At 38.0% G+C, this 121,896-nt stretch overlaps 1 protein-coding gene across 1 annotated transcript; it reads left to right on the top strand.

The window, feature by feature from the left end:
* Positions 1 to 58,186: 58,186 nt before the first annotated feature.
* RRP15 (ribosomal RNA processing 15 homolog) lies at positions 58,187 to 121,424 on the top strand. Its single transcript, XM_004480217.4, has 5 exons — positions 58,187 to 58,798; positions 89,267 to 89,538; positions 92,011 to 92,108; positions 95,081 to 95,282; positions 113,700 to 121,424. The coding sequence occupies exons 1-5, from the start codon at positions 58,432 to 58,434 to the stop codon at positions 113,841 to 113,843; spliced, it is 1,083 nt and encodes a 360-aa protein (XP_004480274.2). The 5' UTR covers positions 58,187 to 58,431; the 3' UTR covers positions 113,844 to 121,424.
* Positions 121,425 to 121,896: the final 472 nt, after the last annotated feature.

Consider the following 121,896-nt stretch of genomic DNA (forward strand, 5'->3'; position numbering starts at 1 on the left):
AAAAAGACCTTGACCAAATGGTGGAAATATAAAATATAAATGACTTTTTATATCTAAGAGATTTCAAAGCAAGTCATTCTGGAGGTGACACTTATGCATGATCTCATTGACTGCCACTGCCACAGTAAGCAGTACCCCAAACAGCAGGGCTCCTGAGGGCTCTAGAGACATCAGGACAATATAAGCAGGGCAGACAACCCAGGAAATTGACACCTTGTTAATGGGTCTTACCTTGGGATATATGATAACCTGTCTCCCCAATGTGACAGTTAGACTCATTTGTAATTTTCCTACACATGGTTCTTCTGCCATTTGAATTTGAATTTATAATTAGCACTATACCTGTTAAATATATGCTCCAGAGATTTGTATCTTCAGTCTGTTCATATGCTGGTTGAACCCTGAATCTCAACCAAGTAGTAGCCAACACCTATTTGGACTTGCCCAGGACAACTAACAAAATGATGATGGACAGTACCCATCCCCAAAAAACAGAGAACATCTACAACTGCAAGGAGGGCAGTTCCAGCCATCTGCCCCATTGTATCTAAGCCCCCTCTCAATTGGAAGCAGAGTGGACATCACCACACCCAAATCCTCAAGATTGAGGAATGAACAAATATAAGGGGGGACTGCAACTAGAGACTAAAGTAGACATTATTATTCTAGTAATGGAAAAACTTGTAACATTGGTATAAAGGTAGTAGTCAGCAGAGATTCTGAGGGCAGGAAGAGGGAAGAATTGGTGTACCAGAGGAAAATTTGGGGGACATTGGAATTGTTCTACATGACATGGCAATGATGGATACTGTCCTTAATACATTTTGTCAAAACCTATAACATGGTGTGGGGCAAAGTGCCAACCATAATGTAAACTATGGACTGTGGTTTGTAGCAATGCTTCAATATGTGTTCATCAACTGTAGCAAATGTACCACACCAATGAAAGAATGTTATTAATAGAGGAAAATGTGAGAGGGGGTGGGGGAGGGTATATGGGAATCCCCTGTATTTTCAATGTAACTTTTATGTAATCTAAAACTACTTTTAAAATAAAGAAAAAGAAGATTGAGCAAAGAAAGAAAAACAAAACAAAACTAAAAAACTAAACAAAACATACATGTACTATATAACCGAGAAATCCCACTCTTAGTTACTTAGTCAATAAAAATGAGTATAAGAATGTTCATAGATTTATTGATAATTGTAAAGTGTGGAAACAACCCAAGTCTCCATGAACAGGTAAATGGACAAACAATTATTATATATTCATACAAAGGAATACTGCAATAAAAAGAAACTACCGACACATGCAAAAACTTGAATAGGTCACAAAAATACAATGTGATAAACAAAAGAAGCATGCCCACTGTCTGACTACATTTACATGACATCTTAGAATAGGCAAAACTAATTTGTGATGGAATTCAGACTAGTTGGGCAGTGTTGGGAAGCACTGACTGGAAAGGGACATGAAGAGCTTTTCGGGATAATTAAATTACTCTCTAGCTTGGTTGGGGTAGTGGTTATACGGATGTATACTCTTGTCAAATCTCATTGAACTGTACACTTAAAATCTGTGCACATATAAATGACAAAAATAAATTTAAAATAAAAACTTGTTTTAAAGAGTAAAAGTTAAAAAAGGTAACTTTTATTCAGACTATAGTTTCTTCATGATGTGTGACAGCATTCTATCAAATCAAGCCTATTTTACAGATATTTTAACTCACCCTTCCTGTCTGCCTAGTTCATGCTAAAAAAGAACAATGAGTGGTCTCTTGATGAAGTTTTCACTGCAGAACTAATATTAACTGAAAATATGAATGGGGTTTTGCAATCCCCTCACATGTCTCCATAATGGCTAAAATAGTTTGATTTTTTGCAGGTATTCAATGGTGGAAAATGATTTTTATAAGGGTAAACAATTAGTATACAAGATTCAGCACATTAAATAGATGACATAGTCTTTTCATTAATCTTGAAACTGATAATTTCTGGAAATTTTGAATCAATGGGTTTCTGGTTACTTCCCAATGACATTTAAGAGTCAGACTTAAAAACACAGAAGAAAGCGTTATAAGTTTTACCCAAAATGATTATGGCCATCATTTGAATAAAATACAGATTTTGCAAGCTGTAAAGCATATCATTACTACATACTGGTCTAAGTAAGGTTTGGTTCACAAACTACAGAGCTCTAACCAAGTCATTAAATCTATCTAAAAGGGCCTCATTTGAGAAGCAATAAAATTTTTAATCATTTTATTATTAAAAGAGTGTTTAATATGTAGCTAATTAAATGCCAAAGGCAGGTTATCTGAGTTTAACCTTCAAAAAGAAAATGATGTATCAAAGTCTGCCTCTGGCATCATGGGATAGAAATGTCATCCTCATAATCATTGCGTGACAACTAGCTGGTGGCCTTTTCTAGAGCTATGGTTAAATTACCTGATTAAATTAATAGCCATTTAGATGTTTTAGGAACTGCACAGACCTATACTAAATGAAAATTAGGTCCATTACATTTTCTGAGTGGGCTAGATAGACCCTAAAATAAAACACGTATGCCATTGCCCACATTACTTAGATTAAGCAATTAAAAGCTCTTTCTAAAAAGCGACTAATTCCCCATAACATACAGACAGCTGCATTTACACTAATGACCAGAGGTGAGGGTTTTTTTTTCTGCTTATTTTTCCCTTTCCTTAGACAAGTTTTGTGTATGTGTTTCTATTTGAGCATAAAAGATTAAAAATTTAATTTACCACCTAAATATGTAACTAAATAAAGTCATATTGTATTATGTTTTTAAATGACAATGAACAGTGATTGTATATAAGTAAAACACTAAATTAGAAGGTAGAGTAGAAAATCATCCAAATTGGTAACTTACTAAACCATCATTGAAGCATTCTAGGAAACATCTTTCAAACTCTCCAGTCTACCACCTGTAGTGAACACGGAAAGAATTCATACAGTTTCCTTATGAACGAGGTTAATTCTTTCATGTAAAATCCATATCATCAAATCACTAAATATATCAGAAAAATGCAAGCAAGATACCTCCTATCAAATCTAGGAAGGAAATTACCATATTTCTGCAATTGAAAAGTGTATAGTAAATACAAACTTTAAAGTCTGAAGATTTGGTCTTGGGAGCAGATGTGGCTCAAGCAGTTGAGCACCTGCCTACCACATGGTAGGTCCCGGATTTGGTTCCCAGTGCCTCCTGAAAAAACAAAAACAAATAGTGAAACTAACTCAGGGAAAACAATGTGGCTCAGTCACTGAGTGCTGGCTTCCCACATACAAGGTCCTGGGTTCAATACTTGGCCCTCAGCACTGCAAAAAAAAAAAAAAAGTTTGGTCATTGCTATGTCCCACATGCCTAGAATAGTGTTAGACAGATTTGTTGGATTGAAGACAAGCCTGAAATTTTTTCTCAGTTTTCATTAATAGCATTAATTTAAAAGTCATCACGAAATCTTAAAATTCCTTATTTTGATTGCATGTTATAAAAATAAGTATTTGGCAAGTAATTTTTCAGTCAGTGACATTTGGTACACAACTCTGAATAATAATCATCTGCATCACTGTGGTGTCTTCCATTATTTATAAATAAGGTTTCCTTTAACTTCGTTTCACTTCATTTCATACTTAGCATGGATATAATGTTCTGCATCCTATTTGTGCACTTTAAGAGGTTCAAGATAGGTACAAACTCAATAATATATAGCCTCAGAAGCTTCCATGTAGCTACAAAACTTAGATCTACTATAAGATGATACGATGTGGGGGCATTTTCAGGACTTGGAGTTGTCCTGGGTGGTGCAGCAGGGACAGATGCTGGACATTGTGTGTCCTGCCATGGCCCACTGGGTGGAATGGGGGAGAGTGTAGACTACAATGTAGACCACCGTCCATGTGGTGCAGCAGTGCTCCAGAATGTATTCACCAGGTGCAGTGAATGTGAATTATGCCACGATGATGGAAGAGGTTGTTGATGTGGGAGGAGTGGGGTAGGAGGGTGGGGGGTATATGGGGAGCTCATTTTTTTTAATGTAACATTTAAAAGAAAATAAAGAAGAAGAAAAAGAGTATAGTGATGCATTGCAAAATTAAATTAATGTAACTTATGGACTATACTTAACTACAATATTCTTGGACCAGTGTCAAAGAAGGTATCAATGCCCAGGGTCAGTAACAGGGGCATATGGGATTGTTTTTCTTCTGGACTAAGGAAAACATTGAAAGGTGCACCGGGGAGTTGACTGCACAACTCGATGATGAAGCTGAGAGCCACTGAGTGTGCACTGTGGATGGCCTGTACAAGGTGAGGGACTGTACAAGACAGAAAACCATGTGGTGGAAGATGGACTGTGGTTAACAGGGCAAACGTGAGGGTATTCTTTCATGAACTACAACAAATGTACAATACTATCATATGGTGTTAATTATAGGAGGGTATGGAGAAAACATACCAAATGTAAGCTACGAACCCGTTAGTAGTAATATTTTGATGATGTTCTTTCATAATCTGTAACTAATGTTCCACAACAACGCAAGGTATTGTTGGAAGGGTGATGTATGAGAATTCTGCATGCTGTGCACAATTGTTTTGAAAGCTCACAACTTCTCTAGTAAAAATACACATTTTTTAATAAGTGAAAAAACAAAAAAGATCTGGTACTATTTACAGGTGAATTACACCTATGACATAGTCATGATGTTCCTAAGATTAAACAGAAAGAACCAAAGTGGCACTGATTAGAATGTGTGAAAAGCCACTCTTTGAGACGCAGCAATACTTACGTCATAACTTTGTTGAATGTGTGTCCATCTTTATTCATTGAGTCAACATTTATCAGGTGCTTATGGTGCATCAGTCATAGGGTTAGACTTTTTGTAGAAATACAAAAATGGGTAAAGCACCCACTGTCTTAAATCTAGGGTACACAAAAAACGAAAACTGAATATGAAAAAGCAAAGAAATATATGCATAAGAGCAATAGTAGAAATGTGTACAAGTTAGTAATGACGAACTGGTTGGTGCAATTTGGGAAAGGAGTTGTAAAGGAGATGATGCTTGAAATTGCCATATGGTGAAATGAAGAAGGAAACTTTTACATGTGGATGTCTTATGTAAAAAATACCATTAAAATGGTGTGAGAGAAACTTGATGGGATTTAATGCAGATCCTTCTCAGAAAATGTCAGAGTTTATTTAGGTGCAGTGAGTAGAAAAAAAAGAGGTTGTATTGTTGCTATATCAAAAAATAGTCCATGGGGGAAGTGGACTTGGCCCAGTGGTTAGGGCGTCCGTCTACCATATGGGAGGTCCGCGGTTCAAACCCCGGGCCTCCCTGACCCGTGTGGAGCTGGCCCATGCGCAGTGCTGATGCGCGCAAGGAGTGCCGTGCCACGCAGGGGTGTCCCCCGCGTAGGGGAGCCCCACGCGCAAGGAGTGCGCCCCATAAGGAGAGCCGCCCAGCGCCAAAGAAAGTGCAGCCTGCCCAGGAATGGCGCCACACACACGGAGAGCTGACACAGGAAGATGATGCAACAAAAAGAAACACAGTTTCCCATGCCGCTGACAACAGAAGCGGACAAAAAGAAGAACATGCAGCAAATAGACACAGAGAACAGACAACTGGGGTGGCGGGGGAGGGGAGAGAAATAAATAAAATAAATCTTAAAAAAAAAATAGTCCAATTGAATGCATTCCCAGTACTGTGTAATTTTTAAAAAGTTATCATGGATGAAATTCCCACACTGGACACAATGGGACAATTCCAAAATAAAGAATTTAGAAGAATGTCATTACATTATAGGAAAACACAGAAATAAAAATCTAAGGCTCCCAAGAGCCCATGAGCTTTGGAAGGTATTTTAGAAATAGCACGCAGTGTCCCACTGACCGCAAGGCCTAATTGTCCTGGGAAGGGAGCTGTGATGGAGAAGGCCCAGGGCTCTTGAGGATGTCAGGTCATGTTCAGGTAGAAGGAGCGGGCGGAAATAACCAGGTAATCCTAATAGAGATCTGAGACAGAACATATTGCAAAAATCCACCTTGGCCAACTATTTTAAATTGTATTTTCAGTTATGCCTTTCTTAAGTTTCGGTTTGCTTGTATAGCAAGAGGCATGCTATTTGGCATCTAAAAGTATTGACTGGAAACTTCCTTTGTGCATTGGTATTAAAGAAGCCTGCCTCAGCCTAGATACCAATTGGAATGGAACTAGAGCTATTTGAGAGTAGTAGTCAAGGCTTAAAATTGATTATCTACATCTCCAAGGAAACCTTAGTGTTAACCATTAATGATGAGGGATAGAGCAAGAGTCCATTGGCCTCCCACACTGTTTCTGTTTCACAGAAGAGCTAGTGTTGAAGTATTGCAGATAATAGTAATAACCCCGCATCCTGTTTGCCTGCCACGTGCTCTGTGCACTGCAGGGTTTCTCAGCCTTGACCTGATTGACATTGGGGGTCAGGTAATTCTTTGCTAGGGGGGCTGTTCTGTGCACTGCAGGCTGTTTTGCAGCATCCCTAGACTCTATGAGCTAGAGGCCAGCAGCACCCCCTCTGCAGCGACGATCACCAAAAATATTACCAGACTGTGTCAAAGGTGCCCTGGGGGCAAAGGGGCCCCAGCTCATCTATATGGCACTTTTCCTGGTAACCTATTTATACTGATTAAAAAACCCTGCGTGGAAGGAATGATTATGCCTGCTTTTTAAAATGAGGAAATGAAGGCTCATAGGGGGTTAAGCCGTGGTCTATTAACCTCAATCTCCATTCAGTTCCCTATCCCATATTGTCTCCGCCTTTGAAGATCTTGCACTCTGAATTTTCTTAAAGATTTGAAATGAATTCCAGGGCCATCCTTATGACACAAATCTAGAACTGTAGTAAACCGTAAAATCACACAGAGCGTGTGAAGATTCTGGGGTGGGGTTTCTGCTCCACAGTCCTGCCTCCAATTCATGGCTCCAGCACAGCCTCTCGATCCCTTGTGGATGGCAAGCAAAGAAATCTAGACTTGGGGTTGTTTTGGCTATTTGCTGATTCTCAGGAGAAGGGTGTCTTGCCGGTGTTATACGGGGAGAGGAGAGAAACTCTTAAATGAAGCTGCCGTATTTCATGAAAGCATTGTGCCAAATAGTCTCTGATTCTGTCATTGTGCATCAGTTTACGGATTTGTGAACCTGTCAAAAGATTGAGGAGTCCTACTGGTCTTACCAAGGGAACTGACAGGGTGCTGTCAGGGTGGCTGCCCACCTAAGAGAAGAATTTCTTCTCTCAGTTCACCAAAAGCAACTGTTCGGTATTACCGTTTCATACTTTTTCCTGAACGAACAAAAAGACAACCCAATTGAAAAATGGGCAAATACTCGAAATGCTATTTCTCCAAAGAAAATATACCAATGGCCAGAAAACACAAGAAAAGATGGTTAACATCATGAGCCATCAAGGAGATGCAGATCAAAACCTCAAAGAGATACCATTTCACACCCACCTGGAATGACTACTAGTTTTTTAAAAAATGGAAAACGAGTGTTGGAGGGGATGTGGAGAAATAGGAACACTTATGCATAATTGGCATGAATGTAAGATGGTGTAGCTGCTTTGTAAAACAGTTGGCGATTTCTCAGAAAGTTAAGTATGGAATCACCGTATGGCCCAGTCATCCCACTTCAAGGCATATATCCAAAAGAAATGAAAGCAAGGACTCGAGCAGATGTTTGTACCCTGATGTTCATAGAGGCACTATTCACAATTGCCAAAAGGTGAAAGCAACCCAAGTGTCCATCAGCAGATGAATAGATAAGCAAATTGTGGTTTATACATACCAGGGAATATTATTTAGTCATCAATGATTGATTGCTGAAAAAGTGTTGGCAATGGATGATGGTGATGGAGGCGCAACTTGGTGAATATAATGAACATAATTGAAATGTATATTTGAAAGTGTATAAAAAGGGAAATTCTAAGTTGGATGTAAGTTACCAGAAAAAAGAAAAGGAACACAGACCTGTACAACACAAAGAATAAACCTAAATGTAAACTATGGGTTATAGTAAATAGTATAATTATAATAATAATGTCTCATCAATTATAACAAAACACAACACTAATGCACAATAGGGGAAACTGTGTTTAAGAGCTGGTATATAGGAATTGGACATTTTCTGCATGATTCTTCTAATACCTACAACTGCTTAATTTAAAGAAAATAAAATATATACGTGGGATTTTCAAGGTTCCATATGAAAAAATAGAAGGAAAATATATCACTAATATTTTATATCATTATGTTGCTTTTATATTGATTGAAATGATAATGCTTTTGATAAATTGGGCTAAATAAAACAGATTATAAAAATTTTTTAAACATATAGTGACATGTCTACAAAGGTAATGTCAACATACTGATAATTTTCCATAGAAACAAATTTATTTCTATGCCAGACATGAATTTCTAATTGCATATTGTATTTATTTTACCAAAAACCACGATTCATAATTCTCAATTTATAAATACAGTAAAGCTTGTAAAGCAAAAGTAAGAAGGTCATTTGCTTTGTGTTTTTGTGGGCTTTGCCAGTTATGGATGAAGAGAAGCAAGGCATCAGAAAGTCTCCTACCTTCCCACACTCTTACTGCTCAGAATGACTAAGAGAGTGGACTCTAAATCTTTCCTACATTGAGTGTTTGTTAGTTTTAAGTTCCTTACTAGATTAAAACCTCCAGGAAAGCAAAGGTCATGCCTTACTTGTCACCTGGGCTAAAGTTAGAGAAAAACAAATATTGTTCCTGCTCCAAGAAGCTTATCACTCAGTGCATAGAGAAACACAGGTAGACAATGAACCATAAACCAGGTATTGTGTCAGTGGCTCTCAAGCATGTGTGTGCATCAGAATCACCTGGAGGGTGGTTAATCCACAGATAAGTGGAATTCACCAGAGTTTGATATAACAGGTATGGAGTGGAGATGAGACATTGCATTTTTTTCCTTAAATTTTTATTTTGAAATAACTTCAAATTTGCTGCACAGTTTTAAAAACATTATGAAATTCCATAAGGAACTCCAAATATAGCCCTCCTAGATACCCAGATCCTCTACCAATGTTAATATTTTGCCACAATTCCTTTATTGTTTTATCTATCTATCCATCAGTTTCCTAAATGTGAAAGTAAGTTGTATAAATCATGCTCCTTAAACAAAAAATACTCACATGTAAATTTCCTGTGGACAGATATGCACCTATGCAACCACCATAAATACAATTACCAAGTCTAAGAACTTTAACCTTACTATAAAGCTTTCAGTCTATATTCCAATTTCTTTATATGTCCTAATAATGTCCTAATGTGTCTTTTCTCCTCTAGTATTAGCCCCAGTCCAGAATCACGTCTTGCATTCAATTATCGTTGTCTCTTTAGTTGCGAGACTGCATTTTTAACAAGTTCCTCAGGCGGTGCTGATGCTGCAGGTGAGAACACTGGAATACTGCATATTGCAATCTAGTAAATGCGTAAGCATTTATTTACCCTGCAATGATCCTAAAATGATGGAGCTGCCTTAGAATTTAGTGTTGAAAGGGCATTTTGAGACCTTCGAATCCTGCAGCCACAGTAGCAAACGGTGGGGCAAGAAGTGATACCGCCTCTGCCCACTGGGCCTAGATAAGGTGACTACGCCTGACTAGGCCTTTGCTGCTAACGGCTGCCCGGCGCTGCCCTCCCCCTTTTTATCTCCCGCCTAGCCCAACATCCGGCCAGCTCTCACTCCCCCTTTCCCCTCCCCTATTCCAAACCTCTCAGCCAGCCCTCTGCCTAGCAACCGCTTACAATCACCTATCAGGAAGCAGTACCCGCCCGCACCTATCAAATCCCTCCACAGCAGTCCCTAACCCTATAAAGCTGTGTCCCTTTCCGCAATAAACCGGACTTGCGTACAGACCTGGTCTCCGCGGCTTTCTTCCTCCCCTCGCCGTGCGTCCTCCACGCCTGAGAGCCCCTCTGATGCTGTCTGCCGTAGCATCAGACGCCACTGCGGTCTAGTCTGACCCCTCCAGACCCCCCCGTCAGCATCGGGGTGCAAGCCGCCCCAGCCACAGAATCCCATCTCGTAAAGGTAAAATGACATTCCAAAGGCATACAGCAAGTCAGCGGTGGTGGGAATAGAATGGGATACTTTTGACATAACTCCCTCCACCACCTCTGCTGCTTCCCAGAGCAACTTTCCCAGAGGTAGTAAAATCACCAGAGACGCCTTTGCATCTCCCATATATACAAAATAGCTGTTGAGATCAACAGGAGTTCAGCATCCAGAAAAATCTCAGAGGTTACTTATGGGTTTTACTCCATCACTAGAATCCACAGAAGAAATGCATCTGTATTAGCCTTACTTTTATTCCTTTGCTCTACTTTTAGAGGGAAAATTTTATATGAAAATATGCTTTCTTTCTGATATTTCTTCCACAAGCATGTATTTCCTTTTTTATTTCTCAGGCAAAAGGGCTGCCAGCCGAATGGGAATATAAAGCTTCTTGACTTTTTTCACCCACCTGTTAGACTGAGTCAGTTTTCTACCATTGAGAATTTAATGCTTCTTTGGTGAAGCTTGACAGGAACATGGAGGGTCGGTGAAGGGAGGCTGGAGGAAGGTAAGAGGGCTAGGAAACCAGCCATATAATTTATAATTCTCAAGCCCATAAAAGCATAGCAAGCAGGTAAGGTCAAGTGCACTGTCATGGGGCCAGCAGCCCAGCCTCCAAGAGCTACAGGACCCTATTTCATTATCTCATGACCTGGATGGCAGTGCACAAACTTCCCACTCTAGGAACATAACTAATCCACTCTGACAGACTAGGAAAACAACTGCAGAATTCTGCAGCTTCCCATACCTGGGAGACTGAATGCAAACAATGGAACTGGTCTTGCCTGGCTACCAACATTCATTTGGAGAAGCAGAGGTAAGGTGGAAGGTAGCCTACTCAGAAATTATAGCCAGGTTCTGACTCTGTGCACTCACAGCTGTTAACACTGCATTACCTAGGGTAAAGTGTGCGGGCTCTGGGTTCAAATTCTGATTCTGCCATTTGTGAGCTAGATTACTTTAACCTAGTTTTAAATGTCAGTTTCCTTAACTGTAAAATGGAGAGAGTCGTAGAACCAAATTCTCATGGTTATTGAGAAAATGAAAAGGCTAATTTCTTTAGATTTGCCTGTATACGTTCTGAAAAGAATTTTGAGCTGTTCTGGTCTAATCTCACAAAGATAATAACACTAGTCCCAAGTTATACAACAAGTCAACAGTGGTGGGACTAGAACCCAAGCTCCTTAGCAAGTTTCTCGTCAACATCTTTGCTGCTTCCTTAGCCACAGAAGGGGCTCTCCTCAGTTTCTATTGGTTAAGCTGATCAACTCAGCAAGTCACGACAATTAAAAATGCATACATTGACCCTATAGTTACAATTACCTGAATAACTGAGAAAAGAGATGGAAATGTGTCCTGAAAAGGGTTGTGCATTCAGAGGCTGGGCTCATGTCTTATAGTCAGGTCTATTCCTTCCCCTGACTCAGTTCACCACAGAAGAACATAAAATTCAAAAGGAAGATAGAACTAATGAAAAATAATTCATCGTAAATTCTATTTTGTCGCTTATAAAGCATAAAACCACTTACAGCCATTCACAAATAACATTTTATAATAAAGAATTCAATGAACATTAGAGAAATGCTGCAAGAGGTTCTGAGAACTAAAATCCTCATTCAGATTGGCCTTTGTGTCCATGATTCCCTCTGTTAATGGACAAGGAAATCAAGGAGGTAGCAGGCAATGTTCATTCTTCACACTTTAAATTTGAAAAGAAAATGATCAATGAGGATGTTTTTGATCTACAGCGAAACGTAATATGCTGTTCAGGGTTGACATAAGTATCACTATATTGAACGGAGCAGGTGGAGACAGGGGCCCTGCATATTTTTCGCTTGTTTCCTCTCTCATCAACTGGAAATGTGACAGTGTTAGTAGCAAACCTTCTATCTAGTGTATAAAAACCGGGCACTTAGGCATTTTTGAGTGATAATTCAATAGGATTAAATTACACTCATGTGACAGCCCAACCTCACTAATGAGGTACATTTCAGTAAACTGTTGACAGAACTGTCTGGAAGGTTTCGTTAATTTACCAACATGTAACAACATGGGAAAAGCATTAGTCAATGAGATGAAGATGAATAAGGAGTGAGGTCTAGGGGTATTTTACATTAATACCTGACAACCTGAAAGGGTTTTTGTCACCTGCTGTATTTAGCCCAAGGCAAGCACAGAATAACTGGTACCTGTTAGTGTGATTGACTTACCAAAGCAATGAAAGGAATTACCTTGAAGAGGGTTAGGTGGAAAATATGTCAGAGAAATTTCTTTGCCTTCTAGTTAACAGGAAGCGAGTTCTTTGCAAAGTGGGTGATGGCTACATTAAATCTGAAATAACATTTCAGATTTTTTCAGACAGCTGCATCAACACTTTCTTTTTTCAAACTCGTTGATTCTGTCCTGAGAAATGAAAAAAATCTGTCTGTGTATATGTCTAGCCATACTTTGACTGGTAATAATATAGGGTTACCCTTGCCCAACTAAATAACTTATTCCAAGAAAAGAAAGAAAATAAGATAGTAACATGTAGAAAATAGGAAGCAAGGAGACCTGCCTTATTAAGGCACCAAGCCCCTATTGAAAAGCACCTTTAGTTCAGATTATACTATGCAAGAAGAAAGCCATGAAACCATTTGTAACCTTTGAAAAATGTCATAAAATGAATGCCCCTTTAGTGTCCAGAAATGACTAATAGGAAAAGCAGATTAACTCATTTTAAGTAGAATACGGTAACAGGGGGCGCGAGAGATAGGAAAATAGATACTTTGTTTCTGAGATTTACCTATTTCAATGTTATTCTCCATACTTAATCATTCTAAAAATTTTAACTCATAAACATTTTCTCAAGAGAAGTTGCCACACAAAAAAAGATGGAAACAAAGATGTAGATACTATCTTACCGTATTGTTAGCCAGAAATTTTTCTAAATAATTTAACGTTCTAGAAGAATTAGGAGAAAAGAGTAATTAAGCTAGTTTGAACACCATTAACTCTTGGGTATCAAACCTAATAAGGGGAAATATTGGTGGAGCTAATACAAAAAAAAAAGAAAACAATTAATTCATAAACCACATATATTTGGTTCTGAAAGTAGAAGGAGGTTTAGAGAGCTTCTTTGCAGGATTACCCTTTGCATTTCATCTTGATTTTACTATTATTCTAGTGAGTCTGCATTTCCAGAATACACAGTGATTTGTTGGAGGCTGCTGGGAGACAGGTTAAAATGGAGATGATGGGAAAATCTAGTGAAATGGACCCTTTAAATTCTCAGCTGAGCCAGTGGAAAGGATGCTTCCCACTGGGAATTGAATCATGACCCCCAAAAGGCAAGTTCACATCCTAACCCCTAGACCTGTGGACATGAACCAGTTGGTAAATAGGATCTTTGAAGATTTGTTAGAGGGAGGCCAAACTGAATGCGAGTGGGCCTTAGTTCAACACGGCTGATGTCTTTATAAGAAAAGGAAGCTGGACACAGAGTAGGAGCCAGGGAATCAGAGAGAGCTCACCATGTGACAGAGGCAGAGCTGCAGCTACAAGCCAAGGAACCCTAAGGACTGCTGGGAGTTAGGGCCAGAGCACTGCAGACTCCCTGAGAGAGCATGGCCTGTCAAAAACCTGATGCTGGACTTCTACACTCCCAACTGTGAGACGCTGAATTCCTGCTGTCCAAGCCAACCAGTCTGTGGCATTTGCCTTAGCAGCCTGGCAGAGTAAGACACTTCCTAAGTGGTAATAAGGCTGATAAAATCCTGTGGTGACGCTATCAACACATTCATACATAAAGCTTCAAGCTGGGCCCTGGCATCCAAGGGAAGTTCTGCCAGTAGAAAATCCTAAGGGGATCTGAAAACACTGGCAAGAATGGGAAGTATTACAAAAGGCCCGCATACTTCTGAGATGGCAGAGTGCTTCTCAGATGTCAAGAGATAGGGCTTCTTTTGGCTCACTCTAGATGCTATCTCTAATTCTCTGAACATCGTTCATCATAAGGATAATAATAACTAAAATTTGTCCCATTCGCTACTATTTATTCACCAGGAAATTTCATCGTTTATTTGCTCCTTCAAGGCACTTGACAGATTAAGGAGATTAACACTTGACAGAGTAAGAAGCTAGCTTCAGCAACTGCCAAGTTCAAGGTATAAAACACTGAAGTCCCCAAACAAGAGGCAAATTCAGGTCCTGTGACTCCAGATCCAAGGACTTTTTCTACTGTGCTAAACACTCCCAAAATGTCAATGCTGGATCATCTAGAGGCAGAGTTGCAAACTCTGAGGAGACCTGGTTCAATTCAAGTGGGAATCAGATATCCCAAATATTGATCTGAGTAGTCTTTAGAGAGGATTCTAGAGGAAGGATTCCAGCTTTCAACAGTCATGCTCAGTATCAGGGGGAGAACCAATTTGATTCTATCTTTCCTTCACTTTTCCCCAATTATGCAAAAAATAGGGGGAAGAGATCCCAAAGTATAAAAGGCCAAACATTCTTTTTAGGTTCTTTTGCTTTGTAAGACAATACCAAATTAATAACAAAGCAAACTGCAATGGAGAAAGAGAACAATTAGAAATGCACACTTTAGGGAAGCAGACTTGGCCCAATGGATAGGGCATCTGTCTACCACATGGGAGGTCCACGGTTCAAACCCCGGGCCTCCTTGACCCGTGTGGAGCTGGCCCATGCGCAGTGCTGATGCGCGCAAGGAGTGCCCTGCCATGCAGGGGTGTCCCCCACGTAGGGGAGCCCCACGCACAAGGGTGCACCCCGTAAGAAGAACCGCCCAGCGCGAAAGAAAGTGCAGCCTGCCCAAGAATGGCACCGCACACACGGAGAGCTGACACACAAGATGACGCAACAAAAAGAAACACAGATTCCCAGTGCTGCTGATAAGGATAGAAGCCGTCACAGAACACACAGCAAAATGGTCACAGAGAGCAGACAACCAGGGGCGGGGGGGAGAGAAATAAATAAATAAAGTAAATCTTTTAAAAAAAGAAATGCACACTTTAAAAATATTTCAGTGTAAGGTCTTATTTGAAAATACTCTCCTGGACAGTAATATATCTCTTGCCCAACCATGTATACATAGTACTTGCTAAACCTTGGCCATATCCACTTCTAAAGCTGATCTAAACAGTGTTTGATCAAATGCAATGTCCTGGCTAAAGAATGCTCGGTGAATTAGTTGTCAAGTAATAGTTCAATGTCAGTAATTTAAAATGTTAAAATAAACAACCAAATTTTGTCTAGGATTGGTTCAGCCACCTAACCAGCTACTTTAGAAGATTTTAATAATACTAATAGTTGATAATAGCTGAGATGTTTTGACTGCGTAGTCAAGCACTATGTAAGCTCATCCTCCTGTGACTCTGTGGATGATGGTACTATTATTAGTTGCATAGAAAAAAGAAGTGGCAGTGAGGCTGAGAGCATCAGTAACTTGCTCAGATTGCACAGCTGCTATGGTTAGAGTCACCACTTGAACTCAGGGCTTTACTATCCCATGCTGGCTTGACTCTACCTTGGTTGGATCCTGTTTCTCTTTCCAATGTTCTGCTATATTCCTAGTTCCAGTTACCTAACAGAGTACATAGTAATCAGGCAGCCTGCCTTCTTTTTATTGGGAGAAGCTGCACCTTGGCCGGGAAAGGTACTGGTAGTAACTCTTTTCAAATAAGTAATTTATCTTCAAGATATACTTGAATTTTTATACAAATATATATTACAAAATTCTAATATGAAAAAAAACTAGAAAAATCTAAATGGTCCTCAAAAAGAAGTAGAAAATTATGACACATGCATACAATGGAATACTCTGCAAACATTAAAAGAAATGAACCAGATTAATGTGTGCTAATATGGAACAATAGCCAAGACAAATTATTAAGTGAAAAATCAAGGTGCTAATTAGTATGCACAGAATGTTACTAAATATTTTTTAAAAGATAAAGATACAAACTTAGACGAAAGAGAATATCACTGGAAGGATCTACAAGGCACTGATATTAATGGTTGTCTGTGGAGAGGACAACCGGAAATCTGAAAAAGGAGAAAGACTGCTTTTGTGCTGTATAATTATTTGTACTGCTCTAACTATTTTATCATTGCAAGATACAAAAAAGTTAAAATTTCTTTAACATTCATAAAACATTTACAGGTATTCATTCAATGTTTGGTGTCTTGAACAATGATTAGAACACACAGGCCATGTTAATCCAGAAACACTGGACTTGGAATCAGACCCAAAGTTTAAATATGCTCAGCAACAAACTGGCTGGGTTTCTTTGTCTAAGACTCGTACTTTTTAGTCATAACTACTTCTTATGGGAAATCGGCTTATTAATATCTACTCCATCTCTCACATGTTTGTGAGGCTAAGATGAGATGCTATATGGTAAAGCATTCACTAAAGTGTAAAAATGCAAGGAATTAGTGCTGCTGTTATTGTTACTTCCGAGTGAGACAGGCTCTGGTTCAGATTAGGAAGCCACACAGTCAGTAAGGGTAGACTTAAAATGTAGAGCTTGATTGCAGATCAACCACACATCCACTTCACTTAGCATAATAGTCATAGCAGATTGAAAATATCTATCATTTTCCTTTCAGAAAGAAGAAAACACCATTTTGGAGAAATATGTAAAGACTCTTTGCGGTAGAAGGTAAACCCAAGAGGGGCCTTGGTGAGACACGGGGAGAAACTATTGCTCCTTTGATGAAGGAAAGGAAGAGGGGAGAGGAAGGCGTGAAGACTGAAGAGGAAGGGTCAACCAAGTTCAGGGGCTCAACGCACCTCTCCACAGCCCTCATGATTGAAACCACAAAGCGGTGGAGGAGAGTGGATTTTGGGAAAAGCCATTGAAAGGGCTAAATGCAAAACTGAGGTCTTTCAAGACAAAAGACTGAATGAGAGTGAGATTGAAAGTGAAAAACACAAGTTAAAACTCAGAACCTCCCAGGAATAAAGGGAAGAATTTTGAACTGTCCCTGACAGGGGCTTGCAGCATGGGGCTAAGTGACTTCAGGGTGACTTACTAGGTCCCCAAATAGATGCTTAATCATTGAAGTTCAGGACACCCTAATGTCAGACTGAGTTTACGGAATGCAACCCCAGAGTAGTCAGCCAAGTGGATTGATTACCAACGATTGGCAGGAATATTCCTAGGTGAAGCACAAATTGCGCTCCCTGATGCTTGACCCTGCCAAACCTTAATAATTGCTGCTGTGTTGCAAGCTGGGCTTATGAAAAGCTCGGGGGTCAGCGCCCTTCCCTCAGTAAGGCTACCAAGGAGTAGGGGATTGCACACGTCTGATTGTGACAAATGACTAGTTTACCTGCTAATCAGTGCACAGTAGTAGGTATTTTGTAATATCACCAAATCAGAGAGCACCACACCTCTCCCCTCAACAAGAAATAAAATAAAATCTATTGCTCCTATATATTTTTTGGTACGAACTGAAATAGGTTCAGTTTTAATCACACAAGCAGTAAATCAAATATCAAATTTAAAACAATGAACTACAAAGAGCCTCCTCGAAGTCACTTAGCATTGATAAATTAGTAATGTATTATTAAATTATTCATATCTTTTTTTTTTCCTTAGGACTATAATGATGCACTGTACACAGCACTGATAATTTACTTAGGCTGAGTCCATTCATTTAATTATGCTGCTAAACTTGGTAGGCCAATTGGTCATCATGAGAGTTTCGAGGCAAGCTAATCACAAATATATAGAACATGTCTCTTATTGTCCCCAGCGGCTAAGTGCTAAAATGCTATTTAGTGCTCAGAAGGTTAATGTCCTGCTTATGTAAATTGTCCAATTTAACATTCAGCAGCAGTACCATAAATTCTGGCTCCAGGATTTCATTAAACGTATGTTCAAACTAGTTGACCTTAAAGGTTAACAAGCACAAGTTAAACAGGACAATTATTTAACTCACTTCTTATCAAGAGACTGAAGCGTACTAGCCAGTTAATAGCTCTGCATACTTCACAATTAGAATTCTTATAAGGTCTCTGATAAAGCTGCAGGTCATGAATTTTCATAAGGATGTCAGATAATAACTATTTATCTGCACTTGTTTTTCTTTCTTATAAACTTAAACTTTGATCTTAACATTCAATTAGAAATGATTCCATAGAGAAGGACTAGGTGACTCAAGGAGCTAGGATTCGCTTTCATTTGGATCTGCGTGGAGATTTAAAACATCGTATCTGCATCGGCATTTATGGAAATTAATGTAAAAGTCAGAGGCTTGTTATTCGGCACAAGGGGCTCAAGTGAGGCATTTGGCCCCACATTGAATTACATCACTCACTGTTTTGGGACATGAGACTAAACATTTGATTTTTTTCTTAAAAGACCCCCCCAAATGTCTATGAACTTACTGAAGAAAAATGTGTTCTCCTTCGCGTTTATATTAGTATGGGCTTTCCTAGGATAAGAAAAAAAAAACTAGGTTATTAGAGATATCTTTTTCCTTGCCCCTCTCCTTGGGCATGGTGAAATATGAACAAAGGTTCGGGGAGGGATTGCCACAGCTCTGCTACCTGCAGCTCTGGGGAGGCACTGAGAAAAGTCCGTGGGTTGACATTTCCACACAACTTCTCACTGCAGCAGGATCAAGCAATGGCTTCGGGGGTGCATTAAATTGGTAACCACACACCAGCAATCTCAACAGTTGACAGCCACCGTGCACCAGGAGAGGCACAGGACACAGGCTCTCCTGGCAGGTTCCACTGCATGCTATTTGGAAGATAAAGCTGCAGATAAGAGCAAATAGGATTTTACTGAGAGCTGAATTTCTGTGAGGAACTGAATCGAAACAAAATCACTTCTAAATTGCCTATAGGTATATTTATTGGTACGTAATGAGTAATCCTTAAAATTTGGTAATACTTATTAAAAGAAATTAAATGTACTGATAGAAAAAGGATAGAGAGATTAGATAGATAGACCGACAGACAGATAGATAGCTTAAACTATACCTACACTTGGCTCAGCTCCTTTTTCCGTACTCCTTATTCCCCAGAGGTTTATTTATACTTAGGTGCTGTAAGAAGAAATGAAAGGAAGAAATATTTTCTAGCCTGAAAAAAAATATGACAGTGTTTTATACCCTCCTGTGTTGCTCTTCATCCCAACTTCATCTTTTGAATATTGGCTTCACATCCTGCCTGAAAGCGGACATAAATAAGGCGAAATGGCTAATGGACTAAAAACACTTATGATCAGGTTTTCATAACTAACATTATTGATAGCTTCTCTCGCACATGCACTCACACATAGTGCAATATCCATTTCTAAAGTAAGATTTAGAGCCCTATTTGCAATAAAAAGGCTAGCACATGCAAATAAAGAATGTATGCGGGAGCAGGGCCCGGCAGATGCTGTTCTCTGGAAGGAAGGAAAACACCTCCCTCCCAAGCACAGCACCGGGGTTGACCACAGGGTGGGACACAGATCCCTCTTCAGGGAGCAGATGTGGCCAGTTTTCATTATGTCCAGATGGATCGGAAGGGACAGCGAGTTAAGTCCTTAATTTTGAAATGACCCCTCCTTTCTACTTAATGACATGCATATTCGAACTTCTTGGAGTAAATAGATTTATATGTCTATATGTTAAAAATAACTATAAGATTGTCCGGCAGGAAATGTAACATAATGCAAATAACGAGGCTGACAAAAACAAAATATTTTCATGGGATCTGGTGCTGTCATATAAGTTTGAATATGGTTTTCCTGTTGTGGTTTTTTTGTGTGTTTTTTTCCTTCTTTCTGAACTCTATTTTAGCTGTAAAGACAGTGGAAGACCAGCTCTTCTAATACCCAGAAATTCATTTTATATTAAAACCTTTTTCCTTATAAATAACTCTCTTTAAAAATGTTTTAACTCCAGGATGAGAAAATGCTAAAATAAGCCTAAAGCATTCTATCTGCTTCTTACTATTTTGATGTAGTTTGAGGGCATAGTTGTTTGTTTTGTTTTTCTATTTTAGTTCTGCATGACATTATCCACATATCAGAAGAAAAGTATTCAAAATCTGGAACGTCTTTATTATTGTATAAAAAATAAATTCAGATTGCATGGTAACCTGCTAATTGAAGCTTTATTGAATTAAATTAATTGAAATCACATGGGATTTGTGGAATTTATAGTTACTCATGATTACAGCTTCTGTTACAGTAGGATCTCCCTCCCTCAATTAGGAACGTAAGGGTAAGTATGAGGAGCTCAGAGTCGAAGTGTACTGTCCCATAAGATGAACTATGCATTCATATCAGAAGATTGCAGCCTTGCATTCTAAACAAGAATGATAGGCTCAAAGTCGTGGGACAATCAAGAGTGTCTTAGTTCTGCCAGCCTCCTACCACAAGTACCACAAACAGGTTTGGGCTTTAGCAACAGTTTCCTCCTGGTGTGGGTAGCATTCTGGCTTGCTGGAAATCCTTGGATTCCTTGGTTCCTTGGTTTCCCATTACATGGCAATGTCCTCTCCTTTCTTATTTCTTTTATTTTATTTTTTCCGGCTGTCTGTTCTCTGTGTCTATTGTCTGCATCTTGTTTCCTTGTCCGCTTCTGTTGTCGTCAGCGGCACGGGAAGTGTGGGCAGCACCATTCCTGGGCAGGCTGTACTTTCTTTCGCGCTGGGCAGCTCTCCTTACGGGGCGCACTCTTTGCGCTTGGGGCTCCCCTACGCGGGGGACACCCCTGTGTGGCAGGGCACTCCTTGCGTGCATCAGCAGTGCATGTGGGCTAGCTGCACACGGGTCAAGGAGGCCCGGGGCTTGAACCGTGGACCTCCCATGTGGTAGACAGACGCCCTAACCACTGGGCCAAGTCCGTTTCCCTGTCTTCTCCTTTCTTTTCCAGCCTCCAGCTGCTCCTCACTGTTCTCTCTGTATGTCTGAGTTTCTTCTGCTTATAAAGGACTCCCATAATCTGGATTAAGGGCCAACCTCATTCAGTTGAGTCACACCTTAACTGAAAATAAAAGCTTCAAGAGATTCCATTTACAATGGGTTCACACCCACAGGAATGTGGATCAAGACCAAAAACATATCTAAATTGGGGTAAATAATTCAATCCAACCACAAATAGCAAAACCTTTCTCCCTTCCTTCAGAGTCTCTTTATCCTGAAAAGTATTACTTGAAAGATAAAAATGCTTTGTACAAGGAATTGCAATGGAAATGTCAAGCCTAATAGTATCATTGGTTCTAAGTATTTATTTTGTCAGTTCTTTTCTCTGAATGTGAGTGTAACAGAGAAAGGAAAGGGAAAGACATGAAAAAGGCATAAAAAACAGCTTCAGATTTTCCGTACGTAGTATAGCCATTGCTCAGAGACAGGCTGATCCTCACTGCTGACACAGATGGAAGCACAAATGCTGTCAGGACATCTGGGAGGAGCTGTGAATGATTGACCTAGTATAATACTACTTCCTGCATTCTATCATCCCACCCACTCCCACATCCCAATAGTCCAAATCACAGATCCCACCTGCTGCAGGCTAGCACTGCCCCACTATGGGAGGAGCAGCTCAAATGGATGGTCAAGTCCTATGACATCTGGGGTTACAGAACCTGGAGGACATCAAGGATGGCTACCCTGCTGGGTGGAGGAAAGTGGAAGACACGTGGGCTCAAGAATTCAGTCCTAGAGAAGAGGTGGATGGGAACTCAACCTACTTCTCTTGTCCTAATTGCTACCAGGGGTCCCCTGAACTGGACTCTTCTGGTATCTTTCATACCATCTTGAACAGAACTCTCAGACTGATGACATTTATTACACCAAATAGAGACATACAGATGTGTGTCAAATTAGATATGCTTCTTGGTCAACGATCTCAGTAAGACTTGATTTTGCTCGGTTCTTTAGAATTGATTTTGAACTTCTACTAACTCCTCCTCACATTCCCAAACTAAAAGCTAACAAACGAACAAAAACCTAGACCATTATCTCATATTGCTCTTAAAAACAGTCCTGGTGTGGGCCCAGCACTCTCTGTCATCCAAAAGTCCACAAAGCACCACGCTTCCAGGGCCATGCTATTTGTGAAAGGCAAGAACAGACAAATATAACTGCTGCTGGTTACATTTAGGGTGTCCTAACTTAAGCTTTAGGTTTAAAGCTTAAACTCCTTTGATGGAGCATTTATTAGTTTAAGGTTGGATTGTCATAGCCGTGTCAATTTTTGCAAAATATATATCTGTCTTGATCTGTAACACCCACAATTCACAGCTGTGACTCAAAAAGTAAAGGATTTGGAGTAATGAATGGCAGACCACTTAGCTTTCGGTTTCCAATGCCCACGACTTGGCCAGGGTTGAAACAATGTTCATTCAAATGCCAAGAATATTTTTTAATCCCAGGATATAATTATTCAAAATGAGTTGTTAATGATACAATATATATGTATAGATATAAAGCGAGACCTTCTTGAACCTATCACAATTACAGTACTCACATATTTTATACCTAGCTGCCACCATGTCCCTCCCCTATAGAACTCTCAAACATTTAAAAAAAAAATCTCTCTGTATAGCTTTCACCTTGCCAACTTTCATGACTCTACTTTTAAAAGCCAGCTACAGATAACAGCAAAGGCGCAATGTGGGATTTATAAAAACCATCAAAACCTGTACATCAAGCAGGAGAAATCTCACTTGCCTAAATTTGTCTATGGTTGTGAAAATGAAACATGGGTTTACAGGATTCTCCTTCTATTATGGACATTTTCCTCTATTATGAGATAGTTGTGCAAAATTAAATGTTCTTTGTCATTGATAGGGTGGCCAAGAGGATTCATTACAGAACCAGACTGATTTTTCCAAGGTCTTCCAACTAGCTGAAGGGAAAGAGAGGATTGATGACTCATGGCAATTCTTTTTGTCCTTCCAAGATGCCTCCCTGTCCCCTTTCCTCTCATTTGTCTCCTTCCCATGCCTTCACAGGTTAGCCACACAGTAGGCAGAAGTCAAGCTGTTTCAAAGATGTGACGTAAGAATTGCCAGATGGACAGAGACCCACACAATAACCAAAAGAATATTGAGTTCCCATCCTGGGAAGTCCTGCTACATTCTCTAATAGAGTGGTAAGAATCCCCGAGTCCAGGGGAATTCCTAAAGAAAGAGGACAGACCATTATTCCAGATCCTTGATATTGATGGCTGTACCTATGAACCTTTTCTTGTGAAATTGAAATTTAGCCTAGTATTACATATTGCCTAAGAGTTATCTCCTGAAAGCCTCCTTGTTGCTCAAATGTGGCCTCTCTCTAAGCCAAACTCAGCATATAAATATACTATATTTCCCCTGGTGATGGACATGATTCCCAGGGATAAGCCTCCCTGTCATGGAGGGATTATTACCAACACCAACTAGTGATGCATTTGGGAAAAAGACCTTGAACAAAAGAGGTATATATTAAATACAAATGAATTTTTATGGCTAAGAAATTTCAAAGTTAATTAGGTCATTACAGAGGTTACATTTATGCATATCTCAGCAGGATTTCATCGACTGCCACAGTAAACAGTGCCTCAAAAAACAAGGCTTCTGAGGGCTCCAGAGACATCTAGACACATGGGCAGGGCAGACAATCTCAGGAATTTGGCACCCTGTCAGTGGCCCTTACTTTGGAATATATGTTCCCTGAGGTAACAGAGTTAGACTCATTTATAATTTCCCTGCACATGATTCTTCTGCTGCTTTCATTTGAACTATAATTAGCACTCTGCTTAAGTAGACTTATGGTTATCCTACAAATGGAAGAACTTGTAACAATATAAAGGCAGTGGTCAGCAGAGGTGAGGGAGAGGGATGAATAGGTATAACCGGGACCTTTTCAGGACATTGGAATTGTCCTGCATAACATTGCAATGATGGATACAAAACATTATACGTTTTGTCAAAACCTTTAAAATAGTGTGGTACAAAGTGTAAACTATAATGTAAACAATAGCCCACGGTTTATAGCAATGCTTCAATATGTATTCATCAATTGTAACAAATGTACCACATTAATGAAAGATGTTAATGGGGAAAATTTGGGGAGGGTGAGAAGGTGAGGTATATGGAAATCCCCTATATTTTTGATGTAGTATTTATGTAATCTAAAGTATCTTTAAAAATAAAAAAATACTAATTGCCAGAAGCATCATGATATGGTAAAATGACTTTATATATTGAAAGTAGGGAGTCATAGCTTATCACTTAATTAGCTATGGCCTTTGGCAAAGAAGTTTACTCATTTATTCAACAAATATATATATATTGAGCACCCACTATGTGCTGGACGTTGGAGTTACTGAAGTAAAGGTCAGAGAGGAGACCTTCACTAGCAAAATTTCACTCTACTTCTCCAAAGTTCAGTTTCCTCCTCTGTTGCTTTGCTGCTAATTTTAACACCTAATTCATGGGGAGAGTATACGGAGTAGATGAGATAATGGATGTGAGGGCATTGTAAAGCTCAATTAAATTAGCTGTTGTTCTCACTGGATTATAAATTCCTTAGAGTAGGAACTGTTTGCTATTTATGTTTTCTCGTTTGTTTATTTTTTAGGAGGTATTGGGGCTTGAACCCAGACCTTGAACATGGGAAGCAGGCACTCAACCACTTGAGCTGCATCTGCTCCTTATTTACTTTTGTATCCCCTGCACAATACTTAGCATTTACTGCGTAATAAATACTGTTGTGTGATTAGGAATAACAAGCATAGACAAAATCCCTTCCTCATCCTGCTCTTCTTCATTCAATTGATATAGCACATTTAATGTTATTTCATTCAATGTGAGCATATGAACAGGAGCATATCTTGTTCATTTTTGCTTTCCTCTCCCCCTTTGAACATAGAGGGAGCTCAATATTTATTTGAGTAAGATGTCTTTCTGAAGTTTATCATTTCAAATAGAAAAGTTAAGGTAGGAAGGATCAGCAGTTAGCCATGTCCCCTCTTAGCCCTCCAGAATTGGTATCTTTCTCCCATTGGCTAGCTGTCAACAGAAGACTTTTAAAGTACAGGTTCAGCCTTATCCTGGTTTTGAGACAGTCCTCACTATGCCTGCTAGTATGCAAGAGCCTCGGTAGGCATTAGGCAATGTTTTCCTGAGGAAGGGACTTTCAAGGCTACAGTCAGATGTTTAGTAGTAGGAGTTATAGGAGAGACACTTTATCATTCAGAGAAAAGAGCATGGATAAAGGATTAGAAAGGGAGAGAAGATGGAAATTTTGTAAAACTAAAAGAAATCCACCGTGCCTCAAGTATAAATCAGGGGGGAAGTGATCCCATTTGAGGTCGAGTAGTAGGCAGGGGTTAGGACCCAGGGCTTCTCACCCTCAGCGCTCTTGACATGTGGAGTCAGATAATTCCTTGTCATGGGGTGCATTCTGTGCATTGTAGGATGATTAGCAGCATACACATTGGGTGCCAATAGTACTCCCCACTATGACGACCTAAAATATATCCAGATACTGCCAAATGTCCCCTGGGAGACAAACTTGCTGGGGTTGAGAACCACTTAGCCCCTGGGCCATTGCGGGTTTTGTAGTCCAGGTAAGGAGTTTGGGGAGAGAAGTTCAGAAATTCACCATGATCTGACTTTCATTTTCAAAAAAATCACTCTATCAGCTGAGCGCATGCAGGGAGACCAGCTTCCAGTCACTGCCGTAGTCCATGGAAGAGATTACGGAGGTTTGGGCTAAGGTAGTGGCAGTAGGATGGAGACAAGCTGATAGATCTGAGAGGTATTAGGAAGTAGAATTCAGGTAGCATTGATAATCTTACCACCCGCCATTTTTATTACCAGGTTCACTGTTCTATCTGACCCTGGTCTTGTGGCTCTCCTGCAAGCCTTGAACTTAGCTCTTCATTGTATTAAAACTTCTGATTTCAAGTGGTCACATCCTTTTTCAGTTTCAGGAGCCTTCTTTGCTTACTCTTTGTGGAGGGTAATTTCTAACTCTGTACTTTTTATTGAGCTTGACTTTGGAACTGTCCATGAGATGTAGAATACAATTTAAGCAAAACTCAGGCCACATGTCCCTCTTTTGGTTATCTATCTATTCTTCCTGGGAATGGGATTACCAGAAGTTTGTCTGAGCAGTTCCCATCATTCCATTGGTCACCATTTGATAAGGGAAATCCATTGTCCAAACTTCAAGTTTAGGGGAGAAAGCATCTTTGTTAAGTTTGCCATAGTCTAAGCCTCTGCTGAAGTCAACAGAATGGTCTGGTTATCTCACAGAAAAATCAACAATAGTCAGAATATATTTATTACCCTATTTAGTGGGCTTCAGTAACAATCTGATTATGTCCACTCTCACCTAGCACAAGGCTTTTTCCATTAGTAAAAGAAGGAATGAAAGGTCATAGCTTTCCTGCAACTTCTAGCCACTAATTAAAGAGACCCTTTGCTAGGTGCGGATGAATATATTTGGGCATTACTGAATCCAACAACAAAATTTAAAATATACAATTTCATTCTTGTTAGTTTTTATGTGAGTGAGACATAGGTCTTCAGTGGCTATTCAAAGAGCAGCAGGAATATTACTGGTGGATTTTCTAAACGTGTAATTCTAGCCCCAGGAATTCTATCAATATTCCTCATATACATTGGGCCATTTGGACCTGCTTTCAACCCAAAGGCATTCTAAACTTCTAGTTTTACAGTTTTGACACTTACTTAACATAAGCTGAGGAAATAATATTGACACAGAGGAAAACGTTTTCCTTTAGTCAAGGCACGAAGGTTTTTCTGAAAGCCATCCATGTTCCAGAATCAAAGCAATAGGACCCTTTAAAAGAATCTGGGGTAAATATTTATAATGAAAAAGATGGTGGTATCCATTTCGACATAGAGCTGTAGGTACAGGTGTGGATTAAGACATCAGAATCTGGCCTCAGGTCACTGAGAAAATCAGTTGGTCATAGAGCTGCCTTCTTCTTTGGAGGTAAAGCTACCTACTAAATTAAACTGCAAATCCTAGTATCTTCCTTCTAGTTCTCTTTTCTCCTGTGCCTGACAGGACCCTAGTACAACTAGTTTACAATAGTGATGTCTGGTTTCCTTCTCAAGTAAACTAAATTTCAGTCTTTCTTCACTCATATAGATAAGTTCATTTTTAATGGCAAAAGGAAAAAAGCTTAAAGAAAAATTAGAAAATCAAACAGGCAATTTCCACAGCTTACTTGGAAAGTATTTGTTTCAATAAGGGCCACTTTCCATTTGTGGTGATAGTTGTGATAATTAGACTTGATCAAACACATGACTATTGCCATCTTTTTAAAGGAAAGTTCTGTCTGGCAATACCACAAATCTCCAGGTCAGTGCAGCCCAAGAAATTGGAAAGTAAATATTTTAGCAGGGGCTGGAAAATAGCCTGAAAGGCCAATCTTGTTAGTCATGGAAATGCAACGTGGAGAAAAAGAAAGAGAACTGACTGGGAGTCAGACCCATGAGCAGTAGTAAGACCCTTCACCTGCACGGCCTTGGGCATGTCCATCTCAACCCAGATATTGAGTCTCTCATTATCTAAGACATTCTCAAGTATTAAAATCTAGGATAAGGAATCCCCTATTTTTTTAATGTAACATTTATGTCATCTAAAGCTTCTTTTAAAAAAAATGTGTTGACTCTATGATTAAAAGAAATAAAATTGACAAGACTGCATTTTTTCTTTTAATCTTCCATAATTTCAACCTGCCAGTGAAAGGGAGCAAAAAACAACCCCCTTGGGAAGAATGATCAGGTTTGTCTTTGAACGGTTAATTTCCTGAAGTCTTTCTCAGTGAGAGAGCTCCCTCACCTCGCTCACTGTTTTTTTCACACCCAAGGCAGAAAGTGTTTAAAGCAAGCCTGCAAGGGTAGACAAATCTCTCCATTGTGCACATGTCTAGCCATGTGTGAATCAGACTGGCCTCTCTGTTTTATTAGACGAGGAAGCCTGAGGGCTGAGCAGTGGATTGTGTCTCTTATGGTGCCCATATTTTGATCCCAGCAATTGTAGCCAAATACCCACAAGTGCATACTTTTAAGAAAGAATAGGTACTAAATAAATCTGTTGAATAGCAGCTTCAATCCTCTGTGTTTAGTATCACTCTCTTCCAGGTACTAAGGGGAAACAATACTTCAGTGTTGGCAATAGTGCCGTAAGACAAAGAAGAATATCTAATGACAGAAATCCTCATATTATAATATTTAGTGGAGATGTAGTATATAAAAATATAATCCAAATTATATTTAAATATAAATAAATTTTTTTATTTGTATCTGTACTTTTAAGCAGAGCTATGTTAAGACGTTACTCCACATTTAGCATATGTATTTTTTAAAATTGTATATATATAGATGGCTTTTGGTTTGATGTGCCAAAAATTGATGTGCTTTTGGCTAAACACAGGAGAGATGGATACAATGGCATTCAAATACTTCCTTATTCTATTTTCTCTGTATGTTTTTGGTGGGGAGAGGATATTGTAATCAGAAGTAAGAGCTAAAGTATCCCCGTACTCAGTCTCATAGCAGCTGACATTATATGAACATTTGTCTATACTGCTTGTAATAGTAGCCAAAGGGGTGCTGATGCAAAACACCAGAAATTGGTTGATTTTTATAGAGGGTGTTTATTTGGGGTAGGATCTTAGAGATACCACGTCATAAAGCATATGTTACTTCCCGCACCAAAGTCTATTTTCGGGTGTTGGAGCAAGATGGTTACCTATGTCTGTGAGGGTTCAGGCTCCCTGGGTTCCTCCCTTCCAGGGTCTTGCTTCTCTCTGGGTTCAGGGTTCTTCTCTTCCCAGGGCTTGCTTCTTCCTGGGCTCAAGTTTCCTCTCTTTCTGGGGCTTGCTTCTGTTTCCTCTGTGAGCTTACTTCCCAGGGCTCCAGCTTAAGGCTTCAGCATCAAACCCCAACATCAAAACTCTAACATGAAAAACCCCTAACTCTGTCCTGTGCCATGCTTTTTATCTGTGAGTCCCCACCCACCAAGGGTGTCCCAACCAAAGCCCTAATCATGTCTTAATCATGCCCAGGTACAGACCAGATTACAAACATAATCCAATATCTATTTTTGGAATTCATAACTATATCAAATTGCTACACTGGTTTATTGTACAATTGACAAAAAAAGTTGTTGTTTTTTTTGGCTTTAAAATAGGTTACAATCAGTGCCATGTCAGTTGGCCCTTCTTTGGAGTTGGTGTTTCTGTGTGATGGAGCTGGACTCAGATGTGATCTCTTTTCACAAGCCTTTCCTGTTACTTTACCAGAATTGTAGTTGGTGCTGGGATTTAATATATACCCAGGGGATCTGAATCTCTGGAGTGACCATATGATAGCCAGACCCTGAGCCTCAACAGACTTCAGCTTCTACACTCTGGTTTATTGGACTTACCCCACTCAGCTAACATGGAGTTCAAGAAGGTCAACCACCACACCATGGAGCCAAGAGTGCCTACAACAGAAAGCAGGAGGATTGCATCCAGCATCCATGTGGAATCTAAGCCCCATTTTGACATAGACGTGGAATGGACACAACCAATCCAAGGTCCACAGGATGGAGGAATAGAATATGGATTAGAGTGGACCTACTGATATTCTATTCATGAACTATTGTGATTAGTAACCGAAGAAAATGTGGCATTGGTGTGGAGAAAGTGGCCATGGTGGCTGCTGGGTGTGGGGAATGGGAGGAAGAGATGAGATGTGGAGGCGTTTTCGGGACTTGGAGTTGTCCTGGGTGGTGCTGCAGGGACAATTACCGGACATTGTAGGTCCTCCCATGGCCCACTGGATGGAATGTGGGAGAGTGTGGGCTATGATGTGGACCATTGTCCATGAGGTGCAGCGATGCTAAGAGATGTATTCACCAAATGCAATGAATATCTCATGATGATGGAGGAGATTGTTGCTATGGGGGAGTAGTGGGGTGAGGGGGTGGGGGGTATATGAGGACCTCATTTTTTTAATGTAATATTTAAAAAAATGAATAAAGACAAATAAAAAGAAACAACATTGAATTATACATGCTAGAGCAAAACTAAAAATAAATAAAATAGGTTACAAATATTATACCTTTGTAGATAAAGTCTAATGCATTGTATTATCTATCTTTACTGAATCAATGGTACAATACTAATAAAATTATATCTACAGCATCCATGAAAATGGACAGGACTTAAATACAAAAGACTGTGCACTATGTGATTTCATTTATATGAAATTCAAGAAAGGGTGAAACTATGGCTTCTGAAGGCAGATAAATGATTGTTAGGGTTGGGGGTTGGGAGAGGGAATCAACAACAAAGGGACACAGGGAATTTTAGGGCGAGGGAACTATTCTATACTGTGATTATAGTGATGGTTAAACAATCATATACAGTTATAAAATTCATTAAATTATACACTTAACATTGGTGAATTTTCATGTATGTTAATAATATCTTAATCAAAAAGGAGAGGAGAAATGGGCAGGAATTTCCTAGGTTTATTTATTTGATACATCACCTAAGGTTCAAGAAAGGAGACAAAGAGCAGCATTTACTGTATACAGTTGTTGAGATCATATACACTTAGTGGGTACTGTTCTAGTTTGCCATGGGCTGCCAGTGCAATATGCCAGAAATGGGTTGGCTTTTATAAAGGGAATGTATTAGGGTAAGAGCTTATAGTTCTGAGACTGTGAAAATGTCCAAATTGAGGCATGATCAGAGATGCTTCGTCACCACAAGACTGGCTGCTGGCAGATCCTGGAGTCCTGCTACATGGTGAGGCAAGATGGTGGCCAGTCTTTCCCTTCTTCTCCAGATCGCTTTCTCCTGGATCTCAGCTATGGACAATCAAGCACATGGCAGGGCTCATCTCCTCAGCTTTAAGCTGCTGCATGGGCCTTTGTTGCTTCAGCTTCAGCTGCCAACAATCTGGAGTCTTCTTCACGTGGCAGAGTAAAAACAGCAGCTGTCTTTCTCTGTGTGTTTCTGCTTTCAGTTCTCAGTTTATGTAAGACCTCAATAATGAGTGTAGGTCATGCCTCACTGACATAGGTCAATCAAAGGTCCTAAAGCAATCTAATCAAAGATACCTCAACTGAATCTAATCAAAAGGTCCCATTTAGTTGCATTTATAAGCACAGGAATAGGGCTGCAAAAGACAAACTAGGCTAGGTGCTATTTGCAAGGCAATGCTCTATAAAATAGAAAGATGTCCAAGATATAATGGCTTCCCTCAGAGAACTGAGGACAAAATAACCCTACAACGTTCTTAATTAAGAAATCCAAGTTCCAACAGAAATAAGCTATGTGACTTTTAGAATAGAGCTTTTCATCTTTACTGAGGGTTGTCATAAAAAAAAAAGTTATGTAAAAGCACACATTCAAACTAATTAACTAGATATTGATCCTGCCAAGTGAGAGGGAGGACTGCAGGAAAACACAGAAGCCCTGAGGTCTGAGAGAGGTCCTGGAGAATGGAACCAGCATGGCACAGAGGCATGGAAAGAGGCCCCCAAGGGGCTGGGCCCATGGAGTAGGTCAAGAGGAGATGAGCCATATGCCCAGTTGCCCACAGCTGAGCTCTGGGGGATGGTAGATTCTGGAGGAGAAGGCAGAGTCTGCGACAGAGATTGGCAGCCATCTTGCTTTATCACATGGCACCACTGCAGGATCAACAGTAGCTGACTTTGGTGAGGAACCATCTCTGCTGATGCCTTGATCTGGAAATTTCACAGCTTTGGAACTGTAAGCTTTCACCCTAAAAAAAAAATCCCCATTAAAAAAGCTAACCAATTTCTGGTACTTTCTATCAGCAGCCTTGTGGCTACTAATACAGAAATTAGTACCAGGAAATTGCTCACAATCACCAAAAATATTGGAACAGTTTTATAAATAGGTAAGAGGTTTTTATTGGAGGAATTTTGAGGCATTTGATAGAAAAGGCCTAGATTGTTTTGAAGACACTGCTGACAAAAAATATGGATGCTAAAGATAGTTCTGCTAAGGTCTTAGACATAAATGATGGCTGAAAAGAAAACAATCCTTGCTTTTAAGTTACAGAGAACTTGGCGAAATTGAAGGCACAATTTGAAAATGATGAGCTCGGATGTTTAGCTGAGGAGATTTCCAAAGTAAGTTTGGAAATTGTGGCCTGGCTTCTCCTTGCAGCTTATAGCAAAATGCAAGAGGAAATAAATAAGTTGAGAGATAAACTGCTAGGCACAAAAAAAACCCACAGAAATCGATGATTTGGGAAATTCCAAGCTTCCAGAAAATAAGCCTCCAGAGGATAGTGCCTCAGTGAGGACTTACCTAACTTGGAACTTCTAAGTCAGGATTGGAAATGTAGTTATCTAGGAAGGACTTGTGGGAAGTCACTGTCCAATGACCTGGACCCCTATTTCCAGCAAGCTAAACCAACAAGCATTTTGTAAGATCTGTATGAATACAACCACTGTCAGCCTGGACTGAAAGGGAAAGGAGGGGAGAGATTAAAGAAAAAACAGCTTAAAGAGGAAAACCATGGAAGTTTAGCTCTGGACTTGGGATACCTTTTCAGGCCAGAAGAGTGACCTTACCCATGTTTGTGGAAAACAGAGGCATGGAACAAGGCCCTGAGGGGTTGGGACAATGGAGCAGCTCAAGAGAAGATAAGCCATATGCCTGGTTGCCTGAGCTCCAGGAGACAGTAGATTCTGGAGGGGCAGGCAGAGACCTCAACAGAGATTGGCACCCATCCTGCTTTGCCATGTGGCAACACTCCAGGATCAACAGTAGCTGACTTTGGTGAGAAAGCATCTCGGTTGATGCCTTGATTTGGGCATTACACAGAATTGGACCTGAACATTTTTGCCCTTAAAAAAAAAAATCCCCATTTAAAAAGCCTAAAAAAAGCCTCCACCTAATTAATTAATTTTATTTTTTCAGAAATAGGATTCACATAAATGAAACACAGCAGACTTATAAAGGCTCACAAATCCTAGTGAGTCAGCTTAGTATAGGGGAAGAGGGAAGACTGAATCACAACTGGGACCCAGCAGAGAATGTGGCTGTGAGGCCTCACCTGGAAACCTCATGAGGGAAGGGCGCTACTAAGAACAAAGCCAGAGGGACCCTGCCAAGACCCTGGCTATGAGGTCTCATTTGGAACTCTTCCAGGGGTCAAGCGTAAGTCCTGAATATCTCCAAACAGGCCTCCCCATTGGTCCCAGCTAACTCCAAACAAAAGGCCTCTCATCATTGGTCTCCTGAGACCTAAAAGGTGGGGATCAAACAGCAACCAATCAGAACAGAAAACAACTGGGTCCCCTCCCCAACTTAGGAAAGGGGAGGAATGAAGAAAGGTTCTAATGAGAGCAATCCCCCAACCCCAGGTGCTCCTCTTTGCCTTGAGGTAGCCTGCACCCATGCCTGGGTGTGGACTTTTCTTCTCTCTAGTTTCTCTCAATAAACTCTTTTTACTGGCCTAATTAATCTGACATGGTCTTCAATTCTTTTATGTAACATAGCCAGGAGCCCAGAGGCCTCCAGTGCCATCTGACTTCATTGGGAAGATGATAGGAAGATTGTGAAGTAGGCAGGAACCCTCTGAATTAACATTTTGAAACGCTGCAATCTAGTGGAATATTTTGCAGCATCCAAAAAAGAGCAGGAGAAGATGCTGGCAAATTGTAAATAGTTGTGAATTTCATGTCCCCTACAACTATGATCCCCTGTCCCCCAGCCTCATGGCAGGCAGCAAGGGGAACTGCCCAGCTCCTGGCTCAGCTTGCTGGTGCTAGCATGGGATATAAAGACCTAATCCTCCAAACCACAGGGGCTATGTGGTCTGATCTCTGATCACTCCTTTTGATCAGCTACTTCGGATCTCTAGGGGTGAGTTCTGAGGGTGGCTATTGGAGTCGTGGACCTGAAGGGTATCGGGAATGAAAGACAAAGAGAGATTGGGATCAGGGGATCTGAGAGCATTGATTCCTCAAGCTCATCAGACAAGTTTATTAATATCAGGGGCTTCTTTATATACCCCAAGCAGTCGTGAGAATCAGCAACTATTCTAGCTAACTATTCCCATTACCTCACTCTTGAAAACACAGTGCACAGTGGATAAGATAGTAACTAAAGCTCAAGATGTTCTATTATGTTATGGAAACAAATATACTCATAAATCTTGTTGCCCAGGTTACTCATACTATCAAGTCCAGATTCTACTGGAATGTTATGTTTCCCAAAGAGATTAGACCCCTGCACATATATCTCTAGGGACAGCATGACCCAGTGGTCAGAAAGTAACTTGTTACTATGGAAACAGCATGCCTTTGTTTCCCACATTTCCCCCTTTTTGTTTAGTCAGGGTGGCTGTGCCTGCCTTAGGTTGCCCTCCTCTAGAGTCTTACCTGTCGTTGACTACCAGCCAAGCACTCTGACCATGGGGAACTATATCAGGTTTTTTGCAAGTACCAAATTATTAGCTTGTTCCATCACATCAACATAGTGCAGTCTTCGGCATATTTCTTGTCCCAGGCAAGCAACAACAATGAGCAACAAGATTAACACACAAAGTCCTATTCCTAATGCTGACAAAAAATGTTGAGACTTCCACCAATCTACTGGATGAAACTTATTGAAAAGAGAAATCAAATCATTAAAGATATCCTTATCTTCAGCTACATAAATCTGATTATGAGACATTTCTAATATCTTTTTCTGCAATTCTTCTATTTCTAATGACATATTACCTTTATGACCTATCAAATGATTTTTAATCTTTTCCCAATCAAACTTAGAATTATTATAAGCAAGTGGAGTAATGCAAAAGTTACTTTCATTCCAATCACATTTCAATCCCCTAAGTAGATTTAAGTTATATACTTTATCTCCAAGATGTAAAACTGCTGATTCTAAATCATTAACTCTACTGTTTAATTCTCCATCAATATATTCTTGACTATGTCATAAGTCACTAGCATTCTTATACCAATCATACATGTATTGTTGAGTCTGCACCGTCTCATGCAAGGCCACTGTAGTAGCAGCTGCAATGACTCCAATCAGTCCTAATATGCCAGCTATTATCAGTCCCACAAATTGCTTCGACTATTTCAGGATTTCTTGAGCCATATGGAACAGCAGTTGACTCTCAGGTGACAATTGCCAAATTGGTTCAGTCACACTGGGATCCACACTCCCTGCCACCTTTGAGCCATTGTAATGAAATCTCCATTCTGTAAAATGTTCTCAGACAAACAGGTATGCAAGGCCCCACTTTCATAAAATAGAGCATTCTCAGTTATGGTTAATTTTCCGACCACAAACATATAAGGGTCTCTTACACATGATTGAAAATGATGAATTTGATCTAAATGCAAATATTGACCATTCTTACTATTATTCCCAATTCATTTTATAGCAGGAGCTATTCCTAGAAAAACTTTCCACAAATTCTTTTGTTTATGTATAGATGTAATGTTACACCACAGAGAAGGGATCCATTTCCCTTTATATTTCCAAACACTATTATTTTTAGTAAAAATTATTTCTTGTTGTCCTTTACTATTTAGACCATACCAAATAAATCTGCCATAATATGGAGAGAGACTCCCCATTGGGGCACTCTCCCATACTATTCCATAGGAATCATTAAAAACGACAGATCTTCTTCCCATATGGCATTCTTGCCATCCTTCTTTATCCCTACTTTCTTTTTGTGGACAATCATAAGAAGGATTTTTGGTCATGATAAAATTGTAAGAGGGAAATAAAGTCACAATAGACTATTATTATTTTTGAAGATAATCATGGTCCAATTTTTAACATACATACAGGAAGGATGGTTACCAATGCATAAGGGTCGATAATCAAATGGTAATACGAGATTATAGATTCTTTGTCCTTCCTCATAGGATTTAATTGGCAATCGATCATCAATTGGTCCAGGGAATTCATGGGTCTTATTAAGATATATATGAAAGAATGGATCTTTCCAGGTTAATACTTTAAGTAATGGGGTTTAGGTATATAAGCCCAATAACTGTAATCACCAGCAGCTTCCTCATTACTTACGATCACCATCATCAGAAGTTGTAGGAGACCCCATCTCTTCACTCCAAGGTTTAATCCTTTTTGCAGGAAACCAAATTTGTTCTCCATTTTCTGAAATGACAAGAGCATAGCCTCGCCCCCATACTTAAATCCTGCCCTTTTTCCACTCATTACTTAAAATAGCTTTCCAGAATATTGGCTGGTCTTTATTTCTAATGTCCACTGTAGATGTTTGACATTTTCTAAAGTGACATTCCGCAGGTGTCAGTGAATTATAAACATTAAGAAAATTTAAAGTAAATAAAGTAAATAAAGCTTTTGCCAATTGATCTTTTGGTGTTATAATACCATCATCTCCCCCTTTTATTTTAAAAGCATAATTTTTAGGGTATGATGACAGCATTCAACTATGGCTTGACCTGTAGGATTGTAAGGAATGCCTGTAGTATGTTCAATACCATATGTAGCACAAAATGCAGCAAAGGACTTATTGGTGTAAGGACCATTGTCAGTTTTAATTTTTGAGGGGCATCCCATCAGAGCAAAAGCAGACCACAAATGGGAACAAACATGATGAAAACATTCACCACTTTGTGCAGTAGCCCACAAAAAATGAGAGTAAGTATCAATGCAAACATGGACATATTGTAATTTACCAAATGATAGTATGTGAGTAACATCCATCTGCCACATAAGAAAGAAGGCAGGGGTACAAAATATTTGAAGTGCTGAAAGTAAACAATTTCCAATTAAGAATTTTGTATCTGGCAAGTCTTTCTTTCAAAAATGTGGGCGAGATTAAGACATTCCCATATAAACAAAAGCTGAGGGAGTTTATTACCTACCACTAGACTTGCCCTAAGAATTATGCTAAAGGGAGTTCTCCAGACTGAAAGGAAAGAACACTAGATAGTGGCTCAAAATAGCAGACCTCTGGTAAAGGAACCAATTTGGTTATAAGCCAATAACTAAAAAGAATGAAATTCCTGTGCAAAACTGTGTAGTCCCAGTATGGATTAGAATAATCAGAAATAAGCCTTCAAAGAGATCTTTTTTGAATATAATGTTATTTTATTGTTAAACTTATTTTGTAAGAGAATGAAAATTATAAGTAATGTTAGTGAGATATGTTTTTGTGTCTAACTCTCTATTTGTCTCTGAATCATAGTTTGTCTTGTAATTCTGAAATTTAAACTTAACACATTAAAATGGGGGTAATTAATAATCTAATTGTCAAATTTCAGTAATTAAAGGGAAAAATCTTTGATAACTATGAAAATATCTTTTCTAAATTATGAATAAAACAAATTAAACAATTATAATGTCTTTCAGAAATTGAAAATCTGTATGCTTTTAAGGTTATTCACAATTTTAGAATTTTATTAAAGAAAAAAGAGGTTTTTAACTTCCTGTGGAGGAAGGAAGAAAAAAGTATTTCTTGCATAAACTATAATGGCTTCAATCTTATTTTTCTTAGGTGCAATATCCCTAGATTTATAGGATACTAATAAAACAAATTAGCATTATATGTATTAAAACTTTAAGATGATAAAATTTGTTAGTTTTTGGCTAATCAAATTATTACAAACCTCTTTTAAAAAAATTGCTTTTGCCAAATTGAAATGAATAGTGTTTTTTTTTCTTCCCAGAACAGAATGAGGAATATGAGACTTAAATACATATGGAAAAAGTAAAAGTTTTGTGGAAGTGAATTCAGAGTCAACACTGACTAAAATTTGATAAGTTTGTTTAAGGGAATGTGTTTTATCCTAAGATAAGATGAATAGTTTTCATAAAATCAAGGTGGAAATATGTAAGACAAAGTTTGAATGTATATAGAAAGTTGTAGAAGGCAGCATTAAGTAAGGGAATGTGTTTTTGAAAAGTGAAATTTGTCTTGACATGAAGTAACTAGTCTATGTGGTTATGGTTGGTTATAGGAAGTTTGCAAAAACATTTTCTGAATTAAAATATTTAAGTGGCTAATTCCAGGAAGTCATTATAAAATAGAAACCTGAAATGATTAAAAAAAAAATAACTTCATATTAAGGAAACCTGTCAGAAGCCACCTCAATCTGTATATTAAAGTGGTGGTAGGGGGAAGATAATCTTGATTCCACTGAGAATCTTCGGTTTTCATTCAAAAATAGAGAAAGTAGTTTTTCTTGTACTGCTAAAGTAAAATATCTGTTAATTAATGTAATCATGGTAAAGGTATAAAAGTAAAAAGTAAAGTACTAAAATAGTTAAGTTCATTTGGTATGATATAAACTGCATTGGAATTATTTAAAAAGTGCATAAAAACTAAAAGAGAGAGACTCCAGTATTGTCAAAGGTTCTTATGTAATCAAACCAGGCCCCCAGTACCCTACATGGTGCCTCTTCATCTGAGTTATTTGTTAGGTTGGTCCCACAATGGCTAAAATAATAAAAGGATCTACCACACCTCTGGGCATGACTCCTGAAGTGGATGGAAAGTACAATGCAGTTTCAGACTCCTGCAGCAGCTGGTGATGGCTCAATATGGCCAGATTAACAATGGGCATTGCCTCCAAACTGGCATTGTTCCATCATGCCAAAGAACGCTATATACCAGACTAGTGAAACACTGGAGCTTCCCTCCAAGGCCCAAGTGGTGCTACAGCATGCTGGTTGAATGAAGGACATACAAGTAGAGCAATAATTACCTGGGTAATGTGAGTAGAACCTAATATACACAATTGGCATTATGGCATGCTCCCATGTATGATATGACAAAACTGGAGCTTAGATTTATTAACTGCAGCTCAAAGAGGAATTTGTGTACATTGATTAGTATTAAGCTTTTTACCTGTATACCTGAATAAATACAATATGTCTTCTATTCTAGATCATATGCAGGATATTGAACATGTTAAAAGTCTTTGTAAACTTAATTCATTTTCCAGGTAATTAATGAATGTGCTTATAAGATAAAAGAATGACTCTCTTAAGTATCTTTATTTTGCTTGCCATATGCTTACCTTGTTATTGTCTGTATTGTCTTAGTGATTTTATTTCTAGGGCAGAGCATCTCCTCATACATCTCCTAGCTGTCCTAGGCATAATTGCTGTTGTGGGAACTGGGGATGGCAGGTTATACCAAACCCAGCAGGTCTACCACAATCTCTTCCTGGAGTTAACCCGCATAGCCCATCAGCTTCAGGAAGTTGTATCCTCTGGAGGCACCTGGCCTTTCTCATCCCATGATCCAGTATGTCAGTGCTGTCCCCCTTTGTTATTTCTTCCAGAATCACCACGTTCCAGAACAAGGAATTAGTCATGCAGGGATTTCATCCAGTTCCAGCAATGGTGGGGAACTGCCTTCCCTCAACCTCAATAGAATAGCCAGAGAGTTTCATGCCCCATCAGGTAGGATACTGCCCCTAACTAGCAAGAAGCAGCTATCGAAGAATGACTATCACACTTCAGCTCCCCATCAAGAATAAGGGTGTAAACTCTCTGAAGGGTAGTTGAAGTAGGTTAGTATAGGAAACAGGGAAGGTGGCTGGTCAACATAAAGCCTACCAAAGACCCTGGTCACGGGGCCCAGTTTGAAGGTCCTGGACTCAAAAAAAGTCCTGGATAACTCCAAACAGAAATCCCATCCCATTGGTTCCCTGAAAGCTGACAGGTGAAGGTAGAAAGATAACCAATCAGGACAAGCAAATAGCTGGGACTCTCTGTATATCTATGTGGATTCTCCTTAGGCCTAAACTAGTTTTTGAAGTCACCATAGAAAACTCAGAGAATTTAGAAGGGGAAAATATACGGTTTTGGAAGCCTCCTCATAGGACTCTCTTACTTGGTACTTTGTTATCTACTAATGGAAATGTTGCTTGTATAGTGTTAGACCACATGAACTGCCCCTTATTGTTCCCCACAAACATCTTTCTTTTCACCTGTACCACCCTAGTCAATACCTTTCTACAGTGGGTTTCAGCAGTAATTTATGCCACAATCTAATCCAATGTTGAGTTTGCACAGACTTACCATCCTCAGGTGCTACTGAGCTTCCTGGAACCATAACTCCTACAAATTGGACAGTGTGGAACACCTTGCTGGCATGGCAGAATATGACCCATCAAGGAGTTTGGAATAAGACCTTCTCATTTAAGACTGAGATTCAGCCGCTGCCTTTCAATGAGACTTTAATTATATTTTTTCCCTTAGAACAGGTGGATAAGCCCAGGCCTTTATTAGGATATGCTGTATATAATGGTTTAGGATGGTTAACGGCTGAGTCTGCCACCTTAGATCGCATCACCCCTGTCTGTATGGAACAAGAGGGAATCTGTGATGTGGGGTGATTACCCCCTTAGTTGTGTAGTACAAAGAGAATTAGGCATGCCTCCTTGTGGTTCTACCCAATGGTCATTTTTGTGCCAAGTGGAACTGCAGTTATCACTGAAAAATACATAACTTTAGCCAATCACACTTCTCAATCCCTTAATGACTCCAAAGTACCAATTTCTTTACTAAACAAAGAAACAACCCAAATACAAAAGGTAATTTTACAAAATAGGATAGCTTTGGTATTCTTACTGTGACACAGGTTAGATCTGTGCCCTCACTAATGTTCAATGTTGTGTATATTTTCCTGATCATTCCCATAATATTCTGTGGAATGTGGATGCAATATTTGTCCTATGGTCAATGTAGGTCTCCACATGGGGGCAGATTGTGGGGACCTAGGGCCCCCACCCAAGTCTTCAGCACATAGTCACCTGTGTGACTCAGACATAAATTAAAGGTTAATGACCCTCCCCAGAGGGGAGATGATGTATAGATGGTATCATAAACTATAATCTTCCCAAACCAGTAAGCATCTTTGGTAAACGTCCTTACTATGAGGGTAGTGAAAACATCACCAGACCCCATGTGTATGTATCATGTAACCTCATACCCTTTGGAACATCCTTCTTCTGAGACCCTATTTCACCCCTCATTTTCCTGTTTCTTTGTGGAGCACTATCTTCATTCTCGAGACTGCTTCCATCAGAGAGATTCTCTCCTGTCTGTAAGTTCCAATAATGTTTATGCCTGACTAAGTGCCTGGCATAATATTCAAAATTATCCTGTCAGTCGCCTATAGTCCTAACAATTCTCTGAATTCTCTACAGAGTTATCATTATCAGTCATTTTCTTGTTTATTTTTTGGTTTTCCATCATTATTGTATCTTACTACTTATCTCAATCACCACCTGAAGACTAAGCCATTCAGGTCGTACACTTTCACCTTGATACTTGTTCCATGCTACTTGGAATATCTTTAATCTGACCCACTCTCTCCTCTCCAGGTTCTCTCATACCTGTCTACTGTGCCCCAGGTTCTGTGGTAGGCAAATTCTCTACATCCTCAAATTCTACTCTGAAGATTCCTTTCACATCCTTGCTCAGTGGAACTTGGCAAACCCTACAGCCCTCCCACAGGGAGGCTATTTTTTTTTTCAGCCATATCCGAGGTACCCCAAGTGTTCTACATGTTCCCCATTCCTAATCTTGCCTCTCTTCTTTTAAAATCACAACTTCCCTGAAAGGCTTGCTCCCTTCTCACTTAATCACATTATTCTCCAATCTCAGCACCTTATTCTTTAGCACTTGTTCTCATCCTTGGCGACTTCAAAATCCACATAGATCCACAGTTATCACCCTCACTGTGCATCAGAATCTACTGCAGGTCTTAAGAAAAATACCAGTGCCAAGACTCTACCTCCAGAGTTTAATAACTAAAATTCTGGAATAGAGAAAGTCTCTCAGTATTTAAAAAACAAAAACAAAATCCTCTTCAGGGGATTCTATATGCCGCCAGGGTTGAGAACCACTGACTCAACCTAATGTCTAGGCCTCTCAATTCTTAAAGATCTCCTTACATATCCAGTGACTTTTCTCCATCCCACCCTAGCCACCTCCTCTCCCAATCACACTGTAATCCCTATCATTACCAAAAATGGCACCAACAGTTATGTATCCCACTCTACCATTTCCCATTCTCTCAGCTAACTTTCCAAAGTCTCCACATGCCAATGGCTCTTTGATCTCAGTGAGTCTTCTAATCCATTAACTCCACTTTTGTGCTATTATCCCTTCATATTTTCTCTTCCTTCATTACATAGCTTAGATTCCTTAATCCAAGCTACAGTGATGCTCTTGCAAACATCCTTAACACCTCTGCATCTTCCTTAGTTGTATTTACTCAGTAAAACTCTTCCTGAAAAAAAAGAGAAAATTGAACTATCATGCTGAATATTTCCAAATTAAATTCATGGCTACAAATATGAAATGAACACTCAACACTGTCCACCAGTCTTACTATCTTTCCTATTAAATTCCATCTTCTATCTTGATGATGACCATCTCACACTTTTCTTCTGCCTCCTCAACCCTAAAACCCCACAAAACCCTTCCCCCACCCCATCCCTACATATACATCTGTGATTTATCCTCAGCACCCAACCAAATGACATCACATCATACTTGACCAAGAGAACAGAAGACATCAGACCGGAACGAACTAATCTTTCCCCTACCCAACTTGGTAGTTGCAAGTTAGTTTGGAGTCAAGGGAGGGAAATTCACTCTCCTTTGTTCACCTTTTCAAAGCTTTTCACTTACTTCTTAACTTGATTTTGGTAAATTATATTTTTCTAGGAGTTTGTCCATTTTGGTGAATTTCTCCAATTTATTAGCAGAAGTTGTTCACAGTAGATGCTTGCTGCTACCTGCACAGCTGAACAGGTTCCTGAGGTGGAAGGAGTGTGAGGCTGAGAAATGAAAGACACAAAATAGTGGGAGCCAGGTGGATCATGAGGAGCTGGCAACTACCTCAGGCACTTGGTTTAATCATGCACATTATTTTATATCATAAGGGGAAACAGCACATTTGGGGAGGTTTGCATTTCTAGGTTACTACAACTACAGAAGTTACTTTTCTATCCATAAGCCCACTGATAATACAGTTTCTACTTCTTATCCACACTCAGCACAGTTCATTCAGCACATGACCTTGCCCAGTGGACACCTATTTTATCTCCAGACTCTCCAAGTGCACTTTATCTACACTCTCACTGTGAGCTTGGAGCCTGCTTTGCAGGGCTTCCCACAGATGCTCCTTAACTTTTCAGTCTCTTTTATTTGTAGTCATATTCCCTTTTCCTTTACCATTGTTTATTTGTGCTTTCTCATTCTCTCCCTTTCACATTTCTGCCCTCCTCTCTCTTTCTTAGTTAGATGAAGTTGGTTTACTCAGTCTTTTCAAAGAACCTGTTTTTCACTCTGTTATTCCTCTTGTATATTTTTATTTGCTATATATTGATTTCTGATTTTATCTTTATCACCTTCTTTCTGCTTTCTTAGGATTTATTCTGCTATTTTTGAAACCTCCTTTATTGGATACTTAGCTCACTAATGTTCACTCTTTTATTTTCAATATAAACATTTAAAAGTATTATTTCCTCTCTAAGTACAGCCTCCACTGCATTTTACAAGTTGTTAATTTAAAGCAATTTTACCAAGGTATAATTTACACATGTACCTATTTTAAGTGTAAAGTTCAAATTACTTGACAAAATACTTGACAAAATTTCTACAAGTTTTGATATACAGTATTTTCATTGTTGTGTAGCTCTAAGTTATTTTTTAAATCCCATTTTGAATTATTCTTTGACCATGAATTATTAACTAGGAGTGTTTTTAATTTTGCAAATGTATATAGATTTCATTGTTTCTGTTAGCATTTTGAATGGCAAATTAGTTGTAATAAGAGAATGTGGTCTGTATAATCCCAATTCTTAGAAACATATTGAGATTTGCTTTATGACTTTGTGTATCATCAGTTTTTATAAATGTTTCATATATATTTGAAAAGAATTTGTTTTCATTATTGTTGGGTCCTGAGTGATTATATATGTCCATTAGATCAAATGTGCTAATTGTGTTGTTTAATACATGTGTAAATTGAGTAAAATGTGTAAATGCCATCATACTTATACATATATATTAACCAATTATTTTCCTGATATTTAATAGAGGTATGTTATATTTCACAATGATAATGGATTTGTTCATGTCTCCTGGTAGTTCTATCAGCTTTTGCATTAAATATTTGAGGGTCTTTTATTAGATCCATATACCTTTAGAAAAATTAAGTCTTCCTACTGAATTGATCTGTTTACCATTGTGTACTGACCACATCTATCCCTAGTAAACCTTTGTGAAATTTTTTTCTTTCTTTTGATTAGTATTTTTGGTACATATTGTTCCATACATAATGATGTGTCATTATATTTCAGTCATGTCTCTTTCAAGACAACCTCTTTTCACTGGAAAATTTAATCCACATATATTTATTGTGATCATTGTTATATTTGAACCTTTTACCACCTTTCTTTTAAATAATTTGTTCTACTTTTTCTGTTTCTTTATTCTCCTGTCTTGTACTTTTTCTTGATTGATTAAATTTTGATGTTTTTTCTTTTATTCTCTATTGACTTGAAATTTTTACACTCTATTGTTCTTTTATTAGTTCTCATTGCAAATTTTACCATGCATATTGACTTAAAGTCTAACATTAAATAATGTTAATTTCCCACTTGAATAAACAAGACCTTAAATGTATTAACTCAACATCTCTCACAAATACTTGCTATTTTTAAACAGTATTTTACATTTCATATATTATCAGATATTTCTTTCTTCATGTTTAAAAATCTCTGAAATCAGAGTATCTTACAGTTAATGATATGTTATATTTTAATTGGCAGCATTATTTCCTTTCATAGAGGTAAATAATACAATTGTGCATGCTATAATTAAAAACATCTTAGAATCTAGTCGATATGCTATTTCTGTCACTGTCATGGGTAGAATTGTATCTCCCCTAAAGATACATTGAGGTCCTAATCCCTGATACCCTAGAATCTGACCTTATTTGGAAATAGGGTTATTATACATAGAATTAGTTCAGATGAGGTCATATTGGTCCCTACTCCAATGGCTGATATTCTTAGAAGAAAAGAGACAGACAAGACAATGAGAGAAGTCAGTTACTTGAGGATGGAGGCTGAGATTGGAATTTCTCTGCTACAGGCTAGGGAACGCCATGGATTGCTGGCAATACCAGAAGCTAGAAAAGTCAAGGAAGAGTTTTCCTCTACAGGTTTCAGGGGGAGAGTGATTCTGCTGACTCCCACCCACATGATTGAGGGTAATCGCCTTTACTTAAACTCAACTGATTGTAGCTGATAATCACATCTACAAAATACCTCCAGAGCAACATCTAGACTAGTGTTTAACCAAAGAATTGAGCACCATTCCAGGGGAAGAGATAACAGGGTGGGTGAGGAGCAGGGTCTGCACTTGCCTGAGCCTCTCAGAACCTCAGCATTGGCTCTCCTATGTGCTAAGTGCCTGCCATGCATCACTCACAACCTTCTTAGATAGATGTAATCATTCCAGTTTTACAGGAGAGTAAACAAAGGCTCACAGAGATTCAACAAAGGGATAGGAAGAAGATCTAACTCTAGGCCTGTGCTTTTGATGAAGACATGGGAGTTGCCAAAAAGAAAGAAGCATGGCCACTAGATGATATATTTACTTCAGGGCATCTGGGGAAGCCAACAGCTATTCATGTATCCATTATTCTATAAGTAGTTACTGAGCACCTTAAAAACTACGTAATAATTTTCAGGTATTCCATACCAAAAGGTCTTTCTCCACACACCTGAGACAACATATTGTTAGAAACCGAAGCCCCTTTCTTTTTTTCAGCCCTCACTGCTGGGACTTTCTTTTCTGGCATTCCACTGAACTCCTGATGAAATCCCCAGTAACTTTTACTTTGAAAAAATCTAATGGACTCATCATAACAGCATTTAACAGAGATGATGCTTGCCTCCTTTTTAAAACACATTCCTCTCTCACTTTCCTAATTTTCATTTTACTCTCTGGCTATATGTTCTCAAATGTTGTTTCTTCTACCTCAAAATATTAGAGTTCCTCCTTTGGCCTTCTTCTCTCCTTAGAAAACCACATCCATTCCTTGGCTTTAACTACAACCAATATTCTGCTGACTGTCAAATTTTATATTGCTAGCCTTGGTCTCTCCTCAGAGAGTCAACTACTTACTTGACATCTTTGCTTAGATTTCTAAGGCCTTAAACCTAACAGGTCTGTTTTTGTTTACTAAAGCTGCCAAGGCAATATACCAGAAATGGGTTGGCTTTTACAATGGGGATTTATTAACTTACAAGCTTATAGTTCTGAGGCCGTGAAAGTGTCTGAATCAAGAAATAGTCAGAAGATGCTTTCTCCCTGAGCTGCAGCTCTGGACAGGCAGGAACATCTCTCCCCATTCCTCCAGCCTTCATTGCTTTCAGCTTCTGGCTCCCAGGACTTTCTCTCTCAGCTTCTGGTGGTTTCTCTCTTTCTGTGGCTTCGCCAATTCTAGTTTATAAAGAACTCCATTAAGAAGATTAAGACCCTCCCTGGGCTATGCCTTATTGGAGTAATCTAATCAAATGGCCCATAACTAAATCTAATCTAATCAATGGTTCACAATAAGTTCACACCCGCAGGAAGGACCACTTTAAGAACACAATTTTCTGGGGTCCACAAACGACTCAAACTACTACAAGGTTCAAATCAAAACTCCTCATTTTCCTACAAATCTGTTCTTCTCCAGCCTTCCCCATATCAAAAAAAGGCACTATCATCCATCTAGATGTTGAGTTAAAAATTTAGCTATAATTTTTATTCTTTTTCCCTCACTTCCCACATCCACATCCATCAGTAATTGTTTGTTTCCACATCTAAACTATATCCTAAATATGTCCATTATTATTGATCTCCCACCACCACTCTAGGCTAAGCCGCCATGATTTCACACATAGATTTCTATGTCTGCATCATAACTGAGGCTTACTTTCTCCATCAGAATGAGTGTCTTTCAGAAATAAGTTCTGATTCTGTCATTACCCATGGATCTCCATTTCTTTTGAGATAATGCTGAATACCCATGCCATGGCCTACAAGGGCACACTTCAGCTGGCCCCTGCCTGCCTCTCTCACCTCAATGTGTACAATGCCTCCCCTGCTCATTCTGCCTTATTGATCCTGGCTTTTGGTCCTCATAGAGGCCTTTGCACTAATGTTGACTCTTCCTGGAATATATTCTCCCAGATTGTCCCATGGCTATCTCACTCTCACCATTCATGTCCCAGGTCAAGTGTCACTGCCTTAGAAAGACTTTCTCTAAACTCTATATAAAGTAGATAGAGCCATTCCTGCCATCGCTCTGTCCCAAACCATTCTTTCTTACTCTGTTTTACACTATTCCTAATCTAAGCACTATCTGTAGCAATTATTTAAATTTTTAAATTTACTTATTTTTTATTGTCTTCCCCAAATAGAATGTAAGCATCAGAAGAATAAGGATTTTGTCTGTCTTGTTAGGAATTCCTGGTGCATAAAACTGAATCTAGAACACAGTAAGAGCTCATTAAATATTCACTGGATGAAAAAAATGAACAAACGAATTAATAAATGGCCTATCTAGGAAGGCTGGACCCTGGAACCTTACCACAAATGACCACCGGTCTTGGATGATGTGACCATTTAACTTCAGTAAGAGGAAATAAAAAGGCTGAGCTCTTGGGCCTCTTTCAGCTGTGTCTCTGGTCTATTTAGAGAAACACAGCTTGAGTTCAACTATCACAATGGGAAAAAAGCTACAGTTTCTCATACACAATTCGAGAATTGCTTTCTCCCAGCAGAAATGAGAAACTGAGAGTCTGGCAGGGTCAAGATAGCCCCCCTTTTCTCTTTTGTTTACTTGATCATTCAGAAATGCTGGGAAAATCATGTCATTCCTGACGAATACTCTTGAGAGAGTGTTAACTCCCAAAGCAAGGTGAGTTTTTAATGGAAAGGTTTTATGCAAGGTGAAATATGTCTCCTTGATGCATGATCGTAACCGTCTCACTAATGCAGGCTCTGAGACCAGGAGTCCAAGAGTAATTTGTTCAAATGAAATAAAGCCTATTAGTCTTGCCAGTACTCACCTGCTCCATTGTTGAACACCAACCAGATGATGTAATCTGTCCCTTTCTTGTTTTCAGGGATGTTTCTAAAGAGGCAATCAAACAGTACTGAGGGCTCAGTCCAGCTGGGAATAAAGAGGTCACTATCTGGGTCTTAATTATAGCCCAAGCAGGCCTTCAGTGCTAGAGGAGAGTAAAGATAAAGAGGAAAGCTACCCCCTTTTCAGGATGTTCTAAAGGATTCAGAAACATGTATCATTAAAAATAAAGACCACAAGACTCAGCCATAAGAACAGAAGGAATCTGGAATACTTGGAATCGGCAGACAGCATCCTTTAGAGAACAAAATTACCTGCTCTGGGAGAAAATGGAGTTCTAAGAGACTTGCTCCTTAATGGATCTCAAAAGCCTTAAGTGGCACACATGAAAGATTATAATTAGTCATTTCTTTGTCCCAAAGGTCAGTATCCAGTGGAGACAGAATACCATGTACTCACAAGTATCCAAATTCTGTAAGCCCTAGATTCCCACAAAGGAAGGTTATCCACTTTGCTGTGCACAGAGTCATTCTGCACAAGATAATTTATCTTGATCTTTATATTTTCTCCATCCTACCACTACTTAAAAAATAGTAGAGTTCAAGATAAGTGTATTATTATCATGATTGTTATTGTTATTATTGATTTTAGATTGATGCAATTGCTTGGAGAAGTTTGCAGTTTAGCTTTAAATCATAGATTTTGGATAAAGGGGGAATGATTTGGGAAAACAAATCTACCTGGAAATTTACTTTGTAAGAACAAAGAAATGTAAACTGAAACAGTGTTTTGAAGTTATTTAGTCCAGTGCCCTCATTTTTAAATATGAGGAGACTGAAACACCTTTACCTTTTTAAAGGTAAAGCAACTTGACCAAGGTCAGATAGTATAGAAAATGCAATGATTTTTCGATGCAAGTAACAGAAATCCTGACTTAGTATAAATTGACTTGAATGATGATACAATTTATTATATTACCAGCAAGGATAGGGTGGGCTTCCCAAAATGGTGGACGTTAGCCTCAGCTCAGTGTTGTCATTAAAACCACAGGTTCTTTAACTCTCTGAAGGGTGCTCCTTGTGTTGGCTTCCAAGTCAGGTAGCAGCAAGATGGTGGCAGTAGCTCCAGGTTTCCTAGTCAGACACACCTTTGTCCAAACAAAGGGAAACAAGTGACCATCCTTAAGTATGGTTCTCCCCATGGAGTAAGAATATTGCCCCCTGGACTTCCTCTCATGTCCCATTGGTCACATTTCAATTCCTGAACCAGTCAGTAGCAAAATTCATGACCAATCTTAGGTTTAGTCCTGGAATTTGGCACGTAGGGTCAGCATATTGGGAAGCGCAAGGCTGAGAAAAGGAGGAGTTTATAGCAAATAAAGAAAATAGGTTTCTACTAAGAAGGAGAAAGAAGGAATGGATATTACATCCACACTAAAAGAATTCACCATTCATATTTAGTTAGATTACAAATAAGACTAAAAAGTAGATTTTTTCTGATATTCATGCCAATATCCTTTTTCCACAAAACTATGGAAATAGTTTCTTTATAGTATGGAAAATAGTGCCATTTCTTTTGGGAATCTCCTCAATTTCATCTGGCAAAATAACATTGTGTAAAATTTTGCTGGCTGTGCAATTAAGATATGCTAATGCCCTGAGGCTTTCTGGTAAAACACTACCATACAGAGTTGAAATGTTATTTTGGTAATTTTAAAGTTTTCACAAAGCAGAACCTTGAGAGCTCTATAATAAAGCTGGAGATTGGTTTATTTTCAAAGACAGTTTCTTTTTTCTTTCCATTGTTGCCTTTTTTTTTTTTAAAGGAGGTACAGGGGATTGAACCCAGCCCCTCATACATGGGAAGCAGGTGCTCAACCACTAAGCTACACCCCTCCCCACTGTTAATTTTTTATTACCCTGCTGTAACTTTTCTCATACTTTGTTACTCCTCCTGGCTTCCTTATTTCCATAAGTAAAGCTTTCCTTGTTTAAAAGTGGGGCATTTTATTTTTAAAAGTCTTTAGTATTTTCCAATTTTAAAAGTACTGTATAACCTCCCTTCTAAGACTTTTCTAAAAATTTGGTATATGTTTCAGATGTACCCAAATGATATATACAGTTAATAAGATTCTTTCTTCCCTCAAAAGTTGTTCACTCAGTTGTACATCATGCAATCGTTAGCATCTTAGAATGAAGAAATGCATGCTCTTTGAGTAAAATATGGGAAAATGCAGAAAAAAGGATTTTAATCCTATTCTTTCAAAGACCATCACTGCTAATATTTTGCCATATTTTTTTCATGCACTTTTTCTGTAGGAGGTGGTTTATTTTTTGAGATGTGAAAATGTTTGATTTTGTTTCACTTAAAAGTTTAACATAAGCATCAACTATATTTTAAACATAATTCACAATGTTAATTTTTAATGGCATATAGTACATGTAATGGTTATGCCATAGTTTATTTTATGCATCTTTTATTTTTAACCATCCAAATTGTTTTAATTATTTGGAATTATAAGTACCCCTGTGTTGGATACTTTTGTACCTAAGCTTTTTACTGTATTTTATGTTAATTTCTTGGGATAAGTTTCCAAAAGTGAAATTACTAATATCTAGTAAGAGAGCCATTTTTAAAATTCTTAATAAATATTATCAGATGATTTTCCAAAAGTGTAATATCAGATTTCACTCTCCCAATTGGAACGGTTGAGTTTGTGCATTAGTTTTCTCCAGAGAAACAGAACCAACAGAATATATACATTTACACACACACACATGTAAATATTATGAGATTTATTATAGCAATTGACTTATGTGATCATAGGGATTGACAAATCAAAATTCCTTAGGGTAGATCACAAGTTGGGAACTCTAATGAGTGTCTTCATAAATTCCCTAGGAGAAGCTAGCTGAAATTCTTCTTTCTGATTGCTGAAATCATCATGTTAGGAGCTTCAACTAATTGGATGAGATTCTCTCATTGCAGAAGGCAATCTTTTGTATTGATTGAAGGTATAATCAGCCATAGATACAATCAACTAATTATTTAAAATCATGAAATACCTTCACAATAACAATCAAGCCCATTCTCACTTGACCAAACAAGTGGATACCAGAGCCTAACCAAGTTGACACATGAATATAACCATCACAGTTCACCTCTTGTCAACTTGGCACTCTAACACATAGTCTTAAAATGGCAGGGGAGGAATACTGGTGTGGGATGTTATTGACAGGGGACACATGGTTGGCAGGGAGTTCTACAGGGCATATATCCAGGGTACATAAAAATGTTTGGATATTTTCATAGCGGATACAATTAAAAACAACAACTGAGGGAGTGCTGAGTTCCTAGCCAGGAGAGCTCTATCACAGTGCCTAAAGGAACAGCAACAATCCCCAAGTGCAACGGCAAAGACCAAAAAAGAAGGAAGGTCCAACAATGAGCCCTTGAAACTAATGACTATGCTTGTGAGCCTGTGCACCTGAAATAAGAACAAGGCCTAGAGCTGCAGTGTGCCTAAGAGTTACCTCCTGAGAACCTCCATGTTGCTCAAATGTAGCCAGTCTCGAAGCCAAACTCAGCATGTAAATGCGTTGCCTTCCCCCCAGTGTGGGACATGACTCCTGGGGATGAGCCTCCCTGGTGCCGAGGGATTACTACCAAGTACCAGCTGATGATGTAACTAGAAAATGACCTTGAATAAAAGGGTCAACTCAGACCAGCAGAATATCTCGGTCTACATATAATACCAGGAGTTAAAAAAGCTTTCTGACCTGAATAAAAGGGGGAAATGAAAAGGACAAATGAGTTTATATGGCTATGAGTCTCCAAAAAGAGCTGGGAGGTTATCAGAGGGGTTGCCCTTATGCACACCTGAGCAGAGTCCTAGAGACAGATAAAGTAGATGCAACCCCAGGTATTGGTTCTTCTGAGGGCTACAGAGACCCACAGGTTCTATGGTCATGGCAGATGGAGTTCAGTGCTATGTCAGTTGGCCCTACTTTGGAGTTTGTGTTTCTGTGTGATGGAGCTGGACTCAGATATTGTCTTTGTTCACAAGCCTCTCCTGTTACTTTTACCGGATCTGTAGTTGGTGCTGGGGTTTAATATATACCCGGGGGACCTGAATCTCTGGACTGACCATGTGATAGCCAGGCCCTGAGCCTCAACAGACTTCAGCTCCTACACTCTGGTTTATTGGACTTACTCCACTCAGCTAACATGGAGTTGAAGAAGGTCAACCACCACACCAGGGAGCCAAGAGTGCCTACAACTGAAAGCAGGAGGATTGCATCCAGCATTCATGTGGAATCTAAGGCCCCTCTTGATATAGATGTGGAGTGGACACAACCATTCTAAGGTCCACAGGATGGAGGAATAGAGTATGGATTAGAGTGGACTTACTGATATTCTGTTCATGAACTATTGTGATCAGTAATCAAAGAAAATGTGGCATTGGTGTGGAGAAAGTGGACATGGTGGCTGCTGGGGGTAGGGAGTGGGAGGAAGCGATGAGATGTGGGGGCATTTTGGGACTTGGAGTTGTCCTGGGTGGTGCTGCAGGGACAGTTACCGGATATTGTATGTCCTCCCATGGCCCACTGGATAGAATGTGGGAGAGTGTGGGCTATGATGTGGACCATTGACCATAAAGTGAAGTGGTGCTCAGAGATGTATTCACCAAATGCAGTGAATGGCTCATGATGATGGAGGAGATTGTTGTTATGTGGGGAGGAGTGTGGTGAGGGGGTTGGGAGGTATATGGGGACCTCATATATTTTGAGTGCAATATTAAAAAAATAAAGATAAAATAAAAGAATTATTCTTTATGCAGGGTCTTAAAACTTTGTAATAAATATTGGCACTGATCTCCCTTACCAAGATAATCATTGCTTCACTTTTCAATCAACCAAAAATGTTTCTAGGATAAAACAATTTTATATATGAGATTCATTCTGAATCTCTACTCAAATTCTGTCTATAAAATGAATATATAAATTGAAACTTGATTTTGAACCACAGATATGTCCAGTTTAGCTAAATTTCTTGAATAAAATAAAAGTTTGCTGAGAAAAAAAAGAAAACAAAAGAAAACAAAAAATAACAGTTGTACTTTCACCAAACATAATTCAACTGTCCTGCATACACCTGGAACCAACCTAACTCTTTCCACAAAAGGATGCAAACACCTTGGGTAATAGTCTCCTTAACCTACTATCCTGTAACTGAACTACTATGACAAGGAGTTAATAAAACTTATGTTATGTGATAAGGGGATAACGTAGAGATGAAAACAAAGATATTTGCTTTATGTATATATACAACATATTCAAAACAAAACAGGAAGAAACTCATATAACTATTACAGTCCTCCTTTCTGCAACCGGTCACATGGACATAGCTCATATTTATAACTGCATTATTTCACTACCCCTTCCATACACCTTTTACCCTCAGCAAGCACCTCAGTTGGTCATGTGATGGTTAGCCTAATGTGTCAACTCGTCCAGGTAATTGTGCCTAATTATTTGGTCAAGAAAGCACTGGTATAATTGTAATGCAAGGTCATTTATAGGCTTTAGTCACGAGTGAGTTTACTGCATAGACGGCTGATTACATCTACTATAAACCAGGGAGATTGCAGTCAGCAATGAGTGATGCTTTATCCAATCAATTGAATACCTTAAAAGGGGATGCGATTTCAGCAGAGAGAATTCCCCAGCTTATGTTTGGACAGCCAGCGTCTCCTGGAAACTCATCATGGACCTTCACTAGACTTTCATCGGAGCCCCTGGTTGCAGCCTGCCTGCAGAACCTGGACTTGTGCATCCCCACAGTCATGTGATAGACTCCTCTAAAACCTCATACTATTGACAGATATCTCCTGTTAATTCTGTTTCCCTAGAGAACCCTAAATAATACAGCTATGAATCTTTGCCTGGTAGGTAAGCCAAACCTTCATTATGGAAGGTCTGGGCCTTTAGTAGTCCTACCTGGATTGGGTTGTTACAGTTTTCTATTTACTTTACTCACAGGGCATGGTTGTACTACGAGATACCCTAAGGGATCTCCTGCTTTCTAGGCAAACACTTCTCTAACTCCATTGTATTTTAGCACTCTTATTTCCCCATGCTAATCAGAATCAATCACACCAGCCAGGACAGTAATTCCCTTTGATTCAGAGGTATGAAGAGCTCAAATGGCCCTGCAGCAGTCTTAACTTCCAGTTCAATGGAATTATTTTTATGTCTCCTCGTGGTAGCACTCCTCCTTTAATAATTATGACCTATAGACAACAAAGCTTAAGGTCGTGGGACCAGAAGCAAAACTTTTTCTAATGGACCCCTAGGGGTAAAAGCTAGAGGTGCCACTCCCATACTCACCCCTTGATTCCTCGAACTTAAATCTTGGTTATGGGAGAAACAGCACCATAGAGTGGAAAAGTGTACACTGATTTAGAACATAAACAGCCTCCTGGAGAACATGGCCTCAACCCTGCAAAGTACTGCCACCCAATTCATGATGAAATTGAGTCCTCAAAAGGCCATTCCACATTCTATCAACCCAGCTGCTTCAGGATTATGGGAAATTTGGTAAACCCAGTGAATTCCATAAGCATCTGCCCATTTCCTCACTTCAAATGGGTCGAGGGCCTTGATCAGAAGCAATGCTATGTGGAACACCATGGTGGTGGAGAGGGCATTCGGTAAGTTTGCAGATGGCAGTGTTTTCAGAAGCATCCTGTGCATGGAAGGTAAACCTCTATCTAATCTGTAGTGAGTGTCTATTCCATAAGAGCAAAATGCTGCCCCTTCCATGACGGAAGTCATCCAATGTAATCAATCTGCCACCAGGTCGCAGGCTGATCACCTCGGAGAATGGTGCTGTATCAAGGACTGTTTATCTCTGTTGCTGGCAGATTGGGCACTGAACGTGGCTGTTGCCAGGTCAGCCTTGGTGAATGGAAGTCCATGTTGCTGTATAACCTCCATCCCACCTTGATGGATACTTTGTCTGCGAGGCCACTGGGCAATGACAGGAATGGCTGAGGAAAAAGGCCAATTTGTATCCACAGACACATCATCCTATTCACTTAATTATCAAAATCCTCCTCTGCTGAAACCACCCTCTGGTGAATGATCACTTGGGACACAAATATCTTCATGTTTTTTGCCCATTCTGATAGGTCTATCCACATAGCTCTCCCCCAAATATCTTTGTCATCATTTCCCAATTATGTTCCTTCTAAGTCTTTGACCATCCAGCCCATGCATGAATCAGTGTACAAATGCAATTCCAGTCATTCCTCCTTCCAAGCAAAATGAACAACCAATTCATTTCAGTTTTTCCCATTGTCCTTCAGGGATGTCTCAGAAAAGGATTATAGTGCTGCAGCTGTCCACTTGTGAGTGAGACTTACATATCATGCAGAACTGTAAACCAGGTGAGTTTCCTCTTCCTCAGTTACCTGATTGTCAGGAACTCAGAGGCCGTAGCTGCAGGCTAGGAAAGGGAATGTGTTTCAGCAGGAGTGTGGGCCAGGGGCACTTGTGCCCTCAGGATATTCCTTACAGAACTGAGATCTCTTCTTATTCCTTACTCTCTCCCCTCAGAGATTTCTTTCTTTACAGGGAATTCTAAGAACTACCACTTAGCCAGAATCTCTTTCCAGAAACCCTGCCAAATTAGTGCCCAGACCTCCCCAATCAGCAGTACCCCAGGGTCTGGAGATACGGTGCAATCAACACTCCCTCTTCTCTGGCCTGTGTCCAGGAACTTAGGCCTCTTCCTTGTCTGCATTATCAGCCAACATACAATAAATCATCCAGAAGAAAACTATTTTATCTTTTATCATTATACAAATATCAGCACTTTAACAGGTAACTCTTGTCCCAACAACTCTCTCCCCTACCCCATCTTTTCCAAAACAATTATCTCCCTATGGAACTTTCTAACACTGCTGTAGGCAGGCAGGGAAGGAATGTGGATGCCTATAATATTTTCATCAACACCCATTCTAATTTTATATCAGTCAGGAGCCATCCAGGAGACAGAAGCTGCTTAGCAATTTGAACAGGAATGCTTAATATAAAGAATTATTAACTGTATTAACATATTGGAACAACAAGGGATAGGCCAAAAAGACATGACGAGAACTCCAAAGAATACAGTAAAAGCCAATATAAGGATAATGACTCTTCCAGGGCTGAGATACAGTGTCCAAAGTAGAGGTCCACTCCCCAACGTACACCTGAGATCCATTCCTGGTTGGAGAGGTAAAGCGGTGGCTTACTGGATGGCGGAAGACTTGCTGTGATGCAACACCAGCAGAACCTGCTAGAAATCCACCCTTCAGAACTTTCTGGAATCCGTGCCACTTAAGGTGCCAGGGAGAGTTGTTCATAGGCAGGTGCTAGAGGGACTTCACTATGAAACCACAGAAGGGGAGATTTGCTGGGGGAAGCTGCTGGTCACAAGGTGCTGCTGACCACTGAGCATTATAGGAATCAGATGCTAGAGAAGCCACCCATTCTAAGGAGTCTGGCACTGAAAAAGCTTCCTGCTCCAGGATCCTGATGCTGGAGAAGCTTGTGGCAGGAGCCTGCTGAGGGAAGCACACTGGAACAAAGAGGAAGGCACCTTCCTCTTGCAATGTCTCTCTAGTGACCTCTACTGACAAAGTTTAATATCATGCCAGCTGGCAAAAAAAAAAAAAAAAAAAAAAAAATCTAAAGGACCCAGCTCAATTTTCACAGAGCAGCCAAAAAGGGTCAATTTGGAGCTGGGCGAAAAAAAATTGATAAGTAGCACAAGTACATTTGTACAAATTCTTACGTAAGCACACAGGTGACTTCAGTTCTTTCCATAATACAATGGGCATTGGAATCCTGTCAGTTATTTTGGTTCAATGTAAGGGCAATTTAGGAACCCCAGTGCCTGTCAGAAATTTCCATTGCCTCTTTTCACTCACCCTGGCTAAGTGCTGAACTGTAATAGTCTGCATAGGCAGTGTTGCTCTGTGATTGAGCAGATTCCAGAGCAGACCACATAGGTTTGAATGTGATTCTGACACTTACTGGCTGTATGACCTTGGGCAGTTACTTATTCTCTATCTTGCCTCAGTTTCTTCATCTAATAAAATGGGAACCTGAAGACTAAAAAAGTTAATACAGGTATCTCCCACTTAACAATGGAAATCCATTTCTGAAAATCAGACTTCTGCCTGGAGTGGAGTCTATTTTACATTCTTTTTTGAAAGAAAAAAAATTGCATGTGTAACAAATCAAACGACCTTCCTCCCCCCTAAGTTTCTTAAATTGTAACTAAACACAGTAAAATTCTTATCCAGGAAGAATTTATACATTAAGATGTAAAATGCTCAAAGCATCACTTCTTGATGACCAAATGTGAATAAATGCAGCTTCACATGCAGGAACATCTTGTATTCCATTGTAATCAGTTTTTCTCTCTCATTTTGCTCCACTCACTTCAATTCCCTTCAAGGTTCTTTCAACTTTGTTTGGACCTCATTGTCTAACAAAAGAAGGGCTAAAGACAAAAGGCGGCAGGAAACAGGTTCTTGACCATCACACAGCTGCAGCGAAAGGCTGCAGAATGAGCAGAATAGTGAGACGCTTCTGGGCACCAGTAGTGCACCGTTTGTTGACAACTGCTCTTTTCAAAAGATTTATGCTGGGTTCTGATCTTTTACCAATTTTATTTGGAATGTAACCTTTCCTGCATGCTGGAAAGCAGCAGCCCCTGAAGGAGCGAGAAGCCTCGCGCGGGGGTCGCCACCCGCGCTGCCTGCCCCTGCGGGTGCGCCGCGCGGTGGGCGCCGCAAACGCCCGCTCCCGGCGCTGGGCGGGCGGGGGATCCCCTAAGACCCGGGACCCACGAGAACAAAGTGAGAGTCCTTCCGGCTTGGAATTGGAAGCCACTGGAAGGTTAGTCCGAGGGAGCTCGCTTCCTGCCTGCCGGCGGGTGTAGAACTAACGCAGGTGACTTTCGTGGCACAGGCTAAACCCACATTAAATTAGGCAGAGGAGGGAAGCAGCTTGGGGGAGAAGAAAGTGGACAGGGCTGGGACAAGGTGCGGCGTCGGACCCAGCAACGGCAAGCTGGCAATGGAGTCCCCTGAGACTATACATTCACTGATTTTTGTCCTGAAACCGACTTCATGTAGACGCCAGTCAGTCAACTTCTCAATAAACCGTCTTCTGAGACTCAAGTCCCGGATCTTCCGACGAGACGACCCCGCCCCGGAACCTAGTGTCATGGAACTAGAAGGCGACGTTCCTTTCGTTGCCACCGGACACCGCTCTCAGGGGCGCTTCCGGCGAGGGATTATGGCCGCCGCCGTGCCGGAGTCACGTGTGAGTGTGGGGGGAAAGCTGAAAAATTCCCTAAAGAAGAAAAAGAAGATGAAAATGGTAGCCAGGGCCGCAGAAGCGGAGATAGAAGATGAATACAAAGACGCCGCGGACAGCGGAGGTAACGTACTGAGGCTGAGCTTTGGGAGTAAAGGCCGGAGTGCGCGGGCAGCAAGGCTGCCCGGGTTTTTATCGGTGCATACCTGTAGGAGGAATTAAGGAACGATGTTCCGAGAAAGGGAGCTGTGAACTGTTATTTAACGAGCCCACATTGTTTTACCAGACATCTTTAGACCATATTAATTTAAACGAGCGAAACTATGCTGCTGCCGAGGAAATAGCAAAGAGTGGAAGGAAGGGTAATATTTGAAGTTACAGGAGTGGAATTGGCCTCATGTAGCTAGGAGTAAAAGATCAAAAAAGGTCAGAGAGAGACAAATGGTGTACTTCATAACATTTCTTGTAGGGTCGGTGCGTGCGTGTTTTGGGGGGCTTAGACCAGATAGTAGCGGATGTTTTAAGTAGAATAAATAAAGATAACAATAGATAACTCTCTCCTAAAAGCAAAAGGAAGGAAAGAAATATTAGGAAGACTTCATGATTTGTCCATGCCGCTCTTCTTAACATCATTCTTGGTTGCAAGATTACTAAGCACGCAATTCCCCACTTTTTACTGCCCAATTTTTACCCCTTTGTACTAGCTAATACCCACATAACAGCTAGAACTTTAATGTACATCAGATTATATCAGTCATCTGCTCAGGATGACCCAGTGACTTCCCATCTTAGAAAAAGGCCCCAAATCCTTAGCCCACCCGGTCTGGTTCAGGTTGACTCGTCAGCTGCTACTCTGCCTCTCACTAACTGCTAAATCTAATCTAGCCACACTGGTATGCTTGCAGTTTAACACATCAAACATACTTTCACACAGAGTCTCTGCACTTGCTTTTCCTGCCGTATAGAACACTTTTTCAGATGCTTGTATGGATCTCTCTCCTTCATTTCCTTCAATCTCTGATTTAGATCCTTATCAGAGAGACATTCCCTGACTTTCCCATCTAATGTAACACCATTTTTCTGCCTCCCGGCCTTCAGTTTTTTAAAATTTTTTTTTATTTTTTTATTTCCCAACATTTTGTTATGAAATTTTTCAAGCATACATACAAATGAAAAGTTATATACTAAATGGCCATAACCTTCCATATAGATTCTACAATTAACATTTTGATTTATTGCTTATCACAGATCTAACCTACTACCATTGCATTAGGTTTTGAAGACCATCTAAAGGTGTTAATACTTATAGAAGCCAATGTTTCTAGAGTCTGTTATATTTATAAGAGCTGATAATATATTTGTTCTCAAACTCCTTTCACAAGCTGACTGTTGACCCTTTAAAAACAACATATTTTGCACTCAAAACTTAGAGTTTTAGAACTCTAGGTGAGTCGGTTTCAGCATCCAAGTTCTGTTACTGATAGTGATTCATTTTTGGATGATTCTGCAAAGCAAAAGGACACATTGTAGACCTTGCCACTTATATTAAATTAATTGATTGTGAGCTTGATATACTCACGCTTTAAAAGGTATCTAACTCTATTACAACTTCTAATTTCTCAAGATTCTATTTGTACTCTTGATCACCTTTGTTGATTTCTATGGGGTTTACACGTTTATTCTTTCAATGCTCAATTCCATTATTACCTTTTCTCATAATATCTCTAATTCTCACATTTAGCCTTAGGCTATTATGTCTGCTTTAATTTTTGATAAGATTTATCACATTATAACTTTGTTTATGAGCCTTCTGCAGAGTACTTTTATTGTCCAGCTTGGACTTTTCCATTAAGTTTGTAGAATTCAATTTAAGTCAAGAGATGTATGTTGGACATGTCAATATTTGAAACTAACAAGAAGGAAAAGCTTCATATATACCACTTCCAGAAAAAGAAATCTCCATTAGATGCTTCAGAAAACAAAATCATCTGGGCAGGATATCATGCTCTCTATTTTGAATATTAATCTTCCTAAAATATGTAACAGAAAATCAGCCTAGCTATTGTACTTGCTTTATCCAGCCACAAATAACATTTAGAATACGACTAGTCAACATGAAAGAGCTAAAGTGTGAGGGTTCAATTCCAGGCTCTGCTCCTTTCTAGCTGTGAGATTGGACAAGTGTCTGAAATCCTTTCTGCTCAGTTTTCTCATCTGTAAAATGGAAATGATATGAGTACTTATTTCATAAGGTTGTTGAGAGGATTATATAAGTTAATTCTGGTAAAATTTATAGTGCATGGCACAGAGTAAGTTCTCTTACTAAAAGAAGAGGTGTAGCATTCAATATCTACTTTTTATAGAAGATGCAAACCTCTCCACCCCTGTCCCCTGCTCTACCTTTTTTTAAACAAAACCCAATTTACTCAGGTGGCTGTGGAGATCCCATGGTCTCAGTATGGTAGGACTCCATTTCAGCCCCAGGGACTAAACTATGGTACTCTACTCTAACCATGTAATTGTCCTAGTACTTGGTCTGTGATTGGTCAGTGTAGGTAAGTGGCATGCAGGGAAAGTTTTTCTTTCTTTACTAAAATGATATGAGTGTCTTGGCCTACCCCATTTCCCTTTCTTTCTTCCTGCTCACATTGCAGAGGGAAGCAGTTATGTTTTCACCATGAGGAGGTAAGGAGGACAAAAGTCAGCATGCCAAGAAGACAGAGCAGACACAAAGAGGCTAAGCCTCTGTTGATATATCACTGAATCACTGTAGTGATACTAAATTACCTATCTCTAGACTTCTTGTTATGTATGAACAATAACTGCTGTAGTTTATCACTGTATTGGTGCTTTCTAATATTCCTGGTCTACACAATCCATGTGATAAAGCAATGCAATATAACATAGCTTGACGTCATGGGACCTGCCATATAGTGTACATATTTTTACATAAAAATAATTTTCTCAATGATAAGAGAGAAGAAAACTAGAATAATACCATTTTTTAAATTAGAAAAGTAGGTTTACAGCAGAATAGTCATGCATAAAATACAGAATTCCCATATAGCCCCACCCTACCAACACCTTGTATTGGTGTAGAATATTTGCTATAATTGATGATAGTGCATTTTTATAATTGTACTGTTAAAGTCCATAGTTTAATTTAGGGCTCACTGTATATTGTAGTTTCATGGATTTTGTTTTTCTGTTACCATATATATAGTCATATTCAGATACATATTTCAGTGCTGTTAATTGTGTTCACAATGTTGTTCTACCATCACCACCTCTATTACCAAAATATTCCATCATTCGAAATAGGAACCCTGTACATTTTAAGCCTAAACTGCCATTCTCTATTCCCACTCCTTTTCCTGGTATCTATATTCTAGATTATGATTATGAGTTTGCTTATTCAAATTGTTTCAGATCAGTAAGGTCGTACAATATTTGTCCTTTAGTATCTGGCTTACTTCACGCAACATGATGCCTTCATGATACTTTCATGATAAAGTCCTTTGAGGCACCAGGGTTTTTAATTTTGATGAGGTCCCATTTATATATTTTTTCTTTTTCTGCCTGTGCTTTGAGAATAAAGTATAAGAAACCATTGCCCAACACAAAGTCCTGCAGATATTTCCCTATATTTTCATCTAGGAGTTTAATAATCCTAGCTCTTATAATTAGGTCTTTAATCTAGTTTGAGTTGATTTTGTATATGGAGTGAGGTAGGGGTCCTCCTCTTTTATTTTGGCAAGTGAAAATCCAGTTTTTCCAGCATCATTTGTTGACGAGACTTTTTTCCCAGTTGAGCAGTCTTTGCCACCTTGTCAAAAATCAGTTGGCCACAGAGCAGGTGTAGAGCAGCGTTTGAGCACCTACTTTGAATGTACGAGGTCCTCAGTTCCATCCCCTCTGCCTCCTTAAAAAAAAATCAGCCATGTATATGAGGGTTGATTTCTGAGCTTTCAGTTCTATTACATTGATAGATCTATTACATTGATCTATTACATAATCTATTACATTGTCTGTTCTTGTGCCAGTACCATGCTCTTTTGATTACTGCGGCTCTGTAATAAGTTTTAAGGTTCTGAGTCCTCCATCTTCATTATTCTTTTTCAAGATGGCTTTAGCTATTTGGGTTCACTTTTGCTTCCACGTAAATTTGATATTGACTTTTCCATTTATGCAAAGAAGGTTTTTGGGATTTTGATTGGGATTGCATTGAATCTATACATGGCTTGGAGTAGTAAAGACTTTCTTCCAGAAGCATGTTTCTTTAATCATTATTATTTACAGTTTATCATCTGACAGGTAGGTTTACAGAGAATAAATAAATAAAGGGAAACACACAATTGGCACCACATTTCTTTTTCTAATACAGAGAATTTGGTTCCATTTTGGAATAGCTGTGATAGCTTTAAGAAGAAATCAGTTTAGTTTGCTATTTATCCTTTTAAAGGACACATCATTTCCAAAGCATGAAGAAAGGCCCAGATGTTTCCTCATCATGAGGGTATACACGTTGCTTCAGAAACTCAATCCTCAGAAAAATCTACCAGACAATAGGGCAGAAGAATAGACTATGAAGAGTAAAGAACATAAAATAGACAGGCAAGATTACAAATTCTTGGTGTGTTTGCAGGAATCCTCCTAACCTTCATTTGTTTCCATGTCTCTTTCCAGGAAAACAGTTTTTTACTGAAAGCAATTACCTTAGCCTATTGTGCTTTCCCATAAAGGAAGCAATTGCTTCCTTTGTAGAAGTTGTGAATGCGGGTGATCACAGTCTAATTTGAGACTCTAGTTCTTCTGGATAGGCCCATGAAGTGATTGACAGGGTGTCTGCTCCAGACACTAGATAACTTGTTTCAAATGGGTTGGGTTTGGGGCCAGGATCTGGTCTCTGGTCTCAATGGGATGCCCTGTTAAGAACCACCTTATATTGCTTTCCAAATACTTCAAAGAAAGAAACATTGCCATAGACTGATTTTAGCATTAGAAGATCCACAAATGGAGAAGATACATGTTAGGGCATTTATTTCTCACTCCTCATTTGCAAGTAAGCCAGTTCTATTTCAGTAAAGCACTTCTTCCTAAACTCACCCCAGTTATGCTAGAGGACAAGTTTCTATTTCCATTTTTTAATTCATTCAACAAACTTCAGCAACTTTTTATCAACTGTTCACTATATGCCAGGAACTTTAAAGGACACAGGACATGTGGTGATGTGGTGATGAAAACAGTTATAATCTGGTGACTCCTAAATAGCGTAGCTTAAAACTGCTATCACAAAACTCAGAGCTGTAGTCCACAAAAGCAGAATTTCAACTTCTCCCCAAATGCTATTGTGTTTGCACTTAATTTGTCCCATATGGTGGTTGTTCCATTTAAGAATAGATATTTAGGCAAATGAAATTTCTCTACTATTCTGAAAATAACTATTTATTACACATTAGGGGTCCATACCATTGGACTGTATTTCTTCCACAAGCTATCCCTGGTTCCATTTTCAAAGTGCCACATAAAAAAAATACTGGATTTTCTAAGTCCTCTCCTTATCACCACTGCAAATCATATGTACTTTTGGAACTGTTGGAACGTTCTAGAATTTCCTTCCATACCTGATTCTCTGCCCAGCAAGCTATGGACAGATCTTACTGTCTTTTGTACTGTCTAATCCCTCACAGGTTGTTTTTGGATGGTTTTAGATGCCACACAGACAAAATAGTTAGAAAATTTAGAAATAGTATAGATAGAACATTGCTCATTGATAAAGGGACAGATCAAAATTGTTATATTCCTTTTCGATTTTTGTAGATTGTACCCGATAGTGTCCTTCCTGCTGCATCCAAGCAGGGCCAGGGTACAAATTTAGCAAGAGTTGAAAGTATTCAACCAATGGGTACATGTGATTAATTGATGAAATCCTAATGTCTGAAGTTCAGTTAATAGTATTATACCAATGTCAACTTTCTGCTTTTGAAAATGGCCTATTTTCAAATGTAAGATGTTATCAAGTTATATAAGATATTATCAGTGGGGAAATATGGATGAAGGTTATGCCAACTGTGTACTATGTTTGCAACTTTTTGTGCATCTTAAATTTAAATAACTTGTGAGTTATTAAATAACAAGTTTTAAAAGGTATCCAGCAACTAAATGATTACCCAGGAAGCGACTGCCACTATATGCATTGCAACTTATTGTAGCAGAGAACTAAAAATGGTAGAAATCAAATCAGCATTAGCTCTGTTATTCTCTTTCCTTTTTAATTCAACATTCCAAGGCATTTACTGGGTGGAATTGACATCCATGTATTTCTATAAATATGTTAATTTTAATTCTGAAGGGTTCTCCAGCGTAGATCAGGATCTGCATCTTCTAGAAATCTTTAGGGACCTACTGCCATATGTCAAAGGTCCTAGTGAAAAGAAAAGATTCAGATGGCAAATTTTGAGCCTATGAATTCAAGTAGGGTAATTTGAACCCTGACCGTAATTGTCTTCTTTTTTCCTAAACCAATACTACTGAGACATAGTCACACACCATACAATCCATCCAAAGTCCACAACCATGACTTCTAGCACAATCACAGAGCTTAACATTCATCACTACAGTCAACCCTGGAATACCTTCATTACTCCAAAAAAGAAACCACTCCCACCCCTCAGCAGTCACCTCTCAATTCCTCTCCCCTCCTCCCTAGCCATATACAACCACTAGTCTAACTGTCCCTATAAATTTATTTTTAACTATACTCTATGTAAATGGAGTCAAACCATATGTAGCACTCCATGTCTGTCTGGCCTCCCCCACCCAGCACAAGGGTTTTTTTGTTTTTGTTTTTTACAATTGATGGAGGAATATTAATATATTAATATTAATATTCACTGTAGACCATAGTTAACATTATTGTCTATATAACACCTTTAGTAGCTTGATATAATTGATGAATTCCAAAAAGAAATATTGGATTATGTTTGTAATCTGATCTGTACCTGGGCATGATTGAGTTATGATTAGGACATTGAGTCCTCACCCCTTGATGGAGAAGGACTCACAGATAAAAGGCATGGCGAAGAACAGAGTTGAGGGCTTTTAATGATGAAGTTTTGATTTTGGAGTTTGATGCTAAAGACTTAAACTGGAGCCCTGGGAAGTCAGCACACAGAGGAAAAAGAAGCCAGCCCCAGAAAGGAAGGAACCTTGAAGCCAGAGTAAAGCAAGCCCCAGGAACGTAGGAACCCAGGAAGCCTGAACCCTCACAGATGTCGTCAGCATCTTGCTCCAAATAGACTTTGGCTTTAGGGCCTGGTGTCTGTAAGCTCCTACCCCAAAAAATACCCTTTATAAAAACCAACCAATTTCTGGTATTTTGGATCAGCACCCCTTTGGCTGACTAATATACCACCCTGTTATTAACACCTCCAGGTGTGTAGTTAGGTCTTTGATTTTAACTCTTTATTACTTTTTAGTGTAGGTGCTCAGGATTATAAATTTCTCTCTCAACACTGCCTTTTCAGTGCCCCATAAGATTTGACATATTGTGTTCTTGCTTTCATTTGTCTTGAGATATTTGCAAAATATTTTGCAGTTTCTTCTTGGACCCACTGATTAAGAATGTGTTGTTTAAATTACATATATTTGTGAATTTTCCAGTCCTCTGCCTGTTATTATTTCTAGCTTCATTCCATTATTAGAGAAAATGCTTTTATATAATTTCAGTCTTTTTAAATTTATTGAAACCTGTTTTGTGACCCAACATGTGGTCTGTCCTGCAGGATGATTCTTGAACATTTGAGAAGAATGCTCATCCTGTTGCTTTGGGTGCATTATTCTGTATATGTCTGCTAGGCCTAGTTCATTTAACAAATTATTCAAGTTTTATGTTTCCTTTTTGATCTTCTGTCTAGATGTTTTATCTATTGATGTGAGTGGCAGATTGAAGTCTCCAACTCTTATTGTAGAGATGTCTGTTTTTCCCTTCAGTTTTGCCAGTGTTTACCTCATGTATTTTTGGGGCACCCTGATTAGGTGTATAAATATTTATGATAGTTACTTCTTCTTGGTGGACTGCTCTTTTTTATCAGTATAATAAGATCCTTCTTTGTCTGTTGTAACAGCCCTGCATTTAAAGTCTATTTTATCCACTCCTCCAACCTTTCACTTTCAACCTGTTTGTATCCTTGGGTCTAAGGTTAGTCTCATGTAGACAGCATCTGGATGGATCATATTATTTTATCCATTCTGCCAATCTGTGTCTTTTGACTGAGGAGTTTAATCCATTAATGTTCAGTGTTATTACAGTAAAGGCTGTACTTACCTTAACCATTTTATCCTTTGGCTTTTATAGTAATGGCATCTTGATGATATTTAGTCTTCCAATTCATGGAAAATGAAATGTCCTTCCATTTATTTAGGTCTTCTTTGATTTCTTTTTACAGTGTTTTGTAGTTTTTTGTGTATAAGTCCTTTACATCTTTAGTTAGATTTATTCTTAGGTACTTGATTCTTTTAGTTGTTACTGTGAATGGAATTTTCTGGATTTCTTCCAGTTCATTGCTTGTTTATAGAAACAGCGCTGATTTTGATGTTTGATCTTGTACCCTACCACTTTGCTGAATTCATTAGCACAAGTAGCTTTGTTGTGGATTTTTCAGGATTTTTTTGTATGTAGGATCATACTATCTGTAAATAGAAAAAGTTTACTCCTTCCTTTTCATTTTGGATGCCTTTTATTTCTTTTACTTATCTAATTGCTCTAGCAAGAACTTCCAGTACAATGTTGAATAACAGTAGTCACAGTGGGCGTTCTTGTCTTGTTCCTGACCTTAGAGGGAAAGCTTTCAGTCTTTCACTATTAAGTAGGATTTGCTGTGGGTTTTTCATATATGGGCTTTATCATACTGAGGAACTTTCTTCTATTCCTAGTGTTCTTAGTGTTTTGTTTTATTTTGTTTTTCATCATAAAGGTGTGCTGAATTTTGTCAATTGCCTTTACTGCAGCAATTAAGATGAAAGATGATAATGTGTTTTGTTTTTTTTTTTGCCTTCATCCTCTTAATGTGGTATATTATATTAGTTGATTTTCTTATGTTGAACCAACCTTACATACCAGGGATAAATCCTGCTTGATCATGGTATATAATTCTTTTAGTATGCTGTTGGATTCGGTTTGCTTGTATTTTCAAGGATTTTTGCATCCATATTCATGAGAGATACTGTTTGGTAATTTTCTTGTGCTATCTTTATTTGGCTTTGGTATGAGGGTAATGTTAGAATGAATTAGGATTCCCTCCTCTTCAGCTTTTTTGGAAGAGTTTGTGCAGAATTGGAGTTCTTGGAATGTTTGAAAGAATTCCTGTGAACCCATCTGGTCTTGAGCTTTTCTTTTTTGGGAGGTTTTTGATTACTGATTCAGTCTCTTTACTAGTAACTGGTTTGTTGAGATCTTCTCTGTCTTCTTGAATCAATATTGGTGGTTTGTGTGTTTTTAGGAATGGCTCATTCCATCAAGGAATTTTTTTTGTGTGTAATTGTTTATAGTATGCTCTTATGGTTCTTTTTATTTTAGTGGGGTAGATAGTAATGTCCCCCTTTACATTTCTGATTTTATTTATTTGTATGCTCTCTTTTTCCTTGTCAGTCTGGTTATCTTTGTTTCCTTCCTTCTGCTCACCTTGTGTTTAGTTTGCTCTTCTTTTACTAGTTCTTCCAGTTTTGAAGTTAAGTCTCTGATTTGAAATCTTTTTTAAACAAATCATTTTATTGATATATATTTAAAAAGCATACAATCCATCCAAAGTATATAGCCAGTAGTATTTGGTATAATCACATAGTTGTATATTCATCAGCTCAATCATTATTAGAACATTTTCATTATTCCAATAATAAAATAGTAATAAAAAACAGATAAAAACTCATCACCTCTCAATCTCTCTATGCTTCCCCTGCCATTCATCTCTGATATTCTGTTCCTGTCTCTCTAGTTTATTTGTATTTATATTTTGTACAGTTGGAGTCAAGCAGTGTGTAGTACCTTGTGTTTAGTTTCTTACCCTTAGCATATTTCCTTTTTACTTTTTATTTTTTTACCTTACTGGAAGATTATTGATATATGACTATATACTACTGCCCATAGTTTGCTTTGGTTGTATTTTTACTTGGTATTAACATCTTATAGCATTAGCATACATTGGCTCAGTTTCAAAGAAACAGACTTTTATGTCTTATATGTCTGAATATTACCAATATTCATATTTCATATGAGGTTTCACTATGTTATACCCATGTTACATTTTTAAGCTTTTCTTCTAGTAATATACATGACCTTAGACTTTGTGTTTCAACTCATTCCCAGATAATAACACTGCCATTTACAAACACTATGATGTGCTTTCACTTTTTCTATTCATTTCCAAAGGTTAACAAATAACCTTTTTACTAATTCTGCACAGAATAACCTTCAGCCTTCCATTCTCTAAACTCATTCTATTTTCTGGTGACCTATATCTAGTTATTAACTCCATGAGTTTACACAATATATTTAGTTCATAATAGCTCATTCATACAGTATCTGTCCTTTTGTGTCTGGCCTGTTTGACTCAACGTAATGTCCTCCAGGTACATCTGTGTTGTCCTATGCTTGATGACTTTATTTCTTCTTAGCTGCATAATATTCCATTATGTGTATGCACAATTTGTTTATCCATTCTTTGGTTGATAGACACCTGGGTTGTTTCCATCTTTTGGCAATTGTGAATAATGCCACTGTGACCATAAGTGTGCAGATGTCTGTTCATGTCATTGCTGTCAGCTCTTCTGGGTATATAGCTAGTAGTGGTATTGCTGGGACATAATGGTAAATCTATACTCTACTTTCTTAGGAACTCCCAAACTATCTTCCACGTTGACTGTACCATTCTGCATTCCCACCAACAGAGAATAAGTTTTCCTATGTCTCTACGTCCACTCCAGCACTCATAGTTTTCTGTCTTTTTAATAGTGGCCATTCTAATAGGTATGAAATGATATCTCATTGTAGCTTTGATTTGCATTTCCCTAATTGTTAGTGATATTGAACATTTTTTCATGTGTTTTTTGCCATTTGTATTTTTTCTTTAGACATATGTCTACTCAAGTGTTTTGTCCATTTTTTAATCCGGTCATTTGTCTTTTTATTGTTGACTTGTGGTATCTTTTTATATATTGTGAATCTTAAACCCTTACCAGATATGTGAGTTCCAAATATTTTCTCCTGTTGAGTTGGCTGCCTTTTCACTCTTTCGATGAAGTTCCGTGAAGTGCAAATGTGTTTAATTTTGAGGAGGTCCCCTTTATCTATTTTTTTCTTTTGTTGCTCATGCTTTGGGTATAAAATTCAAGAAACCATCACCTACCACAAGGTCTTGAAGATGCTTCCCTACGTTTTCTTCCAGTAGTTTTATGGTCCTGGCTTTTATATTTAGGTCTATAATCCATTTTGAATTCATTTTTATGTAGGGAATGAGATAGGGATCCTTTTTCTTTCTTTTGGTTATGGATATCCAGTTCTCCCAGCACCATTTGTTGAAGAGACTGTTTTGTACCAGAAACATGGACTGGGTAGGTTTGTCAAAAAACAGTTGACCATAGAGGTGAGGGTTTATTTCTGAACTTTCAATTCCATTCCTCTTATAAGTAAGTGTGTCTAACTTTATGCCTATACCATGCTCTTTGACTACTGTAGGTTTGTAATATGTTTTAAGGTTAGTGAATAAACGTCCTCCCACATCACTTTTCTTTTTTAGCATGCTTTTGGCCAAGCAGGTGCCCTTTCCATTGAAAGTAAATTTGGTAATTGCCTTTTCTATTTCTGTAAATTAAGCTCTTGGAGTTTTGATTGGTATTGCATTGAATCTATAAATCACTTTGAGTAGGCTTTACATTGTCACTACATTTAGTCTTCTATTCCATGAGCATTTATTTAACATTTTTGGTTAAATTGATTCGTAGGTATTTGAGTCTTTTTGTTGCAGTTGTAAATTGAATTTTTTTCCTGGTTTCCTTCTCAGATTATTCAGTACTAGTGTGTAGAAACATTACTGATTTTTGCGTGTTGAACTGTATCCTCCTACTTTGCTGAACTCATTTATTAGCTCAAGTAGCTTTGTGGTAGACATTTCAGAACTTTCTAAATACAGGATCACGTCAGCTGCCAATAGTGAGAGCTTTACTTCCTCTCTCCTTGTTAAGATGCTTTTTTCCCTTGTCTTATTGCTCCAGCTAGAAATTCTAACACAATATTGACCAACAGTGGTGACAATGGGCATCCTTGTCTTGTTTCCGATCTTAGAGGAAAAGCTTTCAACCTTTCCTCATTGTACGATGTTGACTGTGGATTTTTCATATATGCCTTTTATCATTATCATATTGAGGAATTTTCCTTTTCTTTCTGTCTTTCAAAGTACTTTTATTAAATCCTTGGTTGGAGTGTGTTCGCTGAAACATTGACAGCAACTGTGTGACAGAGGATCCTTTCTTGAGGCTATTCAGAGCCTCGCAAATCAAACTTTCTCCAGTGTTGTTCCCCAAGCTTTGCTTTTTTCCAGGTAGGAAATAATTCCTCTACTCTCTGTTTCCTTAACAAGTCCTGTCCGTAGGGAGGATGATTGTATCTCTTCAGTTGGTGCAGGCTCCCAGGGCCAACAGTGGCGTGGCCTCATCAGGCCTCCAGGGCTCATGGACAGAGCAGACCAAATTTGTTGGCCAAAAGCGGAATCAGCATTCAGCTGCATCCCTCTCTTTCCCATTTCCTGCTGAGGTGGATCTCTGAGGACCCCTCTGTCTGTAGCTGCTGGCCAGAGGCTGGAGAATTCAAACCTGTCTGCTCTAAGGATGGGTTAAGTGTGCTGACAGCTGCAGCTGCAGTATTTCCATCAAGATTCGTTTCCTGTGCCTCTTTCTCTTCTGGGTGGTGATCAACCTTTCCATTGTGTCCCGAACTCTAGAATGTTTTTTTCTAGGCTGTTTCTGCCTGTCCTCTAGCTGTTTTTCTGGGAGAGAAGTGAGTCCTGTGCCTCTCTAATCCTCCGTCTTCCCGGAATTCATCTTTCCTCTTTATTAATGTTAACATTTATAGCTATAAATTTCCCTTTCAGCATTGCCTTTGCTGCATGCCATAAATTTTGGTATGTTGTGTTTTCATTCTCATTCTCCTTAGGATACTTTTTAATTTTGCTTCTAAATTTCTCGTTATATAAGAGTATGTTATTAATTTCCACATACTTGTGAATTTTCCATTTCTTCCTCTGTTACTGATTTCTAGCTTCATTCCGTTGTGGTTGGAGAATACATACTGTATGATTTCGATATTTTTGAATTTATTGAGATTTGTTTTGCAAGCCAACCTATAATCTATCCTGGGGAGTGATCTGAGTGTACTTGAGGGTACATGTATTCCTTTTCTTTTAGGTGAAGTGTTCTATGCATGTCTGTTAGGTCTGGTTGGTTTAGACTGTCATTGAAATCTTGTATTTCCTTATTGAGCTTCTGACTAGATGTTCTGTGCCTTATTGAAAACTGTGTATTAAAGTCTTCCAACTCTGCTGAGAACAGTGTGTTGAAGTCTCTGCTGTTAGGTGCGTATATGTTTATAATTGTTATATCTTCCACTTAAACTATCCCATTATCAATATGTAATGACCATCTTTGTCCCTCGTAGCTGTGTCTGACTTAAACTCTATTTTACTTCATATTAATATAGCTAATCTGGCTCTCTTTTGGTTACCACTTGCATAGTATTTTTTTTGCCTTCCTTTCACCTTCAGCATACTTATATCTTTGTATTTAAGGTGATTCTCTTGCATAGTTGGATTATGCTTTTTTTAATCCATTTTACCAATTCTCCCTTTTGACTGGAGAGTTTAATTTTTTTTTCTCCCCTTACCTGCCCCCCCCCCCCCCCCCCCAGTTTGGAGAGTTCAGTTTGTTTACATTTAAAACCACTACTGATGATACAGGACTTTTTGTGCCAGTTTGCTGGTTAGCCTTTTTAAGTCTTATACCTTTTTGTCCCTCACTTCTGTTAATGCCTACTTTTATATATCTTTGATTTATTTGTTCCATATTGAGTGCCTTCTAATTTCTACCTGGATATAGTTTTCATCTATTTTCCTTATGGTTTCATGGGGTTAAAAGTTAATGTCCTAAATATGTAACAGTCATATTTGGTTTGATACCAACTTAACTTTGATAGCATACACATATACTCTTCCTGAACCCCTCTGACCCCCTCACCATTTTTTACACTTGTTACCACTTATATTTTTGTACAGTGTATGCCCCCAAATATAAATTTATCTTTACTTTTTATGGATTTGCATTTTAGTACCTGTAGGAAGTAAGAAGTGGAATTACATACCAAATGATAAAATACAATAATACTGGCATTTATAATTATCCAAATGGTTACCTTCCACAGGCCTTTGTTTCTGTATGCCACATTGCACTACTGTTTAATGTCCTTTCCTTTCAGTTTGAAGAACTTCCTTTAGCATTGCTTATAGAGTGGTCTAATGGTGATGAATTCTCTCAGCTTTTGTTTGTCTGATAATGTCTTAATCGCTTCCTCATTTTTGCAATAAAGTCTTGCTAGGTATAAAATTCTCACATGGCAGTTGTTTTCTTTCAGCACTTTAAGTATTTCAACCCACTGTCTTCTTGCTTTCATGGTTTCTGATGAGATATTGGCTTTCAATCTAATTGGGACTCCCATGTACGTAACATGCTGCTTTTCTCTTGCAGCTTTCAGAACTCTTGCCTTGTCTGTTTGTTCTATGATTATGTTTTCCTCCTTGTATCTCTTATTGGGTCATCTTGTTGTATCAGCTCACTGTACCAGCCCATTGTGTCTGCTCATGCTATCTTGCTTGTCTTTTTTTAGGAGGAACTGGGAACTGAACCCAGGACTTCCCATGTGGTAAGTGGGAGCTCAATCTCTTGAGCCACATCTCCTTCCCTCTCCTTGTCTTTTGCATTCGATAGTGTGATCAGTATATGATGGAGTGTACTTTTCTTCATTTTTATCCTGTTTGGTCTCCTGTGAGCTTCTTGGATATACATATTCATGTCTTTTGCTATGTATGGGAAGTTCTCTATCATTATTTCTTTGAATAAATGGTATCATTTATGGTGTTCCAGAGGTGTCTTAGGCTATTTTTGTTTATAGTATTTCTTTTTTCTTTCTGCTCCTCAGCCTGATTCATTTCAAGTGTCTTTTCTTCAAGTTCACTGGTTCTTTAAAGGCTTTGTTCAGTATGCGCACATTCTCGTCTTCTTCATAGGTGTTTTCTGTATGTTTATCCTCATCCTTTAGATGGGCCATCGTTTCCTTTTTATTTGTTTATCTTGTACTCTTTTGTTCCACACTGTACAATTTAACATTTTAGAATGTTAGTTCTGGGATTTATTTCCTGAGACGCATCTCTCTTGGTTTTATAACCAGCTGGTGATAAGACAGAAATTTTCTTGAGCTTCAACCCTTATGTACAGGAAAGTCTTCCAAGGTGAATGCAGTATGCAGGGTTCTCCCTGTCTCTTGGGGTCTCCGTCTTGTTGTAAGTTTTGCTTGTTAGTTGTTTTAGAGTTCCCCTGTTTATAGGAGTTTGGTTGTCCCCTCTGGTTCCTGGGAAACAGACCTCCCTCTCTCAGGTGTTTGAGGCCAGCAAGTCTTTGTCCTAGACTGTCCACTTACAGTTTTTTTATACTCCTTTTGTTGTCCCAAGCTGCTTTTGCTTGGAGGGCAAATTGAGGGAGGAGAGGCATGCCAGAGAGGACTTTCCCAAGTTGGTGTTTCCCAGCCAGTACAGGGCCAGGGACCCAGGAAAGGGGCACAGACCAGCTCTAAAGTACCCTGTCTGCAGGATCAGGAATGGCACCAAGAGCTTTTCTGACAGCTCCCCAAAACTGAGCTGTTTTGGCCTACATAGCAAATACAGCCCTTTAAATAACTGTCCCCTGCAGCCCGAGGAAGCTTAGCGTGCTTATGTCTCTACCACCACCACTCCTTTGTGGGGAAAATTGAAACAGTGGCTGCTGTTGCTTTGCTTGGGGCAGGCTGAAACATAACTGCCCTCAGAGGAGGGCCCCAGTAATGAAAATTTGCTAATCAAAAACTGACCATACCTGCCTCTTATTAACACCATGCATTAATATTGTGCATTTGTTATTGTTCATGAGAGAACACTCCCATAGTTGTGCTGTTAAACACAGTCCATAGTTAATGGTAATTATCTGATAATGATCTTTCATAATCTATAACAAATGTTCCACAACATTGTGGGTGTTGGTGGAGGGGTGATGTATTGGAATTCTGTATTTTATGCATGATTGATTTGTAAGTGCACAGCTTCTAATAAAAAATATATTTAAAAAAAAAATGTAATCAGTGATCTGCTGTGCCTACCGCAGTTCATGGGGAAGAGGATTTTTATGTCCTTTTTTGTTACCAGTGAGCTAGCCAGGGACTGAGCCCCAGGGTGGCCTACAGCAAGAGTGGGGGATGAGTGCTGGTAGATGTTGCACAGGGAGAGCAATTTACTGTGCTTTGTTGTAATTTATCAGCCTCTTCCTCCCACTCTTCCCTGGATTCTGTACAGTGTTTTTCCGGCCTCTGGACTGTCAAAATACTTGTTTCAGTCAGTTCCTACCCATTTAATAGTTGTTTTGTTAGAAGGGATGAGCCCTGGAGCTCCCCACGCTGCCATCTTCCCACAATCCTGCCTTCACTTTTTCACTTATCACCCTCCTTTACTTTTCATCTCAGCACTATCGAAACCATCTGACATATTACATATTTGCAGTGACTTTCCCAACTGGAATGTAAGCTCCATAAGAGTTGAGTCTGGTGTATCACCAGTGTCTCAGTCGTTGCCTGGTCCATAGTGGGTGCTTCACAGACATTTGTTAAGTAAATGAGTGGATGAAACTGGACTTGTAATACTAAGAAGAAACTGTTCTGTGCTACTACACTTCCCAAGTAGTCATCGTCCTCATCCACAGCTTAAAGGACTTAAGGGAAACAAACTAGTTTTTGAATGGGAATTAGAACTTCTGGTTCTGATATATATTTTGAACTATACAGACTAGTTCAAGTGGTCTCAGAAAGAAATACTATATTGGGAGCAAAAAGTACTCCTTCTTATAGATTTCATTGGCATTTCAACCTCTCTGTTCGAGTACTGGACAATTCCAAGTCGGAACTCTACCAATTTCTTAGTTATTAAAAATATTGGTAAGTTTATGGTTCACTTGCTATTAGAGACCAGTTACATTATGGGTTAAGAAACCTTTGGTTATAGGAATTTAATTATCCAATTCAGTTCAGTGAATATTCTTGTCTTTTTGTTATGTTCCGGGCTCTCTCTAGGTATCAAAGGATGAGTAAAATATGATCCTGCCCTAGCATTGTTCATAATCTTAGGAAAGGTAGACTTTAAGCACAAGACTGTAATACAATGTAATGAGTAGAATTAAATATTAGTTCTTAAGGTAGGAATCAAGATAATCGTTGAATTCAGAAGTGGTATGGTTGGATAAAAAGAAATCTATATCCCATAGAACCTAGCCTAGACATTATTTCCTTGTATTTTACATGCTTTTCTACTATTACTCATAGTTTATGTTGTTATTATTTTTTAATGTCTCCTTAGAGTTATGAGTTCCTCAAATACTAGAACTATATCTTATTTATCTTTATTTTCACAAGCCTTGTACATTGTGGTATTCAGTAAGTTTTCTTGTTACATAAGTGAATAAGCTTGGCATTTCATTTAGACCTTAGAAAGATGAAAGTTTTCTAGACCTCGGGTGGAGAGGACACTTTTCTCAAGCACAGGGAAAAGAATATACAGTAGTATGCATTCTTTGAAATGCATGACCTATTTAGGAAGAAATGAATTGTATGTTGTGACTATACTTTAGCTATTCAGATAAGTGACTGGAAGTGAAACTGGGAACAGAGGCTACAGCCAGATTATTAAGGGCCTTATGTTCCTTGGGAAGGAGATTGAATTATCTAGTTGTAGATAATAAGGAGCTTTTGAGAACTTCTAAGCAAGAATGACACATATTTATAAATATTACTCCTGGCCGTACCAGATCAGTTCCTAGGCACTTGGAAAGCTCAATGACAGGGCCTGCACTAGGACAAGACAGTGGGCACAGAGAAAAGGGCCTCATGTGAACTCTTTTTCAGGAAGAAAGTATTCAATTTTCCTAACAATCAGCTTCCAAATAAAGTTGCAGCACCATAAATTTGGGTCGTTCTATACTGTTGAGGAGTTAGGTAACCATAACAGCTACAGTTTTCGAGCTTTTCTATGCTCCAGGCACCATTCTAAGCTCCCTATAGTATGTATCATTTCATTTAATACTCACAAAAACCCTTTGAGATTGATACTATTATTAACCCCATTTTACATATAAGAAACTGCGGCACAGAGAGGTAATAACTTTATCACCTCAATGTCTAAGCTGATGAGTAAGTGATAATGGCAGAGCCATCATTGACAGTTTGGCTCCAGAGCCCACACTCTTGACCACTACCTTGATGTAGTTGAGCAGGGCAAGGAAGCACGAGGACATAGATGATCAAAGAAAGCTCTCCAGCAGGTGAAAGAGCAGGGCCATAGAAGCAGAACAAATGCAAGAAGGGATTCAGAACAAGAAGACCTTGGTATTGAGACAAACTTCTCACACTCAAGAAGGTTCCATCACTAAGAGACTTTTATGATCAGATTTCTGTGGTACTCTTTTCAGTGTCTGTAACTAGTTTCTTTCCTCCCTTCTCCTCTCTCCCTCTCCTCCTTCTAAAGTCCTTATATATTATTTTTGGAACAACATTTTGCTATTATTTACTATTTTTCTGCCTCAATTTCCTTCTCTGTAAAATAGGGATGATAATAGTATCTACCTCAGGATTGTTATGAAGATGAAATACATTTGCGTATATGACGCTCTTAATGCTTGGTACATGGTTCCCATTCATAAATATTAGTATTGATGATGATGATGTCTCATCTGATAAAATAGAACTGCCAGTCCATCTCTTTGCTGCCATATAAGCTTTCCAGCCTTTGATGATGGTGATGTTTGTAAGCTGGAACTTTCTCCAGAAAAGAGGTTTGAATTTCCTCTAGTTACTCTACAAGGTAGCTGATGACATTTTGTTTTACAGATGAAAAAATAGAGGCTTGGCTATGTTGTTTCCATTATGTCATAATATGCCCCAGTGGAAAACAATCCAAAGGTGCACAATGTTATCTGTTATTCTACCCTTCTTACCCCATAATCTAACCATTTAATCATGAATTCGTGGTAAAATTCAGTATTAATGGTAATGATTTTGGCATCTGTTGATGTCTCTGCTTAGTTGTCCCATAGACATCTCATACTCCACATTTCCAAAGCTGAATTCATAATTTACGTTCCCAGAGCCACTTCCTACTCTAGGAACAGCACCACCATCTACCCTCTGCCCAAGACATCCTTGACTCTTCCTTTTCTCTTATCCATTTGGTTTAGTTCATATCCATTTGGTTTAGTTCATTCATTTTGCCTGCTGCCACCACCTTAGCACCTGCCTGCATTCCTTTTGCCTAAATGACTACAAAGTGTCCTATTTGTTCTCCCTGTTTGCAGCTCCACTCCCCCCCAATATGTCCTGTAGATACTGCTTTTTAAACTACCAGTGGTGACGGACTATTTTGGTTTGCTTTTTAATTTCCAACCTGTCACAGACAGGTCGTTTTGTAAACAATAACAAGAATAAAATAAAAAATGAATAAAAATCAGTGTCCAGAAACATGACGACAAGGATATCATGGTGAGGTTAAATCACTGTGTTTCTAAATGATTGGTCTAAATTTATGAATTAATTGTGGATTGATGGCAGTTTGTATACTTGACATACACGGTCCTACGACTGCTTACTCTCAAGGCTCATGCCTTGTCATCCCCAGGCTTACTAAGTCTCCTAGGATTCTGAACTCCTAGTTTGTTGAGCACACTACGTTCCCTCTCGCCTCCCTCCTAGTTGTTAAACATTCTCTTTGAATACTCCAGAAGTACCTTTACTTTCTCTTAACCCATTTTTTTTGCACCCTTTAGGTTTCGCCTTATCTCAGTCTGCTTTTTCTTTTGGGATTTAAACTATCAATGCAATAGACATAAATAATAAAGGGCTCCTTATTTGATAAATTCACTTCTGTAGGTCCATTGGTTAAAGATGGGTCATTCTTCTTCGGTTTAACTCAGAATTTGCTATTTAATTAAGAAATTGCTATTTTCATCTCTAGTGAAACCATATATTTCTGTAAAGGTGACCCATGGGTAACAGCCTTTTCAGTTCAGATATTTTTTGTATATATGGCCTTGGCAAAAGTTACAAAAACTTAGACGATGGGTACTGAGAAGCTATTAAGAGCAGACACATGAGGAATCAGTGTGCAGATTATAGCTTGTTATACCTGGAAACTGAATCAGACTCATCTCTGAATTTTAACTGGATCATTAAAATTGATGGGGATGTGCCTTATACCAGCATTGGAGTTTGTGTTCCTGAGTGTGATGGAGTTGGACTCAGATATAACCTTTCTACACAAGCCTCTTCTGTTACTTTTATTGGACCTGTGGTTGGTGTTTGGGTTGGTGTATACTCAGGAGACCTGAATCTCTGAACTGTCCATGTGATGGCCAGGCCCTGGGCCTCAGCAGACTTGTAGCTCCTACCCTCTGGTTTCTTAGACTTACCCTGGCCAGCTGACAGGGAGGTGAAGAGGGTCAACCACCACACCAGGGAGCCAAGAGTGCCTACAGCTGCAAGCAGGAGAATTGCATCCATCATCCATGTGGAATCTAAGCCCCCTCTTGATGTAGAGGGGGACTGGATTTAGCAATCCCAGGTCCACAAGATGTAGGAATAGAGTATGGATTAGAGTGGGCTTACTGGTGTTCTGCTGGGGAACTGTTGTGATTAGTAAGGGAAGAAATTGTAGTAGTGATGTGGAGAGGGTGGCCACGGTGGCTGCTGATGGTCGGGAGAGGGAAAAAGAGATACGGTGTGGGGGCATTTTCAGGATTTGGAGTTGTCCTAGGTGGTGCTGCAGGGACGGATGCTGGACATTGAGTGTCCTATCGTGGCCCACTGGGTGGACTGGGGGAGAGAGTGGACTACAATGCGCACCACTGTCCATGTGCTGCAATGGTTCTCCAGAATGTATTCACCGGGTGCAGTGGATGTGCCACAATGATGGAAGAGGTTGTTGATGTGGGAGGGGTGGAATGGGTGGGGTGGGGGGCATATGGGGACCTCTTATTTTTTTAATGTAACACTTAAAATAAAGCAGAAAACAAAAGAGAAAAAACGTATATTGTTGAATAAAAGTAGTGATAGTGGGGGAGTGGATGTAGCTTAGTGGCCAAGTGCATGCTTCCCATGTACGAGGTCCTGGGTTCAATCCCCAGTACCTCCTAAAAAAAAAGTTGTGATAGTGGGCTTTCCTTCCATATTCCTATTATCATAGGGAAAGCTTTCAATATTTCATCATTAAATATATGATGTTCTAGGTACTTTATAGATTCTCTTTATCAGATTAAAGGAGTTCTTTCCATTCCCATTTTGCTATACATATTTTTAAATCAAGAATAGCTATTGAACTTTATCAAATGCCTTTTTTGAACCTATTGAGAGCATTATATGATTCTAATTTTTAATCTTAATGTGGCAAATTACAGTGTTTCAAATCTTAAACCAATTTTTCACTTCCCAACCCAACTTGGTCATGATGCATTAACTTTATCATGGATTGGTGGATTCAATTTACTAATATTTTATTTGGAATAAAGCTAAGTTCATAAAAGAAAAAAAGTAAAATAAAAAAATAAAAGCAACTTCCTTTTGCAAGATCCTAATTAAATTTTATAGAAAACTCCCTATGCAGTTGGTATCATTTAAACTTTGATTTTCACTGTTAGCTTTAATTTCTTTTGACACATTGTTCAATAAAGGAAGAAAATTGTGTTTTTGTGAGTGTGAAACTCTTAAGGATTGTTTTTCAAACTTTGGAAAAATTTTCCTAAATTTTGCGAAGGCAGAGACCTTTTCAGTTTTGGTACAGCTGGATCTCAGAATTTGGCATAGAGCCAGATATGTGTGGTAGTACTTGATATCACTGTATCAATGGAAACTTCTCTTAGTGGAATTCTTACTCCCTTTCTCCATATTTCAGATATTGCTGTGGATAAAATTACAAGACTTTACGTACAGTGTAAACTTGAATGATAGCAAAATGACTCAGATTGAAGTTTTTGGCAAATTGTAATTCTCTTTCTCATCCTCTTCATTAGGAGTTGAAATTTGATCATAGTAAAATTGTAAAATCTCATGAGTCAGATAGCAGAGGTTAAATGCTTCGATCAACAATTTAAGTAAAATATAAATGTCAAGCATTATAAAGGGGAATCCTTTGGTCTTGAACTGCTCAGATTTATTGAATTGATATATTGTTGGGAGTTTAGAGACAAAGTATACTTGGTTTTTAACTTAGTAGTCTTAAAAAAAAAAAGTCTTCATAATCAGTAAATTAACTCAGGTGAAAACAAAATCATTGGTTGATGATACCTAGTATAATGTGGAAGACAATACCAGTACCTTAGAGTTAACCTTGAACTACTGAGTATTCTTGAGTTGATACATTGTTGAAGATTCACCCAGTGCTAACTTGATTCTTCAGTTTGTAGTCTTGGAAAGAAAAAAAAAAATTATTGTCAGTAAATCAATCTATGTTAAAAAAAGCCTTGGTCTTTAGCCAGTGCTATGATCTGGTTACTTCATCCTCATAGAATATGTGCCCATATAACTATGAACTACTAGAGAGGAATGGTAATTTCATGTTTCCTGGACAGTTAAAAGGCCTGAAGGCCTGAATTGTTCTGGCTACATAAATGAAAAATGGCCATGTACTTCTAATACATGACTTGATAACAATCCAGTTTAGAAGGTTCTGGGAGTTATCCTGTCATTTTTGCTAAACTACAAAGCTGTATTTAAGATACAATAATCTAGCAGATGATTACACTTTTCACCAAACTGTAGTTTATAGCCTCCCTTCATCACTTAAGTTGCTTAGAATAGCAAAAGAACACACTTAAGAAATGAAGTATATCTAGTCCTATTTGAACAGTTGAGCAGTTTATAGACAGATTGCAGGAAACAGAATAATACTTCCTTGCTTTGTCTGCTTTGGACCACCCAAATAGTACATATAATCTGACAGTATTTTCACATAATAGTTTTTTTTTTTTAACTGGGGATCGAGGATTGAACCTGGACCTTGTATATGAGAAGCCGGCACTCAACCACTGAACCACATCAGCTCCCCTGAGTTGGTTTTTTCATTTGTTTTGCTTGTTGTTTGTTTCTATTATTTTTAGGAGGCACTGGGAACTGAACCTGGGGCCTCCCATGTGGGAAGCAGGCACTTAACTGCTTGAGCCATATCTTTTCCCCTCCATGATAGGATTTTAATTTTATTTTTGGTTATTTTTATGGAAATCTAGAGTGACTTCATTCCCCCCCCACTAAATCTAAGTGTTTGGTTTTTTTTTAAGTTTTAAAGCATTTGAATATTTGAAATTTATTAATAATTGGCAGGAAAGACCATGTCCATGAACAACCAGGTGATTTACAACTGGAATGGGAACAGTAGTTTCTTAAGAGTTTTTAATAACTAGGGTGATGTATATATATACTAAGGTAAAATCAGAATGGGGTGGGAATGGGTTCTCGTTAACTGAAGCTCAGAAATTCTTTTTAATTTCAATATTCATTAAAATGTTTTAAATATGTAATGAACATTTTCTGCTTTAGTTGAGTACTAACATTAGTCTGAATTGAACCTGATTCAACGCTTTAGTAGTGCCTCAAATCAAACAGACCCCCTCCCTGCCATTAGCTTTGCAACTTTGGGCATGTTTTTAATTTCTCTAAGCTTCAGAATCCTCACCTGTGTAAATCAAATAATAAAAGCAACTCATGGAAGTGTGAGAATTAGATGATAATGCATAAAATATGCTTTAAATTGTATCTAGCTCTCAATACATGTTAGCTAGCTATTATTATTATTACTTTACAGTATTCTGAAAAGTTATGGGACCGAGGCAATGGACACTTATGAAATAAAGTCAAAGGTAGCCAGCACATAGTGATTTCCTGGCATGAGGGTTATAGGCTATAACCAAGACCTTAGGCAGAATTTAGTGGAAGTAAAATTAATTTATACTCTTTTTTTGGTGTTCTTTTGAAAGCCTTTGTGATCCCTCTGCTCTGTCCCCAGGGTTGTTATATCCTTATGTGGCCTCTGATTACTATCATTTCTTCCCATTTTTTCAGTGTCTAATGTGTGCCAGGTCTGTATTGAGCATGCTTCGCATATTATCTCATTTCATTGCCATAATAGCCCAGTGAGGTAAGCATTGTTTGTGTACCCATTTTACCAATAAAGAAACTGAAGCCTGGAAAGGTTAAGTAACTTATCCAAGATTATGATGTTAGAAAGTGATGGAATCACAACATAAAGCTGGGTCTGTCTGATTCTGTAATCTGAGGTCTTGATTACTATGTTGTGAGTGTCTTTTCATCTAAAGCTTCTTTCTCATTCAACACCTAACAAGTCTTGCAGAGGTCCTAGATACCAGTTATTCCTTCCTTTTTCCTTTGTTCTTTGTCATCACAACCACATTAAAATTCTTATTTATTGTGTGTATATATATGTATGTCTCTGTGTGTTTAACATGTATAGTCAACCTTAAATGGTATTTTCAATGGGCTAGGTACTCATTTAAGAAACTTATATATATTAACTCATTTAATTATCATGAGAACCCATTGATGTAGGTACTATTTTATCTTCATTTTTACAGATGAGAAAACTAAGGTAGAAGATTTAAACTTCGGAAAAATCGCATGGATTTGTGTCTGGAGTTGAGATTTAAATCCAGGCAGCCTGACTGAGTCACTGAGGTTTTATGAAGAATTCTGTTTGATTTAGGGTCAATTCTAAAGGCATAAAGTAAGTTAAAGGTTAAGCAATAGGATTAAAGCTCCCAGGTGGTGTTTGCTTTTTAAAAGAAAATTCTTCTTAGTCTTGTAGTGGACTTTTTAAAAGTAAGGACCTGAGGTAGGTGTCTAGAGAAAAAAAGTGCTGGCAATTTGAACTCTATACTGGAAGCACACATCTGTAGGACAGAACTCTTAAACTACCTGGTTTTCATTTTGGAATTAATGTCTATTTTATTTCTTGGGTCATAAATCAGAGTTGTAGGAAATTCCTACCCTTTTTAAAAAAATTTTTTTTAAAGATTTATTTTTTATTTATCTCTTCCCCCCCTGCCCCGTCTGCTCTCTGTGTCCTTTCACTGTGTGTTCTTCTGTGTCTGCTTGCATTCTTGTCTGATGGCCTGGGAATCTGTGTCTCTTTTTGTTGTGTCATTTTGCTGCATCAGTTCTCCATGTGTGCGGTGCCACTCCTGGGCAGGTGCACTTTTTTTTTTCTCGCGGGGCGGCTCTCCATTCTCCATGCGGGGCACACTCCTTGCACATGGGGCTCCCCTATCCAGGGGACACCCCTGCGTGGCATGCATAAGCACTGCGTGTGGGTCAACTCACCACACGGGTCAGGAGGCCCTGGGTTTGAACTCTGGACCTCTCATGTGGTAGGAGAATGCTCTGTCAGTTGAGCCACATCCGCTTCCCTATTCCTGCCCTTTTGTACTCAAATTCTTACTGTCCTAACCCAGTCTCCCCTTTTGGCAGTTGAACTTCTTATCATTTTATAAATATATCTTCTCTAATATTTCTAAGCCTTTGGAAATGCTAGTTTCTTCTGCCTGGAATGCCAATAATAATGATCACACTAATTTTTATTTCCTTACGGGACATTGATTCAAACATAGGATGTGCTAGTTCCAGATTCAGTGATCTTGCCCCCTTCTTCTTTCAGTTGACCTTGGTTACTTTTTTTTTTTTTTTTACTTCTGTGACCTCCTTTTGTCATCCAATCTCTTGCTTTACCCTTTAAGAACCAACTTAAATCTTATCTTTATGAAACTTGCCCTAACCCATCCCAAATAATGCTAGTCATTCTTTCCTCACTGCTTTTCTTTTAGAACTTTTAAACATTTTATTGAGATTGATTACTTGATTTGTTTACCCTACCAAATGTGGAGTTCTTTCAGGAGAAAAACCTAGCTTTATTCATGTTTTTTGTTTTCCCCTTCTTCCCCTCTCATTCATGGGTGTTCCATAGATGTTGAAGGACTGTGAATCTTCTTAAAGCTGTATTCCACTTCCAAAGTTTAAGGAAAATGACTCGCTTTACTGCCAGTAGCTAACCATGTCTAAGATCAGGGACAGATGACAAGTTTGAAAGGTTGCTAGAGATTTGGGGAAAAGGCATCCAGAGATGATAAATGCCTTGTATCTGCTTCAGTATCTTAAAGAACTAAGTTTGTGTTGTCTAGTGTGGTAGCCATTAGCCACATGTGGCTATTTAAAGTAATTAAAATGTAATAAAATAAAAAATTCACTTTCTCAGTTGTACTAGCCACGTTTGAAATATGTGACTGGTTGCTGTGGGCAGCTCTCATACTTACTATTGTAACTTAATCCTTACTGCCAACATACATCCTTTGTAGCCCCTCCTTCATTTCTAAATTTTTATTTTGTTTTATATGTTTTTTTAAATTTTTAAAAAAGATTTATTTATCCACCTCTCTCCCCCCACTGCTTGCTTACTGTCTGCTCTCTGTGTCCATTCACTGAGCATTCTTCTGTACTTATCTCCCTTTGTTGCGTCGTCTTGCTGCTCCAGCTTTCCGTTGGCGTGGGCGGTCAGCTCCCTGTGGACACAGGCCAGCCTACCTTCACAAGGAAGCTCTGGGATGCGAGCCCAGGGCCTCCCATATGGTAGACGGAGCCCAATTGGTTGAGCCACATCTGCTTCCCCTTGTTTCATATGTTTTTAAATACTTTTATGTCTAGAAGCTATGAGCATTTCAGAATGTATTCTCATTATATATCTTTCAGGGCAGTCAGTTTAGGTAATTAATTAAAATCAAACATGAATATATTATAAAGTAGAATACAAAATTAGAGTTAATGTTTAAGACATAAGATTTCAAAGGAATTTTTACTTGTCTGATAGTTTCCGTCTGTGTCCTTAGACTCCAGGGCATAGCCACTTTACTTCTGCTAAAGATCCATACAATAGAAAATTTGAAAAGTCTCATCTTAGTAAAATGCAGTAAAGTTTTAAGAACCAGTCCTATTTTCTGATTCACATAGTGATAATCTTTGGTATCCTAGAGGTAAAGCCTATTTTTTTAGTATGCTGGGAGACCTCATTACATTGGCATTATTTATTCATATAAAATGTCATCATTTCTAAATGCATAACTAAAACTTCTGAGTTAGAGCTTCTTTTAAAAAACAAAATAAAAACATGACTTTAGTGAATTCTCCTGGAATTTTTTTATTTGTAAGGTGAATGGAGGTTGTATTAAATGTAAAACTTTTTGTCGGTTTATTTTGTGTCTATAATGTGCATGTTGTACATTACATACACATGTTGTACATTATACATGCACATGTATAATGTGTAATGTAGTCAAGTTGGGGAAGAAATGTACCAAAGAAAAACAGCCATATTTTAAAGTGGAGAATTGGAGTGACTTATGCAATCATGAAGTCTTTGGCTGCTTTACATTGCAGCTGAAAAACGTGAGATTTACTTTAATTTGTGTGAATTGATCAGGACAAAACACTAGATGTCAGTGTTGTATTTTGACATTTTACCAGGAGCTGTTTCAAGACATTTCTGCTTTTAATCACCTATGTATTCCTCAGTGACACAGTATTTATGGTGATTTCACTCTTTACATTTAGATAAATGCTTACTAGAACAAGTGCTTTTCAAAGAATTGTTTATTTTGTTCTTAGCAACTGTGTAGTGCTATTGACTCTGGGGAATAAAATATATATATTAAATGAGTTTTCAGCTAACTACATTCTTCAATTTTTGTTTTTTACCATACTTTCTAGAGAACACTGACCCTAGAAGATGGTTCTTAGGGGAAACATCATTGCGTCCTGTAGTGTGGTATACAGTTAGATATTCAGATTTTCATTGAACTGAATGACAGTGTTATCAGTTTTTGTTTGGCAGAACTTTAGACACTTTTTAAAAAATATTGTGGGCAGTAATTCAGCTTTTTAAAGAAATACTATAGTTTTTATATCATCTATATTTGCATGTCAAAGCCTATAATCCCATCTTCATATTTTTAAAATTTACCCAGCAGATAGGGTACATAAAAAGCTTCAAAGTAAATATGTGGCAAATGAGTTTCTGTTTTTTAAAAAAATGATTTCTTTTTACTAAGAAATGCACAACATTAGAGTGATAGAATTTGTGACTTCTTGCTTTTTACATTTCTGTTGATTTTTTTGGTGCTATAGACACATTTTGTTTTAAAAGTATATTTTTGTAACTGAAATATCTATTTTCTGTGTTTAATGTTATGAATGTTTAATTTTTTGAAGTACTTAATTTTTATTCATATATTTGTGGTCCATTTTTATATATGTATGCTTTCCTTATTTTATGTTATAATATTTTTATTTGGAAGTTTTAAATTTTTGTTCCATAGCCTTTTCATTTCATGAATTTTTAACACTTAACAATAAAGGTATTAAGCAGAAGTAATACTAAAATTACAAGTATTATAATCACTAACTAAAAGTCAAATCTTCAGCAATTCTGTCTTGACTTGGAGTCAAGAGATGGGAGGGTTCCATTCAGAAGTTAATAGTTCACTATTCTCTCCTTTTCACTTTTGATATGGCAATATGCTGATATAAATAGGCTGAAAGGATATTTAAAAGCAAAATGCGGACATTTTGTTAAAGTTAATTAGAAAAGAAACTGGGTCTTGGAGTTGAAACATAATTTTGAAGTAATAAAGTATACTTCTCAAAAACTAGAAGTAGAGAAAGTTATGGTTAAAATGCTTATCTTTGGTAGGGTTAAATGATCCATAGCAGACTTGCTGAAATGTAGTATTTTGGGGCTATGGATCACTTTTCATTACCCATGGGTTTTAAGTGAAGGTTCTGATTTGAACAAGAGGATGTCAGAATGGAATTAAGTAAGGAGCAGCGGGAATCTGGTTTATGTGTAGACATTTTTTTTCTTTTAGTGTAATGCAAGTAAGTATTTAGTAGATTGCTTAAATTCTTAAATATTGTTAGAGATATTTTGATAGGAAAGGTTGAAAGTTAATGGCATTTTCTATATTAACCTTTGAGATTCAACTAGTTCTGGAATTCACCAAAGAAAGTACATTTATTACCCAAAGATAATACTGCTAAGTGACAGCTGCTGGGGTGTGTTTCTGAGTTTTCCTTCTCTTTGGTAACTTCTCAGCTTTTTTGTTGGCTCTTTTGCTTATTAAAAAAATTCCAAGTTACTAAGCTGTTGGTTGATTTTTTTACTCTTTTGAAGTGTTTCCTATTAATTTCCATAAATTTCATCTGAAGAACCGAACAGAGCTCCACAGAGGTTCCGGATGATATAGATGCCTGCAGACTCTGCTGACTGTGTGCTTTTGTGGTTAAAGCACATTTAACTTGAGAAGTTGAGAGAGGCTGCAAAGCTTAAACATATTCAGAGCTTCTCAACACATTAATTGTGCCAGTCCTCTGGCCCCAGCTATTTCAAGCTTAAATGATGAACTAGCTTGCCGGTAACCTGTATATGTTTATTTTAGAGTTCACATGATAAAAGTCAACACTCGACTTACGAATTTGTATCTTCAACTCATAACTTAGTCTTTTCTTACTGTCACCCAGGAGTGCAATTGAATCATCAATATCTTGGGCATATTCTCCTTCATTAAATAATTTCTTTTTAAAAAATGTCAAAATATCCAGTTTTATAAGACTATATGCAAATTTTCTAAACATGAAGCTGGTTTTTAGTTTTTTTTTCTGGACACAAATTCAAAATTTTAATTACCTGGAACAAATCCCTCAGAAAAGATATTTTGATAACACCATACCATTGTTTTGATAGATTAAAGTTCCTTTGTTATTACTTGTTTTTAAATAGCCTTTATTAGTCTGTTTAAGTAGTTCAGTGACATAAGGTCCATGGACTTGAAAACACCCTTCACTGCCTGCACATCAGCATCTCATTACCAGGACAACAGGGAAGTGGCAGTGCTGTTAGATTTCTTTCCGCTCAGGGTCCTGGGTGCTGAAGCCACTGCTCCCCACCCCTTCCCCCGTCACTGTGGCTGGGCCAGGTCCTTGGGAGCAGTGGACTGGAGGGTCTGCCACTGTTCCTGCAGCTGTGGGACTCAGAAAAGTTTCCTCCTACAAGGGGAAAGGCAGGTAGAGGGCTGTTGGCATGATGAAGGGTCCTGAAGTTCTGGCAATGGCCCTGGCAACCTCTGCCTAGATTATAAAAATTTCATTTGTTTCTACTCTTAGGTTCTGTAGGAAGCTGTGGGTCAGAAAAGGATCCATTTTCTTCTGATGAAGCAATGGAGGCTGACAATGAGGATGATGTTGAGCCCTGTGACAAAGAAAATGAGAATGCTGCAGAATCTGATGTTGGAACCAATACAGGCTGGGCAGATGCAATGGCTAAGATCCTGAATAAAAAAACTCCTAAAAGTAAACCTACCATTTTGGTCAAGAACAAAGAGCTGGAAAAGGAAAAAGAAAAGTTAAAGCAAGAAAGACTAGAGAAAAGAAAACAGGTGTGTCCTACCAGTTGTCTTTTTGATTAGATTGTTTGTCTAGTCTAGTCCTTATCTGAACCAAATTATTCTTTGTAGTGTTTGTCCAGTTAACATTCCAGATTTTGACGTGCTTTTTTATGTGGGGGTGAATAACCAAGGTTATGTCAGAAGCCTCGTCTAAATTGCTCCACTGAACATGTTCACTTGTTAAATCATCTGAGCAAAACAATAGTAGAAACTAAGCTCCAAGGAAATTTATCCCTTTAAAATCAAGTAATTATAAATGTGGCCCTGAATCCTGGGTTTAAATATTTTAGTCAGTTTAGCTGTTTACATGCTGACTTTTATTAGGATCTGAACTAATCTTTAGATTAGAATGTGTTTCATAAGCAGATTAGTTACTTTTTTGATAAAAATCTATTTTCAAATATTATTCTATGAAGATGTCTTAAGTCAGAACTTGGTTGCAGTTCTGTAAAATGATTATTTCACTGCTAGATAATTCTTGAGTTCATTTTGCTAAATCCTGAAGATAGAAGTTAGACTACTGCAGTCTGTTAATTAAAGGCCAAAACTGGGACATGAATTATGCTGCTGTATCTTATGGAGCTAAAGTAGATAGACTTGAAGAAGTATCTCTGTATCTAAAGTATTTATTTACAGAAATAAATATGATTTTCTAATGGAAGAAAACTAGTTTTGCAGTAGCATACTGGCAGTATAGAAGTACTAATTTCCAAGAAGTACTTCATAGGTAAAATTGAAGAAAAATAGATTTGAATTGGCATGTATTTCCTTTTATGTTTACCATCCCCTTATCTTGTTTCAAGATGAACGTTTTCTTTGTTCTGAATATTGGTTTCTCTTTATGAAAGGCATTTTTAAGCATTGCTCTTGGAAACAGAATGTATGCTTATTATTAATTCAGTATTCTCATTGCACTTTAAGGTATATTTTTTCTCTAAATTGTACTGATAGCTTTTCAAATGAAAATTTTAATCTTTGTTCTGGCAAAAGCTAACAGAGGCTTTAAAAAATACTCAGAATCCTTAATTACCTCTCATCCCATTGCTCCAGTGAGGATAAAAACAGTATTTTGAAGCCAAGAGGAATTAGTCTCTTAACTGTGCTCTAAGCCAAAACTCTGAATGCTAGAGATGCCATTGTCCGCATAATGCAGGAAAGCAGACATGTTGACACCAGAAAGGAAATAGCAGCAGCTATTTAATGCTCTTTGGGTATATTTATGAGTAGGGTCTCTCTGTATTAATCATTACTTCTTTAATGTTAATTAAGTATTATAAATTTTCAGTTTATCAGTTACTTATTTTTTCATAAATATAAAAATACATTTCAAAGTTAAAGAGATGTTTTAGGGTTATGCATGTTCTATTAGTCCTTGTATACTATAGACCATTAAGAATTGACTAAAATTTAAAAGTAAGATTTTTTTTCTGGCACAATCTGGTAGTGCATTTCATTACAGTTAAAATGAATTCTCTCATTTGAGGAAGAATCTATTTCTTTAGAAAGGAATCAGGCTAATCTGTATACCAAGAACAGGAATTTGCTCTATTGTGATTAGAAGTTTTCATTAATACAAAATGAAAAATAGTTGAATAGAGAAAAGAGATAATGGGAGACATTTTGTCCCTGGTTCTCATTACTGATTTAGTGCTTACCAACTTCTTGGTTATTAGTTCATCATCCTGTGTGTCTTTGATATTTGGTGAAATGTTGGTTTGAGAAGGCATCCTGGGGAAGCAACTTATCAAATTGGGTGCCAGGGACTAGGAAACTGCTCTGAGACAGTTTGAACAAGATTATGTTGTCTATGGGATTTTTTTTTTGGTAATTTCCTAGCTCCCCTTGTAATGTGTGATAGCAGAGATTCCATTTGCTTTCGTTCGAGTGATGTGCCACATACAGCAAAGATATCTATTAAATGTGCCACAAGAGGAGAAACAGATTAAAATGTTTTAGTGAAAGGAAACATAGTCACTGTATAAATAGGATATATCTGGATATGATGCTTTTCTTTAAAAATTGGTGCAAATTATTCATTCTGACTGCAAGGTAGTAAGTTTCTGAAAATAAAGAGAAACTGTTTCTGTTAGGGTTCCTGAGCAGGGTAGTTTGGGGTCTTCCTTTGGCCTACCTGTGATGATCTGGTGATGGCAGATCAAACCTGTGCTTCTCTCACACCCTACCCGGTACTGCCTGGCCGAATGTGCTGGCAGCTCTCCAGGCCCCTGCTGGCAGAGAACCTGACAGAAATTCACTTTGTGCCTCTCACATGACACCCTGTGTGCTAACCACAGGCTCCCTGAGCTGAACCCCTAAAATTGTGGGTTTTTTTTTAAAAGCCCTTATGGCAGACTAAGTCAGAATGATTTATTACCTTTGTCCTTTCACAGAGTATCATATCAAAGTGTACTGCACTTTCAAAAATGCCTAATATTCTTTCACATAACAATATTTATAACACAGCTTGATAAGAAGCGGGAGTGGGAAATGATGTGCAGAGTAAAGCCAGATGTTGTCAAAGACAAAGAAACAGAGAGAAACCTTCAGAGAATTGCAACAAGGTAAGATAGTGCTTTGTATGCTTTAAAAAACCAACCAACCAACCATAGGACTATACAACACAAACAGTGAACCCTTACGTAAACTGTGGGCTATAGTACTAGAACAACTATAATATTGTTTCATCTCTTGTATCAAGAGTTACAATTAGTTGCAAAGTGTTGATAATTATAGGGAAATCTATGGGGTATATACGGGAGCTCTGAATTTTGTGCATGATTTTTCCATAAACCTACAGCTTCTTTATTAAAAAATGTAAAAATAATTAAGGATACTAAAGCTTGATAGTGATCTATTTTCTGACAGTTTTGAGTTTTAAGCTGTGCCTTCTAGGAGCCCAGTGATTTGTATCTAAGCCTGCCTATTCAGTACTGTACTCAACCCAAGATTTTACAGGTCTCATGAGGCAAGAATATAATGTCCTAAGTGCATGTTCAGCATGAACCTGCTTTAGATCATCCTATTTTTATAGTCACGAGAACAGTGTAATCAGACCTCTTCCTGAATTTATGTTATGATGTTCGTCTAAATTTTTGGCACTAGATGATTATTTTTGTTATCTTGCATTGCATTTATGGCATAACAAGTTACACATTCTAACAGCCTGATGCTATCCTTTCATTGTATTTTATATCATTGGCACCATACATTTATTTGATGCCCTTTGTATACAAAGATAAATACGATATGGTAGCTGCTGGGTGGTCCCTGCCCACTTAAGTTTAGGAATGAAAGTAATTCTTTACTTGGAGAATAGAGGTATGACTATATGTTGGGAACAAAGAACAGGAGATTGTCTGAGGGAATTGGGAAGATTTCCCAGAGGAGAGGAGATAGTTGTGCTACTACTTATGTAATGTAGCACTTATGTTTAGCAGAATTACTTACTTTTTTCCGGATTACTGTTAAATTCTGTTACCTACATTGTTTTGGTCATTTTCTGATCCATTGAGGTGTGGTGAGATAGTGAGGTGTGGTGAATGAGAATGTGGGTGATAGAGCCAGGATACAATGTTTAAATCCTGGTAGTGAATCTTAGTTACTCAATTTCTCTATGCCTCAGTTTACCTTTCTGTAAACATGAGGATAGTATTATACCTAACCTATAGAGTTTCTCTGAGAATTAAGTGAATTAATGCATATAAAGCTCTAAAAAAAGTGCATATTTGGTACTTGTACAAATCTGAGATTGAGTGCCTCCTTAAATTTGTACCCTATACAACTCACTTGGCTCCACTGTGAAGGGTCTGCAATTGCAAACTAGTAAGCTGGCCTAGTGAAGTTTCTTGGATGTAGGCTGAAGGCAAGAGATTCGCAGGTCAGAGACAGAGGACTCATGGCAGAGGCAGTAGAAGAGCTTTACATTCCCGCTAGTTTCCCTTGTCCTGCAGGTGTGATACAAGGGCCCTAGATGTGTGTTTGCCTCTATAGGGGGTTGTGTTATGGGAGAAGAACACTGTACTCGGGAATCTATCACTTTTATAGTGAAGGAAAACAACCTACTTTTTGCCTGGGGAAGACATTACCTTATCCCTCAAGGTTGCTTACTGCAAAAAGCCCAAAATGGCTTGGGTCAGAGCCTTGTATTCTTTTTTTTTTTTAAATATTTTTAATATTTTTATTTTATTTTTATTTTACTTTTTAATTTTATCCCCCCTTCCCCCAGATGCTTCGCTCATCTGTCTGCTCATTGTTTGCTCACCTTCTGGGACCTCCCACCTGAGAGGGGAGGGCCCAACAGACTGAACCACATCTGCTCCCCTTGTATTCTTGAACAAGCCAGTAATGATGATAGCAAGAGGATTCATAGATCAGAGCTGCTTGAGATCTTAAGGCCTAAATCAGCACTGTCCAGTAGAAATACAAATGTGAGCCACATATGTAATTTAAAATTTTCTAGTGGCCACAATGAAAACAGTAAAAAAGGTGAAATTAATTTCTAGTAATAGACTTTATTTAACCCAGTCTATTAAAATTTATATCATTTTACCATATAAGCAGTATAAAACACTTAGTAATGAGATATTTTTTCATTCCCTTTTTCATACTAAGTTTTTGAAATCCGTTGTGTGTTTTAAATGTGTTTTAAACCTACAGCACACCTCAGTTTGTACTAGGCACTTTTCAAGTGCTCAAGAGCCACATGCAGGTTTAAATCTTCAGAACTCATCTTTGAGTGAACTTTCATAACTATAGACAAAGTACCTTAAATAAAATATATTGAAAAATAGCTTTTTTTTTTTTAAAAGGAAGTACCAGGGATTGAACCCAGGACCTTGTACATAGGAAGCAGGCACTCAACCACTGGGCTACATTTGTTCCCTAATGAGAATTGGTTTTTTTGTTTGTTTGTTTTAGGAGGTACTAGGGATCAAACTAAGGACCCTCGTACATGGGAAGCAGGTGCTCAACCATTGAATTGAGCTACATTTGCTCCCTTAAGAATATTTTAAAATTAGTTTCATATTTCAAGAGTTGCAGATAGTATAGCTGAATTATTTTTAAACTTCTCAAGTATTGTTTTTCTCATTTACCTATGAAATTAAGATCCAGAAAATTTTTCCTTCAGCCAGTTAACTCTAAACATTGTCCTTTTACCCTTACTCTGTAATGTCTTAACCATTATATAATTATAATAGATAGGAAAGTATATTTCTAATTTGAGAAATAGGTATTTGTGTTAAAAAGCAATTCTCAGTTCTAATTGCACAAAAGTTGATTGAGAAAGACAAAAGGTGAAAAATACCACATACCAATGCACGTATATTTGCTCACTGTATTCATAAATTTATATTCATTGAAGTGTATGTTCATTTTTCAGATGAATTTAACCATATGTGCTAAACTTTGGTTTGTGTGCCTATTAATTCTTAATTCTTGCCTCTTTTCTAGACAGTGCAAATACATTGTTCCTGCCCTTAGCAAGTTTGCATTCTAGTGTAATTGTTATTTATGGTCATTTTATATTCTACAGGGGTGTGGTGCAATTATTTAATGCTGTTCAGAAGCATCAAAAGAATGTTGATGAAAAGGTTAAGGAAGCTGGAGGCTCAATGAGAAAGCGTGCTAAGTTGATATCAACAGTTTCTAAGAAAGATTTCATCAGTGTTCTTAGAGGAATGGATGGAAGGACAAATGAGAAAAGTTCTACTGGGAAGAACCCAAAAGCCAAACAGGTAAAACTTTTTATATAGAATTCTGTGCATCAGACTTTCAATTCAGAGCTTTGGGATGGTAAAGCACACTATAGAAATACATATTTTATGTATTTTTCAGGTTTTATTAACATTCCTGCATGCCCATGACCTAATTTCTTTAAGAGTTTGGCTTCTTTAGTTCCATGATGTTTTTACTTAGTCTGGAAATTGCTGGTTGTAGATACACTCCTGCTGTTAGAGCTCAGGAACCAAATAGCTTCAGGTAACTTTTTTAGAGGTGGGGCTGGTGTCTCTCTTACCTGATTTGGTTCATTTTAGAGAAGAGAAGCCTAAGTGATGGAGCCTCAATTTGACACTTTTCCCCACAGAGATCATTGTGATGGTATGTAACTTCTAAAATATGAGGATTTGGATGGTTAGGAAATAAGGTACAGAGTCATCCCTGCATTAAGGCAGCTTTGGTGATGTTTGGTGGTTGAGAGATGAAGAACATAAATACAGTTCACAGTATTTGACAACAAAAAGTGCTTTATGCAATCAGGACGTGAGAGTTTCTATCCTAAGTTTTTTGTTTATGTTTTGGGAAAACAGTTGAAACCTTGGCAAGTAAAGCATGGAATTTCATGCCAACAAAGCGTTGAAGTATTTTTACAAGTTCCTTGATTACATTACTGTTTTCTTTATGGAATTTCTATTAATTGGTTGTTGGGCCTTCTAGGTAGATCCTCTAATTTCCATAATTTTTTCCTTTCAATTTTCTCTCTCTGACTCCTTCCTCAGGGATTTCTTTCATTTCCAGCTTTCCTATTGAATTGGGGGGAAAATCTGATTTCATATTTTTAATTTTGATGACATCTTTTTTTGTTCTCTAAAACTGTTCCTTTCTTGGAGTCCTATTTTTATTTTATGAATGCAGTATCTTTTCTCTCTGAGAAATTAATTATAAGTGTTTTATAATTTTTTCTACTCTGCATTGTCTTAGTTTCTTCTGAGTTCATGTTTGCTGTTTGTTTTGATCTCAGTCTTTCCATTTGAAGATCTTTTTTCTTTTTTTTAAAGATTTATTTATTTCTCTCCCTTCCCCTGCCCCCCCCCCCATTGTTTAGCTCTCTCATGTCCATTTGCTGTGTGTTCTTCTTTGTCCACTTGCGTTCTCAGCAGCACTGGGAATCTGTGTCTCTTTTTGTTGGGTCATCTTGCTGCGTCAGCTCTCCGTATATGCGGCACCACTCCTGGTCAGGCTGCGCTTTTTTCACCAGGGTGGCTTTCCTTGCGGGGTGCACTCCTTGTGCATGGGGCTCCCCTATGCGGGGAACACCCCTGCGTGGCATGAGACTCCTTGCGCGTGGCAGCACTGTGCATGGACCAGCTCACCACATGGGCCAGGAGGCCCTGGGTTCGAACACTGGACCCTTTATATGGTAGGTGGATGCTCTGTCAGTTGAGCCACATCCGCTTCCCTCCATTCGAAGATCTTAATGTGGACTTGAATTAATGATGATCTTCAATGTCCATTCATATTTATACTTAAACTACTAAGGAACTGATTCAAAGTTTGAGTATGAGCCCAAAAGTTGCTGACTGTTGAGCACAGCTATAGGATGATAAAGAATTGGTTCTTTCATTGGGCAATACCCAAATGTCAGTTTGTATAGTCTTCCGGACATATCTTTTCTAATGGAGAATCCTACAGTCTTCTGCCTCTGGATTTTGGTACCAGCATTCAGTATGTTAGGCTTTTACTCAGTACAAGTCCTGTGCTTTAACTAGTTTCCCAGGGTCAGACAAGAGCTACCTGTCCATTTCAAAACTGCAGAGGGAACCTGGAAGTTTTAACTACTTCTTTTTTTTTTTTTTAAGATTTATTTTATTTATTTCTCTCCCCTTCTCCCCCCCCCCCCCCCTTTCCCATTGTCTGCTCTCTATTGTGTGTTCTTCTTTGTCCACTTGCATTCTTTCTCAGCAGCACCAGGAATCTGTGTCTCCTTTTTGTTGCATCATCTTGCTGCATCAACTCTCCACGTGTGCGGCGCCACTCCTGGTTAGGCTGTGTTTTTTTTGTGTGGGGCCACTCTCCTTGAGGGGCACGCTCCTTGCGCACATCAGCACTGCGCATGGGCCAACTTACCACACGGGTCAGGAGGCCCTGGATTTGAACCCTGGGCCTCCTATGTAGTAGGTGGATGCTCTAAGTTGAGCCAAATCTGCTTCCCATCTAACTGCTTCTTATACAGACTGTCAATCAGTCCTTCATTTCCATCAGCACCATCACCCCAACCTTCTTCCTTTGCCAGATCCACTTGTTTCATGTAGACATCAGCTTTTTTCTTGTTAGTTGGTTACCACTACTCTCTTCAGTTTTCATTCCCCCAAAATTTGTTGGCGTCTCATATCTACTATTTTTCCCCATCTTTATTGTTTATTTATACATTTTATACCTTTATTTTCATTTTAGAAGGTTTTCTGTAAGAAACAGAGATAAATGCATGTATTCAGTCTGACCTGTTTAACTGGATGTCTTCTAAAATTTTGCTTTAGAAGTAAAAATGTTAATCTAAGTCTAGCTTCTTATTGTGTTTATGGATTTATTGGTAATCTTAAAATGGATTATAAAATATTTCACATGCAATGAACCCTCGATTAGTTGATAATGGATTTTTTTGTGTGTTTTGATGTGATTTATTAAAAACATACTTGTTTATAAACATACTTTCTAAAACTTTAGCCTTATAAAGAGGAAAATGTCTACTTACATGGAGCAGGTCTATATACTGTCTTTATTTCTTTGTAAACAATCTTTGTGATTATTTCTGTTCCCTTGAGTTACTTTAGATTTCTTGTTTTGTTTCCCTATTTTTAAAAAATTATATAATATGTTAATTTTTATTTTTTAATCTGAAAATACCCAGAATTACTCAGGTTCTTTTCTTTACAAATCACACATCTGTGCAAATACATACAACTTTGAGGGTTGTATATATTTGTGCATTATATATTTATATGTGACATATTTTCTTTTCTGTTTTATATTTTTGTGAGTTGCAATTTCAGTGGAAGGTTGCTGTTAAAAATCGTGTTACTCTATTTGAAACCGTGACCCTGCAGTATTTTGGTGCACAGATGGGAGTAACTTTTTTTTTCAGTATGCTCCAAGACTTTGATTCATTCTCATCATTAGCTGTTAATTAAGATATTTTTTAATTCTGTGATCCTGTGAACTTAGGTAATATTGTTGCCCTTAGAATTTTTTTATCTTTTTCTTTCCTAATTTTATGTTACATAGTGGTTATCTCTTGAGTAGTGTTTGGGAACTTGGATTCTTAGAAAGCCTTCTACTGAGGCCAAAAAGGGTGTAATGGTGTTTTTTGTTTTGTTTTATTTTGTTTTTAGGTTCTGGGGCTGGGAATTGAACCTAGGATCTCATATATGGGAAGCCAGCACTCAACCACTGAGTGACATTGGCTTCCCTGAAGTTGGTTTTTTTGTTTGCTTCCTTGTTGTTTGCTTTTTGTTGTTGTTTTTAGGAGGCACTGGGAATTGACCCTAGGACCTTCCCATATGGCTTTAATGGCTTTTTAAAGATCATTTTTAGGGAGAGAAATTTTTTAAAGTCTTTTAAGTATTTCAAAAGATATCAAACTGACTTTGGATGGATGGAGTGTATGCTTTATTAATATGTATCAGTAAAATTGATTTGTTTCTTAAAAAATCGGGAAATTGGATGATGGGTATATGCAAACTCTGTTTATCTTTGCAACTTCTGTAAACCTAAAATTATTCCATAATAAAAAGTTTAAAGAAAAAAAATACCACCAGCTCCTATAACAAAGTTAGCTGCTTATACAGGACACTGAACCAATTGAGAAATGAATCATACGGAGACATATATTGCATTCCAAATGAGCACTAAGATAGGTAGAGATGTCCTTTAAATTTCACCTTAATTTTCTATGTATTCTATCTAACTTAGGTGGTGTGTGCCATCCACTAATCTCAGGAAGATCTGCAGAGAATTAATGTGTATTGTTAATGCTGCTAGTGATAAAAACACAATAAACAAGAAAAAATGAACAAAATTTACAAATATTACAAAATACAAATATAAATTAAATACAAATATAAATTAAATTAAGAAATATCTTAAACCTCAAAGTATATATCAGAAGCATTTGCATATTTGTATAGTGTAATATAAATATAGGAATGTTCTGCTACTGCAGGATGTTAAGAATGTGATGATACATGGGAAAAATATAACTACTGTGATTTATGGACTAGTTAACAACATTGTAATGGTTTTGTAAGAAAAGCAAAGTTGATACTACATTAATTCTGAAGGTTAAAAAAATGGGGTTTGGTTTTGTGAGATATAAATATGATTAAGCATTTTTTTTCTTTTCAATTTTTTTCCATTAATAAGGAGACCTTGACTATGCCATTTAGTTAATATGTGTTCAACTATATATCTTCCTGAACATTAGAGGAACAACAGAGTTGCAGTTGGAATTAGATGAGATAAAAGCACCCCAAAAAGAACTTTTTAGGACTAATGTTTCCATAACTTGTTGAGCTGCCTTTTTCTAGTCTTTTATTTTTGTGAATTTGAAAGAAAGATGTTAAAAAAAAATCTCTATAAGAAACAACAAAAACAACATGTCAAACTGATAAATTAAATTAATTTGGGTTGCTAATTACTTTATTCTTTGAAACCAAGCCTAGGTATTGCAAAGCAAAATAAAAAGGTACTTGACAGTCTCATTTCAGAAGAGATAACAGCTAATATTTGTAAATCAAAAACCTTCAACAGAGTTAAGTGCACTATTCTAGCTAATTTTTCATCCGCCAAAAAATGAGATATTTCTTCAGTTACAAATAAGATTCTAAAAAAATTTTTTTTAATAAAAATCACACATCTGTTACTTTCATTGTGTTAGGCCAGGTCATTTGTACAGAGGATGTACATCACTTTAATAAACACGTAACACCTTTGGCATTCACAAATTCCACAGTCTTTTTCCTCTTTTAATTCCTCATGTTGCAAAGTGTATATGTATAAGCAAGTCGCTAGTTGGTGAGTTCACACTGTCCAGTATCCACAGCTCAGTAAAGCTCAGTATTTTCCCTGTTCACTGTCATATTGTTTCACAGTAAATTTTATTAAATCATGATTGGGGGCTTAGTTTATTTTCGTTTTTGAAAAAAATTTTATATTAGGGCCAGGGAGAGGAAGGCTGTTAATAGAAGTAAGAAGACCTAAGAAAAGGATGATACTTGGCCAAAAAATGGAATACTTGGGTAAAGCAGTGAATGTCAAATGCAGTGAGGATTTGGCTCTGTGGGACGAACCAGTCTACCAAATATTTCATTTGTAAACAAGAAGAGAAACCCTTGCAAAGTTGTTTTAGTAAGTGTTCCACATAGTACAAATATTGTTCATGTTAGAAAGTCTTAAAGTTGAAAAATTGTGATATGAGGATGTTCAAAGGAAGCATGGTTCTCAAGAGGAATGTGTTGCAAAAGAATGTGAGAAACTTAGCCTTGATTTAAGCATGGTAAAAGCTCTAGTTCATCCATTTGACTGACCTGTCCTGTAGGAAAAGGTGTTTTGAGTATCTGATGAAGCATTTTTACATCATGTAATGGGAAGTCAAATGATCATAGGAGAGAGGACACACCGGTGAATGCTGTTTCTGTTGAGGTGTTTCTCTTCAACCAAAAACTTTCACAAAGTCATAAATTAGAACAAGTATTCATGCTGTTGAAACCAGCTTGTTGAAGTGATGTCTCTGAAAACATTCAAAGAAAATGAAATAAGCATCAGAGAAGGAAACCATATGAATAAATGCTTTTACCAGTAATACTTCTTTAAGGAAAAAGAACCACCATTGTGCCTCATTTGAGAACTTAAGCAGTTGGAAAGGAGAAAAAGAACTTCCAATCATTGTGCTGCCTTACGGGGGAGGAAAACTACCAGTTCTCTAGTTTTTCACATTTTTTATGATTGTCTCCTCATTGTTTTCTGTTATTTCTTCTGTGGAGGTTGGATTGTTTGCTTACAAGTGGAGAGTTGAAAAAAGAGATTCTGAGGACATATATTGGGGTCATATTTTAAGTTTTGTGTCTTCTATTAAGGAATTTGGGCTTTACTCCTTAGGCACTAGGGGGTGAGTTGCAGTGTTCTCAGCAGGTAAGTAATCTGATCAGATTTGATTATTTTTAAGGAAGAGAGAGGGGGCTGGAGGATGGAAATATTGTGCCGAAGATCAACTAATGAGAGGCTACTATATTAGTCTCCTGGGGCTACCATAACAAATTACCACAAACTTGGTAGCGTTAAACAACGGAAGTTTGTTCTCAGTGCTGGGAGGCTAGAAGTTCAAAATCAAGGTGCCAGCAAGTTTGGCTCCCCCTGGAGGTTCTGAGGGAGAATCCATTCCATGCCTGCCCTCTGGCTTCTGGTGGCTGCTGACAGCCCTGTCTTTTCTTGGCTGGGGGCTGTGTAATCCTCTTTCTGCCTCCATCTTCACATTCCTCCTCCATGTCTCTGTTCTTCTCCTTTTCTGTCTCATAAGGACACAAGGTTGTTGGATTTAGGGCCCACCCTAGTCCAGGGTTTTCTCATCTTGAGATTCTTAGCTTTATTTTATTTGTAAAGGTGCAAATAAAGTCACTTTCTGAGATTGAGTCGACATGGATTTTGGGGGTGAGGGCACTGATATTCAACCCTCTACAAATGCTCTTGCTGTAATCACAAGAGGGATGAACCCAAACTGAGGCATAAGGTTGTGCATGTTTTGTTTCCAGGTTGGGTGACTCAGGGAATGGTGACAGATTTCACCAAAATTGAAAATATAAAAGGCAGGACATGTTTGAGAGGTAAAGATGTTTGGAGGCAATATCTGCCCCAGGTCGTAAAAAAAAACGAGAAGGATGACCATAAAGATCAGGTTAGGAGCAGCGGTATGGTAGAGTGGAGGCCCTTGTGAAATAGAAACAGTGGTGGTTCAGAAGGCAGCAGCATGACCACAAAGGAGCAGACGGACAGAAGAGCCAAGTACCTTGAAGCCCCTTGTTGCAGGGGTTTGATGAGTCCTGTGTGTCTTTGCCCTATGGGTTTCCCTGAAAGGATATTTGAGATATCTCTGAGTCTTTAAGAACAGGCAACCTGTTTACCAATTCAAGGAAGGCAGGTAGTATATTTTAGAGAGAATTTTTCACATGACTAAATTTTTAAAGTTTATGAGTTCAAGAATTAATTTTCAGTTATTTGGATGGAATTTCCTAATCCAGAACCTGTAATCCCTCCTTTGTACCAAATAAATGAAGTACAAACCCAGCAACATACCAGCATGTGACAAGGCACATTGGCTGGTGTCTTGATCTTGACCTGAGTGATTTTAAAAAAGGTTAAATTGTATTTAGGACACTAAGGAAGCAATGAAAAGTTCTATTTTGTTAAAACTTAAAAATTTTTAAAAGTTTCAATCCTTTTTTTCCCATTCAAAACATACTTATCTAGGGGGAGTTTTCCTAGTATGCTGAATAATCAAGATTTTCATAATATAGAGACATTGATTTTTTTCCTTAGCTTTCAAAGTTGTAATTTTTCCTTTTGCTCTCTTCTTGAAGAGTTGATTAAACTCCAGTCAGATTTGGGGATTGGATGTAGCTCAGGTAGTTGAGCGTCTGCTTTCCATGTGCGAATTGGTGGGTTTAAACCCCAGTACCTCTTAGAAGGAAACAAGCAAAAACAACAACAAAATCCAGTCAAATTTATTGAAATTTAAGAGTTGTTTCCATAAAGGTATTACTGAAGAAAATGTGATGCATTACAAATCTGTCAGTCTCAAAGAGGAGTATACTGGCTTCTGTAACGAAGGCATCAGCTTTATGTTACTTTCACTCTCAAATTACAAACTTTCTACAAAGTTTTCATTTATTTGAAATCACCAGTGTATCAATTTCAGCTTTTGTTTTAATGAAACTATGATAATAGCTTTGTAAAGTAGGGGAAAATCCTAGCTAGTTTCCATTAGAAAGTAATTTCTGTAGTGATTGCAGGACAACAAAATTTCAGTAAAAATCTGTAGGAAAAATTAACTGGAAGAGGTTAGGTTATTTTTTTTTCCTGGTTTTATGACATGAGTACTTTATATTCAGTGTCAACATGGAGGTAAGTCAAGGTGCTGGATCTCTTCCATTTCTTGTAAGTGACCACCACATAATTTCTCCCTAACTAAATATTTAGTTGTGGGAATGCTTTTGAAATACCTCCTGCCTTTGATATCGTGATTACTTAGATCCAGCCTCTGAATTGGTATGCACTTTAAAATTCTGAATTCCTTCTGGCTCATAGATTACTGGTTCCTGGCTCCAGAGGATCAAGCCCAGGAATGGGGACTTCCGCACACATCCCTAGGTGGTCCCCCAGAAATGTTCAGTTTTTTTAATGGGTGGTGGTGTGCGGAGGGCAGGTGAGGGGGAGGAGAAGGAGATTGTCCTTAAATTGCCCCTGCATTTCACAGTGAAATGCTGCTGCTCACTGAAAAGCTCTGGCACAGGAATGTTTGGAATCCCAACTTTGTAAATAATTCAGCTTAATGCTTGTTTACTGAAAATGCCTAAATAAATTAGAGATTAGACAAAAGGGAGACTCCAAGTTTGAAATGAGAATGAGCAGGATTGCACATGACTGTTGATGGGAACCATTTAAAGCCAGTTTCTCATTGTATTCATCTTTAAAATATGCTATTTAGTTTTAATTTAGAGTAGTTTCTGATTTGAATAGCAGTTGTAATCAAAGTGAAATTGTGTTTGGCAATGTGGTACAGGCAGCAAGACATGGGGAAATATGGCTATAAATGAAGAATAAGAACCAGTTATTACAGAGCTACTGTAGAAATCCTTAGTGACTGTTAAAATAAAAGCAATGACATTGTAAATCTTCTGGCCCTGTTTTAGTCAGTCAAAGGGGTGCTGATGCAAAGTACCAGAAATCTCTTGGGTTTTATAAAGGGTATTTATTTGGGGTAAAAGGGTATTTATTTCTAAAGAATCCAACTCACGGAATCATAAGAGGTATTTCCTTACCCAAAGTCTCTTGCCACGATGGCGGGTAATGTCTGCGAGGGTTCAGCGGTTCAGCCTTTTTCCGTTTGAGGCTCCATGGACCCAGCTTCTGATCTCAGCTGTAGGCTGGCATTGAGCTTGTCTCTGTTCCTCTGGGGCTTGTTTCTCTCCAGGCTCAGCTGCTCTGTTCTCTTCACAAGTCCACTGTAAACTAGCAGGCTCATTTCTCTTCTGGGGGCCACAGGATCCTTTGTATCTTCTCTGTGTGACTACTTCTGTGTGGGAATCTTTTTTAATCAACCCACCAAGGAGGCCGGGACTTCATCCTGCAAGCCCTAATGATATGGTCGAATCAAAGCCTTAATCTTGATTTAATCAAGTAAACATAAAGCAAAGGGTATCATGCCCGGAGGAACAGACCAGTTTACAAACATAATCTTTATCTCTTTTTGGAATTCACAAATAATATCAAACTGTCACAGGTCCTCTTTGAAGACATGCTCTCACTATGTAAATGTCTTCATTTACCAGCCCTGCTATGACAAGAACCACAGTCTGGCTGACTTAAACAACAGGAATTTATCTCACGGATTTGGAGGCTAGAAGTGCACAGTCCAGGTGTCAGCAGACCATGCCTTCTCCAACGTCTGTAACATTCTGGTGGTGGCTTGCTGACAGTCTGCCTCTGTCACATGACCATCTGTCTCCTTAGGTCCCCTCCTGTGGCTTCTGATCCTCTCAGTCATCTGTGTCTCTGTCTAGATTTCCTTTCCTAATGGTTCTAGTCAAAATGGATTAAAGCCCACCCTGATTGAATTTGACCTTACCTAAATAGGATCTTCGAAGAGCCTTTTTACAAACAAGTCCACACACGCACAGGACTAGGTGTTTGGACTTGACATGTCTTATGGGGGTATGATTTAATCTACCAAGTAGGACTTTATTGGTGCGTTGGGGCTTTTTAAAAATAAAGTCATCCTACACAAGTGAGTCATATACCATGTGTTTGTACCTCTGGTACATTTTTTTAAAAACCAAAAGAAATTTCATTGTTTCCTGATAAATACCATCATTTTTGAGCTATTGGCAGTTGAGATCATTTATGGGCAGGTATTGTGCATAGTGGCTAAGAGTCATACTCCCTTGGGTTCAGAACACCAGGTCTGCCGTTTATTGCATGTGGGACTTTGGATGAGTTTGCTCCCCTGCAAGTTTCTTATCTGTTTAAAATTAATCATTCTAGTAGCATTAGTCTTTCCCTCTAGGGATGTTAAGTGCATTAATATATGTGAAGTGCCTAGAATAATACTTGGCACATAGTAAACACTATATACACGTTTGCAATTTTAAAAAGTTTTTCATTGCATGTCATTATTAGAATGAGTTCTTTGTACTTAGTACTTATTTTTTCTTTACAACTAAATAATAGTCAAAGTGAATTGTAAAAGTTGGAGACAAATTTGAAAGGAAGCTGTTATTCTTATTTATCTGAATTATTGGATGATCCAAAAGTTATCCAAAAATTTAATTTAAAAATTATGTTTAGATTTAGGACATTCTCATTTTAGGTGTGTCTGGTCTAGTAATGCATACTTCTAGGATTTGAGTAGAAATCTGACCAGTTTCTTTGTTTCTCAGTTCAAGCTATGGTTAGGTTACTTTAAAATTACACTTACCAAGGAAACTTTGGTTTTAAAATGGGTGCTGTCATGCTATTTGACTGTTCTCATCTTTGTGAATAATGTGTAGGACATCATTAGAAAATGACAGGATTATGTGAAGGAGGGACAGTGACTAGAGGGGCTGGGCAGGGGCTGATCAGTAGTGTTGGTTTTGTTCCAGGTACTACGCAAGGAACTCGGGTTCCTTTTCGCGGGGCCCATCCGTTTATTTTTGAATCCTCTGTTGATTTCAATAGACATATTGATAGTACACAGATTCTTTACCAGATATAAATTACTTTTGTTTCTATAGCATTTCACACTTTTACAAACTTTACATGTTTTCTCATTTTAGCTTTTTAACAAATTTGTGATACTAAAAAGATATTGATATCTGTTTTCCAGATGAGTTAACAGCTCTGTTAATGTATTTCTTTATAAAACAAAAAAAGTGCAGTGGACCAAAAAAAATGCATTAGAGATTTATGCTATGATTTCGAGGAGTGTTAGTCCTGATTTCTGAGAAACCTAGACGGAATTTCTTTTTTTTAAAGAGAATTCTATACATTTAACACTAAATGCTTTTGTAGTTTGCTTGGATCTTATAAATTATCCATCTGAATCTGGAAAGTATACAAGAATCTGAAAACTATATAAATAGTAAACAAAAACAGAGCCATCCTAGTAAAACAATGAATTAAAACAAGTTTATGAAGGGGCAGGGATGGTGAAAGTTGATTGAGACAGTTAGGAATCCCTTATGAAGACTTTTTTGAGATTCAGAGAAGAGTTGAGTTTGTATTGATAGACATGGAGTTTTCCATGTAATATTACTGTATGTTCTTCATTGTAACTCTTACACTTTGCATATTGAAAATTTTCAATCCTTTCTGATTAGTGGGGTGTTTAATATTTTCCATGCTTAGAAAACCATTTGTGTCCTTATTCAGTTCCTAAAGATTTGAAGCTATATTTCACTTCTGTTGATTTTTGCCAGAATGCAGGGTTTTTTTTTCAAATTCCCATTTTATTTGAGTTTTTCTACATTCAGTAAGATTAGTTTTCTGCTTATGCTTTTGGCAAAAATTAAATGTGATTTTTAAAAACTTCTGAATAAATCATACATTATTTAAAATAAACACAAAGGAACAATGATTCTAATAGAAAAAAATCAGTGAAAGTAGTGGAGTCCCTGGCAATACATTTTGCTACATACAGAATAGATGCAGGCTAAAGGGAAATGAAGTACAAGAAAAATGGATTTGGTTCTATTTAAACTTTAAGCAAATAGATGAAATCAAAGTAACAAATTGTTTTATAAGAAACAAAACATATCTCTCATTCAAAATGTTCTAATTCTTTTTCTCAGGCAATGAAAGATAGCTTTAAGGGAAATTATGGTAATTCTCCAAATGTCTCATTCTCTAAACTTATGTACTTACTGGTGGTATTGGGGTCTGTGTCCAGATTCTTGGCTTTGTCGCAAGAAAGAATTCAAGGATGAGCCACACATTAATTAAGCAAGTAGAGAATTTATTGGGATATAAAGCAAAAGAACAAAAGTATACCCTAAAAGTTGAGGGTGGGCATATCTCAAGGGAGAAAATGCAAGTTCTGTCCTGTGGGTCCCTTTTATGGGGGTACAGGACTCAAGGGTCTGTGCTTATCAGCAAGGGCTTAGGCATCTGGGGGTAAGGGGCGTGGGGGTTGCCATCCAGTGGCGATTGGCTTCTGGCTGCTGTCCACGAGTTCTGTAGGGCATGTTGACTGGCAGTGATTGGCCTCTGCTCGCTGTCCAGGAGACATGAGGCAACCTGAAAGCTAGGTGGGTGGGTGGTGGAGGCACCTGCCTTGCCCTTTCTCTCTTTGCTGGCTGCCTTCTGACAGCCTTTGGGTGTGGGCTGCAAGCTGCAGGGTGTGTGCTGTAGTTGCCCCTTCCTGACCTGACTCAGCAGGCTGGCGCTAGTCAGCACAACTTTGTCTCAGTTTCTCTTACCAGGTGATGTTTATGTGGCTTACTAGGTTTTCTGCCCCTTCCTCCTTAGGTTCCTAGTCTGTCTTACCTGAAAGCCTCCCTCAGAGAGTTGTACACCCTTAATCTTAAGGGGGAGTTGAAGGGCAAAGGTCATTCTTCTGTGTCTGCTTCCTGTTGATTTTAAGGATTGTAGTCCCTCTCACTCATGGTGTGAAACTCTCTTGCTATACTGCTGGGGCCAGGAGGAGGGTTACTTGCTTTAATGGTTGTGACTGGGTGATATTCATGCGTGAGGAGAAGAGATAAATTGAATTGAGCTTAAATATACAGGGGCCTACTAAGAGTATAAGAAGGATGGTTGAAAGGGGGCTTAGGAAGGTTATAAACCAAGGGGAGTGAAAGGTAGAAGAGGAGCGAGAGTGGAGTGCTGCTGGCAACATTTTCTAGTTCAGATGCCTACTTAATAAGGCTTTTTAAATGTTTTTCTGGACTTCAGAAGACTGGTTGACATAGAAGAAGTTGTTGTTATTAGGTACTTAGCGTTTATTTTTTGAAGAGATATTTTAGGCTGTCCAGTGGCTGATACTTGAATGTCTTAGCAGGTGTTACTAGTGCATTGGCACTTTCTTGGACAGTAGGCTTTACTCGAGATAAATGCAACCAGCTGGCCATCCCTTTAACAGCCAACAGTCCTTTTGATTGTGTGCAGCTGCCATGATGGCAGCCCAGTTGAGGAAGACATGGGATGAGCTCACTTGAAGCAAGAAGATTAGCTTAGCATGGGGAAAGACGAATCACCATGAAGCATCCAGTGCTGAAACCTCCAGCTTCATTCCTCCAGGAAAACGCAGAATGCGTTTTTTATGTAAAGGGATTTTCCATGAATTCTTCATTTCAGAGGTAGAATTCTCAGATCAGCTTTAATCAGTTGTAGGAAGATTACTAACTACAACTGTAAATAGCTTGCTAAAGATTTGCAACACTAAAGGTATTAAGAATAAGTTAGCAGAAAAACAGAAAACAAAACCTAGGTTAGCCAGTGCTAATAGGAACCTTTAGAAAATAAAATGAAGCTAGATTAAAATAATAACTACAAGCATTCTTCTTAGGGAAAACAGTGAAATTAGGTAATATTGATTGCCAAATATAGATGAAACTATTGTTTATTTTTCTAGGATTTGACTTTCATTTCCCCCTATAAAATTGAAATGGAATTAAGCTCTAATTATTTGATGTTAAACTAAGGAATACTTCTAAACCTCTGTGTTCAGTTTTCTTTTCAAAGCTGCCAATGTATATTTGAATCTTGAAATTCTTAAGGGTTGTCTTCATCTTCAAAATTGACACAGACTGCTTCTGTATGATCTTGATTAAATATTTGTATAAAACCAGGCCAGTGAGGGTGGAAACTATTTTGTTTCCTTGCATCGTGTGGTTTTCATTAAGTTCTTGCATTTAGCTAATTTTACTTTTCACTTGATATAGGCACAGAAAATTATGTTGTAGGTTGCTTTAGGTCATTGAATCAGTGCTGCCTTATAGCAGTGCTGAAAAACTGGCAGATGCTAAATTTTGATCATTCCAGTATCTACAATACATGTTAATAAAGAGTCCATCTAATGGTAATAAACATCTGTGCCTAACAGATAATATGATGGTTAACTGTGTTTTACCTAATATTTAGACCAAGGTTAAGAAATTGGGGAGTACCTTTTTATTTCTTTAGGTCCTGGACCCCTACAACTTTCCAATTTGGAGTGTTTGAGTCAATAGTTCGACAGTTGTTCAAATCCAGAACTCTCTTGGTTTTCATTCCTGTTGTAAAAGCAGTACTTCAGATTTCTATCTTACAAACAAAACAAAAACCCCTTAATTCTCATGATGCCTTAACATTTAATGAAATCTATTCAGAGATAGTCTGAATGTCTTCTGATTCTTGATCTTTGTATGTATGTGACTGGTTTTTTTCTGTCTTTCTGGAAACTTACAGGATATTCTTTGAGTCCTCATTGTCCCTTAATTTTACAGTGATGTCCTTGATGTGGCTCTGTGTTTATTTCTTGTATTGAGCACTCAAGAGGAAACTTCTTTCTGGAAACTTTGGGGAAAATTTCTTAAAGTATTACATTTTAATTTTCGAGCTCTTTGCTTTCTATTAATGTTTCTTTTTAAAAAGCAACTGTTCTTGTTTGTGGATGCAATTTATTCTCCCAGTTCTTCAAGAATATTGATATTTTCCCCTTAAATTTTCTCCTACAAGTTTCTTTTTCCTACAAGTTGCTTTTTTGTTTTTGTTTGTTTGCATTTTTCTCTATGGTCTTTCTGATAGATAATCTAATTGCCTGTTCATGTTTAGAACAAATAATCCAAAAGTGATTAGAAGCTTGAGCTTGTGGACATTATCCACTTTGCGCTTTACACACATGTAATTCACACATGTAAACCCCTGTTTTGGTACTCTACTTGTGCCCTCATCTCATGCCAGCCCCTTACCTCTCCAGAGGGTAAACCCTCTATCATCTGCCAAGGTTGGCAAGGGGAGTGAGTTAGTCGACAAGTGTGTAAGGGGTTAGGGAAATCTAGAGATCTGATTGTTTCTCCACATAACCTTAACCCAGTTTTCTTTATTTTGGTTTCTCCACTTTCACGCTCCTAGAAGTAATGCCTCTTTCTTTGGAAGATGTTGCAGTATAAATGGGGTTGATTCTCAGCTTGACAGTTGTAGTCTTAGGATTCAACTTGAGTTTGTCAGAACAGTTTCTAGTCCATCTGCTTCCAGCTTCCTAAATTGTGGTGTTGTTGTCTCTTCTGATCTTGTCCCGGATGGGTTACATGTTTAAGACAACAGCAAACCACTTTTCTGAAGTTTCATTAAATTTTGCGATTGACCAAGACTAGTTTGTGTTCACACTGCCTCCTTATCCTGGAACGTCTGCCCGTTTTCTTTATATATATATATTTTTAGCAAGTGTAGTTAGTCATTAAAAATTAAAGGGTCATTCTCTTGCCTTTAAAACAAGATTTTCTTCTTTCTTGAGCTGCCATATTGACAGAAGTTCCATAAAATACCTGTTTTTAAAATATATTAACCCATAATTGTTTGTACTAAACTTTTTATCTTATTTTTTCCTCCAGATTGTTTTTTCATAGTGTAAAAATGTCATTGTGATTTTTAGCCACACTTAAGGCCTGCAGTGGTCAAACTTAAGGCCTCCAATGCTGAGTCTAATATTGGATTTCCCAAATCTAAAATTATAACAGTAATGAAAATATCACTAAAAAAATACTTGTCCTTTTATGGCCTGGTGGTTGCCAGGGCTCAGAGTGCAGCAGGGTCACTGGGGGCTGGTGACATCTCACGTTGCTGGGCCCACCGCTCTTGGTCAGTGGGTCTGGGCTGGGGCCTGAGACGCTGGATTTTAAGTATGCAAGTGAGACTGATGGTAAAGCTGCTGGAATGGGGACCACACGAGAACCCTGTCACAGCCTCGACTGATTGCTTTAAAAACAAAACCCAGAATCCCCCAGTAAAGCCTTACTTGGCTGTTATTCTTCAAATTCAACAATTTAGAGAAACTTTTACTTTAATAGTTACTGCTCTCATCTAAAAACATGTTTACAGTCATTCCCTTTCAAGACGACCACGTGAGACAACTGACCTCTGTATTTAAATGAGTGAATTTTCTCCTTTGGGTCCACTCTTATTCCTTCCTTTTTGAACTACCTGTTGAAAGTTTTGTCCCTGTTCTCCCTCCCTCCCTGGCGCTTCCAGCTTTTCTGGTGCTGCGTAGTAGAGGAGCAGTGTGGAGACCTGGAGGTTTGCTGTCAGGGCGCATGCTCACATAGAAACCCTCCAGGAAGTGGGCCGCCTTGAGGCCGGTCATGTGGAAACTGTCTGCCCTCCCTTGGTCACGTGTTGATAGTTTATTGGGTATAGTTGTCTAAACATGGAGGATTAACATTGAGATTTCACATGTCCATATGTAAACATAAACATCAAAGTCAGGAATTCGGACTTCACTGTCCCAGGAAGCACGTAGTTTTTAGAGTTTAATTGACAAGCTTTGAATTAATTTGACATTAGAGGTGTTACAGTGGTTGGTTAGAACCAAGTGGACCTCTGTTCATTGGAAACAGTTATTTCTCTTATTTGGTAAGGAGATTGGCAAAGAAAACTTGGGTTAATCAGGAAAGTGGCCTTTTATCCAGTTGGGTAACTTAATCAAATAGAAATAGAAATCATTGTAGGAGTGTAGGTAAAAATAAGAGATGGAGAGGTAACAGCATTCTCCTTGAGGAAAGCTATAAATTACCTTCCTGCTTCATTGCTTCCATATCAGTATAGCAGGGGAAGCTTTGGAACTGCTTCACTGTTAGCTTTCAAATAGTACAGATGCTTTTTATTTGTTTCTTTATGTTGGTAAATTATCATTCAGATGTCTTAATTTGACTTACTAAGTCGACTCTGGTATCTTTGCTCACATTTTTATGCTATACAGTCCTCAGGTTATTTTTAGGTACAAGTCCTGCTTGATTCCATGACCCCAGGAAGACAGGAGTGGGCCAATAGTACATTTTTTTCCTATTTGCAGAGGTATCTTTGTTTGTTGTTAATGGAATGTTTCAGGGGCTGGATCTTTTTAAATAATGGAAAGATTCATCAGAGTTAGATAAGGAATCTCTTATAATCTGAAAGACATTCTTAACATCTTTTCTTTTATAATAAAAAAATTGCTCTTTATATGGCTAGTAGACCCTATAAAGACGATAACACTATTTTTTGAACAAATATCATGGGTTCTTTCCTATTGAGAGAGGTTTCCCATTGTGTATGTCTGTGACTGGAATAAATAGATATGCATATAGTATTAGCTCTACGAAGACAGACTTTGTTTTATTCCTCAGTGTATTTCCAGCACTAAGAGGAGTGCTTACACATAGTATTCTATTAGTATTTGGGGAATGAGTGAACGAAGTCTCATAGCTTAGAGCAATTCTGCATATACTGTATTACTTAATTAATACCACAAGGTGGTACTGTTGTACCATGAAATGAAAACTGCGTTTTTAGGCTCCCTTACATAGTATTACACAAATCCTGTAAATGAATGAAATGAAATGACTATTATGTTTATTGCCTGCTTCAGTTATTTGTAATTTTAACATATGTTTAATCTTTTGATTGCATGATTGGGTTAGATAGTGAGGTCATAACCCAAGAAAAGGACATTTGGCTCAAATTTTTACAAAAATGTTAAAAGAGATATTGTATTTAAAAACCTAGCACAGTATCAAGTTAGCCTTTTCTCTCCTTTAATTTATTTTGGGTCAAAAGCATTTGTTAAATTCCTATTTGTATTGAAGTTATTTGCCAAAGGTTTTCTAATAAGTTTTACTGAAGGTTAAAAAAGTAACTCTGTTTTGTTGTCAGAAGTTTTTAGATACAAACCTATGTTTTACTCTGTTTCCCCCACCAAAAAAAAAAAAATTTTTTTTTGCTTCCCTGTATCTTTTAAGTGGTTGTTAAAATATTTTATTAGCATATAGCTCTTTAATACACATGCACACATAAATGATCATGGATTATAATCGTATTAAATCTATACTTTTTCTTGGTTTCACCACTAATGTAAAACCTATTGTTGACAAGTTTGTTTTATACCTTGGACTTTTTAATTCCCTCATGATTAAATTGACTTTTGACTGTTTTGATTCTGTAATTTTCCTCAGGTTGCAATGAAATCGGAAGAGGGCCCAGGGTGGAGTGCCCTCCGTGATGACTTCATGATGGGAGCATCCATGAAAGACTGGGACAGGGCGAGTGAGGGGCCGGAGGAGAGCAGACCGCCGTCCGGAAGTGACTCTGACGTGTGACGTTACAGGGGAAGCAAGATCTTCAGTCCTCTCATTTTTCTTAGAAAAATTCTTCATGCTTGAATGATGGGGAATTACAAGGATACCATTTGTAAGAAAGCCATAAGACTTTTTCTTGGTTTACCAACTTTTTTTCCCTTTTACACATTAAAGTTTGTTGAACTATATTTTCAAGGCTTGCAAAAAGTTTTAGCATTGTTTCTCAAACCACTGTATAAAAGTAAGTATTATTACGTGGCCACCAAAATGCAATTGCCAGGATCATTGTATGTTTATGTATCAGTCATGGATATTGATGTATTGATAGAGTATCATCAATGTTTCATAATCAAAATGAATTAAATGAAGTTAATACTTCTTTGCCTTCTAGTTGATAGACGTATATATTTCGAGTTTCTTAGGAGGAAGGTTGGTGTTTCTTTTTTTTCACAACTATTGAGAAAACCTATGTAGTAAAATTTAAAGTTAGAGCATTTCTGATTTTGGGTGGTGATTTTATTTTTTAGATAATCTGGCAAATATTTTGATTTAGGAAATACTCCAGTTTCTACTTTTATATTATTTCCTTTTATATACTGAGTATTATAAACACTATTTAGATTTATTTTAAATATTATGTTATTTTTGCATGAGAGAGTTAATGAGATAAAATTCTCATGTTTGAGTTATGCAGTGAAACGTAATTTCTTAGGAAGTCTTTGATGTGTTTTAGTCTCTCTTTTTTCTTTTTTCTTTAAACTTTCCTGAATACTTGAGTTGGCTTAAATTATCTTTATGGATTGACTGATGAGATGGTGGAGTCAGGCAGCAGGTAGTCGGTGTCAGAGTTCTTGTATCTAATTGAAAACTTGATTCCATATTGTTACCTTCAAGGTTATTATGAGAGACTTTTATTGCTGAACAAAGGGGAAGAGAAATGTTTAATACCATTCTGAGATTTCTGTGACTCTGAGTCCAAGATCTAAAGCTTGTAAAGGAATTATTTAGTAAAAGTGATGTTCTTTTTTTAAAAAGAGAAAAAATCTATCCTTTTTCCACCCTCCCATAATAAGAATGTTTTCTCCTACTACCCACGTGTACATACTTGCATCTGCTATTCATTGCAGGATAATAATTCTCCCCCAAAAACTATGTGCTAGAGCAGAGATGTTTATATTTTCAAAGCCATTTGAGTGTTAAAAGTATCATGTAACTCAAGTTAAATTAGTTCATGGCCTGGTATTTGTTATCATAAAAGAAGGTGTGCACCCACGATATCAGTGGTTAAATCAGCAAAATTCAAAATGCATTTCTGTGTTTATCCCAACTTTTTGAATTTTAGTGTCTTATTTAGTTCTGGAACTTCCATTTTGTATAAATAAGGGTGAATAAATATTCCTCAATAGTAATACAGGAGGGATGAATATCCCAAATAACTTAAAACAGATAAACATTTCAGTATAATCTAAAACAAATAATCTTGAAAAAAAATTGTGACACTAAATATTATGCTTTAGTTCTTGCTATTAATCTGTTCTGCAAAAGATGTGAAGAGGACATTCAGATAATAGAAATGGGTAAATAACTTTTAGTTAATGAAAAAACTGTTCGTGAAGTGTATCCTCATGTTATATCCTTGGTTTAATTTAGAAAAGCTGAACAAGATTTTCAGAGTGAAAGTAAGGAAGAGAATATTCTCAGATGTTCTTTGAGAAATTATTTTATTCCAAAACAAAATTGAGTTGCCACCATAAGAATAAAAAGTGTCTTCTTATGTTAGAGGATTATGAAACACATGTAAATAACATAATTTTTATGAAATACATGAGATGTTTTTTATATATTCATATTTTTGTATCTTGGCTACAAAATTTTTAAGCAAAATACCACCATGTATAAATATGGATCTAAGGATGGGCATATTTTAGAAATTAAATGTATGTTTTTAGATGAATGTTTTAAAATAGTTTATTCTAGTTCAATCTAGGTCTATTCTAGCACTTTTAAATATTTTACTAACATTTAAATTCTTCTGACATCAACTAGATCAATAAGTCTGCATCTGTTCCATCTTCCTGTATTGTCTTTGAATTCTTTAAGAGGGGAAAGAAAAATGATTGTGTTTTAATCCATACCCCCTCTACCATTTGTCTAAATAGAACTATATTAGAACTTTATTTTTGCTAACTATTTAGAGTGATATAGTAGTAAAGAGATATTTTTCTTTGGAAGGAACTGTAGGGAATAGTAACCTAAATTTAAAGGTATTATTTTATCCTTTGTCTCTGTATTTGGATGGCTGAGTGAATGACCTCAATATTTAGCATAGTTTAGCATTGGTTATTAATTGTTTCTAACTATTGAAATCTCTCAAAGTCCAAGCTGGATATCTCTTTAGGACTGAAAATAGATTAGGATCATCTTAGTTTAGCACTTCTAAATGAGTTGATGTACTGAATTTAATTGCAAGTTACTGAGACTTCTACGTGGATCAAGTTTTATTAATTTGATTGAAAAATATACCAAAAGACTCACTTTCAGTACATAGAGCCTAAAATGTCTCACTAGGAGGCTCTGGAAGGTTTATTGGAGGGTATGTTCAAGTTCTTTAAAATATCTTGAATCCCTTAAATAAATGGATGAAAAAATAGCTAGAAAGATGGTAGTGGTAGATTAAACAAACACAAAAACAAATGGGTGGAGAAAGGAATGTTTATAATCTGGAAAACCTCTTTGGACTTTTTAGTGAACACTTTTCGCACATACAAATCCATGTACTATTCAGGGGCTACCAGTGAGCCAAATCCTGTAACATGTCTTCCTCCTCATGCCATATGAGTACAGTACTTCATTATAGAACCATTCGATAACAGTTTCTAGATGCCTGAAGATGTCGTAGTTAACACGTAACAGCAGAGAAATCCTGAGGTTTAAAGTATGAACAGAAACATGACAAACTGAAGAAGTGAATTGTGTTGACAAGGGGTTAAAGGAATTGTAAGGACCAAGAAAATGCCTGTAAAGGAAACTTCAAAGAGAAGAAATTTCAAAGAGATAGTAGGAGAGCACATATGTAAGTTGCTGTTTAACATTGGCTAAGCACCTGTTGTATTCTAGTAACTGTACTGGAATCTAGTGGATAATCATAATTTTATAGCAAAATAAGGGACCATTTTATTCAAATAAAGACAAAAAAAATTGACTCTCTGCCTTTTAAAAAGTAAATTTCTACAATTAGTCCTCACTGTATGATTTAAGTAATGTGGCAATTTAATGTAACACTGATAATTTGAAATAAATCAGTCATTGACCAGGACTTGAAAAACCTTTGTTCACAACCATTTGAAACCAATTATAAAGGAATCTAGATCTATATTATTAGTAGTCCTTGAATGAAGCTTATCTAGAACTGCTTAGAATAATTTGTTGGTACTCAGTCGATAGGTTAGCTTCATTTTTATTTGGGAACATTTTTCAGTTAAGAAAGCAGAATTCATCCTGCTCTTTGCTCCAGTTTCATTTGTTAGGATCAATGTGACTGATATTTATCCACTCTGTATGTCAGTGGTAGGTAGAAAGTCTGTTAAGCCCTGCAGATATTATGAGTACGAAGACTATTTGAGGTGAACTGGCAGAAAGAACAAATTTTGAAAACAGGAGAGAGAACTAACTACTCCATGCCTACAAAAAGCTCTCTTATTCCTTCCCCAAGAAAACAGGAGTCTGAATTTTAGCCAGCTGAGTGGCTGAAACTTACAGACTTGCAGCAGGGTGAATTTTTTCGCTGGGTGAGCTTTTCTAAAACTTGATTAAATATATTAATCAAGAAGACCTGAAAATAGAATGGTGTTTGAGGTGGGTAATAAGACTTTCAGAATACTGATTTATGTTTAACCAACTGCTTAGAGTTGTAGTGAATCTAATGACAGAATTGTAGACATGGGAGATATTTTCTAACAATACTTAAAATAATTTCAAATTCTCTAAAGAGTTTTTCTTCATAGAAGAACCACAATAATATTTTTCTTTTTTTTTTTTAAACTATTTTCTAAGCTGTGGAGCCCTCGTTTATTTTATTTTTATTTTTATTTTTTTTAAGATTTATTTATTTCTCTCCCCGCGTTGTCTGTTCTCTGTGTCTGTTTGCTGCTGCTGCTTTGTCCGCTTCTGTTGTTGTCAGCGGCACAGGAATCTGTGTTTCTTTTTGCTGGTGTCATCTTCTTATGTCAGCTCTCCATTTGTGCGGTGCCATTCCTGGGCAGGTTGCACTTTCCTTCACGCTGGGCGGCTCTCCTTACGGGGCACACTCCTTGCGTGTGGGGCTCCCCTATGCGGGGACACCCCTGCGTGGCAGGGCACTCCTTGCGTGCATCAGCACTGCGCATGGGCCAGCTCCACACGAGTCAAAGAGGCCCAGAATTTGAACTGCGGACCTCCCATGTAGTAGGCGGACGCCCCAACCTCTGGGCCAAGTCTGCTGCCCACAATAGTATTTTTCATCTCATCAATTACATAATTCTGGGGAGTTATGTGTGATGCACCTTTGTGCTCAGAAGAGATGTCCTCAGAGACAGATTTATAAAAGATGTTTTATTTTACTTTGATTGTTGAGGATATCTGATTTAATACTGTACCCCTCACTTCTCCTTGCTTGCCCTCCCCTTAATGCCAGGTACACATATTTAGCTTTCTGTTAAATGCTCTTTTTTTCCCATTCTGAGTAAGGTAAGCAAGGATATGTATTAAAGGGTTCTAGCACTGTCCTCTAGAGCTTTCTGTGATGAGGGAAATAGTTATATTTGTGCTGTCCAGCACGGTAGCTAGTAGCACAGCAATTGAGCGTATCAGATGTAGCTAATGGTATAGAGAAACTGAATTTTTTATTTTATTTAAATTTTAAAAGCTACATTTGGCTGGTGGTGATCTATCCAACTATGAAGAAAATAAACGTTGCAGAGCATATGCTTAGTTAAATAGTGAATTTTGGAATAATGTCTGTCTTGAACTTTTCCATGAACTTTAGGGATACAATTTAAGGATATACAAATGCTAGTAGAATCTATTGATTGAATTATTGTTGATTTCTTTCTTCACTGTTTAGGCTTTACCAAAAAATATGTATTAAATTGTTTTAAAATATAATTACCCAAGGATCCTTTAAATGTCGTGTCATTTTCAGTAACAAATAGCATGTGATTTTTTAGAGTTGTCATCTGCATCTTTCAGGATTACTTCACCAAACTTTAAATTTTATTGCTGTACTCCAGAAGAATAGGTTTATGATGCACCAGAAGGACTGATTGAGAACTGCCAGTGCAGCAGATACCGGATAACATCTAAGCCAGTGAATTCCCAAACGTTGGCCTTGTATTTGGGAACATACTTATTTAGGAGGTTTCCTGAGGAAGTGCCTTAGTTGCAGACTCTAGGTTGTCCCGCAGCTCTGGTCTATTCCGGCACACATGCGACATCTTGCCAGAGCAAACGTAGGTTGCAGATTGGGGCAAAAGGAAAACAGAAAACAAAGAGCACAATGAGCATTATTAGCACAGCCAGTTCAAACGATGAGGTGTTAACCACATTTGTATAAATGTCTGCTTCTCTAACCCCTGAATCGTTAGCCTGCATTTCCAGTGCAATCAGTTCATAAACATCAAAGCAAGAACACCAGCTTTGTATGGGGTTAGGACCAACTGGGTCTCTGACTAGAGAGACAGCTGAGGGCTGTGTCCTCACACGAATGCGTGGGTGGCCTTGCAGCTGTCAATCCACCCTCAGGCTTCTAGACAGTTGCCTCTGCGTTTGTAGAACCAGACTTCAGTCTTAGGTAAAAATATATCCCCGCCCATGGAATGGACATAAACAATGAATTGACATCAGCTCTCAAAACATCAGTGAGGCAGCCAGACACAGCAGTTTCCCTGAGTACAGAGTAGTACCAAACCTAGCATCAGGGCTGTTTCTACACAGTAATATTTGATTTTGTACAATAACCCTGGACTCTCTTAAGTGTATTATAAATAGAAAAGCTCATAGTCCAAAAGGTTCAATGTGATATTATTCTTCTCTACAATGGCAAGAAAGCCAGGAACAGATAGATTGCATGAAATACAAATACCATATTTTGGTCCTTATTGGGTCTCCCAAATATGTCTCTTAAAGATAAGTGAAATTACATTCAGTTTTTACATTGGACCTTTTTAGAAATATCAGTATGCATTGTTAGATGAGAGGAAGCATAATTTTGGAATCAGAACTGAGTTCAGTCCTGCTTGTACTCTTTTATCAGCTATGTGTCCCTGCACAAATTTCTTAGACTTTTGGGGCTAATGTGTGAATCCGCCACGGTACATGATTCATCTTGTCAGTGTAGAACAGTGCATACACAGTGTTAGCAAAGAGCCTGGTAGGTATTAGGGGCTCAAGGGAGGTTCTTTATTACCATGTGTTTGGAAAGTTAAGTGTTGTGCAACGTAAGTTTGTCATTTCTCATCTATGTATCTAAATATTCCCCTTCTAGCTAAGGGCTCTCCCACAAAAATTACAGTCTGGCAGATGGCAGATACTTATTGAGACCCACTAATTCTACATCTGGAAATTCTCTTCAGAAAAAGATTCTGATTACAGAAAATGCTGTGTGAGCAGTTTTAGAACACTGTTTTTAGTAGCAAGAGATTTTAAACAACCTATGTGCTCAGTGATAGGGCATTTATGTAAACTGTTATGTAAACTGCTTCCCCTTTCCTGCTACTGTTTCAAATGATGGCTGTGAAAAAAGTGTAAGATGAGTGTAAGAATAAAAATATTGTGGGTATTAGTATTATAAATTTAATGCCAAAAATACCTTTAGGTGAATTTAAGAATAAATATAAGAACATAAATTTTGAGAGTCTGAAAAGACAAGTCAGTCTCACACAGAGTAAAAAGATTCTGACATTTAATGAGATACATGAAAACATGTTTTTTACCTTCTTACTCTGATCCAGCACCCAAACCATAAATGCCAGTGTTTTTTTTTTTATTTTTAAAAAAATTTCTCTCCCTCTCCCCCCGCCCCCCAGTTGTCTGCTCTCTGTGTCCATTTGCTGTGTGTTCTTCTGTGACTGCTTCTATCCTTATCAGTAGCACGGGAATCTGTGTTTCTTTTTGTTGCGTCATCTTGCTGTGTCAGCTCTCCGTGTGTGTGGTACCATTCTTGGGCAGAATGCACTTTCTTTCGCACTGGGGTGGCTCTCCTTACCGGGTGCACTCCTTGTGCGTGGGGCTCCCCTATGCAGGGGATACCCCTGCGTGGCAGGGCATTCCTTATGCACATCAGCATTGCGTGTGGGCCAGCTCCACACAGGTCAAGGAGGCCCGGGGTTTGAACCTTGGACCTCCCATGTGGTAGGTGGACACCCTAGCCTTGGGCCAAGTCCGCTTCCCTGTATGTGCTGTTTTAATAACAACACTGTAAAAGTATGTTAGGATCCTACTTTATCTTTTAAATTTTACTAATTATCCTGCAATGAAAGTTGAACATAGAAGAACTGACTTTCCCCTTCAGTTATCGCCTCTCGTCTCTGTGCTTCTTCATTAATAACATTTATTTTGAAATCAAAACTTCTGCTTTTTTGATCTGTTTAAAAAATACTTTTGCATTTCACTTTCACCCATCTTACTCTGTGTAGACCCAGCAATCACTCAAATAGAAATTAGAACAGAACATGGAAAAATAATAACAGCAAACAGTAATACAGCATTTATTATATGCCAGATACTATTAAAGGGTTTTATAATGCCCGTAACTCAGACAATTTTCCTAATAACCCTCTGAGGTAGATAATTGCTATCGTCCCCATTATAAAAAGGAAACGGGAGAAAGAGAGTTTAAATAACTTGCCCAGGGCCACACAGCTAATAGAAGGCCAGGTTCAAGGCACACAGCTGATTTGCACAGGACAGTGATTCCTCACATGTTTTTAGATGATACTAAAGTGAGATTCTACTAGTTCAGCTCTGCTCTGAAAAAATAAATGGACATATATTCATTTCCTTAGCCTTATTTACTTGTTTCATAAACCTGTGGTCAGTG

This window comes from Dasypus novemcinctus, chromosome 13 (genome assembly GCF_030445035.2).
Source record: "Dasypus novemcinctus isolate mDasNov1 chromosome 13, mDasNov1.1.hap2, whole genome shotgun sequence".
NCBI lineage: Eukaryota > Metazoa > Chordata > Mammalia > Cingulata > Dasypodidae > Dasypus > Dasypus novemcinctus.

Excerpts from the sequence above, each read along its gene's own strand:
- RRP15 (XM_004480217.4), top strand. The coding sequence starts at position 58,432 with ATGGAGTCCCCTGAGACTATACATTCACTGATTTTTGTCCTGAAACCG. Across the intron at positions 89,539-92,010 it reads GACTAGAGAAAAGAAAACAG|CTTGATAAGAAGCGGGAGTG; the intron begins GTGTGTCCTACC and ends TTTATAACACAG. Across the intron at positions 92,109-95,080 it reads CTTCAGAGAATTGCAACAAG|GGGTGTGGTGCAATTATTTA; the intron begins GTAAGATAGTGC and ends TATATTCTACAG.